The 144,179-nt window shown below is 44.6% G+C and overlaps 2 protein-coding genes across 2 annotated transcripts; both read right to left on the bottom strand.

Annotated features, from left to right (window-relative positions):
- Positions 1-12,487: 12,487 nt before the first annotated feature.
- LOC125378706 lies at positions 12,488-13,246 on the bottom strand. The gene has a single exon (XM_048394645.1). The coding sequence runs from the start codon at positions 13,244-13,246 to the stop codon at positions 12,488-12,490; it is 759 nt and encodes a 252-aa protein (XP_048250602.1).
- A 45,147-nt stretch (positions 13,247-58,393) lies between these two features.
- On the bottom strand, positions 58,394-139,042 carry LOC124132286 (feeding circuit activating peptides-like). The gene is made up of 2 exons (XM_046496138.2): positions 138,812-139,042; positions 58,394-60,693 (listed from the first exon to the last, which is right to left on the bottom strand). Exons 1-2 carry the CDS (start codon positions 138,902-138,904, stop codon positions 58,906-58,908), a joined length of 1,881 nt encoding a protein of 626 aa, XP_046352094.2. The 5' UTR covers positions 138,905-139,042; the 3' UTR covers positions 58,394-58,905.
- Positions 139,043-144,179: the final 5,137 nt, after the last annotated feature.

The following is a 144,179-nucleotide window of genomic DNA, read 5'->3' as shown; positions in this document are numbered from 1 at the left end:
TGCTCTGTTTATATTTGTTCGTGTAGCTGTCTGTCCCTCATATATTGATATAGTTCTGCCTCCCTATTGCATCTCTTGACTACAGGAGATCTACAACATATAGCGGATCTAACTGCAATTCTTGTTTTAACCAAGCCCGGGTTTGACGTTCCAGTAACTGGATTCACTCATCAATATTTCAGCTATATGACGATGGTCTGTAAATAATCGAGTCTGGACCAGACAATCCAGTGATTGACATCATGCGCATTGACCAAGTCAGTGAGCCTGACCACCCGATCCCGGTAGTCGCCTCTTACGACAAGCGCTGTCGCCCTTTTACGCCAAGAATGGGTTGCTGAAGATCTGTTCTACCCCGGATCTTCACGGGTCCATTGACGCAGGGATTTGTGTAAAGTCATTCCAACAGCATACAATGCCAACTCAAAATTATATTCAATGTCTCCTCAAAGTAATATAGTACGGTAATTAGAGTAATGTGAGATTATACTCAGGTTAGTGAGATGTTTAATCTATATAACGTGTTATTATTCTACCTAACAATGTATTTAATGAAATGAATGCAAAACAAACTCACCGGTTAAAAGGTTTCATTGAAAAAACTACCCCTGGTCTTGCCTAATAAAACACCTGCAACCCGACACAGATAAAACGCAACTTACAAACACAATCATAATCTGGTTAATCTGAATCACTCAACGAATTGGAGTAGCTTACTCTGCCCACAGTATGACAACATTGGGCAGCTCCGTTATTAGTAGGTAAGACCAGGCAGGTACACTGGTCACACTTGACAGGTCTGTTCGATAATTAGGTCGTTTGACAATTGGGAGTAAACCATAGCAAGTACAGCGGGATATCTGAGAAACTAGTTGCTCTTTTTATGGGACCGATTAGTTTTATGACCACGGGCCTCGACACAAGCGTGGTGTTGGAAGACAAGTTATATACATGTACATCCCATATGGTGACTGATTTTCGCCATTCATATTCTAAATTCATTCATAATATCACAACATTTTAGTACTCCTTGGTACTTTACAATGACTTAAAAATGTACAATAGATTGAACGAGAACAAATGATATATTGCAGATTATTCAATCATTGTCTCTATTATCAGCCGCTACGTTTGTATCGTTTGCATTGTACAAAGAAATATTTTGCTCATTCGAATTAGGAACGAAACTAATTGCTTATCATAAATATATATGATACAGTTAAAAGTTACTTGTACACTGTAGATGTATTCACTATAAAGTCGTATACGACCTTCGACCTTCGCGAGCGAGTTGAATGAACCAGGTTAATTGGAACGAAGTGTAGAACGGGTTATAAAGTTTTGTATTCGGTAATGTGTAGGTTTGTTAAATATGATTTTTTTAATTCCTTTTATTGAAAATGTAAAAACATTATATATGCGCTGAAAAATAAAGCTGACTTGATGCGTTAGCCACCTAAGATTGTCTGGTGGACACGGCTTAACCTTACTGTGCCCTCACCCTGGGTGTTGTTGTTATAAGGGATTAAGAGCTACAGCTCATTGCATTTTTTGGTTACAGCCTGTCTGACTAAAGTGGACAGGTGCAGGTGAACTCTGTTCAATTAGTGTCTGAAATGCCCAAAAATATGAACTCCAGACAATAATAACCTTAGAGTAAATCCACGTGCGTCTGCCTTTCCCCTCGTTCACCTTCGAAATCCTTGATCCTGCCAGAGTTCTTAACAGTAGAATCCGATGGACGTATTGTGCAGAACCTGTTGCACACTATGGGTTCCAGGACCACTAACACTGGGAAGAGTGGCACTCTAAGCTGAAAAAGTTTGGTCCTAACCGCCCCGACATCTACAAGTTTGTAAGCTTGTAGACATCATTAAGAAGAAATTAACAGTCCCATGCTGTGACCTTTTTCAAAATTCAGGCCAGTGGCAGGCTGCCAACAAAGAGAAGGAAATATCGCAACCCCGACACAAGTGTGCTCAGTCAAACAATGAACTTACGACCGGCAGAAAACAACTCCAGTTGAGAATGCCGATGCTGAATCTGAGCCGTGTTGGCCTGAAAAATTAAACATGCTAATTAAATCCATAATCATATAATTATTTTTAATAGAAACCGTAAGGAAGGAAAGAGTGTCAAAATGGCTAATGCACAGGTTCAAGTGGGATTTGTTGAAAATAAACATGGTGGACAGAATGATGATCTTCAGCACCATCGAGAACATCAGACATCTGTCATCTGCTGAGATTTTCTTCTGCGGCGGCATCTTCAGTGTTTGCCCCGAGATTTTGTACCAGCTTTACACCATCCATGCTTTTGTTGCTGGCAAAATGGTCCCACTCATCTATGGTCCCACGCCAGTCAACCTACATGAAATTCTTTCAACGTGTTAAGAAGATTGCTGCAGACAACAACATTCCCCTAGCCCCATCAAAGATCTTCACCGACTTCGAAGCAGCTGCGCAGAATGCCGTCAGAGATACCTTTCAGTGCCAGCCCAAAGGTTGTCTGTTTCATCATAGACAGGCAATCTGGGGAATGCCCAGAAAAATGGACTTCAGACCTTGTTCTCGTATAAGACCGATGACAATGTGAAACTCTTGGTAAGGAGAGCCTTAGCCCTGCCACTGGTGAGAATGTGTGACATCGACGATGTGTGGATGGCAGCCCTAGAAGAACCAATCCACGGGCGCTGAGGTTTGCAGATTATGTTGCTGAACAGTGGGTGGAGAGTGATGGTCGCAGCATGTGGAACCACTTCGAGACAGTGGGTTCCAGAACCACAAACAATTTGGAAGGCTGGCATGGTAAGCTAGGCAAACAGGGGCCTAGCCATCCAAATATATTCAAATTCATTGACATTAAAAAAAAGAACAGTGTTTTGTAGAGTCACTGCTCCTGCAAATCCAGGCTGGTGAGCGACTTCCTCCAAATAGGAGGAAGTACCGCAATGTGGATAGCGGTATTGAGAGGGAAAAGCAGGAGTTGTTGTATGTATGATTTATAATGTATGCAGTATGTACATGAGAAATAAAATAACGAAAGTCATGTTGCCCTCTTTTAAATCCCTTTTTTGTCAGTAATGTTTGGGTAATTTGTAGCCCAGAATAATAGGTGCCGGCAAGCCGAGGTGTCCCCGCAGTATACATGTAGGCTTTTTGTTCAAAAAGGAATATGCATAAAATTATATGTAACGATTAACTGTGTACTAATTACATGTTTGAATGTTATCAGTTTTGCGTTCTGAAATACAGTGATGTAAGCATCTTCTACAATTAAAAATACATGAAAATAATAAAATACAAAACCCTCTGCCGGAATGTTTCGTGGAAATCATTCGATCAAGTAAATATGACTGCGTGACAAGACGAATCAACTATTTATACCCGATAAAAGAAACTGCCTTATTTTAGGAACAGTGCCATAACAGGACATTTGAAATTTCTAACAAGCAGATACATTAGCGACAGTGACTAGACTACATGTACCTAATCCGTATCAATCAAAGGTGTAAAAAAAACGAAAATCATATCTGTCGGAGACCTACCAAATTACCAAGTTTTAGTATTACTATATTTATTACAATGCAAATACTTTAGTGATACATTTTTCAGAGGAGAGGGCACACACACACGTATATTGCTTCCGTGTGTGAATGCAGGTTATACATACTTGGCATCTCAGTTCTCAGTTTCATACCGGTTGTATATCTGAATTTGAATATGGAACCATGCGTACAGCATGACAATTACTTGCTAGTCGTCAGTCTACGACACACATAACACGGTCAAACAATTTTGGCCACCGCTTTTGCAAGTTCTTTAGTACAATAATGTTTTATTAAAATCTCTTTTTGAATTTGCTTTCACCATTTTCCCTATTCCATTCCATGCATGTTTATGTTGCTACATCCTATTGCTCATGTTCCCTAGTATTATAAAACACTTTTTAAAATGTTTCTCCTTCCTAATCTAACGTTTCAGGTCATTACCATCATCTAATACACAAAAGACATATTTTATTCGGTTTTATGGTATATGCGGTCTTACAATTGATTTTATTAGTCTTTAAATCTTATGTCTAGTACATATTTTCACAAACAGGGCTGTTAGCTGATATACGAAATGTAACATCCAGTTGAATTCCCAGTTGACGTACTTACTTTTTTATCAAATAAGAGGACTGTATACGACTTACGTTAGTCTCTTAACGAACTTTCTACAATTAATATTTTGAATAAGCCGTTAATACGCCAGCTGTGACAGGGATGATGGCATGGTAGCTGTAGCAGACATACTGACAGTCGTTGTTACGTGCGTCACTAGGTTATAAGATAGCTAGACTGTCATTCTGCATAACATATATAAATTGGTCTTCTGGGGTTAAACTTCTTAGACAAGTATGTATTGGAGAAAACAAATGAGAATAGTCATATCGTAGATCAGAGTAGAATTCACATTCTGTGAGGAAATGTACTTCGTGTTCGACACACTGGCGGTCACATAACCTACATAACCTACATAAACGGAGGTGTAGTGGTGTCTTTGGACGGGAGTAGCGACCAACTTCAACCTCCAAAGGGAGAAAACTGCAGCGTAGTTTTGCCAAGGTACTACGTTGCTGTCTGTCTAAAACAGAGCGGACATAGGTCGACGTATTTAGAGTATTCTTAAAGAGTCTGAAAGTCCTCAACTTATTCCCATGTTCATGACCAGTGTCATTCCATAAATCACGTGACCAACAATCGGCGTCCTTGCATCTCAAAGTGCGTGTGATTAGATGGAATTCACTAATAGAGAAATTAAACAAATCCATAGATGGAAGTTGTAGTGATATAAACATTGCGTTAACTGTCTTATCCCATGATTTGCGGAAGGTAAGAGACCAATTTCGAATCTGTGAAACAAGTCTAGATGGCGGAACAGAGTTTATCTTTCTCCAAAAACGGAAAACTTCTATTTTCTGTTTAGTAAGCTGAGCAGGCCAACCTATCTCGCCCCGGACAGCTAAATTTGGAGTATATTTACCCACCCCGAGAAAAAACCGACAAGCTTTATTTTGAACTGCGTTTATACAACTGAATTCTCGATTGCCAAAAATAACTGAGCCATATGATAAAATTGGTTGAACAAGATTATTGAATAGCGTATTATATACGTCGTATGGCATTCCTCCAAATAGTTTAAATTTACTTATAATTACACCCAGAGCTCTACTCGCGGATTTGGCGATTTCTTTGGCTGTAGAATTCAAACTTAAGTGTTCTTCTAGCCATAAACCAAGATATTTGTATGATGAGCATATGTCAATGTTGTCATTGCCACACTGAAACTCAAATGATGTTCGTTTCACAGATGGTGGCCGGTAATGTACTACTTTAGTTCTGCTGGTATTAACTTGAATTCGCCATCTCTTACACCAATCAGCAACACAGTGAAGCATTGATTGTAATGAATGCTCATTTGGCGCAATTAATGCTATGTCATCAGCATACATCAAAAGACTGAGAAGACTACCACCAACGTCTACACCGCATTCTAGATTGTTTATCTCATGGGCCAGGTCATTAATGAATACTGAGAATAGTGATGGGGACAAGACACATCCCTGCCTGACACCGCTCTGTATATCAAACCCTTCAGTAAGCCGATCATTTACCGATACACGGGATACACTGTTGTCATATAAAGACTTTACAGCAGAATAAAATTTACCATTAATTCCTAACTTCATCAGTTTGTACCATAAGCAGTTTCGATTAGCTCGGTCAAAGGCCTTCATGGCATCAATATGACAGAGAAATGACAAATAAGTACGGCATTGGCCTTGTTGATTGTTACTATTCTTTGAGGATTTCTATGGCCAGTGACGGACGTTATTCAAACTCCTTCCACACTGACACCGCATCAAAACAAACGTTTTACACTTCAGACCTCGGAATACGTCTCAGCACAACGGAAGTTTTCATTGTGGTGACAATGACCTAGATAACGCCGACAGCTACCGTTACAAGAAAATGAGGGCATGACTGTCGATGCTGATAATGTTGATGTTTTTAATGAATGTATAGATGATAACAGTGAAATTGTTGATGAAGATGATGGTGATGGTGATGGTGATGGTGATGGTGATGATGACGATGAAAATGATAATGTTTATGATGCAAGTAACCACAATCATCTAAGACTACTTTCATTAAATGTATGTGGCCTCAGAAAGCGGTTAGAATATCAAGAATTTACCAATTTGATGAAAAACAAGGATATCATAGGATTTCAGGAAACCAAAACTGATTCTCTAGATGATCTTCCATTACCAGGTTATAAACTGTACTTTCAGCATAGGAATGGAGCAATTAGACGTTCAGGTGGCTTGGGGGTAGCAATAAGATGTGATTTGGAAAATTACATATCAGTTATAACAGAAGACGAATGTGAAAATGTACTGTGGATAAAAATATCAAAGACACTATGTAACACCAAACAAGATCTGTTTTTAGGAACAGTATATATACCTCCGGAAAATTCAAATTACTTTACAAGTGAGACATTCAATGAATTTGAAAAGAATTTACTTTATTTTCTCTCTTTGAGTGAGTATGTTATCTTGATGGGTGACTTCAATGCAAGAACTAAACAGCTATGTGATTACACCATATTTAAATAAGCAAGTACTCAAAGAATTTGATATTGATATAAATGATATGGGTAATGAACTTGAGCCTGATAAATTATTAGATAAACTTAATATACCACAGTTCAGGGCTAATCAAGATAATGCAAGGGTTAATAATTCAGGTAATAAAATAATAGAGATATGTAAAAATCTTAACTTATTCATCTGTAATGGTAGACTGGGACAGGATAAAAATGTAGGTAAAATAACATGTAATCATGTTAGTGTAGTTGACTATGTTATAGCCTCCCCCTTGTGCTTACCTCTGTTTACTGAATTAGCCATTTTAGACTTCTCACCCCTGTATTCAGATGTGCACTGCCCAGTGTCCTTAGTGTTTCTTTAGCCACCACTGTACTCCAAGAACAAACTGTAGGTATCCAGTCCGAAGTAAATACAGTACACAATACTCATCCCAGACCAAAACGTTATAATACAGATAGAACTAACAGGTTTCTACAACATTTAAATGCTGAAAAGGTAAACATTCTCACTCGGAAAGCACATGTGGCTAGACAAGGCCAAGCTGACCCACATCTGATCAATGACAATATTTGTCCTGAAATTGACGATTTTTACCAGTTTTTTAAGTCACTCAATGAGACAACTTCAGAAGACCCGGAAATGAAGGAATGTACTATGGATACACAATATGACTGTGAAACTTTAAATGGAGATATCACACCTGATGAAGTTATGATAGCAGTAAGAGAACTAAAGAGAAATAAAGCATCCGGTATTGATTTTATAGAAAATGATTATTTTATTGATAGTATTGATTTATTAACCCCTTTGTTAGTTGAACTATTTAACCTGATATTTGAAAAGGGTATACTTCCAGAATCTTGGTTGGTGGGTATAATTAAACCGATTTACAAGAAAAAGGGTGATCCACTTGATCCTAACTCGTATAGGCCAATCACTATCCTTAGTTGCTTTGGAAAACTATTCACCAGAATTTTAAACAACCGTTTAACTAAATTCTTAGATAAAAATAATATTCTAACACCTGCCCAAGCAGGATTCAGGAAATCTTTCTCAACTGCTGACAATATATTTGTAATTTATATGCTTATGCAAATCTTAAAAAATAATAAACAAAAATTATACTGCGCTTTCATAGACTTTACTAAAGCTTTTGACACTGTTTGGCGAGTGGGATTGTGGAGGAAAATGCAGACTATTGGCATCAAAGGTAGATTTCTTACGTTAGTTCAAAATATGTATAAAAATATTAAATCGTTGATACAGTGTGATGATAAAATGTCAGGTTACTTTCCTTGTAATATAGGTGTCAGACAGGAAGAAAACCTATCCCCTCAATTATTCTCAATTTTCATAAATGACGTGGAAATCTTTTTGCTTTCATCTGGGTGTGGAGGAGTTAATCTCAACTATGATCAAGATAAAGACTTAATTGTATGGATCCAATTCATAATTCTATTGTATGCAGATGATGCTGTATTATTTGATGAATCACCAGAAGGTTAACAGAAAGCCTTGGACACTTTTAATGAATATTGTGAAGGGTGGAAATTACATGTAAATATAAATAAAACAAAAATTGTGATTTTCGGTGGTGGCCCATCGAAAAATTCGAAACATAAATTTCACTATTCTGATAAAACTCTAGATATTGTCGACACTTATACGTATTTAGGAATTGTACTTCACAGGAATAGAAAACTAGTATCAAGTCTTAAGTCCCTCAGTGATAATGCTTTGAAAGCAATGTTTTGCCTGATAAAAAAATCAAGAAATTTAAATTTACCTTTGGACTGTGTATTATCAGCTTTTGATACGATGGTATTACCAATATTAACTTATGGTTCAGAAATCTGGGGCTTTGAAAATCTAGAAATTATTGAAAGAATACACCTCAAATTCCTCAGACTTATTACAGGATTAAGAAATTCAACTCCTCGTTATATGATATATGGCGAATTAGGTAGGCTACCATTAAGAATAATAATTTGTAAACGAATGATATCTTTCTGGCACAAATTAACATATCAAACTGGTGTGTATAAACTTTCACAACTGTTATATCAATATCTGTCAATTAACGGGAACAAGACTATTGCATCAACAAATCCCTGGGTTAGATGTGTTATGAATATATTAAACAGTATTGTCAATCTGCACAACAAAGTGGCTAGTGTCAGAAGTAGAGCAAATACTTAAAGATCACTTTTTTCAGAAATGGAGAAGTGACGTTAATTCTAGTTCTAAAGGCTTATACTATAAACATTTAAAGGACACTCCGGTTCTCGATAAATATCTTCTATTGCCAAAACGAATAGCAATTCCAATACTACGATTTCGAACCTGTAATCATAATTTACCTAATGAGACTGGTCGATGGAAAAATATTCCAAAGGAAAATAGAACTTGTAAATTATGTAATTCCCCATCTATTGCTGATGAATTTCACTACTTATTCAGATGTAATTATTTTAAAAGAGAGAGGCGAACATTTCTCTCACCATATTATACTGAATGGCCAAATATCATAAAATTTGTAAAACTCTTATCAACAACAAACACACAGGATCTAAAAAAATTATCGAGATTTATTGCAAAAATGTCCATTAGTATTAAAAATGCTAGGTAATCACATGTTGTAAATTGCCATCTTGTCTGCTTTTTGTACATATGCATAATTATTTATTGTAATATGCTCTTGTACCACCTTTTGTGGTTTCTGAGAATAAACTGATTCTGATTCTGAGTTATCTGGGACTCTGGTTGCACGTGCATTGTGATATGCGGTATGCTGTTAAAGAACTCGTGAAGTTGTGCGTCACGTGCCCTTGGATATATAAGCCACAAGTACTTCTCGTGCGGAGATATGCACTAGGACGTATTTACTAAGCTGTACGACAACATTGTTCAACAGGTCTTGATGTATTGTTCTGGAATATGGGGGATATGTAAATATCCACAGGTATATAGTGTGCAACATAGAGCATGTCGTATTTTCCTTGGAGTACAACGTAATACATGTAATCTCGCTGTGCGGGGCGACATGGGATGGACTGACCCACAGTTGAAACTTTACTTAGAAACAGCTCGTCTGTGGTGCAGGCTTGAACGTCTTCCCGTACAGAGTCTTACATATAAGATACACAAATGGTCCTTGCAGTGTGGTAATTTATGGGATAAAAGAGTTCAACGAATTTTTGATAAATATGGACTTTTAGATATTTTAAGTTGTATTGAAAAGAGTGCAAGATGGGTTTTATCTAGGATAGAACTTTCATTCAAGTCCAATGATAATGACACCTGTCTTCAATCCTTGGAAACTAAACCGAAAATGAGAACCTACAGAACATTTAAAACAGCTATTTATACAGAGCCTTATGTCCTCCTTCCCCGTTATAAAAGGTCGGTTTTATCATCTTTAAGATGCGGTTAAATGAAGCTCGAGATTGAATTGGGACGCTATTCTAATCCTCCTGTGCAAGTTAACCAACGTTTTTGTAAATATTGCCCTGGATGTGTAGAAGATGAAACTCACGTGTTTAACGACGATATAAAATGTCTTTTCTTTTCTTTAAAATATATAATAGCAGGTTTTGGCCGCAACATAGCAAACATCATGGCTGGACAGTATAAAACATAACTTTTCAATATCAGGTAAAATATTAAAATTTGGACAAGTGTTAAAACATAGATGAAGTAACTGGGATCTCTCAACATTGTATAAAGGACATTTAAGTAAAACATGGCATTCATCTTCTAAAATATTCTGACATGAAAAACAACATCTCTCATTTAGAACTGTGCCATCGTATCGTCCCGTCCCGTCTATAAGAACGAGGCATAAAATTACTAACATCAAACTCACAATTTGGAACATACTTAAAATTACAATACATTCTTAATTTGTTTCCTCCTGTACCATTTACACTTTGTGGCTGACACACATCCTCACTCCACTTTGTACGAAATATATCATACATTTTACTCTTGACAGATGCAACTACATATTTGACACAATAATTATTGGCGATATATTGCCAAATGATTTAGGCCAAGATCGGATCGGGTACACATCTCGTTGAATATATCAGGGCACTAATTCATCTTTCATAAACTTTGTTTTGTTTTTGTGCTTAATATATCCACATATATCTGCACACCACGCGTGAATAAACAGTTATGCAGGTGTTGCTTTTGGCAAATACCTAGCCTGCATATTTATTTTTGTAGATACGTGTATTACATATTTTCGTTAATTGTGGATATATTAGGCCCAAAGACACAGCAAGTTTATGAAAGATGAATTGGTAACTTGATATACAACAAGAACGAATTTTGTATTTTCTCCGCGATCTTGATGTGTATCATCGTTTAATGGTTCATTCCATAAATGTATGTTTGGAGGCGATATCAAACCCCAAAGAACAGTAACATTCTGCAAGGACACTGCCGTTCAAATTAACCTAGCGACGCCTGTAACTCTCCTCGACAACGGCTGTCAATCTGTCTGCTACAGCTACTATACAATCATCCCTGTCAAAACTGGCGTTTGACTGGCATTTTTTAAATATCAATGGTAAAAACTTCGTTAACAGACTGGCGTATGTCGTATACAGTCCTTATTTGATACGGAAAAAAACAGTAAGTAAGATAACTGGAAGATCAACTTGATGTTACATTCCTTTTATCAGCTAACGATCCTGTATGTGAAAATATGCACTAGACTAAAATTTGAAGACTAATATAAATCGCCAAGAACAATAAACAAAGCGTGGTTTATTTCACAATAAAACAGTGTTCTATCATGACGTCTTTTCTGGAGATTAGAATATACGTTCGCAGCTTGAGGACGTCATACATTGGACGACAGTATTTTTGAGAGGGAAGTGTCTAGCAAGTTGTTGCCCATAAGTGTAGCTGGGCAACGAACGATCGCATCTTATAATTAAAGCGGCAGGGATATGACAATCGTTATTGAGAGGAGAGGTACAGGTAATCGACGTGAGGATTGTGAGAATATGCGGGAAATACCCTCATGTATAGTCTGGAAGTTAATTTATGGTACCGACGTTTACTACAATATCTGAAAAACAATTGGACCTACTCCAGTCAAAGTTGGTATGAGATTATTAAACAGTCATACATAACTGGATATTACATTTAAAGACAATCGGTGCATGAATAAAAAAAATCTGTCTATTTAGCTATCACTATATTTCATCAACAACCAGACCTGTTCGTCACGGGTGAAACGAGCATTCATTTTAACAGCCATCTGCATAATGCTACCCCTGCGTCACAGTTGAACCAATCAACTCAACTCGAAAGGTTGCACGGGAATCACGCACGCACGAATACAGTGTTAACCTTTTACAGGTCAGTGTTATTGACTTGAATGTATCATTCCTTGCCACATTATTATATTTCATGCATCATGCTATTAGGTGTAATATATCATACGTAATTATTCATTTAGACAAATCATTGCTTTATGGTAATATTTTAATATTTTCGTAGATGATTCGAGACTTTCGGGGCTGTCGGAGAATCAAATTCTGAGCCAAGAATTGCACAAAGTGGACAACATCCGAGTACGACATGTACTACAAAGCACGAACCTGAAATTCGTATACGATTCCTAGAAATTCTTTGATAAACAATTTTTTTCTCACGAATCCCACGAACTACAAGAATATTTGGGAATCAAACAAGATATATTTAAGATTCTTAAGAAATGATTAAGAATATGTACGAATAAGTAAGAATTCATATACGTGGTATTTCGGGCTATTACAGGTCGCAGTGAAACAGAGGTATATGTATTGCACTATTCTTGGTCCCAAGAAATGCCCTCGTCGTCAGATTCGGAGTCTGTGCTGTCACCTAAGTGAACAACAACAGGCTGGACAGTATCTGGTCGGATACAGTCTTGTTTCCAATACTCTTCCTCAACTTTGATAACATGTTGGCCACAGTTTGCCCCACGTACATCTGTAATTGATCCCATCCCTTTCAAGACAATATGCTTGACGTCGGCAAACTTGAAGGTCTTATTTTGCCGTGCGACCATATTTTTCAAATCACCCCAGATTTGTTCGATGGGATTCAAGTCACAATGGTAAGGAGGAAGTCTAAGCACTTCGTGACCGTGTTCTCTCAACATGTTGTCAATCAAATAAGAGGGCGGGGGTTTGTTCTGAACAACCAGTTGGTAGAAGTCAGTTTTTGTGGCTTTCGTGGGCCGAGCAATGCGGTTGTTGTCCAACCACTGGCATATCTCACCTTTGGTGGAATTTGAGGTTGGACACCGGTTCATAGGATCTCGACAACTGTGATAGGGAGCATTGTCCATAACCCCCAAGGACTTATCAGGCAGTGCTAAGAGGAGCTGCTCCTCAACATACGCAGTGAAAACCTGACTATTCATCTCGGTATGGTAGTCTCTGCCATCTGTAGATCTGGATCTGAACACTAGATCACACCCAGGGAGGAAACCTCTGTGGGAGCCTGCATGGAGGACAATCAGGCGCTCCCCTTTACCAGGGGGATCTTGCGCTGTGGCTCTCTGGTATCTGGGTGAGACCATTGGTAAGCCGCTGTGTGACAGGCGTTAACCCAGGTTTCGTCCAAATAGACAGGCTCATAGCCTTCTTCTCGTTTCTTTTTAATAGTGCGCAAATAATTGATACGCAAACGAATGATATCTGGTCGTTCACATATTGCTAGTTTCGACCCTTTCGTCGTTTTGTACTGATGTACATGATATTTGGAAAGGAGTTGACAAATGGTCCATTTGGAAATATCTAAGTCATGCTCTGTAAGGAGAATTTGTTTTAGTTTTCGTGTTGAAATAAATTAATTTTCTCGTGTTAACCGAGGAATCTCACTTTAATTTCCTATCCTGTTTTGAGATGCCCCCTAAGGGATGTGCAGGGGAGTATGTGTTTTTATGAGAGTTCAAAATCTTAACTACGGTTTGTTTGGGAAGCTGTAACGCATGAATTGTTCTTTTCATGTACTTTGAAATGTCAAAGAAGGGCGAACGTCTTTCACTTTCAGCCTTAAAGTATTCAAATATTTTAACAACGAAACCTTTCGCATCAGCGGAAAGATGCTTGCGCTGAGACATCATGAAATCTAATGCTAACACCGTATTCGTGCGTGCGTGATTCCCGTGCAACCTTTCGAGTTGAGTTGATTGGTTCAACTGTGTCATATGGCCCTGTGACGCAGGGGTAGCATTATGCAGTTGGCTGTTACAATGAATGCTCGTTTCACCCGTGACGAACAGGTCTGGTTGTTGATGAAATATAGTGATAGCTAAATAGACAGATTTTTTTTATTCATGCACCGATTGTCTTTAAATGTAATATCCAGTTATGTATGACGGTTTAATAACCTCATACCAACTTTGACTGGAGTAGGCCCAATTGTTTTTCAGATATTGTAGTAAACGTCGGTACCTTAAATTAACTTCCAGACTATACCAAAAATGGACTTGTCAAACATTGGCGAGGTCGGTTTCTATTGAGGGAGTCATCTTTTTTTAAATACGGGTAGCTATTTTTAAAGCGTGCATATTTTCCAGCTTCCTTTAAGAGAATGTACATGATGTTGATATCTTATATAAGAAATATACGACGCGTGATGGTTGTTTATCGTACAATAAAACACTGCAGGACAAATCGATCACTGCATAGAGAATAAACCACACTTGAATGAAGCGTTATGGAGTTGAGATCTGAGATGCCAAGGTTTACCTGCATTCACACCAGGTAGCAATATAATTCTTGTGTGTGTGCCCTTTCCTCTGAATAAAGTATTTAAGTTGTAGTAAATATAGTAATGAATCAAAATATTAAATATTGTAATGAATAAAACTTGGTAACTCAAAGTTACTTGATGTGTCTCCGATAGATGTGATTTTCAGTTTATTGACAGCTTTGCTTGATAGGGATTAAGGACATATTGTCACTTTCTCTAATTTATCTGCTAATTTGAAATTTCAATTGTCATGTAATAGCACCGTCACTTAAATCTCGCAGTTTATTTATCGGGTATGATTAATTGATTCGTCTGGTCATACATACGATCAGCTTGATCGAATGGATGTCACGACACATTCCGGCAGAGAGTTTATGTTGTATTTTATTACAAACATGTATTGTTAATTGCAGTAGATACTTACATCGATGTATCTCAGAACGCAGAACTGATAACATTCAAACATGTAATTAGTAGACAGAGAATTGTTAGATATAATTTCCTGCATATTCCTTCTCGAACAAAGAGCCTACATGAATGCTGTCCCTCATCTATTGTTTTGGGTACAAGTGCAGTCAGTCATAGTAATGTGGAGACAATAAGGTGATTAATTTTGGTCTGCTGCAGAATATGAGGTATAATAAAGTGCATTCATTTATACATGTGTACATATACACATTACACATATGCAGATGAAATATACGATAAGATACAGTGCAAGAAACAAATTAAGATACGGATTATATCTAAAAACTAATTATATGAATTTAATTATGGATTTGATTATCATATTCAATTATTATGGTCTACATACATCACCAAACACGTTTGGAGGCCAACACGCATGGGATACATTGGCTTACTCAATTGGAGTTGCCGGGCGTTTAAACTGACTATACTTGCGTCGGGCCGGGGTTGCGATATTTTCTACTCACTGCTGGCAGCTTGCCACCAGCCTACAGTTGGTGGAAGGTCTCTGTATATGGGGCTGTTAATTTCTTCTTAATGATATTCTACAAACGTACAAACCTGTAGATGTTGGAGTGGTTAGGACCAAACTTTTTCAGCTAAGAGTGCCACTCGTCCCAGTGGTGGTGGTCCTGGAACCCACAGTGTTAAGTCAAGATTACGTGGTCTACTATATAATAAATGCACAGTTCGTATGAAAACCAGACCCACATACATGTACCATATATATTGATCTACTACTTCAACAATATTATCGCCTATCCTAAACACGTGCACATTATTGTTCTATCTTGATCCAAATACAACCACCTTGGTTTTATCAATATTGATATTCAACTTCTATTGTTAACTGTATTCATAAAAAAAACAAAAACATTAGTATTATTTTAAAGGTCATAGGCGTTATCTGCATGTATAAAAGTATCATCCGCATATAGCAAAACAATAATATTTTTTACAGGCTTCTAACTTCTTCATCTTCCGATATAACATCAATATGTTTTCTGTTGTAGATATTCTTCAAGGTCATTTAGGTATAAGGAAAAGAGAATTGGCGATAAGTTGTTCCCCTGTCCAAATCCGATAACACTAGAGAAAAACGATGAATTTTCACTATTAGCAACAATACACGACTTTATGCCTTGATACATGTTAAATATGACCTGAAAACATTTACCTTCTATATTTGTTTTTAATATTTTGTGCCCGAGTCCAAAGCGCCAAACGTTATCGAAGGCCTTCGCGAAATTTACTAATGTTCAGTATAGTTTCATTTTGTGTGTTCTGAGGTATTCAATTAGGGAGTGCAATACGAACGTGTTACCAACAGTAGAATATCCGTGTCGAACCTCCTTATGATTCTGATAACATCCTATTATTTTCGAGATAATTATTGATAGAGACTTGCCACAGCATGCATAGTGTCTGGACAAATTGGTTTCCAGAATTAAAAAGGGACGTGTTATGTTATATTCAGCGGATATTCCCAGCACCCCTCATTACATATCGGATAATTTCATTCGTTGTCGCAGTATCCACCCTTCCTACAACATGTATGTACACTGATGCATTGCATCATACGGGCGTGATCATACATACCACAAGTAAAAATGAAGCTTATAGTATGTTGTTTTCTCCTCTGCTTCACCGTTGCAGACAAATCACAATAAAATCAGTGTCTTACATGTTTTTGGTAAATGCATACTCATTAGTTAAACGGTTAAAGTATGACCTATATAGTTATGACAAAAATGTCAGGCAGCGTATACAATCTACATCCTGACTGAGTGGAGTGTGTGAGTGAGTTTATTCAACGTCTCTCAGTTAAATCAGGGCGCCAGCTTGGTAACAAAGTCGGAAGTGGTGAAGATCTCAAATGGTTGTATCGTACTGTCACCAAGATACAGGATCAGGGTCAACCCGCGATCCTAGGTTTCTGGCACGCCTACATAATGAATTGTGGCGCCTCAGACGAAAGTGTCCCCTTTGCTGAGTGAAAGAAGCGTTGTATTTTCTTAAGTTATGTGATTGTCAGATTCATTTAATTGACTTGTGGGGAATGTGGCCATTTATATCAACACACTTGACATCATCAATGCATGAAAACCGAACCCAACCATAAAAGCTTACATCTTACTTTACTAAGACTATGTAGGGTATACAAAGTGGGCTTCAAATATCATATAGCTACTATTTTCTCATGGTTTGAATTGTTTTGGCTGTCACAAACAGTTTAGTAAAGATATTGAAGGATTGTGCTATTAATATGTCACAACGATATTGGATATCTATACTCAACAACAAAAGTTTCCGTGACACCAATATTTTAGTGTATTTTTCGAACAAGTAAAGTTTGGTTTTCAATATTGTAGTACACGTATGGAATCAAGTCACAAAAATGCAACTGCTACAGAAAAGTATGCATTCCATGCAAAAGTTGACTTTTATGCAAGCCCCATGCATTTCACTACCAAAGAATGGGTATAAAAACATGTGCGTTAACGGGATTCCATATGCATTGTTTAGCATCGTGCTGACAACATCCACTCAGAAAAACAGTAATATTACGCAATTATTCAACATTACGAAATGCCACGCCTGTCCGAAAATGGGCGTCTGCGAGCCATTGGTATGCTTAAAGCAGGATCGAGTCAACGTGATGTTGCAAGACAATTTAACGCCCACAGAAACACCATTTGGTATTTATGGCAACGTTGGCAACAGACGAATGCAGTCAGAGACCGTCCTCGGAGTGGCAGGCCACGCGTAACCAATAATCGACAAGACAACTGGATTCGAACAACATACCTACGAAATCGATTCCAGCCAGCAACAGTGACTGCAAGAAGCATCCCTGGCCTTCGACGAATATCTTCACAAACCGTACGTCGTCGCCTCAGATGTGCAGAGATTGTCGCCAGAAGACTCGCCAGACGTCCCATTTTGACAGGAAACCACCGTCAAGCACGCCTACAGTGGTGCAGACAACGTCTACGCTGGGCGGCCATGCAGTGGGGACAAGTTCTATTCACTGACGAGTCTCGTTTTCACCTCAGCCACAGCGATGGACGGATTCGAGTGCACCGACGTCGAGGTGAACGTTACGTCAATCATTGTGTCATGGAAGAAGATCGGTTCGGGGGCGGCAGCGTTATGAAATGGAGTGGGATTACAGCAAGACAGAGGACCCGTTTGATAGTGGTAGAGGGAAATCTCAATGGACAGCGCTACCGCGACGAGATTATCGGCCCTGTTGTTCTACCGTTTTTGCGTCGTCATGGCCTAGGCATTACCATTACCAGGATTCTCTTCAACAAAACAACGAGAATGTCCTCCCCTTCCCGGCTCGCTCCCCTGATCTCTCACCAATCGAGCACATGTGGGATGAGATGGATCGGCGCCTTCGACGTCAACCACGTGTTCCACAGACACTCCAGGAACTTGGAAACATGCCTAGCAGATATGGAGAGATATCCCACAGGACTTTGTTCGACGCCTGGTCCATTCCATGAGACGAAGATTTGTTGCTTGCATCGCAACCAGAGGTGGACACACACGCTATTGATTTGTAAAATGACATTTGGCATGTTCTTGTTTGTTTATGAAATCACGCATTGTCTAAAGTCAGCATGGCAAATTAAACCATTTGAACACTTACAGGAGTCTTTTATCTGTTGCAAACCGAAATTGTTTCAGATTTTGGTAAAAAACATAACTTTGCATTAAATCTTATTCAACGTCACAGGAACTTTTGTTGTTCAGTATACTATTAACGACGGTTAATATAACCTTTATAGAGAATTTAAAGATTGTTAGAACCAGAACAGGATCTTTATGCAACTAGTGAATTAAAACTTATAAACATTTTAGTGAAGTTTATAGGGGGACTTTTACGGTTGAGAAATAATGGAGGTAGGTGGCTCACATTCGATATATGTATGGTCGAGGCATAGAGGATCAGTTCATTTGTAACTTTCGTGGGCTGCTGCTGACGTTATTGGAATGTTAGATATCTACCAAAGACATGTGTCACGAATGTAAATATGCATATATATATAAACATATATTTGCAATAAATGATCAATAAATCAAATCATTAAAAAGTAGTTGTTGAACAATGTGTAAAATGATCTATACTGAAACTGCCATACGAAATTAATATTTATATACTGAATAACGTATTGTTCGATTGGCATGTGTCCAAGTTATGTGTCGCTGTACGTAAAGAAGGTAGTTTCTGTATCTTTGTTTGTAAATCAACAATATGGGACTGGATTAGTGCAAACACGCCACCTTGCACGGAACTGAACCGTTTTCGTCTTTCGATCATACAAAATCCATTACATTTGTTGATGAATTCAGTATGCACTGCAAGCAGGAAACCTCCACTAACTGACTACATGAAAACATGAACTTATTTGCCATTTCAAATACAACTGCAAGGAATGAAACTTATTCTTATTGAATTCAGTCCTGCAGTGTGTCAGGCAATACTCACGCCTTTGTGAAAAGCGCTTGTTCGATATGCCTCACATGACAAGGACATGGTTTTGACAGTCATGGGATTGCACGACGATTGTTGGCATTCGTCAAACGATTTGTTTACGTGTTTCATTACCAACTGTTCTGGTACCTTTATCATTCTTTTGCAAGCAGTTATTTGATCCATATTCCAAAATATCAAATGAATACATTGCACTGTGGACGGTGCACTGCAAACCCTTCAAGAAAACATCTCTTAATTAACACCCATGGCTACCTAATAAAGTACTTTTTGCTTCAGATGATGGTTTATACATGTGTGTGGTATATATAAACTAAAGGAGAAAAGAAACTATACCTCCCTATTGATTTTATCATAACAGTTTTGACAACAGTTCTGTCTAAGGTCAAGTACATAAAAAAATCGCTTTACATTTGTTTGGCCCCTCACTTTATGTCCTGAAACGCCAGTGATGTTTAATGTGCAGGATGAAATTGTCATGGGTGATTTCAATGCAAGAGTGGGTACACGATGGGAGCATATTCCTGGGGACTTTTACAATAATGTGACAGGTGACATAACTTTGGTTGTGGTCGTTTCTTACAAAGTTACCTAAGATGAAAAGAGTAACAACTTTGGTACCCAACTAACAGACTTGTGCTGTTCTATTGTCAGGAATTGATGAAACCAAGAAATGTACGTTCTCGAATGCCACTGGCATGTAGCGATAGACTATTTGTTCTACGAAGATGGAAAAGAGATGGTAATATCTTAGTTTTTCTTATTGGATTTCAATATGTTTAATGACCAGATACATGCATCTTTACCTGTATCAATTAAGTGTCAGGATCCCACTAATTATAAAGCAACCAACGGCAAGAAGAAAGAGTTCACTTACTAAAGTAGTGTGATAATAATATACACAACGTTTCAGAAATGATCTGCGGGATCGACTGGAAAGTATCAATGAAACTGTGTTCAGCTGTCTGATGGAAAATATTTATGAAGCGGCTGAGACTGTAGGGTCTATTCTATTTAATGCCTCCAAACCTCATACTGAGAGGAAGCGGAGGACACAGAGAGTATTACACGATTTGTAGATAGTCACCGAAAGGATTGGAAGTGGTTTGATATGGAATTTAGGAGGAACAAGGGAGAGTATTTGGTAGCCTTGGAAACGTTTAATATAACGACACATGATAAGAAAGGGCAATCCCTGTGCAGAATGAAAAAGCGTTATATGAATTTGATAAAGAGGAAATGTAGACAATATAATGCAAAGAAGTGCAGAAAAAATGGAAAACCTGAGACAATAAAAGCCCGCAAGAGTTCATGAAAACACTGTAGGAAAAACTTACATTTGACTAGAGGGAGGAATTAAGGGGTTAATGAATTCTATGAGTATTTGGGGCATGTGTTTCGATTCAGCAGACCGGAAGTAGAGGAGGAATGTTCAACCTTAATCTGAGTATTAAAGTGATGGTAAATGAACTGGATATGGATATAACTAAAGAGGAAGTGACGGCAGCTAGAAACTGAAGAACAATACATCTGTGGGACTTGATGGCATCTAAAACGAAGTGTTTTCATGTTCGAGTGATGTTCAAATAGATATTATTATTATATCATTTAACAAACTATTTTTATATGGAATGTTTCCGATATGCCGGACGAAAGGAGGTATTATTTCAGTACATACAAAAATGTGCAACAGAGGATGTTAACAATAACCAAGCTGTGACAATGAACAGCTGCTTTTCCGAAATCTTTGCTGCAGTGTTAACAAACAGGCTTTCCTTCTGGGCACACAGTTACAGATCAATCGCGGATGTTCAGTGTGATTTGGGAAAAAGGTAATTTAACCACACTATCATCAATAGAGGTTATCACGCGAGTGTGTTTGGGGATTGTAAATATCCTGCATTAGGAATAAACATTGTATTTAGCGAGCCATGGCGAGTTAAATACAATGTGTTTATTCCTAATACAGGATATTTACCATCCCCAAACACACAGGCGTGATAACCTCTTTATCATATAATGTCATTCCTTAATTCTGTGCTTCAAAATCGCTTTCCCTCTCTCATTAACATTACCGAAACATTGCGAGTTTTCCTGGAATGCGCGCATTAATATTTATTACGTCACAGGGTAAGTGATGTGTCAGTCGGACATTGACAGTAGCCAATATAGTTCCAATTGAAATCTGTTTCTTATACAGTGGCGAAGCAACATATACGCAAAACAACAATTGTTTTTAATTGCCTTTTGCGGCAATCCATCGGTCTGTCCGCTAGAGTAACTGCCCTTTGTCAAAGGGAAGCTACTCTAAACCTAGTCTACGAGACGTCACGACCACAGTCAGACGCTGTTGACAGTCGGTCTGTCCTGTCATAACGTTAAGCAGTGTAGTCAGATGTACACACAGCGACAAAACGAAACAAGGTAACAATTCAACATATTTCGGCCAAATCCAACTATTTTAATTTGTGGAGTAGGTTTCAAGCCGCAGAGGTCTACAAGCACAGATATGGCTACTGATCCCGCTTGGCTAGGCCTCGTGCCCTCGCAAAATTGTTTCTCCAAAGTTGCCAAAACTTATAAAATGCCTTCGCTACGTCACAGTTAGACACTGATTTTCAGTATATTAGACTGTTCTTTTGATAATGATAGCAATTATCTCTGTAGTTTATCCCGATTCCCGATGGTAAATTCTGACTCGATCGCCGAATGACAAGGGCGACGCCATGTTTGTTTATAAACAGTGAAAGTAGTCCCTACCTATTTGCATCTCTATCCGCATATGAACCCAACGGATATCGTTTTTATCCGTTGGCTTTATCCTGCCGAGAAACCTACCCATTATATGATAAACGAGTATATTATTGATCAATGACAACTGTATTGTTCTTTTTTTTATCTCAAGAAAGCTTTTACAGTGTATACAGAAAAGTTGTTTCGACATGAAATCCGAAGACAAACGTGGCCCATCATCAAGTCGATGGCAGTAAAATCATGAGTTAAATGCAACTCTACAATCTCTGATTACATTAGTATCGGTGGGCAGTGGAGTTATGTTTAGAAACATTGGTGTCTGAAAGTGGCGGACACATGGAGATGTGAGTGAACAGTAGGCTGTGTGTGGAGATAGTCGTGTCTGATGGTGGTGAAGAAGTGAAGGGGTGAGAGAACAGAGGGATGGGTGTGGAGATAGTCGTGTCTGAAGGTGGTGAAGAAGTGAAGGGGTGAGAGAACAGAGGGATGTGTGTGGAGATAGTCGTGTCTGAAGGTGGTGAAGAAGTGAAGGGGTGAGAGAACAGAGGGATGTGTGTGGAGATAGTCGTGTCTGAAGGTGGTGAAGATGTGAAGGGGTGAGAGAACAGAGGGATGTGTGTGGAGATAGTCGTGTCTGAAGGTGGTGTAGAAGTGAAGGGGTGAGAGAACAGAGGGATGTGTGTGGAGATAGTCGTGTCTGAAGGTGGTGTAGAAGTGAAGGGGTGAGAGAACAGAGGGATGTGTGTGGAGATAGTCGTGTCTGAAGGTGGTGAAGAAGTGAAGGGGTGAGAGAACAGAGGATTTTGTGTAGAGATATTGGTGCATAGGGATGTTTGTAGAGTGAGTGATGTCTGAAGGTGGTTGGGAAGTGAAGTGGTATCCTCTACGCTCCATTACCCCCCCCCAAAAAAAAAAAAAAAAAAAGAAAAAGAAGCCTAACCAGGTTCCCACACCCTCCGTGCGTCATTTATATCTTGCTCCATTACCTCCTGATCCGTCGCCACGTCCCCAAATCCTTCGTACTCAACTATCTCTACACTGCATCCCTTCGTCCATTCCCTTCCGCGTCCCCATACCCTTGATCTCCGCTATCTCAACACTCCATCCCCTCTTCACTACTCTTCAAGCTCCCACACCATTCACCCACCACTATTTCTCCATACGATCGCCTTGTCATTACTCTCCACGCCCCTACATCCTTCATGCAACACTTACTCAACACTCCATCCCCTAACCACCCATCTCTGTGTTCCTGTTCCCACATTCTTCGTGTCTCACTAACTCTACACACCATCATCCTTACTCGTCTTCACGTTCCCACACCGTTCACAACCCACCACCTCTTCATCCAATCACGTCAACACCCCTCTCCACGTTTTCACACCGTTCATAGCCCACCACCTCTTCACCCAACCACGTCAACAACTCTCTCCACATTTCAAAACCTTCGTGACCCACCACCTCTACACCCAATCACGTCAACACCCCCTCTCAATGTTTCCACACCGTTCATAACCCACCACTTCTACACTTAATCACGTCAACACCTCTCTCCACGTTTTCACACCGTTCATAACGTACCATCTCTTCACCCAACCTTGTCAATACCTTCTCCACGTTTCAACACCGTTCATAACCCACCACCTCTACACCAAATCACGTCATGATCAACACCCCTCCCAACGTTTCCACAGCGTTCACAACCCACAACCTCTACACCCAATCACGTCAACACCCGTCTCCACGTTTTCACACCGTTCAGAACATTCCACCTCTTCACCCAATCACGTCAACACCTCTCTCCACGTTTCCACACCGTTATTAACCCACCACCTCTTCACCCAACCACGTCAACACCCCTCTCCACATTTCCACACCTTCGTGACACACCACCTCTACACCCAATCATGTTAACAACCCTCTAAACGTTTTCACACTTTCGGGACCCACCACCTCTACACCAAACCATGTCAACAAACCTCTCCACATTTCCACATCGTTCATAACCCACCACGTCTACACCCAACAACGTCAACAACCCTCTCTACGTTTCCACACCTTCGTGACCCACCACCTCTACACCCAATCATGTCATGATCAACACCCCTCCCAACGTTTCCACAGCGTTCACAACCCACCACCTCTACACCCAATCACGTCAACAACCCTCCCAACGTTTCCACAGCGTTCACAACCCACCACCTCAACACCCAATCACGTCAACCCCCGTCTCCATGTTTTCACAATGTTCACAACCCTTCATCTCTCAAACAAACCACGTGAACATTCTTCTCCACGTTTCAACTCCGTTCAAAACCCACCACCTCTACTATCAATCACGTCAACACCCCTCTCCACGTTTCAACTCCGTTCAAAACCCACCAACTCTACACTCAACCACGTCAACATCCCTCTCCACATTTCCACACCTTCGTGGCGCACCACCTCTACGCCCAATCACGTCAACATCCCTTTATATGCTTTCACACCTTTCTTAACCCACCACCTCTTCACCCAATCACGTCAACACCCCTCTCCACGTTTCCACACCGTTCATAACCAACCACCTCTATACCTATTCTCGTCAACATCCCTCTACACGTTTCCATACCTTCGTGACAAACCACTTCTACACCAAATCACGTCGACAGCCCTCTCCACGCTTTCACAGCGTTCATAACCCAACACCTCTTCACCCAATCACGTCAACACCCATCTCCATGTTTCCACATCTTCGTGACCCTCCACCTCTTAAACCAACCATGTTAACATCCTTCTCCACGTTTCCACTCCGTTCAAAACCCACCACCTCTACACCCAATCATGTTAACAACCCTCTAAACGTTTTCACACTTTCGGGACCCACCACCTCTACACCAAACCACGTCAACACCCCTCTCCACGTTTCCACACCGTTCACAGCCCACTACCTCTTCACCCAATCACGTCAACACCCCTCTCCACGCTTTCACACCGTTCATAACCAAGTAACTCTTTACCCAATCACGTCAACACCCCTCTCCACGTTTCCACACCTTCGTGACACACCACCTCTACACCCAATCACGTCAACATCCCTCTCCACGTTTCAACACCGTTAATAACCCACCACCTCTACACCCAATCACGTCAACAACCCTCCCAACGTTTCCACAGCGTTCACAACCCACCACCTCAACACCCAATCACGTCAACCCCCGTCTCCACGTTTCCACACCGTTTATAACCCACCAACTCTACACCCAATCATTTTAACAACCCTCTCCACGTTTTTCACACCTTCGTGACCCACCACCTCTACAGGTAATCACGTACACACCCCAATGCACGTTTCCTCACCGTTCATAACCCACTACTTCTACACCCAACCTCGTCAACACCTCTCTCCACATTTCCACACCGTTCATAACGCACCACCTCTACAGCCAATCACGTCAACACCCTTCTCCACGTTTCCATACCGTTCACAACCAACCACCTCTACACGCAATCACGTCAACATCCCTCTCCACGTTTCCACACCTTTGTGATACACCACCACTGCACCCAACCTCGTCAACACCTCTCTCCACATTTCCACACCGTTCATAACCCGCCACCTCTACACCCTACCACGTCAACGACCCTATCCACATTTCCGCACCGTTCACAACCCACCACCTCTACACCCAATCACGTCAACACCCTTCTCCACGTTTCCACACCGTTCACAACCAACCACCTCTACACGCAATCACGTCAACATCCCTCTCCACGTTTCCACACCTTTGTGATACACCACCACTGCACCCAATCGCGTCAACACCTCTCTCCCCGTTACCACACCGTTTACAACCAACCACCTCTACACCCAACCACGTCAACACCCTTCTCCACGTTTCCACACCGTTCACAACCAACCACCTCTACACGCAATCACGTCAACATCCCTCTCCACGTTTCCACACCTTTGTGATACACCACCGCTACACCCAATCGCGTCAACACCCTTTTCCAAGTTTCCACACCGTTCACAACCCACCACCTCTACACACAATCACGTCAACATCCCTCTCCACGTTTCCACACCTTTGTGATACACCACCACTGCACCCAATCGCGTCAACACCTCTCTCCCCGTTACCATACCGTTTACAACCAACCACCTCTACAGCCAATCACGTCAACACCCTTCTCCACGTTTCCATACCGTTCACAACCAACCACCTCTACACGCAATCACGTCAACATCCTCTCCACGTTTCCACACCTTTGTGATACACCACCGCTACACCCAAACGCGTCAACACCCTTCTCCACGTTTCCACACCGTTCACAACCCACCACCTCTACACACAATCACGTCAACATCCCTCTCCACGTTTCCACACCTTTGTGATACACCACCACTGCACCCAATCGCGTCAACACCTCTCTCCCCGTTATCACACCGTTTACAACCAACCACCTCTACACCCAACCACGTCAACGCCCTTCTCCACGTTTCCACACCGTTCACAACCAACCACCTCTACACGCAATCACGTCAACATCCCTCTCCACATTTCCACACCTTTGTGATACACCACCGCTACACCCAATCGCGTCAACACCCTTCTCCAAGTTTCCACACCGTTCACAACCCACCACCTCTACACACAATCACGTCAACATCCCTCTCCAAGTTTCCACACCTTTGTGATACACCACCACTGCACCCAATCGCGTCAACACCTCTCTCCCCGTTACCATACCGTTTACAACCAACCACCTCTAGAGCCAATCACGTCAACACCCTTCTCCACGTTTCCACACCGTTCACAACCAACCACCTCTACACGCAATCACGTCAACATCCCTCTCCACGTTTCCACACCTTTGTGATACACCACCGCTACACCCAAACGCGTCAACACCCTTCTCCAAATTTCCACACCGTTCACAACCCACCACCTCTACACACAATCACGTCAACATCCCTCTCCACGTTTCCACACCTTTGTGATACACCACCACTGCACCCAACCTCGTCAACACCTCTCTCCGCATTTCCACACCGTTCATAACCCGTCACCTCTACACCCTACCACGTCAACGACCCTATCCACATTTCCGCACCGTTCACAACCCACCATCTCTACACCCAACCACGTCAACAACCCTCTCTACGTTTCCACACCTTCGTGAACCACCACCTCTACACCCAATCATGTCAACACCCTTCTCCACGTTTCCACACCGTTCACAACCAACCACCTCTACACGCAATCACGTCAACATCCCTCTCCACGTTTCCACACCTTTGTGATACACCTACACTGCACCCAATCGCGTCAACACCTCTCTCCCCGTTACCATACCGTTTACAACCAACCACCTCTACAGCCAATCACGTCAACACCCTTCTCCACGTTTCCACACCGTTCACAACCCACCACCTCTTCACCCAATCACGTCAACACCCGTCTCCACGTTTCAACACCTTCGTGACACACCTACTCTACACCCAATCACGTCAACATCCTTCCCAACGTTTCCACACCGTGCAGAACCCGACACCTCTACATCCAATCACGTCAACACCCTTCTCCATGTTTCCACACCTTTCTTACCAACTACCTCTAAAACCAACCACGTCAACATCCTTCTCCACGTTTCCACACCGTTTAAAACCAATCACGTCTTCACCCAATCACTTCAAAACCCCTCTCCACGTTTCCATACCTTAGTGTCACACCACCTCTACACCCACCCACGTCAACACCCATCTCCACGTTTCCATACCTTAGTGTCACACCACCTCTACACCCACCCACGTCAACACCCATCTCCACGTTTCCACACCGTTCGTTACCCTACACCTCTACACCCACCAAATGGTAAACACCCATCTCCACGTTTCCACACCGTTCATTACCCTCCACCTCTACACCCAATCACGTCAACAACGCTCTCAACTTTTCCACAGCGTTCACAACCCACCATCTCAACACCCAACCACGAAAATAACACTCTCTACGTTTCCACACCTTTGTGATACACCACCACTGCACCCAATCGCGTCAACACCTCTCTCCCCGTTATCACACCGTTTACAACCAACCACCTCTACACCCAACCACGTCAACGCCCTTCTCCACGTTTCCACACCGTTCACAACCAACCACCTCTACACGCAATCACGTCAACATCCCTCTCCACATTTCCACACCTTTGTGATACACCACCGCTACACCCAATCGCGTCAACACCCTTCTCCAAGTTTCCACACCGTTCACAACCCACCACCTCTACACACAATCACGTCAACATCCCTCTCCACGTTTCCACACCTTTGTGATACACCACCACTGCACCCAATCGCGTCAACACCTCTCTCCCCGTTACCATACCGTTTACAACCAACCACCTCTAGAGCCAATCACGTCAACACCCTTCTCCACGTTTCCACACCGTTCACAACCAACCACCTCTACACGCAATCACGTCAACATCCCTCTCCACGTTTCCACACCTTTGTGATACACCACCGCTACACCCAAACGCGTCAACACCCTTCTCCAAATTTCCACACCGTTCACAACCCACCACCTCTACACACAATCACGTCAACATCCCTCTCCACGTTTCCACACCTTTGTGATACACCACCACTGCACCCAACCTCGTCAACACCTCTCTCCGCATTTCCACACCGTTCATAACCCGTCACCTCTACACCCTACCACGTCAACGACCCTATCCACATTTCCGCACCGTTCACAACCCACCATCTCTACACCCAACCACGTCAACAACCCTCTCTACGTTTCCACACCTTCGTGAACCACCACCTCTACACCCAATCATGTCAACACCCTTCTCCACGTTTCCACACCGTTCACAACCAACCACCTCTACACGCAATCACGTCAACATCCCTCTCCACGTTTCCACACCTTTGTGATACACCTACACTGCACCCAATCGCGTCAACACCTCTCTCCCCGTTACCATACCGTTTACAACCAACCACCTCTACAGCCAATCACGTCAACACCCTTCTCCACGTTTCCACACCGTTCACAACCCACCACCTCTTCACCCAATCACGTCAACACCCGTCTCCACGTTTCAACACCTTCGTGACACACCTACTCTACACCCAATCACGTCAACATCCTTCCCAACGTTTCCACACCGTGCAGAACCCGACACCTCTACATCCAATCACGTCAACACCCTTCTCCATGTTTCCACACCTTTCTTACCAACTACCTCTAAAACCAACCACGTCAACATCCTTCTCCACGTTTCCACACCGTTTAAAACCAATCACGTCTTCACCCAATCACTTCAAAACCCCTCTCCACGTTTCCATACCTTAGTGTCACACCACCTCTACACCCACCCACGTCAACACCCATCTCCACGTTTCCATACCTTAGTGTCACACCACCTCTACACCCACCCACGTCAACACCCATCTCCACGTTTCCACACCGTTCGTTACCCTACACCTCTACACCCACCAAATGGTAAACACCCATCTCCACGTTTCCACACCGTTCATTACCCTCCACCTCTACACCCAATCACGTCAACAACGCTCTCAACTTTTCCACAGCGTTCACAACCCACCATCTCAACACCCAACCACGAAAATAACACTCTCTACGTTTCCACACCTTCGTGACGCACCACCTCTACACCCAATCATGTCAACACCCCTCTCCACGCTTTCTCACCGTTCTTAACCCACCACCTCTTCACCCAACCACGTCAACACCCCTCTCCACGTTTCCACACCTTCGTGACGCACCACCTCTACGCCCAATCACGTCAACATCCCTCTCTACGCTTTCACACCGTTCTTAACCCACCACCTCTTCACCCAATAATTTTAACAACCCTCTCCACGTTTCCACACATTCGGCCTCCACCAACTCTACACCCAACCACGTCAACACTCCTCTTCAGGTTTCTACACTGTTCATAACGCACCATCTCAACACCCAACCACGTCAACAACACTTTCTACATTTCCACACCTTCCTGACAAACCACCTCTACACCCAAACTAGTCAACACCCCTCTCCACGTTTCCACACCCTTCATAACCCACCACCTCTACACCCAATCACGTCAACATCCCTCTCCACGTTCCCACACCGTTCATAACCCCACACCTCTACACCCAATCACGTCAACATCCCTCTCCACGTTCCCACACCGTTCATAACCCCACACCTCTACACCCAATCACGTCAACATCCCTCTCCACGTTTCCACATCTTCGTGACCCTCAACCTCTAAAACCAACCACGTCAACACCCCTCTTCAGGTTTCCACACCGTTTAGCACCAAACCACGTCAACACCTCTCTTCACGATTCCACAGCGTTCACAACCCACCACCTCTACACCCAAACTAGTCAACATCCCTCTCCACGTTTTCACACCGTTCATAACCCACGACCTCATCACCCAACCACGCCAACAACGCTCTCGACGCTTTAACGCAGTTCTTAAACCACCACCTCTTCACCCAATCACGTCAACAACCCTCTCCACGTTTCCACATCTTCGTGACCCTCCACCTATAAAACCAACCACGTCAACATCCTTCTCCACGTTTCCATACTGTTCAAAACCCACCACCTCAACACCCAATGACGTCATCATCCTTCTCCCCGTTTCCATTCCGTTCATAGCCCTACACCTCTACACCCACTCACGTCAACAACCCTCTCCACGTTTTCACACCTTCGGCATCCACCAACTCTACACCCAACCACGTCAACACCCTTCTCCAGGTTTCCACACCGTTCATAACCAACCATCTCAACACCCAACCACGTAAATAACACTCTCTATGTTTCCACACATTCGTGACGCACCACCTCTACACCCAATCACGTCAACACCCCTCTCCACGTTTCCACAGCGTTCACAACCCACCACCTCTACACCCAACCACGTCAATACCCCTCTGCACATTTCCACACCGTTCATAACCCACCACCCCTACACCCAATAATGTTAACAACCCTCTCCACGTTTTCACACCTTCGGCATCCACGAACACTACACGTAATCACGTAAACACCCTTCTCCATGGTTCGACACCGTTCATAACCTACCACCTCTACACCTATTCACGTCAACATCCCACTCCACTTTTCCACACCTTCGTCACACACCACCTCTACACCCAAGCACGTCAACACCCCTCCCCACGTTTCCACAGCGTTTACAAACCACCACGTCTACACCCAATCACGGCAACAACCCTCTCCACGTTACCACTACGTTCATAACCCACCACATCAACACCCAATCACGTCAACACCTCTCTCCACGTTTTCACACTGTTCATAACCCACCATCACTTCTTCCAATCACGTCAACGACCCTCTCCACGCTTTCACACCGTTCATAACCCACCACCTCATCACCCAACCACGTCAACAACGCTCTCCACTTTTTCACAGCGTTCACAACCCAACCACCTCTATACCCAATCACGCCAACACCCCTCTCCACGTTTCCATATCTTCGTGACCCACCACGTCTACACCCAATCACGTCGACACCCTTCCCCATGTTTCCACACCTTCGTTGCCAACCACTTCTAAAACCAACCACGTCAACATCCTTCTCCACGTTTCCATACCGTTCAAAACCAACCACCTCTACTCTCAATCATGTTAACAACCCTCTCCACGTTTCCACACCGTTCGTAACCCACAACCTCTTCAACCAATCACGTCAACACACCTCTTCACGTTACCGTATCGTTCATAACCCACTACATCTACACCTAATCACGTCAACACCACTCTCCACGTTTCCACACCTTCGTGGCACACCATCTCATCACCCAACCACGTCAACAACGCTCTCCACTTTTCCACACCGTTAAAAACCCAACCACCTCTATACCCAATCACGTCAACACCCCTCTCTACGTTTCCATACCTTCGTGACCCACCACGTCTACACCCAATAACGTCGACACCCTTCTCCACGTTTCCACACCTTCGTTACTCACCACTTCTAAAACAAACCATGTAAACATCCTTCTCCACGTTTCCATACCGTTCACAACCCACCATCTCTACGCCCAATCATGTCAACACATCTCTCCACGTTTCCACACCTTCGTGATACACCACCTCTAAAACCAATCACGTCAACACCCCTCTCCACGTATCCACACCTTCGTAACACCCCACATCTACACCAAATCACTTCAACACCCCTCTCCACGTTTCGACACCATTCAAAACCCACCACCTCTACACCCAATCACGTTGACATACCTCTCCACGTTTCAACATCTTCGTGACCCTCCACCTCTAAAACCAACCACGACAACATCCTTCTACACGTTTCCACTCCGTTCAAAACCCACCACCTCTACACCCAATGACCCCAACAACGCTCTTCACGTTTCCACAGCGTTCACAACCCATCATCTCTACGCCCAATCACGTCAACACCCCTCTCCACGTTTCCACACCTTCGTGACACGCCACCTCTACACCCAACCACGTCAACACCCCTCTCCATGTTACCACACCGTTCACAAACCACCACCTCTGCACCCAATCACGTCAACACGCCTCTCCACGTTACCACACCGTTCACAACCCACAACCTCTACACCCAATCACGTCAACAGCCCTCTCCACGTTACGACGTTTCTAACCCACTACCTCTACACCCAATCACGTCAACACCCCTCTCCACGTTTCCACACCTTCGTGACACACTATCTCTACATTCCATCACCTCCGCATCACTCGCCTCATTTCCACACCCTTCTTGTCTCACGATCTCTACTTTCCATCACCTCCATATCCTTCCCCACATTTCCACACCCTGATTGTCCCACTATCTCTACATTCCATTACCTCCGCATCCCTGCCCACATTTCCACACCCTCCTTGTCCCACTATCTCTACATTCCATCACTTCCGCATCCATCCCCGCATTTCCACACCCTTTTTGTCTTACGACCTCTACATTCCATCACCTCCATATTCTTCCCAACATTTCCACACCCTCCTTGTCCCACTATCTCTACATTCCATCACTTCCGCATCCATCCCCGCATTTCCACACCCTTTTTGTCTTACGACCTCTACATTCCATCACCTCCATATCCTTCCCAACATTTCCATACCCTTCTTGTCCCACTATCTCTACATTCCATCACCTCAGCATCCCTCCCCCCCCCCCCCCCTCATTTCCACACCCTTATTGTCCCACTATCTCTACATTGCATCACCTCCGCACCCCTCCCCGCATTTCTACAACCTCCTTGTCCAACTATCTCCACATTCAATCACCTCCGCATCCCTCACCGCATTTCAACACCCTCCTTGTCCCACTTTCTCTACATTCCATCACTTCCGCATCCCTCCCAGCATTTCCACACCCTCCTTGTCCCACGATATCTACATTCAATCACCTCCGCATCCCTCCCCCCCCCCCCCCCCCCCCCCCTCATTTCCACACCCTTATTGTCCCACTATCTCTACATTCAATCACCTCCGCATCCCTCCCCGCATTTCCACACCCTCCTTGTCCCACTTTCTCTACATTCCATCACCTCGCATCCCTCCCCGCATTTCCACTCCCTCCTTGTCCCACTTTCTCTACATTCCATCACCTCCATATCCTTCCCAACATTTCCATACCCATATTGTCCCACTATCTCTACATTCTATCACCTCAGCATCCCTCCCCGCATTTCCACACCCTCCTTGTCCAACTATCTCTACATTCCATCACCTCCATATCCTTCCCAACATTTCCATACCCTTCTTGTCCCACTATCTCTACATTCCATCACCTCAGCATCCCTCGCCACATTTCCACACCCTCCTTGTCCAACTATCTCTACATTCCATCACCTACATATCTTTCCCAACATTTCCATACCCTTCTTCTCCCACTATCTCTACATTCCATCACCTCAGCATCCCTCCCCGCATTTCCACACCCTCCTTGTCCAACTATCTCTACATTCCATCACCTCCAAATCCTTCCCAACATTTCCATACCCTTCTTGTCCCACTATCTCTACATTCCATCACCTCAGCATCCCTCCCCGCATTTCCACACCCTCCTTGTCCCACTTTCTCTACATTCCATCACCTCCATATCCTTCCCAACATTTCCATACCCATATTGTCCCACTATCTCTACATTCTATCACCTCAGCATCCCTCCCCGCATTTCAACACCCTCCTTGTCCAACTATCTCTACATTCCATCACCTCCATATCCTTCCCAACATTTCCATACCCTTCTTGTCCCACTATCTCTACATTCCATCACCTCAGCATCCCTCGCCACATTTCCACACCCTCCTTGTCCAACTATCTCTACATTCCATCACCTCCATATCTTTCCCAACATTTCCATACCCTTCTTCTCCCACTATCTCTAAATTCCATCACCTCAGCATCCCTCCCCGCATTTCCACACCCTCCTTGTCCAACTATCTCTACATTCCATCACCTCCATATCCTTCCCAACATTTCCATACCCTTCTTGTCCCACTATCTCTACATTCCATCACCTCAGCATCCCTCGCCACATTTCCACACCCTCCTTGTCCAACTATCTCTACATTCCATCACCTCCATATCTTTCCCAACATTTCCATACCCTTCTTGTCCCACTATCTCTACATTCCATCACCTCCGCATCCCCCCCCCCCCCCCTCATTTCCACACCCTTCTTTTCCCACTTTCTCTATATTCCATCACCTCCGCATCCCTCCCCGCATTTCCACACCCTCCTTGTCCCAATTTCTCTACATTCCATCACCTCCATATCCTTCCCAACATTTCCATACCCTTCTTGTCCCTCTATCTCTACATTCCATCACCTCAGCATCCCTCTCCGCATTTCCACACCCTCCTTGTCCAACTATCTCTACATTCAATCACCTCCGCATCCCTTACCGCATTTCAACACCCTTATTATCCCAATTTCTCTACATTCCATCACCTCCATATCCTTCCCAACATTTCCATACCCTTCTTGTCCCTCTATCTCTACATTCCATCACCTCCGCATCCCTCCCCGCATTTCCACACTCTCCTTGTCTCAATTTCTCTACATTCCATCACCTCCATATCCTTCCCAACATTTCCATACCCTTCTTGTCCCACTATCTCTACATTCTATCACCTCAGCATCCCTCCCCGCATTTCAACACCCACCTTGTCCCACTTTCTCTACATTCCATCACCTCCGCATCCATCCCCGCATTTTCACACCCTTATTATCCCACTTTCTCTACATTCCATCACCTCCGAATCCCTCCCCGCTTTTCCTCACCGTCCTTGTCCCACTTTCTCTACATTCCATCACCTCCGAATCCCTCCCCACATAGCCACACCTTCCTTGTCCCACTATATCTACATTCCATCACCTCCTAATCCCTCTCCGCATTTCCACACCCTGCTTGTCCCACTATCTCTATATTCCATCACCTCCTAATCCCTTTCCGCATTTCCACACCCTCCTTGTCCCACTATCTCTACATTCCATCACCTCCATATCCTTCCCAACATTTCCATACCCTTCTTGTCCCACTATCTGTACATTCCATCACCTCAGCATCCCTCCCCGCATTTCCACACCCTCCTTGTCCAACTATCTCTACATTCCATCACCTCCATATCCTTCCCAACATTTCAACACCCTCCTTGTCCCACTTTCTCTACATTCCATCACCTCCGCATCCCTCCCCGCATTTCCACACCCTTATTATCCCAATTTCTCTACATTCCATCACCTCCATATCGTTCCCAACATTTCCATACCCTTCTTGTCCCAATATCTCTACATTCTATCACCTGAGCATCCCTCCCCGCATTTCCACACCCTCCTTGTCCAACTATCTCTACATCCAATCACCTCCGCATCCCTCACCGCATTTCAACACCCTCCTTGTCCCACTTTCTCTACATTCCATCACCTCCGCATCCCTCCCCGCATTTCCACACCCTTATTATCCCACTTTCACTACATTCCATCACCTCCGCATCCCTCCCCGCATTTCCACACCCTCCTTGTCCAACCGACTCTACATTCAATCACCTCCACATCCCTCACCGCATTTCAACACCCTCCTTGTCCCACTATCTCTACATTCCATCACCTCCTAATCCCTCTCCGCATTTCCACACCCTCCTTGTCCCACTATCTCTACATTCCATCACCTCCTAATCCCTCTCCGCATTTCAACACCCTCCTTGTCCAACTATCTCTACATTCCATCACCTCCGAATCCCTCCCCACATAGCCACACCCTCCTTGTCCCACTATCCCTACATTCCATCACCTCCTAATCCCTCTCCGCATAGCCACACCCTCCTTGTCCCACTATCCCTACATTCCATCACCTCCTAATCCCTCTCCGAATTTGCACACCCTCCTTGTCCCACTATCTCTACATTCCATCACCTCCTAATCCCTCTCCGCATTTCCACACCCTCCTTGTCCCACTATCTCCACATTCCATCACCCCCGAATCCCTCTCCGCATTTCCACACCCTCCTTGTCCAACTATCTCTACATTCCATCACCTCCATATCCTTCCCAACATTTCCATACCCTTCTTGTCCCACTATCTCTACATTCCATCACCTCAGCATCCCTCCCCGCATTTCCACACCCTCCTTGTCCAACTATCTCTACATTCCATCACCTCCATATCCTTCCCAACATTTCCATACCCTTCTTGTCCCACTATCTCTACATTCCATCACCTCAGCATCCCTCCCCGCATTTCCATACCCTTCTTGTCCCACTTTCTCTACATTCCATCACCTCCGCATCCCTCCCCGCATTTCCACACCCTTATTGTCCCACTTTCTCTACATTCCATCACCTCCATATCCTTCCAAACATTTCCATACCCTTCTTGTCCCACTATCTCTACATTCAATCACCTCAGCATCCATCCCCGCATTTCCACACCCTTATTATCCCACTTTCTCTACATTCCATCACATCCGCATCCCTCCTCGCATTTCCACACCCTCCTTGTCCCACTATCTCTACATTCCATCACCTCCGCATCCCTCCCCGCATTTCCACACCCTTATTATCCCACTTTCTCTACATTCCATCACATCCGAATCCCTCCCCGCTTTTCCTCACCGTCCTTGTCCCACTTTCTCTACATTCCATCACCTCCGCATCCCTCCCCGCATTTCCACACCCTCCTTGTCCCACTATCTCTACATTCCATCACCTCCTAATCCCTCTCCGTATTTCCACACCCTCCTTGCCCCACTCTCCCTACATTCCATCACCTCCTAATCCGTCCCCGCATAGCCACACCCTCCTTGTCCCACTATCCCTACATTCCATCACCTCCTAATCCCTCTCCGAATTTCCACACCCTCCTTGTCCCACTATCTCTACATTCCATCACCTCCTAATCCCTCTCCGTATTTCCACACCCTCCTTGTCCCACTATCTCTACATTCCATCACCTCCTAATCCCTCTCCGTATTTCCACACCCTCCTTGTCCCACTCTCTCTACATTCCATCACCTCCGAATCCCTCCCCACATAGCCACACCCTCCTTGTCCCACTATCCCTACATTCCATCACCTCCTAATCCCTCCCCGCATAGCCACACCCTCCTTGTCCCACTATCCCTACATTCCATCACCTCCTAATCCCTCTCCGAATTTCCACACCCTCCTTGTCCCACTATCTCTACATTCCATCACCTCCTAATCCCTCTCCGCATTTCCACACCCTCCTTGTCCCACTATCTCTACATTCCATCACCTCCGAATCCCTCTCCGCATTTCCACACCCTCCTTGTCCCACTAGATCTACATTCAATCACCCCCGCATCCCTCCCCGCATTTCCACACCCTCCTTGTCCCACTATCTCTACATTCAATCACCTCCGCATCCCTCACCGCATTTCAACACCCTCCTTGTCCCATTTTCTCTACATTCCATCACCTCCGCATCCCTCCCCGCATTTCCACACCCTCCTTGTCCCACTATATCTACATTCCATCACCTCCGCATCCCCCCCCCCTCATTTCCACACCCTTCTTGTCCCACTATCTCTACATTCCCTCACCTCAGCATCCCTCCCCGCGTTTCCACACCCTCCTTGTCAACTTTCTCTATATTCCATCACCTCCGCATCCCTCCCCGCATTTCCACATCCTCCTTGTCCCAATTTCTCTACATTCCATCACTTCCATATCCTTCCCAACATTTCCATACCCTTCTTGTCCCACTATCTCTACATTCCATCACCTCAGCATCCCTCTCCGCATTTCCACACCCTCCTTGTCCAACTATCTCTACATTCAATCACCTCCGCATTCCTTACCGCATTTCAACACCCTTATTATCCCACTTTCTCTACATTCCATCACCTCCGAATCCCTCCCCGCTTTTCCTCACCGTCCTTGTCCCACTATATCTACATTCCATCACCTCCGCATCCCCCCCCCCCCCCTCATTTCCACACCCTTCTTGTCCCACTATCTCTACATTCCCTCACCTCAGCATCCCTCCCCGCGTTTCCACACCCTCCTTGTCAACTTTCTCTATATTCCATCACCTCCGCATCCCTCCCCGCATTTCCACATCCTCCTTGTCCCAATTTCTCTACATTCCATCACTTCCATATCCTTCCCAACATTTCCATACCCTTCTTGTCCCACTATCTCTACATTCCATCACCTCAGCATCCCTCTCCGCATTTCCACACCCTCCTTGTCCAACTATCTCTACATTCAATCACCTCCGCATTCCTTACCGCATTTCAACACCCTTATTATCCCACTTTCTCTACATTCCATCACCTCCGAATCCCTCCCCGCTTTTCCTCACCGTCCTTGTCCCACTTTCTCTACATTCCATCACCTCCGCATCCCTCCCCGCATTTCCACACCCTCCTTGTCCCACTATCTCTACATTCCATCACCTCCGAATCCCTCCCCACATAGCCACACACTCCTTGTCCCACTATCTCTACATTCCATCACCTACTAATCCCTCTCCGCATTTCCACACCCTCCTTGTCCCACTATCTCTACATTCCATCACCTCCGCATCCCTCCCCGCATTTCCACACTCTCCTTGTCTCAATTTCTCTACATTCCATCACCTCCATATCCTTCCCAACATTTCCATACCCTTCTTGTCCCACTATCTGTACATTCCATCACCTCAGCATCCCTCCCCGCATTTCCACACCCTCCTTGTCCCACTTTCTCTACATTCCATCACCTCCGCATCCATCCCCGCATTTTCACACCCTTATTATCCCACTTTCTCTACATTCCATCACCTCCGAATCCCTCCCCGCTTTTCCTCACAGTCCTTGTCCAACTTTCTCTACATTCCATCACCTCCGCATCCCTCCCCGCATTTCCACACCCTCCTTGTCCCACTATCTCTATATTCCATCACCTCCGAATCCCTCCCCACATAGCCACACCCTCCTTGTCCCACTATCTCTACATTCCATCACCTCCTAATCCCTCTCCGCATTTCCACACCCTGCTTGTCCCACTATCTCTACATTCCATCACCTCCTAATCCCTCTCCGCATTTCCACTCCCTCCTTGTCCAACTATCTCTACATTCCATCACCTCCATATCCTTCCCAACATTTCCATACCCTTCTTGTCCCACTATCTCTACATTCTATCACCTCAGCATCCCTCCCCGCATTTCCACACCCTCCTTGTCCAACTATCTCTACATTCCATCACCTCCATATCCTTCCCAACATTTCAACACCCTCCTTGTCCCACTTTCTCTACATTCCATCACCTCCGCATCCCTCCCCGCATTTCCACACCCTTATTATCCCAACTTCTCTACATTCCATCACCTCCATATCCTTCCCAACATTTCCATACCCTTCTTGTCCCACTATCTCTACATTCTATCACCTGAGCATCCCTCCCCGCATTTCCACACCCTCCTTGTCCAACTATCTCTACATCCAATCACCTCCGCATCCCTCACCGCATTTCAACACCCTCCTTGTCCAACCGACTCTACATTCAATCACCTCCACATCCCTCACCGCATTTCAACACCCTCCTTGTCCCACTATCTCTACATTCCATCACCTCCTAATCCCTCTCCGCATTTCCACACCCTCCTTGTCCCACTATCTCTACATTCCATCACCTCCTAATCCCTCTCCGCATTTCAACACCCTTCTTGTCCAACTAACTCTACATTCCATCACCTCCATATCCTTCCCAACATTTCCATACCCTTCTTGTCCCACTATCTGTACATTCCATCACCTCAGCATCCCTCCCCGCATTTCCACACCCTCCTTGTCCAACTATCTCGACATTCCATCACCTCCATATCCTTCCCAACATTTCCATACCCTTCTTGTCCCACTATCTCTACATTCCATCACCTCAGCATCCCTCCCCGCATTTCCATACCCTTCTTGTCCCACTTTCTCTACATTCCATCACCTCCCCACCCTCCCCGCATTTCCACACCCTTATTGTCCCACTTTCTCTATATTCCATCACCTCCATATCCTTCCAAACATTTCCATACCCTTCTTGTCCCACTATCTCTACATTCTATCACCTCCGCATCCATCCCCGCATTTCCACACCCTTATTATCCCACTTTCTCTACATTCCATCACATCCGCATCCCTCCTCGCATTTCCACACCCTCCTTGTCCCACTATCTCTACATTCCATCACCTCCGCATCCCTCCCCGCATTTCCACACCCTTATTATCCCACTTTCTCTACATTCCATCACATCCGAATACCTCCCCGCTTTTCCTCACCGTCCTTGTCCCACTTTCTCTACATTCCATCACCTCCGAATCCCTCCCCGCATTTCCACACCCTCCTTGTCCCACTATCTCTACATTCCATCACCTCCTAATCCCTCTCCGCATTTCCACACCCTCCTTGTCCCACTATCTCTACATTCCATCACCTCCGAATCCCTCTCCGCATTTCCACATCCTGCTTGTCCAACTATCTCTACATTCCATCACCTCCATATCCTTCCCAACATTTCCATACCCTTCTTGTCCCACTATCTCTACATTCCATCACCTCAGCATCCCTCCCCGCATTTCCATACCCTTCTTGTCCCACTTTCTCTACATTCCATCACCTCAGCATCCCTCCCCGCATTTCCACACCCTCCTTGTCCAACTATCTCGACATTCCATCACCTCCATATCCTTCCCAACATTTCCATACCCTTCTTGTCCCACTATCTCTACATTCCATCACCTCAGCATCCCTCCCCGCATTTCCATACCCTTCTTGTCCCACTTTCTCTACATTCCATCACCTCCCCACCCTCCCCGCATTTCCACACCCTTATTGTCCCACTTTCTCTATATTCCATCACCTCCATATCCTTCCAAACATTTCCATACCCTTCTTGTCCCACTATCTCTACATTCTATCACCTCCGCATCCATCCCCGCATTTCCACACCCTTATTATCCCACTTTCTCTACATTCCATCACATCCGCATCCCTCCTCGCATTTCCACACCCTCCTTGTCCCACTATCTCTACATTCCATCACCTCCGCATCCCTCCCCGCATTTCCACACCCTTATTATCCCACTTTCTCTACATTCCATCACATCCGAATACCTCCCCGCTTTTCCTCACCGTCCTTGTCCCACTTTCTCTACATTCCATCACCTCCGAATCCCTCCCCGCATTTCCACACCCTCCTTGTCCCACTATCTCTACATTCCATCACCTCCTAATCCCTCTCCGCATTTCCACACCCTCCTTGTCCCACTATCTCTACATTCCATCACCTCCGAATCCCTCTCCGCATTTCCACATCCTGCTTGTCCAACTATCTCTACATTCCATCACCTCCATATCCTTCCCAACATTTCCATACCCTTCTTGTCCCACTATCTCTACATTCCATCACCTCAGCATCCCTCCCCGCATTTCCATACCCTTCTTGTCCCACTTTCTCTACATTCCATCACCTCCGCATCCCTCCCCGCATTTCCACACCCTTATTGTCCCACTTTCTCTACATTCCATCACCTCCATATCCTTCCAAACATTTCCATACCCTTCTTGTCCCACTATCTCTACATTCAATCACCTCAGCATCCATCCCCGCATTTCCACACCCTTATTATCCCACTTTCTCTACATTCCATCACATCCGAATCCCTCCCCGCTTTTCCTCACCGTCCTTGTCCCACTTTCTCTACATTCCATCACCTCCGCATCCCTCCCCGCATTTCCACACCCTCCTTGTCCCACTATCTCTACATTCCATCACCTCCTAATCCTTCTCGGTATTTCCACACCCTCCTTGTCCCACTCTCTCTACATTCTATCACCTGAGCATCCCTCCCCGCATTTCCACACCCTCCTTGTCCAACTATCTCTACATCCAATCACCTCCGCATCCCTCACCGCATTTCAACACCCTCCTTGTCCCACTTTCTCTACATTCCATGACCTCCGCATCCCTCCCCGCATTTCCACACCCGTATTATCCCACTTTCACTACATTCCATCACCTCCGCATCCCTCCCCGCATTTCCACACCCTCCTTGTCCAACCGACTCTACATTCAATCACCTCCACATCCCTCACCGCATTTCAACACCCTCCTTGTCCCACTATCTCTACATTCCATCACCTCCTAATCCCTCTCCGCATTTCCACACACTCCTTGTCCCACTATCTCTACATTCCATCACCTCAGCATCCCTCTCCGCATTTCAACACCCTCCTTGTCCAACTAACTCTACATTCCATCACCTCAATATCCTTCCCAACATTTCCATACCCTTCTTGTCCCACTATCTGTACATTCCATCACCTCAGCATCCCTCCCCGCATTTCCACACCCTCCTTGTCCAACTATCTCTACATTCCATCACCTCCATATCCTTCCCAACATTTCCATACCCTTCTTGTCCCACTTTCTCTACATTCCATCACCTCCCCACCCTCCCCGCATTTCCACACCCTTATTGTCCCACTTTCTCTATATTCCATCACCTCCATATCCTTCCAAACATTTCCATACCCTTCTTGTCCCACTATCTCTACATTCTATCACCTCCGCATCCATCCCCGCATTTCCACACCCTTATTATCCCACTTTCTCTACATTCCATCACATCCGCATCCCTCCTCGCATTTCCACACCCTCCTTGTCCCACTATCTCTACAATCCATCACTTCCGCATCTCTCCCCGCATTTCCACACCCTTATTATCCCACTTTCTCTACATTCCATCACATCCGAATCCCTCCCCGCTTTTCCTCACCGTCCTTGTCCCACTTTCTCTACATTCCATCACCTCCGAATCCCTCCCCGAATTTCCACACCCTCCTTGTCCCACTATCTCTACATTCCATCACCTCCTAATCCCTCTCCGTATTTCCACACCCTCCTTGCCCCACTCTCTCTACATTCCATCACCTCCGAATCCCTCCCCACATAGCCACACCCTCCTTGTCCCACTATCCCTACATTCCATCACCTCCTAATCCCTCCCCGCATAGCCACACCCTCCTTGTCCCACTATCCCTACATTCCATCACCTCCTAATCCCTCTCCGAATTTCCACACCCTCCTTGTCCCACTATCTCTACATTCCATCACCTCCTAATCCCTCTCCGCATTTCCACACCCTCCTTGTCCCACTATCTCTACATTCCATCACCTCCGAATCCCTCTCCGCATTTCCACACCCTCCTTGTCCAACTATCTCTACATTCCATCACCTCCATATCCTTCCCAACATTTCCATACCCTTCTTGTCCCACTATCTCTATATTCCATCACCTCCATATCCTTCCAAACATTTCCATACCCTTCTTGTCCCACTATCTCTACATTCTATCACCTCCGCATCCATCCCCGCATTTCCACACCCTTATTATCCCACTTTCTCTACATTCCATCACATCCGCATCCCTCCTCGCATTTCCACACCCTCCTTGTCCCACTATCTCTACATTCCATCACCTCCGCATCCCTCCCCGCATTTCCACACCCTTATTATCCCACTTTCTCTACATTCCATCACATCCGAATCCCTCCCCGCTTTTCCTCACCGTCCTTGTCCCACTTTCTCTACATTCCATCACCTCCGAATCCCTCCCCGCATTTCCACACCCTCCTTGTCCCACTATCTCTACATTCCATCACCTCCTAATCCCTCTCCGTATTTCCACACCCTCCTTGCCCCACTCTCTCTACATTCCATCACCTCCGAATCCCTCCCCACATAGCCACACCCTCCTTGTCCCACTATCCCTACATTCCATCACCTCCTAATCCCTCCCCGCATAGCCACACCCTCCTTGTCCCACTATCCCTACATTCCATCACCTCCTAATCCCTCTCCGAATTTCCACACCCTCCTTGTCCCACTATCTCTACATTCCATCACCTCCTAATCCCTCTCCGCATTTCCACACCCTCCTTGTCCCACTATCTCTACATTCCATCACCTCCGAATCCCTCTCCGCATTACCACACCCTCCTTGTCCAACTATCTCTACATTCCATCACCTCCATATCCTTCCCAACATTTCCATACCCTTCTTGTCCCACTATCTCTACATTCCATCACCTCAGCATCCCTCTCCGCATCTCCACACCCTCCTTGTCCAACTATCTCTACATTCCATCACCTCCATATCCTTCCCAACATTCCCATACCCTTCTTGTCCCACTATCTGTACATTCCATCACCTCAGCATCCCTCCCCGCATTTCCATACCCTTCTTGTCCCACTTTCTCTACATTCCATCACCTCCGCATCCCTCCCCGCATTTCCAGATCCTCCTTGTCCCAATTTCTCTACATTCCATCACTTCCATATCCTTCCCAACATTTCCATACCCTTCTTGTCCCACTATCTCTACATTCTATCACCTCAGCATCCCTCTCCGCATTTCCACACCCTCCTTGTCCAACTATCTCTACATTCAGTCACCTCCGCATTCCTTACCGCATTTCAACACCCTTATTATCCCACTTTCTCTACATTCCATCACCTCCGAATCCCTCCCCGCTTTTCCTCACCGTCCTTGTCCCACTTTCTCTACATTCCATCACCTCCGCATCCCTCCCCGCATTTCCACACCCTCCTTGTCCCACTATCTCTACATTCCATCACCTCCGAATCCCTCCCCACATAGCCACACACTCCTTGTCCCACTATCTCTACATTCCATCACCTACTAATCCCTCTCCGCATTTCCACACCCTCCTTGTCCCACTATCTCTACATGCCATCACCTCCGCATCCCTCCCCGCATTTCCACACTCTCCTTGTCTCAATTTCTCTACATTCCATCACCTCCATATCCTTCCCAACATTTCCATACCCTTCTTGTCCCACTATCTCTACATTCTATCACCTCAGCATCCCTCCCCGCATTTCAACACCCTCCTTGTCCCACTTTCTCTACATTCCATCACCTCCGCATCCATCCCCGCATTTTCACACCCTTATTATCCCACTTTCTCTACATTCCATCACCTCCGAATCCCTCCCCGCTTTTCCTCACAGTCCTTGTCCCACTTTCTCTACATTCCATCACCTCCGCATCCCTCCCCGCATTTCCACACCCTTCTTGTCCCACTATCTCTACATTCCATCACCTCCGAATCCCTCCCCACATAGCCACACCCTCCTTGTCCCACTATCTCTACATTCCATCACCTCCTAATCCCTCTCCGCATTTCCACACCCTGCTTGTCCCACTATCTCTATATTCCATCACCTCCTAATCCCTCTCCGCATTTCCACACCCTCCTTGTCCCACTATCTCTACATTCCATCACCTCCATATCCTTCCCAACATTTCCATACCCTTCTTGTCCCACTATCTGTACATTCCATCACCTCAGCATCCCTCCCCGCATTTCCACACCCTCCTTGTCCAACTATCTCTACATTCCATCACCTCCATATCCTTCCCAACATTTCCATACCCTTCTTGTCCCACTATCTCTACATTCTATCACCTCAGCATCCCTCCCCGCATTTCCACACCCTCCTTGTCCAACTATCTCTACATTCCATCACCTCCATATCCTTCCCAACATTTCAACACCCTCCTTGTCCCACTTTCTCTACATTCCATCACCTCCGCATCCCTCCCCGCATTTCCACACCCTTATTATCCCAACTTCTCTACATTCCATCACCTCCATATCCTTCCCAACATTTCCATACCCTTCTTGTCCCACTATCTCTACATTCCATCACCTGAGCATCCCTCCCCGCATTTCCACACCCTCCTTTTCCAACTATCTCTACATCCAATCACCTCCGCATCCCTCACCGCATTTCAACACCCTCCTTGTCCCACTTTCTCTACATTCCATCACCTCCGCATCCCTCCCCGCATTTCCACACCCGTATTATCCCACTTTCACTACATTCCATCACCTCCGCATCCCTCCCCGCATTTCCACACCCTCCTTGTCCAACCGACTCTACATTCAATCACCTCCACATCCCTCACCGCATTTCAACACCCTCCTTGTCCCACTATCTCTACATTCCATCACCTCCTAATCCCTCTCCGCATTTCCACACCCTCCTTGTCCCACTATCTCTACATTCCATCACCTCCTAATCCCTCTCCGCATTTCAACACCCTCCTTGTCCAACTAACTCTTCATTCCATCACCTCCATATCCTTCCCAACATTTCCATACCCTTCTTGTCCCACTATCTGTACATTCCATCACCTCAGCATCCCTCCCCTCATTTCCACACCCTCCTTGTCCAACTATCTCTACATTCCATCACCTCCATATCCTTCCCAACATTTCCATACCCTTCTTGTCCCACTCTCTCTACATTCCATCACCTCAGCATCCCTCCCCGCATTTCCATACCCTTCTTGTCCCACTTTCTCTACATTCCATCACCTCCCCACCCTCCCCGCATTTCCACACCCTTATTGTCCCACTTTCTCTATATTCCATCACCTCCATATCCTTCCCAACATTTCCATACCCTTCTTGTCCCACTCTCTCTACATTCCATCACCTCAGCATCCCTCCCCGCATTTCCATACCCTTCTTGTCCCACTTTCTCTACATTCTATCACCTCTGCATCCATCCCCGCATTTCCACACCCTTATTATCCCACTTTCTCTACATTCCACCACATCCGCATCCCTCCTCGCATTTCCACACCCTCCTTGTCCCACTATCTCTACATTCCATCACCTCCGCATCCCTCCCCGCATTTCCACACCCTTATTATCCCACTTTCTCTACATTCCATCACATCCGAATCCCTCCCCGCTTTTCCTGATCACCGTCCTTGTCCCACTTTCTCTACATTCCATCACCTCCGAATCCCTCCCCGCATTTCCACACCCTCCTTGTCCCACTATCTGTACATTCCATCACCTCCTAATCCCTCTCCGTATTTCCACACCCTCCTTGCCCCACTCTCTCTACATTCCATCACCTCCGAATCCCTCCCCACATAGCCACACCCTCCTTGTCCCACTATCCCTACATTCCATCACCTCCTAATCCCTCCCCGCATAGACACACCCTCCTTGTCCCACTATCCCTACATTCCATCACCTCCTAATCCCTCTCCGAATTTCCACACCCTCCTTGTCCCACTATCTCTACATTCCATCACCTCCTAATCCCTCTCCGCATTTCCACACCATCCTTGTCCCACTATCTCTACATTCCATCACCTCCGAATCCCTCTCCGCATTTCCACACCCTCCTTGTCCAACTATCTCTACATTCCATCACCTCCATATCCTTCCCAACATTTCCATACCCTTCTTGTCCCACTATCTCTACATTCCATCACCTCAGCATCCCTCCCCGCATTTCCACACCCTCCTTGTCCAACTATCTCTACATTCCATCACCTCCATATCCTTCCCAACATTTCCATACCCTTCTTGTCCCACTATATCTACATTCCATCACCTCAGCATCCCTCCCCGCATTTCCATACCCTTCTTGTCCCACTTTCTCTACATTCCATCACCTCGCATCCCTCCCCGCATTTCCACACCCTTATTGTCCCACTTTCTCTACATTCCATCACCTCCATATCCTTCCAAACATGTCCATACCCTTCTTGTCCCACTATCTCTACATTCAATCACCTCAGCATCCATCCCCGCATTTCCACACCCTTATTATCCCACTTTCGCTACATTCCATCACCTCCGCATCCCTCCTCGCATTTCCACACCCTTATTATCCCACTTTCTCTACATTCCATCACATCCGAATCCCTCCCCGCTTTTCCTCACCGTCCTCGTCCCACTTTCTCTACATTCCATCACCTCCGCATCCCTCCCCGCATTTCCACACCCTCCTTGTCCCACTATCTCTACATTCCATCACCTCCTAATCCTTCTCCGTATTTCCACACCCTCCTTGTCCCACTCTCTCTACATTCCATCACCTCCGAATCCCTCCCCACATAGCCACACCCTCCTTGTCCCACTATCCCTACATTCCATCACCTCCTAATCCCTACCCGCATAGCCACATCCTCCTTGTCCCACTATCCCTACATTCCATCACCTCCTAATCCCTCTCCGAATTTCCACACCCTCCTTGTCCCACTATCTCTACATTCCATCACCTCCTAATCCCTCTCCGAATTTCCACACCCTCCTTGTCCCACTATCTCTACATTCCATCACCTCCGAATCCCTCTCCGCATTTCCACACACTCCTTGTGCCACGATATCTACATTCAATCACCCCCGCATCCCTCACCGCATTTCCACACCCTCCTTGTCCAACTATCTCTACATTCAATCACCTCCGCATCCCTCACCCCATTTCAACACCCTCCTTGTCCCATTTTCTCTACATTCCATCACCTCAGCATCCCTCCCCGCATTTCCACACCCTCCTATTCCCACTATATCTACATTCCATCACCTCCGCATCCCTCCCCCCCCCCCCCCCCCCCACACACACACACTCATTTCCACACCCTTCTTGTCCCACTATCTCTACATTCCCTCACATCAGCATCCCTCCCCGCGTTTCCACACCCTCCTTGTCCAACTATCTCTACATTCCATCACCTCCATATCCTTCCCAACATTTCAACACCCTCCTTGTCCCACTTTCTCTACATTCCATCACCTCCGCATCCCTCCCCGCATTTCCACACCCTTATTATCCCAATTTCTCTACATTCCATCACTTCCATATCCTTCCCAACATTTCCATACCCTTCTTGTCCCACTATCTCTACATTCTATCACCTGAGCATCCCTCCCCGCATTTCCACACCCTCCTTGTCCAACTATCTCTACATCCAATCACCTCCGCATCCCTCACCGCATTTCAACACCCTCCTTGTCCCACTTTCTCTACATTCCATCACCTCCACATCCCTCCCCGCATTTCCACACCATTATTATCCCACTTTCACTACATTCCATCACCTCCGCATCCCTCCCCGCATTTCCACACCCTCCTTGTCCAACCGACTCTACATTCAATCACCTCCACATCCCTCACCGCATTTCAACACCCTCCTTGTCCCACTTTCTCTACATTCCATCACCTCCGAATCTCTCCCCGCTTTTCCTCACCGTCCTTGTCCCACTTTCTCTACATTCCATCACCTCCGCATCCCTCCCCGCATTTCCACACCCTCCTTGTCCCACTATCTCTACATTCCATCACCTCCGAATCCCTCCCCACATAGCCACACCCTCCTTGTCCCACTATCTCTACATTCCATCACCTCCTAATCACTCTCCGTATTTCCACACCCTCCTTGTCCCACTATCTCTACATTCCATCACCTCCTAATCCCTCTCCGCATTTCCACACCCTCCTTGTCCAACTATCTCTACATTCCATCACCTCCATATCCTTCCCAACATTTCCATACCCTTCTTGTCCCACTATCTCTACATTCCATCACCTCCGCATCCCTCCCCCCATTTCCACACCCTCCTTGTCCAACTATCTCTACATTCCATCACCTCCATATCCTTCCCAACATTTCCATACCCTTCTTGTCCCACTATCTCTACATTCCATCACCTCAGCATCCCTCCCCGCATTTCCATACCCTTCTTGTCCCACTTTCTCTACATTCCATCACCTCCGCATCCCTCCCCACATTTCCACACCCTTATTGTCCCACTTTCTCTACATTCCATCACCTCCATATCCTTCCAAACATTTCCATACCCTTCTTGTCCCACTATCTCTACATTCAATCACCTCAGCATCCATCCCCGCATTTCCACACCCTTATTATCCCACTTTCTCTACATTCCATCACCTCCGCATCCCTCCCCGCATTTCCACACCCTTATTATCCCACTTTCTCTACATTCCATCACCTCCTAATCCCTCCCCGCTTTTCCTCACCCTCCTTGTCCCACTTTCTCTACATTCCATCACCTCCGTATCCCTCCCTGCATTTCCACACCCTCCTTGTCCCACTATGTCTACATCCATCACCTCCTAATCCCTCTCCGTATTTCCACACCCTCCTTGCCCCACTCTCTCTACATTCCATCACCTCCTAATCCCTCCCCGCATAGCCACACCCTCCTTGTCCCACTATCCCTACATTCCATCACCTCCTAATCCCTCTCCGAATTTCCACACCCTCCTTGTCCCACTATCTCTACATTCCATCACCTCCTAATCCCTCTCCGCATTTCCACACCCTCCTTGTCCCACTATCTCTACATTCCATCACCTCCGAATCCCTCTCCGCATTTCCACACCCTCCTTGTCCAACTATCTCTACATTCCATCACCTCAATATCCTTCCCAACATTTCCATACCCTTCTTGTCCCACTATCTCTACATTCCATCACCTCCGCATCCCTCCCCGCATTTCCACACCCTCCTTGTCCAACTATCTCTACATTCCATCACCTCCATATCCTTCCCAACATTTCCATACCCTTCTTGTCCCACTATCTCTACATTCCATCACCTCAGCATCCCTCCCCGCATTTCCATACCCTTCTTGTCCCACTTTCTCTACATTCCATCACCTCCGCATTCCTCCCCGCATTTCCACACCCTTATTGTCCCACTTTCTCTACATTCCATCACCTCCATATCCTTCCAAACATTTCCATACCCTTCTTGTCCCACTATCTCTACATTCAATCACCTCAGCATCCATCCCCGCATTTCCACACCGTTATTATCCCACTTTCTCTACATTCCATCACATCCGCATCCCTCCTCGCATTTCCACACCCTCCTTGTCCCACTATCTCTACATTCCATCACCTCCGCATCCCTCCCCGCATTTCTACACCCTTATTATCCCACTTTCTCTACATTCCATCACATCCGAATCCCTCCCCGCTTTTCCTCACCGTCCTTGTCCCACTTTCTCTTCATTCCATCACCTCCGTATCCCTCCCCGCATTTCCACACCCTCCTTGTCCCACTATCTCTACATTCCATCACCTCCTAATCCCTCTCCGTATTTCCACACCCTCCTTGCCCCACTCTCTCTACATTCCATCACCTCCTAATCCCTCCCCACATAGCCACACCCTCCTTGTCCCACTATCCCTACATTCCATCACCTCCTAATCCCTCCCCGTATAGCCTCACCCTCCTTGTCCCACTATCCCTACATTCCATCACCTCCTAATCCCTCTCCGAATTTCCACACCCTCCTTGTCCCACTATCTCTACATTCCATCACCTCCTAATCCCTCTCCGCATTTCCACACCCTCCTTGTCCCACTAGCTCTACATTCCATCACCTCCGAATCCCTCTCCGCATTTCCACACCCTCCTTGTCCAACTATCTCTACATTCCATCACCTCCATATCCTTCCCAACATTTCCATACCCTTCTTGTCCCACTATCTCTACTTTCCATCACCTCAGCATCCCTCCCCGCATTTCCACACCCTCCTTGTCCAACTATCTCTACATTCCATCACCTCCATATCCTTCCCAACATTTCCATACCCTTCTTGTCCCACTATCTCTACATTCTATCACCTCAGCATCCCTCACCGCATTTCCATACCCTTCTTGTCCCACTTTCTCTACATTCCATCACCTCAGCATCCCTCCCCGCATTTCCACACCCTCCTTGTCCCACTTTCTCTACATTCCATCACCTCCATATCCTTCCAAACATTTCCATACCCTTCTTGTCCCACTATCTCTACATTCAATCACCTCAGCATCCATCCCCGCATTTCCACACCCTTATTATCCCACTTTCTCTACATTCCATCACATCCGCGTCCCTCCTCGCATTTCCACACCCTCCTTGTCCCACTATCTCTACATTCCATCACCTCCGCATCCCTCCCCGCATTTCCACACCCTTATTATCCCACTTTCTCTACATTCCATCACATCCGAATCCCTCCCCGCTTTTCCTCACCGTCCTTGTCCCACTTTCTCTACATTCCATCACCTCCGCATCCCTCCCCGTATTTCCACACCCTCCTTGTCCCACTATCTCTACATTCCATCACCTCCTAATCCCTCTCCGTATTTTACACACCCTCCTTGTCCCACTCTCTCTACATTCCATCACCTCCGAATCCCTCCCCACATAGCCACACCCTCCTTGTCCCACTATCCCTACATTCCATCACCTCCGCATCCCTCCCCGTATTTCCACACCCTCCTTGTCCCACTATCCCTACATTCCATCACCTCCTAATCCCTCTCCGTATTTTACACACCCTCCTTGTCCCACTATCTCTACATTCCATCACCTCCGCATCCCTCCCCGCATTTCCACACCCTTATTATCCCACTTTCTCTACATTCCATCACATCCGAATCCCTCCCCGCTTTTCCTCACCGTCCTTGTCCCACTTTCTCTACATTCCATCACCTCCGCATCCCTCCCCGTATTTCCACACCCTCCTTGTCCCACTATCTCTACATTCCATCACCTCCTAATCCCTCTCCGAATTTCCACACCCTCCTTGTCCAACTATCTCTACATTCCATCACCTCCTAATCCCTCTCCGCATTTCCACACCCTCCTTGTCCCACTATCTTTACATTCCATCACCTCCGAATCCCTCTCCGCATTTCCACACCCTCCTTGTCCCACTATATCTACATTCAATCACCCCCGCATCCCTCACTGCATTTCAACACCCTCCTTGTCCAACAATCTCTACATTCAATCACCTCCGCATCCCTCACCGCATTTCAACACCCTCCTTGTCCCATTTTCTCTACATTCCATCACCTCCGCATCCCTCCCCGCATTTCCACACCCTCCTTGTCCCACTATATCTACATTCCATCACCTCCGCATCCCTCCCCCCCCCCCCCCCCTGATTTCCACACCCTTCTTGTCCCACTATCTCTACATTCCCTCACCTCAGCATCCCTCCCCGCGTTTCCACACCCTCCTTGTCCCACTTTCTCTACATTCCATCACCTCCGCATCCCTCCCCGCATTTTCACACCCTTATTATCCCACTTTCTCTACATTCCATCACCCCCGCATCCCTCACTGCATTTCCACACCCTCCTTGTCCAACAATCTCTACATTCCATCACCTCCGAATCCCTCCCCACATAGCCACACACTCCTTGTCCCACTATCTCTATAATCCATCACCTCCTAATCCCTCTCCGCATTTCCACACCCTCCTTGTCCCACTATCTCTACATTCCATCACCTCCGCATCCCTCCCCGCATTTCCACACTCTCCTTGTCTCAATTTCTCTACATTCCATCACCTCAGCATCCCTCCCCGCATTTCAACACCCTCCTTGTCCCACTCTCTCTACATTCCATCACCTCCGCATCCATCCCCGCATTTTCACACCCTTATTATCCCACTTTCTCTACATTCCATCACCTCCGAATCCCTCCCCGCTTTTCCTCACCGTCCTTGTCCCACTTTCTCTACATTCCATCACCTCCGCATCCCTCCCCGCATTTCCACACCCTCCTTGTCCCACTATCTCTACATTCCATCACCTCCGCATCCCTCCCCGCATTTCCACACTCTCCTTGTCTCAATTTCTCTACATTCCATCACCTCAGCATCCCTCCCCGCATTTCAACACCCTCCTTGTCCCACTTTCTCTACATTCCATCACCTCCGCATCCCTCCCCGCATTTCCACATCCTCCTTGTCCCACTTTCTCTACATTCCATCACCTCCGAATCCCTCCCCGCTTTTCCTCACCGTCCTTGTCCCAATATCTCTACATTCCATCAGCTCCTAATCCCTCTCCGTATTTCCACACCCTCCTTGTCCCACTATCTCTACATTCCATCAGCTCCTAATCCCTCCCCGCTTTTCCTCACCGTCCTTGTCCCACTTTCTCTACATTCCATCACCTCCGCATCCCTCCCCGCATTTCCACACCCTCCTTGTCCCACTATCTCTACATTCCATCACCTCCGAATCCCTCCCCACATAGCCACACCCTCCTTGTCCCACTATCTCTACATTCAATCACCTCCTAATCCCTCTCCGCATTTCCACACCCTCCTTGTCCAACTATCTCTACATTCCATCACCTCCATATCCTTCCCAACATTTCCATACCCTTCTTGTCCCACTATCTGTACATTCCATCACCTCAGCATCCCTCGCCACATTTCCACACCCTCCTTGTCCCACTATCTCTACATTCCATCACCTCCTAATCCCTCTCCGCATTTCCACACCCTCCTTGTCCAACTATCTCTACATTCCATCACCTCCATATCCTTCCCAACATTTCCATACCCTTCTTGTCCCACTATCTGTACATTCCATCGACTCAGCATCCCTCCCCGCATTTCCATACCCTCCTTGTCCAACTATCTCTACATTCCATCACCTCCATATCCTTCCCAACATTTCCATACCCTTCTTGTGCCACTATCTCTACATTCTATCACCTCAGCATCCCTCCCCGCATTTCCACACCCTCCTTGTCCAACTATCTCTACATTCAATCACCTCCGCATCCCTCACCGCAGTTCAACACCCTCCTTGTCCCACTTTCTCTACATTCCATCACCTCCGCATCCCTCCCCGCATTTCCACACCCTCCTTGTCCCACTTTCTCTACATTCCATCACCTCCGAATCCCTCCCCGCTTTTCCTCACCGTCCTTGTCCCAATATCTCTACGTTCCATCAGCTCCTAATCCCTCTCCGTATTTCCACACCCTCCTTGTCCCACTATCTCTACATTCCATCAGCTCCTAATCCCTCTCCGAATTTCCATTCCCTCCGTGTCCCACTATCCCTACATTCCATCACCTCCTAATCCCTCCCAACATAGCCACACCCTCCTTGTCCCACTATCTCTACATTCCATCACCTCCGCATCCCTCTCCGTATTTCCACACCCTCCTTGTCCCACTATCTCTACATTCCATCAGCTCCTAATCCCTCTCCGTATTTCCACACCCTCCGTGTCCCACTATCCCTACATTCCATCACCGCCGAATCCCTCCCAACATAGCCACACCCTCCTTGTCCCACTATCTCTACATTCCATCACCTCCTAATCCCTCTCCGCATTTCCACACCGTCCTTGTCCCACTATCTCTACATTCCATCACCTCCGAATCCCTCTCCGCATTTCCACACCCTCCTTGTACCACTATATCTACATTCAATCACCTCCGCATCCCTCACCGCATTTCCACACCCTCCTTGTCCAACTATCTCTACATTCAATCACCTCCGCATCCCTCACTGCATTTCAACACCCTCCTTGTCCCATTTTCTCTACATTCCATCACCTCCGCATCCTTCCCGCATTTCCACACCCTCCTTGTCCCACTATATCTACATTCCATCACCTCCGCATCCCCCCCCCCCCCCCACCCCTCATTTCCAGACCCTTATTGCCCCACTATCTCTACATTCAATCACCTCCGCATCCCTCACCGCATTTCAACACCCTCCTTGTCCCACTTTCTCTACATTCCATCACCTCCGCATCCCTCCCCGCATTTCCACACCCTTATTATCCCAATTTCTCTACATTCCATCACCTCCATATCCTTCCCAACATTTCCATACCCTTATTGTCCCACTATCTCTACATTCAATCACCTCCGCATCGCTCACTGCATTTCAACACCCTCCGTGTCCCACTTTCTCTACATTCCATCACCTCCGCATCCCTCCCCGCATTTCCACACCCTTATTATCCCACTTTCTCTACATTCCATCACCTTCGCATCCCTCCGCTCATTTCCACATCCTTATGATCCCACTTTCTCTACATTCCATCACCTCCGAATCCCTCCCCGCTATTCCTTACCGTCCTTGTCCCACTTTCTCTACATTCCATCACCTCCGCATCCCTCCCCGCATTTCCACACCCTCCTTGTCCCACTATCTCTACATTCCATCACCTCCGAATCCCTCCCCACATAGACACACCCTCCTTGTCCCACTATCTCTACATTCCATCACCTCCTAATCCCTCTCCGCATTTCCACACCCTCCTTGTCCCACTATCTCTACATTCCATCACCTCCGAATCCCTCCCCGCATTTCCACACCCTCCTTGTCCCATTTTCTCTACATTCCATCACCTTCATATCCTTCCCAACATTTCCATACCCTTCTTGTCCCACTATCTCTACATTCCCTCAGCTCAGCATCCCTCCCCGCATTTCCACACCCTCCTTGTCCAACTATCTCTACATTCCATCACCTCCATATCCTTCCCAACATTTCCATATTACCCTTCTTGTCCCACTATCTCTACATTCAATCACCTCCGCATCCCTCCCCGCGTTTCCAAACCCTTATTATCCCACTTTCTCTACATTCCATCACCTCCAAATCCCTCCCCGCTTTTCCTCACCGTCCTTTTCCCACTTTCTCTACATTCCATCACCTCCACATCCCTCCCCGCATTTCCACACCCTCCTTGTCCCGCTATCTCTACATTCCATCACCTCCGCATCCCTCCCCACATTTCCACACCCTCCTTGTCCAACCATCTCTACATTCCATCGCCTCCGAATCCCTCCCCGCATTTCCACACCCTCCTTGTCCCGCTATCTCTACATTCCATCACCTCCTAATCCCTCTCCGCATTTCCACACCCTCCTTGTCCCACTATCTCTACATTCCATCACCTCCGAATCCCTCCCCACATAGCCACACCCTCCTTGTCCCACTATCTCTACATTCAATCACCTCCGCATCCCTCCCCGCGTTTCCAAACCCTTATTATCCCACTTTCTCTACATTCCATCACCTCCAAATCCCTCCCCGCTTTTCCTCACCGTCCTCTCCCACTTTCTCTACATTCCATCACCTCCACATCCCTCCCCGCATTTCCACACCCTCCTTGTCCCACTATCTCTACATTCCATCGCCTCCGAATCGCTCACCGCATTTCCACACCCTCCTTGTCCTGCTATCTCTACATTCCATCACCTCCGCATCCCTCCCCACATTTCCACACCCTCCTTGTCCCACTATCTTTACATTCCATCGCCTCCGAATCCCTCCCCGCATTTCCACACCCTCCTTGTCCCGCTATCTCTATATTCCATCACCTCCGCATCCCTCCCCACATTTCCACACCCTCCTTGTCCCACTATCTTTACATTCCATCGCCTCCGAATCCCTCCCCGCATTTCCACACCCTCCTTGTCCCGCTATCTCTACATTCCATCACCTCCTAATCCCTCTCCGCATTTCCACACCCTCCTTGTCCCACTATCTCTACATTCCATCACCTCCGAATCCCTCCCCACATAGCCACACCCTCCTTGTCCCACTATCTCTACATTCCATCACCTCCTAATCCCTCTCCGCATTTCCACACCCTCCTTGTCCCATTATCTCTACATTCCATCGCCTCCGAATCCCTCCCCGCATTTCCACACCCTCCTTGTCCCACTATCTCTACATTCCATCACCTCCGAATCCCTCACCGCATTTCCACACCCTCCTTGTCCCACTTTCTCTACATTCCATCATCTCCGCATCCCTCCCCGCTTTTCCACACCCTTATTATCCCACTATCTCTACATTCCATCACCTCCGAATCCCTCCCAAAATAAGCACACTGGTTTTGCTTTCACTCCAGTTTTTATCGGTATACTCATTCTGCGTGTGGATGTACATGTAGTCCATGCAACAGTGTATAAACACTGTCGTGAACAATCACATGCCTGGGAATAAGCGACGCCTGCTTACAAGGGACTGACTGAATGAATTACGCATGATATTAAAAATAAAATCTTCCAGAAATTCGCATTTTATTCTGCCGTCACGCATAAGAGGTAACAAAACATCGACATACTGCATTTTCACATTATTAATAAATATCAGTTAACGTTTATGGTTCGTGTGAAAGTGATGAACACATAATGACGCCTACAGTCATTTGAAACTGCTGTTCGTGAATGGGTTAACCGGATTCTAGTCCCATATACATGTATGTGTCGGACTATTCTATGAAATTTACAAATGCATGTTTCATTGCGAGGAAAATATATATTATATTATTTTTAAACAAAAACAAGTATCACAGTCACTGTACACTGTATTTCAGAAAACACTCCTGTGATCACCTCCACTGTCAGAAGATGCCTCTTGCATAGACTTCCTTGTTCTATGAGGCGAAGAGACCGAACTTCGTATTGCATGCTATAATGTGATGATAGGCTTTTTGCATGTGTTTGTTTAGGCTTTTCAATCGTCACAGTTGTTTCCAATATAGGGCATTACGCAATTTATTGCAACAGTATTGTTCATTCCTCGTTTTCATTTTTTTCTTTCTTGTCAGCACTTCTCTTGAACCCATGCACATTGAAGCCTCCCAAAGTGTCTAGTCCTCTTTTAAAACTGTGCACATTGAAGCCACCAAGAGTATCGAAACCTCTCTTGAATCCATCGTGAATATGCCCCCCACCTAATGTATCGAACCCGCGCTTGAACCCATCATGGATTTGGGCACCACCAAGTGTGTCGAAGCCTCGCTTGAACCCGTCGTGGATTTGGGCACCTCCAAGTGTGTCGAAACCTCTTTTGAATCCATCATGGATTTGGGAACCCCCAAGTGTGTCGAAGCCTCGCTTGAACCCGTCGTGGATTTGGGCACCTCCAAGTGTGTCGAAACCTCTCTTGAATCCATCATGGATTTGGGCACCACCAAGTGTGTCGAAGCTTCGCTTGAACCCGTCGTGGATTTGGGCACCACCAAGTGTGTCGAAGCCACGCTTGAACCCGTCGTGGATTTGGGCACCTCCAAGGGTGTCGAAACCTCTTTTGAATCCATCATGGATTTGGGCACCACCGAGAGTATCAAAGCCTCTCTTGAACCCATCATGGATTTGGGCACCACCAAGTGTGTCAAAACCTCGCTTGAACCCATCGTGGATTTGGGCACCACCAAGTGTGTCAAAACCTCGCTTGAATCCATCATGGATTTGGGCACCACCGAGCGTGTCAAAACCTCGCTTGAAGCCATCGTGGATTTGGGCACCTCCAAGGGTGTCGAAACCTCTTTTGAATCCATCGTGGATTTGGGCACCACCCAAAGTATCAAAGCCTCTCTTGAACCCATCGTGGATTTGGGCACCACCAAGTGTGTCAAAACCTCGCTTGAACCCATCGTGGATTTGGGCACCACCCAGAGTATCAAAGCCTCTCTTGAACCCATCATGGATTTGGGCACCACCAAGTGTGTCAAAACCTCGCTTGAACCCATCATGGATTTGGGCACCACCCAGTGTATCAAAGCCTCGCTTGAACCCATCGTGGATTTGGGCACCACCAAGTGTGTCAAAACCTCGCTTGAACCCATCGTGAATTTGGGCACCACCGAGAGTATCAAAGCCTCTCTTGAACCCATCATGGATTTGGGCACCACCAAGTGTATCAAAACCTCGCTTGAATCCATCATGGATTTGGGCACCACCAAGTGTGTCAAAACCTCGCTTGAATCCATCATGGATTTGGGCACCACCGAGCGTGTCAAAACCTCGCTTGAATCCATCATGGATTTGGGCACCACCAAGTGTGTCAAAACCTCGCTTGAATCCATCATGGATTTGGGCACCACCAAGTGTGTCAAAACCTCGCTTGAAACCATCATGGATTTGGGCACCACCAAGTGTGTCAAAACCTCGCTTGAACCCGTCGTGGGTTTTATCAGCATCCACCTTATTCGTGTGTCTCGTTAATCCGTCATGGATTTTGGAGTCTCCATGGGTATGCAGGGCTCTTTTTGTGCGGCTGTGGGCTGACCTCCCGGCTGTGCTAGCTGATCGCTTCTTATATCCATGCACCTCAAATCCACCAATTGGGTCAAGGTAACGTTTTGTTTGCACATCTACGTCAGCAAGTGGATCAAAAAAACGCTTGTAGCCATGGATTTGAGCTCCGCCTAGAGAGTCAAGGTATCGCTTCCCCATTTCTGTCAAGTCATCAACAAGTTCACTGTCGTCATATGCCATCCTACTTGTGCTTCGTTTGGTCATTTTCAGCCGCATGGCGTGTTCCATGTTGTGTCCATTAACTTCCCTTTTCTTCAAATCCTGAAATGACAGAATCACATTAGACTACTTGTATTCGTCAAGTTAACTAAAGTGTACCACAAAACAACTTGGATAGACAAAAAGATAGACACAATTGTATTTGACATAATTCAATATGATTGGTTGCCACAAAGCGGCGGAAAGGAAGTAAAATATTTATGCAGCATGAATATTCCATATTGAAATTTCATTTATCAGTTGGATACTTGCACGACGATTTTCCAGCTCAACGACTATCAAAATTATATGTACATTATGAGGAAGCTCTGCGTTCACTTTATGTATGCATATAGCGGTCTCAGCGCAACATTTGGACGTGCATTCTTTTACATGAACTTCCACTGTTTGGAAGCGCAATACGCTGTGCAATCTTGCTAAACGCGGCGTAAAACAAAACAAACTGACTTGCTCCATCAATTGAGAATATCAAAATCTTTCAGTCAACTTGCTACAAAGTCGTACACATCCATGTCCTCTCGGTAATCCTTACTACCGCGCCCGGCGCCAAGGAGTTGGATACAGGACAGTATAGCGTCGATATAATTCAATCAGAAGCGTCTAATGCCAAGACATTATGTGTAAATTAGTGCCTCAGATGCGGTCTAGCGGGGATTGAATCGTACCTCATAGGCGCATCCTAAGAAAGAATGAGACCTTTCCAGTGTGTCAACGCATAAATGCTGACGATATTAGTGTCATTAAATAGTCATTACTTCATCTTACAGCAATGATGGATACACTGGATGAATTGGCGGATGGTGAAGTAAATCTTATTCAAATTCTGAGAAAAATGCTGATGAGTATACAGATCAGTACCGTTTTTACCAGATTATAGGAGTTTCGAAACCAATCTCATTTCAAATTCTGTAAAACTTAATATCGGAACATTCGTGGATGATCTTTGAGGAATTTTTTTTTAATGATAAGTGAAGCGTCTTTACCTTAACATAGGACAAACAATGATCGGAAAAAGCTCAGATATGATCATCATCAGTGGTATGCTTTCAGCGAGCTCATCGTGAGGACAATTTATATCTCTATTCACTATAATATTTCTATTAAAGCATTGGATTGTGCGACGAGGGACAGCCTTTATTCGTAAGCGCGTATTGGGCTGGGAAAAGTGTTAAAAATGTGCCTTCAAAGTAGCATCAGACAGGAAAGAAAGTTCATTGATGATTAAAATACCTCTTTGATTTTAATGTTTGTCTTGAAGGGCATAAACTTCAATCCGTTGTTTCGTCAATACAAACTGTATGCGTACTAGCTGGAAAAGGAAGTACAGTGCACAAACCCCTACATGCTACTGCAGACTACGTTAAGTGCTGCCCGGTGCTCCTGGACCTCAAGTGATAAATTGACTTCTCACGGCAAACCATTCCCACAATATATTCATTTGCTTTATAGGGTAAACCAGAGATAACTATAAAAGCAGCACCCAATAATCCAGAAAATGGACCTTTATTGACACACTCGCGACAATGATGTATTTACTTATTATTTATGTCTGTAGAGCGGCTATGGCGTGGACCACGGCTTAGAAAGGGCTCTCTTTGTTTGAATGATATTGCACAAAACTACATCTTTCCTCTCAACTGGGGGATGGGCAGCTGGAATTACTGAATAAAAGAATCCCATCGGAAAAGATCTATTTTAACCATTAGCTTTCGTGAAGGTCTGTCAATAGCGCGATAGGGTAATGAGTGGGCCGCAATCTGTCACGCTGCAGTACGGCTATGTGTGCGAGATTTGATTGCGCCCTTTTGGAAATTTAACAATGGGACATAATATCAGCGCTGCAAAGTCGCTGATAGTTTGGACATTCAAGAGAGCTATTAAAGCAAGTATAAAATGCAGTGTTGCCATCAAGCAACGCTCTTTATCTCTTTCGTTTTGTCCCGATCCAATGCTAACATGGTCCTGTGCCAGCAAACACAAGACCTATGTGGTACAAGTGGTACCCATAAACATGCAGCTGATGAAACAGAGGGTTTGCTACAAATTTCTTTTTATCAATTTTTCACAAGTTTTACATGTGATAAGGTTAACTCAAGCGTTATAATATAAATAGTAGTAATTGCCATGTATATATTTGATGAACAAATACTAAAATAGCAGCATGGTTTCACAATGACAAGACAAATGTCCACAGCTTTATGGAAAATTCTTTGTTGATTTGGCAATTGTGTTGGGAAGTCGTATACATTTTTGAAAACACACACTCAAACAAGAAAGCTATAGTGTAAGATTACGTTTAGATGCAGTACATCCGATCACCTAGAAATATTCTACGTGTGAAAAGGTTTAGTATGATCTCAGTAAGTGAAGCCTCTTACTTAGTAGAGAATGCAAATCACTGGAGGTGAGGCTTCTAACGTAGTGGAGAATTCACGTCATTGGAAGTGAGGCCTCTTACTTAGTGGAGAATGCACGTCACTGGATGTGAGGCCTCTTACTTTAGTGGAGAATAAACGTCACTGGAGGTGAGGCCTCTTACTTAGTGGAGAATACACGTCACTGGAGGTGAGGCCTCTTACTTAGTGGAGAATACACGTCACTGGAGGTGAGGCCTCTTACTTTAGTGGAGAATACACGTCACTGGAGGTGAGGCCTCTTACTTAGTAGAAAATGCACGTCACAGGAGGTAAGGCCTCTTACTTTAGTGGAGGATACACGTCACTGGTGGTGAGGCCTCTTACTTTAGTGGAGAATAAACGTCACTGGAGGTCAGGCCTCTTACTTAGTTCGGAATTCACGTCACTGTGGGTGAGCCGCTAACTTAGTAGAGAATACATGTCACTGGAGGTCAGGCCTCTTACTTTAGTGGAAAATACACGTCACTGGAGGTGAGGCCTCTTACTTTAGTGGAGAATAAACGTCACTGGAGGTCAGGCCTCTTACTTAGTTCGGAATTCACGTCACTGTGGGTGAGCCGCTAACTTAGTAGAGAATACATGTCACTGGAGGTCAGGCCTCTTACTTTAGTGGAAAATACACGTCACTGGAGGTCAGGCCTCTTACTTAATGGAGAATGCACGTCACTGGAGGCGAAGCCTCTTACTTAGTGGATAATACACGTCACTGGAGGTGAGGCCTCTTACTTAGTAGAGAATACACGTCACTGGAGTTGAGGCCTCTTACTTATTTGAGAATGCACGTCACAGGAGGTGAGGCCTCTTATTTGGTGGAGAAGACACGTCACAGGAGATGAGGCCTCTTACTTAGTGGCGAATACATGTCACAGGAGGTGAGGCCTCTTACTTTAGTGGAGAATACACGTTACTGGAGGTGAGGCCTCTAACTTTGCGGAGAAGACACGTCACAGGAAGTGAGGCCTCTTATAAATTACTTAGTTAGAGAATGCACGTCACTGGAGGTGAGGCCTCTTACTTAGTAGAGAATGCACGTCACTGGAGGTCAGGCCTCTTCCTTAGTAGAGAATACACGTCACTGGAGTTCAGGCCTCTTACTTAGTGGAGAATGCACGTCACTGGAGATGAGGCTTCTTACTTAGCGGAGAATACACGTCACTGGTAGAGAGGCCTCTTACTTAGTAGAGAATACACGTCACAGGAGGTGAGGTCTCTTACTTAGTAGAGAATACACGTCACAGTAGGTGAGGCCTTTTACTTAATGGAGAATGCACGTCACTGGAAGTGAGGCCTCTTACTTAGTGGACAATACACGTCACAGGAGGTGAGGTCTCTTTCTTAGTGGATAATGCACGTCACAGGTGGTGAGGCCTCTTACTTAGTGGTGAATGCACGTCACAGGAAGTGAGGCCTCTTAATTAGTGGAGAATACACGTCACTGGAGGTCAGGCCTCTTACTTCGTTAAGAAAACACGTCACTGTAGGTGAGGCCGCTAACTTAGTAGAGAATACATGTCACTGGAGGTGAGGCCTCTTACTTAATGGAGAAGACACGTCACAGGAGGTGAGGCCGCTTACTAAGTGGAGAATGCACGTCACAGGAGGTCAGGCCTCCTACTTAGTGAAGAATACACGTCACAAGAGGTCAGGCCTCTTACTTAGTGGAGAATACACGTCACAAGCGGTCAGGCCTCTTACTTTGTGGAGAATGACCGTCAGTAGAGGTCAGGCCTCTTACTTAGTTGAGAATACACGTCATATGAGGTGCGGCCTCTTAGTTGAGAATACACGTCACTGGAGGTGAGGCCTCCTACTTAGTGGAGAATGCACGTCACAAGAGGTCAGGCTTCTTACTTAGTGGAGAATGCACGTCATTGGAGGTCAGGCCTCTTACTTTGTGGATAATGCACGTCACTTGAAGTGAGGCCTCTTAGTTGAGAATACGCGTCACTGGAGGTCAGGCCTCTTACTTAGTGGAGAATGCACATCACAGGAGGTGAGGCCTCTTACTTAGTAGAGAATACACGTCACTGGAGATGAGGCCTCTTACTTAGTAGAGAATACACGCCACAGGAGGTGAAGCCTCTTCCTTTTTTGAGAATGCACGTCACAGGAGGTGAGGCATCTTACTTAGTGGAGAATACACGTCACAAGATGTCAGGCCTCCTACTTAGTGGAGAATACACGTCACAAGAGGTCAGGCCTCTTACTTAGTGGAGAATACACGTCACAAGAGGTCAGGCCTCTTACTTAGTGGAGAATGCACATCACTGGAAGTCAGGCCTCTTACTTTGTGGGGAAGGCACGTCACTGGAGTTCAGGCCTCTTACTTAGTGGAGAATACACGTCACAAGAGGTCAGGGCTCTTACTTAGGGGAGAATGCACATCACTGGAAGTCAGGCCTCTTACTGTGTGGAGAAGGCACGTCACAAGAGGTCAGGCTTCTTACTTATTGGAGAATTCACGTCATTGGAGGTCAGGCCTCTTACTTTTTGGAGAATACACGTCACAAGAGGTCAGGCCTCTTACTTTGTGGAGAATGCACGTCACTTGAAGTGAGGCCTCTTAGTTGAGAATACGCGTCACTGGAGGTCAGGCCTCTTACTTAGTGGAGAATGCACATCACAGGAGGTGAGGCCTCTTACTTAGTAGAGAATACACGTCACTGGAGATGAGGCCTCTTACTTAGTAGAGAATACACGCCACAGGAGGTGAAGCCTCTTCCTTTTTTGAGAATGCACGTCACAGGAGGTGAGGCATCTTACTTAGTGGAGAATACACGTCACAAGATGTCAGGCCTCCTACTTAGTGGAGAATACACGTCACAAGAGGTCAGGCCTCTTACTTAGTGGAGAATACACGTCACAAGAGGTCAGGCCTCTTACTTAGTGGAGAATGCACATCACTGGAAGTCAGGCCTCTTACTTTGTGGGGAAGGCACGTCACTGGAGTTCAGGCCTCTTACTTAGTGGAGAATACACGTCACAAGAGGTCAGGCCTCCTACTTAGTGGAGAATACACGTCACAAGAGGTCAGGCCTCTTACTTAGTGGAGAATGCACGTCATTGGAGGTCAGGCCTCTTACTTTGTGGAGAATGCACGTCACTTGAGGTGAGGCCTCTTACTTAGTGGAGAATACACGTCACTGGAGGTCAGGCCTCTTACTTAATAGAGAATGCACGTCACTGGAGGTCAGGCCTTTTACTTAATAGAGAATGCACGTCACAGGAGGTGAGTCCTCTTACTTAGTGGAGAATACACGTCACTGGAGGTCAGGCCTCTTACTTAATAGAGAATGCACGTCACTGGAGGTCAGGCCTTTTACTTAATAGAGAATACACGCCACAGGAGGTGAGGCCTCTTCCTTTTTTGAGAATGCACGTCACAGGAGGTGAGGCCTCTTATTCAGTGGAGAATGCACGTCACAGGAGGTGAGGCCTCTTACTTAGTAGAGAATGCAGGTCACTGTACATTTCTAAATTCACGAAATATTTGTTTGACCTTTAAAGTCATAGGTCACATTTTGAGGGTATTATACATTACATTACATCTGGTTGTTTTGTGAATCCCTCATTCGCCCTGATATTAGCTCAGCAATATGCATGTCCTCGCGGGTTATCCAATATCAGCTTGTGCCACTTTGGGCTTTGTTCTCGTTGTGAGCCGTCATGTACATTATCTAACATAAAACAGGTTTACCTGAGCATACCCTATGGTGTGCATTAGATTTGTATTCGTAGTTTTATCCCCCTCGAGTCACTATATTGATTAAACTATACAAAACTGGGACAAGACTCCAATTTTATACACAAAAAGATATGGTGCCTAGACATATTACATTTCTGAAAAAAGTATTAGTCTCAGATACAACATAGCTTGACGATGTTGGGAAAATAATTGTTACAAATCGAGACCCAGAGGTTCAAGTTGAATGAAAACCCGAGTGTATGCAAAACTGTACACTGAGCCGCACAGGACATGACTATCTGGACACGTGCAGCTTCTCCTGTCAGACAGGTGATTCACGAGTGTCATGGACGAGCACCTAAGACATACAATAGACCTATATTTTCTGAAAACATATATAAGTTGAGGAGACCTTACTGACTGCCTCCGTTCCCCGTCCTTCCTCATGTGTCAGTCGTCTCACCTTTAGCTCTGACTCGTTACTTCTGATGACACGCAAAACGGCGTATATATATTTTACGACACTTCACTCACTAGTTATCTCGGTGGGATGGCAGCTAAGTGTCACTGGTTGTCCGGATAGAGATCCTAGAAGTGTTGTGTCATGCTTGGTTTAAGTGTAACTGGTTGGCCCGATAAGGATCCTGCACGTGTTGTGTCATGCTGGGTGTAAGTGTAACTGGTTGGCCCGATAGAGATCCTAGATGTGTTGTGTCATTCTGGGTGTAAGTGTAACTTGTGGGCCCGATATAGATCCTAGACGTGTTGTGTCATGCTTAATGTTAGTGTAACAGATTGGCCCGATAGAGATCCTAGACGTGTTGTGTCATGCTGGATGTAAGTGTAACTGGTTGGCCCGTTAGAGATCCTAGACGTGTTGTATCATGCTGGGTAAAAGTGTAACTGGTTGGCCCGAAAGAGACCCTAGACGTGTTGTGTCATGCTTGGTGTAAGTGTAACTGGTTGTCCCGATAGAGATCCTAGACGTGTTGTGTCATGCTGGGTGTAAGTGTAACTGGATGACCCGATATAGATCCTAGACGTGTTGTGTCATGTTTGGTGTAAGTGTAACTGGTTGTCCCGATAGAGATCCTAGACGTGTTGTATCATGTTTGGTGTAAGTGTAACTGGTTGTGCCGATTAAGATCCTAGATGTGTTGTGTCATGCTGGGTTTTAGTGTAACTGGTTGGCCCGACAGAGATCCTAGACGTGTTGTGTCATGCTGGGTGTAAGTGTAACTGGTTGTCCCGAAACAGATCCTACACGTGTTGTGTAATGTTTGGTGTAAGTGTAACTGGTTTCCCGATAGAGATCCTAGACGTGTTGTGTCATGCTGGGTGTAAGTGTAAGTGGATGACCCGATAGAGATCCTAGACGTGTTGTGTCATGCTGGTGTAAGTGTAACTGGTTGGCCCGATCGAGATCCTAGTCGTGTTGTGTCATGCTGGGTGTAAGTGTAACTGGACGACCGGATAGAGATTCTAGACGTGTTGTGTCATGTTTGGTGTAAGTGTAACTGGTTGTCCCGATAGAGATCCTAGACGTGTTGTGTCATTCTTGGTTTAAGTGTAACTGGTTGGCCCGATAGAGATCCTAGATGTGTTGTGTCATGATGGGTTTTCGTGTAACTGCTTGTCCCGATAGAGATCCTAGACGTGTTGTGTCATGCTTGGTGTAAGTGTAACTGGTTCTCCCGATAGAGATCCTAGCCGTGTTGTGTCATGCTTGGTGTTAGTGTAACTTGTTGGCCCGATAGAGATCCTAGACGTGTTGTGCCATGCTTGGTGTAATTGTAACTGGTTGTCCCGATAGAGATCCTACACGTGTTGTGTCATGCTTGGTGTAAGTGTACCTGGTTGTCCCGATCGAGATCCTGGACTTGCTGTGTCATGCTGGGTGGAAGTGTAACTGGTTGTCCCGATAGAGATCCTAGACGTGTTGTGTCATGTTTGGTGTAAGCGTAACTGGTTGGCCCGATAGAGATCCTAGACGTGTTGTATCATGCTGGGTGTAAGTTTAACTGGTTGTCCCGAAAGAGATCCTAGACGTGTTGTGTCATGCTGGGTGTAGGTGTAACTGGTTTTCCCGATAGAGATCCTAGACGTGTTGTGTCATGCTTGGTGTAAGTGTAACTGGTTGTCCCAATTGAGATCCTAGATGTGCTGTGTCATGCTGGGTTTTCGTGAAACTGGTTGGCCCGATAGAGATCCTAGACGTGTTGTGTCATGCTTGGTGTAATTGTAACTGGTTGTTCCGATAGAGATCCTGGACTTGCTGTGTCATGCTGGGTGGAAGTGTAACTGGTTGTCCCGATAGAGATCCTAGACGTGTTGTGTCATGTTTGGTGTAAGCGTAACTGGTTGGCCCGATAGAGATCCTAGACGTGTTGTATCATGCTGGGTGTAAGTTTAACTGGTTGTCCCGAAAGAGATCCTAGACGTGTTGTGTCATGCTGGGTGTAGGTGTAACTGGTTTTCCCGATAGAGATCCTAGATGTGTTGTGTCATGCTGGGTTTTCGTGTAACTGGTTGGCCCGATAGAGATCCTAGATGTGTTGTGTCATGCTGGGTGTAAGTGTAACTTGTGGGCCCGATATAGATCCTAGACGTGTTGTGTCATGCTTAATGTTAGTGTAACAGATTGGCCCGATAGAGATCCTAGACGTGTTGTGTCATGCTGGATGTAAGTGTAACTGGTTGGCCCGTTAGAGATCCTAGACGTGTTGTATCATGCTGGGTAAAAGTGTAACTGGTTGGCCCGAAAGAGACCCTAGACGTGTTGTGTCATGCTTGGTGTAAGTGTAACTGGTTGTCCCGATAGAGATCCTAGACGTGTTGTGTCATGCTGGGTGTAAGTGTAACTGGATGACCCGATATAGATCCTAGACGTGTTGTGTCATGTTTGGTGTAAGTGTAACTGGTTGTCCCGATAGAGATCCTAGACGTGTTGTATCATGTTTGGTGTAAGTGTAACTGGTTGTGCCGATTAAGATCCTAGATGTGTTGTGTCATGCTGGGTTTTAGTGTAACTGGTTGGCCCGACAGAGATCCTAGACGTGTTGTGTCATGCTGGGTGTAAGTGTAACTGGTTGTCCCGAAACAGATCCTACACGTGTTGTGTAATGTTTGGTGTAAGTGTAACTGGTTTCCCGATAGAGATCCTAGACGTGTTGTGTCATGCTGGGTGTAAGTGTAAGTGGATGACCCGATAGAGATCCTAGACGTGTTGTGTCATGCTGGTGTAAGTGTAACTGGTTGGCCCGATCGAGATCCTAGTCGTGTTGTGTCATGCTGGGTGTAAGTGTAACTGGACGACCGGATAGAGATTCTAGACGTGTTGTGTCATGTTTGGTGTAAGTGTAACTGGTTGTCCCGATAGAGATCCTAGACGTGTTGTGTCATTCTTGGTTTAAGTGTAACTGGTTGGCCCGATAGAGATCCTAGATGTGTTGTGTCATGATGGGTTTTCGTGTAACTGCTTGTCCCGATAGAGATCCTAGACGTGTTGTGTCATGCTTGGTGTAAGTGTAACTGGTTCTCCCGATAGAGATCCTAGACGTGTTGTGTCATGCTCGGTGTTAGTGTAACTTGTTGGCCCGATAGAGATCCTAGACGTTTTTTGCCATGCTTGGTGTAATTGTAACTGGTTGTCCCGATAAAGATCCTACACGTGTTGTGTCATGCTTGGTGTAAGTGTACCTGGTTGTCCCGATAGAGATCCTGGACTTGCTGTGTCATGCTGGGTGGAAGTGTAACTGGTTGTCCCGATAGAGATCCTAGACGTGTTGTGTCATGTTTGGTGTAAGCGTAACTGGTTGGCCCGATAGAGATCCTAGACGTGTTGTATCATGCTGGGTGTAAGTTTAACTGGTTGTCCCGAAAGAGATCCTAGACGTGTTGTGTCATGCTGGGTGTAGGTGTAACTGGTTTTCCCGATAGAGATCCTAGACGTGTTGTGTCATGCTTGGTGTAAGTGTAACTGGTTGTCCCAATTGAGATCCTAGATGTGTTGTGTCATGCTGGGTTTTCGTGAAACTGGTTGGCCCGATAGAGATCCTAGACGTGTTGTGTCATGCTTGGTGTAAGTGTAACTGGTTGTTCCGATTGAGATCCTAGATGTGTTGTGTCATGCTGGGTTTTCGTGTAACTGGTTGGCCCGATAGAGATCCTAGAAGTGTTGTGTCATGCTTGGTTTAAGTGTAACTGGTTGGCCCGATAAGGATCCTGCACGTGTTGTGTCATGCTGGGTGTAAGTGTAACTGGTTGGCCCGATAGAGATCCTAGATGTGTTGTGTCATTCTGGGTGTAAGTGTAACTTGTGGGCCCGATATAGATCCTAGACGTGTTGTGTCATGCTTAATGTTAGTGTAACAGATTGGCCCGATAGAGATCCTAGACGTGTTGTGTCATGCTGGATGTAAGTGTAACTGGTTGGCCCGTTAGAGATCCTAGACGTGTTGTATCATGCTGGGTAAAAGTGTAACTGGTTGGCCCGAAAGAGACCCTAGACGTGTTGTGTCATGCTTGGTGTAAGTGTAACTGGTTGTCCCGATAGAGATCCTAGACGTGTTGTGTCATGCTGGGTGTAAGTGTAACTGGATGACCCGATATAGATCCTAGACGTGTTGTGTCATGTTTGGTGTAAGTGTAACTGGTTGTCCCGATAGAGATCCTAGACGTGTTGTATCATGTTTGGTGTAAGTGTAACTGGTTGTGCCGATTAAGATCCTAGATGTGTTGTGTCATGCTGGGTTTTAGTGTAACTGGTTGGCCCGACAGAGATCCTAGACGTGTTGTGTCATGCTGGGTGTAAGTGTAACTGGTTGTCCCGAAACAGATCCTACACGTGTTGTGTAATGTTTGGTGTAAGTGTAACTGGTTTCCCGATAGAGATCCTAGACGTGTTGTGTCATGCTGGGTGTAAGTGTAAGTGGATGACCCGATAGAGATCCTAGACGTGTTGTGTCATGCTGGTGTAAGTGTAACTGGTTGGCCCGATCGAGATCCTAGTCGTGTTGTGTCATGCTGGGTGTAAGTGTAACTGGACGACCGGATAGAGATTCTAGACGTGTTGTGTCATGTTTGGTGTAAGTGTAACTGGTTGTCCCGATAGAGATCCTAGACGTGTTGTGTCATTCTTGGTTTAAGTGTAACTGGTTGGCCCGATAGAGATCCTAGATGTGTTGTGTCATGATGGGTTTTCGTGTAACTGCTTGTCCCGATAGAGATCCTAGACGTGTTGTGTCATGCTTGGTGTAAGTGTAACTGGTTCTCCCGATAGAGATCCTAGACGTGTTGTGTCATGCTCGGTGTTAGTGTAACTTGTTGGCCCGATAGAGATCCTAGACGTTTTTTGCCATGCTTGGTGTAATTGTAACTGGTTGTCCCGATAAAGATCCTACACGTGTTGTGTCATGCTTGGTGTAAGTGTACCTGGTTGTCCCGATAGAGATCCTGGACTTGCTGTGTCATGCTGGGTGGAAGTGTAACTGGTTGTCCCGATAGAGATCCTAGACGTGTTGTGTCATGTTTGGTGTAAGCGTAACTGGTTGGCCCGATAGAGATCCTAGACGTGTTGTATCATGCTGGGTGTAAGTTTAACTGGTTGTCCCGAAAGAGATCCTAGACGTGTTGTGTCATGCTGGGTGTAGGTGTAACTGGTTTTCCCGATAGAGATCCTAGACGTGTTGTGTCATGCTTGGTGTAAGTGTAACTGGTTGTCCCAATTGAGATCCTAGATGTGTTGTGTCATGCTGGGTTTTCGTGAAACTGGTTGGCCCGATAGAGATCCTAGACGTGTTGTGTCATGCTTGGTGTAAGTGTAACTGGTTGTTCCGATTGAGATCCTAGATGTGTTGTGTCATGCTGGGTTTTCGTGTAACTGGTTGGCCCGATAGAGATCCTAGAAGTGTTGTGTCATGCTTGGTTTAAGTGTAACTGGTTGGCCCGATAAGGATCCTGCACGTGTTGTGTCATGCTGGGTGTAAGTGTAACTGGTTGGCCCGATAGAGATCCTAGATGTGTTGTGTCATTCTGGGTGTAAGTGTAACTTGTGGGCCCGATATAGATCCTAGACGTGTTGTGTCATGCTTAATGTTAGTGTAACAGATTGGCCCGATAGAGATCCTAGACGTGTTGTGTCATGCTGGATGTAAGTGTAACTGGTTGGCCCGTTAGAGATCCTAGACGTGTTGTATCATGCTGGGTAAAAGTGTAACTGGTTGGCCCGAAAGAGACCCTAGACGTGTTGTGTCATGCTTGGTGTAAGTGTAACTGGTTGTCCCGATAGAGATCCTAGACGTGTTGTGTCATGCTGGGTGTAAGTGTAACTGGATGACCCGATATAGATCCTAGACGTGTTGTGTCATGTTTGGTGTAAGTGTAACTGGTTGTCCCGATAGAGATCCTAGACGTGTTGTATCATGTTTGGTGTAAGTGTAACTGGTTGTGCCGATTAAGATCCTAGATGTGTTGTGTCATGCTGGGTTTTAGTGTAACTGGTTGGCCCGACAGAGATCCTAGACGTGTTGTGTCATGCTGGGTGTAAGTGTAACTGGTTGTCCCGAAACAGATCCTACACGTGTTGTGTAATGTTTGGTGTAAGTGTAACTGGTTTCCCGATAGAGATCCTAGACGTGTTGTGTCATGCTGGGTGTAAGTGTAAGTGGATGACCCGATAGAGATCCTAGACGTGTTGTGTCATGCTGGTGTAAGTGTAACTGGTTGGCCCGATCGAGATCCTAGTCGTGTTGTGTCATGCTGGGTGTAAGTGTAACTGGACGACCGGATAGAGATTCTAGACGTGTTGTGTCATGTTTGGTGTAAGTGTAACTGGTTGTCCCGATAGAGATCCTAGACGTGTTGTGTCATTCTTGGTTTAAGTGTAACTGGTTGGCCCGATAGAGATCCTAGATGTGTTGTGTCATGATGGGTTTTCGTGTAACTGCTTGTCCCGATAGAGATCCTAGACGTGTTGTGTCATGCTTGGTGTAAGTGTAACTGGTTCTCCCGATAGAGATCCTAGCCGTGTTGTGTCATGCTTGGTGTTAGTGTAACTTGTTGGCCCGATAGAGATCCTAGACGTGTTGTGCCATGCTTGGTGTAATTGTAACTGGTTGTCCCGTTAGAGATCCTACACGTGTTGTGTCATGCTTGGTGTAAGTGTACCTGGTTGTCCCGATCGAGATCCTGGACTTGCTGTGTCATGCTGGATGGAAGTGTAACTGGTTGTCCCGATAGAGATCCTAGACGTGTTGTGTCATGTTTGGTGTAAGCGTAACTGGTTGGCCCGATAGAGATCCTAGACGTGTTGTATCATGCTGGGTGTAAGTTTAACTGGTTGTCCCGAAAGAGATCCTAGACGTGTTGTGTCATGCTGGGTGTAGGTGTAACTGGTTTTCCCGATAGAGATCCTAGACGTGTTGTGTCATGCTTGGTGTAAGTGTAACTGGTTGTCCCAATTGAGATCCTAGATGTGCTGTGTCATGCTGGGTTTTCGTGAAACTGGTTGGCCCGATAGAGATCCTAGACGTGTTGTGTCATGCTTGGTGTAAGTGTAACTGGTTGTTCCGATAGAGATCCTGGACTTGCTGTGTCATGCTGGGTGGAAGTGTAACTGGTTGTCCCGATAGAGATCCTAGACGTGTTGTGTCATGTTTGGTGTAAGCGTAACTGGTTGGCCCGATAGAGATCCTAGACGTGTTGTATCATGCTGGGTGTAAGTTTAACTGGTTGTCCCGAAAGAGATCCTAGACGTGTTGTGTCATGCTGGGTGTAGGTGTAACTGGTTTTCCCGATAGAGATCCTAGATGTGTTGTGTCATGCTGGGTTTTCGTGTAACTGGTTGGCCCGATAGAGATCCTAGATGTGTTGTGTCATGCTGGGTGTAAGTGTAACTTTTGGGCCCGATATAGATCCTAGACGTGTTGTGTCATGCTTAATGTTAGTGTAACAGATTGGCCCGATAGAGATCCTAGACGTGTTGTGTCATGCTGGATGTAAGTGTAACTGGTTGGCCCGTTAGAGATCCTAGACGTGTTGTATCATGCTGGGTAAAAGTGTAACTGGTTGGCCCGAAAGAGACCCTAGACGTGTTGTGTCATGCTTGGTGTAAGTGTAACTGGTTGTCCCGATAGAGATCCTAGACGTGTTGTGTCATGCTGGGTGTAAGTGTAACTGGATGACCCGATATAGATCCTAGACGTGTTGTGTCATGTTTGGTGTAAGTGTAACTGGTTGTCCCGATAGAGATCCTAGACGTGTTGTATCATGTTTGGTGTAAGTGTAACTGGTTGTGCCGATTAAGATCCTAGATGTGTTGTGTCATGCTGGGTTTTAGTGTAACTGGTTGGCCCGACAGAGATCCTAGACGTGTTGTGTCATGCTGGGTGTAAGTGTAACTGGTTGTCCCGAAACAGATCCTACACGTGTTGTGTAATGTTTGGTGTAAGTGTAACTGGTTTCCCGATAGAGATCCTAGACGTGTTGTGTCATGCTGGGTGTAAGTGTAAGTGGATGACCCGATAGAGATCCTAGACGTGTTGTGTCATGCTGGTGTAAGTGTAACTGGTTGGCCCGATCGAGATCCTAGTCGTGTTGTGTCATGCTGGGTGTAAGTGTAACTGGACGACCGGATAGAGATTCTAGACGTGTTGTGTCATGTTTGGTGTAAGTGTAACTGGTTGTCCCGATAGAGATCCTAGACGTGTTGTGTCATTCTTGGTTTAAGTGTAACTGGTTGGCCCGATAGAGATCCTAGATGTGTTGTGTCATGATGGGTTTTCGTGTAACTGCTTGTCCCGATAGAGATCCTAGACGTGTTGTGTCATGCTTGGTGTAAGTGTAACTGGTTCTCCCGATAGAGATCCTAGACGTGTTGTGTCATGCTCGGTGTTAGTGTAACTTGTTGGCCCGATAGAGATCCTAGACGTTTTTTGCCATGCTTGGTGTAATTGTAACTGGTTGTCCCGATAAAGATCCTACACGTGTTGTGTCATGCTTGGTGTAAGTGTACCTGGTTGTCCCGATAGAGATCCTGGACTTGCTGTGTCATGCTGGGTGGAAGTGTAACTGGTTGTCCCGATAGAGATCCTAGACGTGTTGTGTCATGTTTGGTGTAAGCGTAACTGGTTGGCCCGATAGAGATCCGAGACGTGTTGTATCATGCTGGGTGTAAGTTTAACTGGTTGTCCCGAAAGAGATCCTAGACGTGTTGTGTCATGCTGGGTGTAGGTGTAACTGGTTTTCCCGATAGAGATCCTAGACGTGTTGTGTCATGCTTGGTGTAAGTGTAACTGGTTGTCCCAATTGAGATCCTAGATGTGTTGTGTCATGCTGGGTTTTCGTGAAACTGGTTGGCCCGATAGAGATCCTAGACGTGTTGTGTCATGCTTGGTGTAAGTGTAACTGGTTGTTCCGATTGAGATCCTAGATGTGTTGTGTCATGCTGGGTTTTCGTGTAACTGGTTGGCCCGATAGAGATCCCAGACGTGTTGTGTCATGCTGGTTGTAAGTGTAATTGGTTGTCCCGATAGAAATCCAAAACGTGTTGTGTCATGCTTGGTGTAAGTGTAACTGGTTGGCCCGATAGACATCCTAGACGTGTTGTATCATGCTTGGTGTAAGTGTAACTGGTTGTCCCGATAGAGATCCTTGACGTGTTGTGTCATGCCGGGTGTAAGTGTTACTGGTTATCCCGATAGAGATCCTAGATGTGTTGTGTCATGATGGGTTTTCGTGAAACTGGTTGGCCCGATAGAGATCCTAGACGTGTTGTGTCATGCTGAGTGTAAGTGTAACTGGTTGGACCGATAGAGATCCTAGACGTGTTGCATCATGTTTGGTGTAAGTGTAACTGGTAGTCCCGATAGAGATCCTAGACGTGTCGTGTCATGCTTGTTGTAAGTGTAACTGGTTGTCCTAATTGAGATCCTAGATGTGTTGTGTCATGCTGGGTTTTCGTGTAACTGGTTGGCCCGATAGAGATCCTAGACGTGTTGTGTCATTCTTTGGTGTAAGTGTAACTGGTTGTCCCGATTGAGATCCTAGATGTGTTGTGTCATGCTGGGTTTTCGAGTAACTGGTTGGCCCGATAGAGATCCTAGACGTCTGGTGTCATGCTGGGTGTAAGTGTAACTGGACGACCCGGTAAAGATCCTAGACGTGTCGTGTCATGTTTGGTGTAAGTTTAACTGGTTGTCCCGATAGAGATCCTAGACGTGTTGTATCATGCTTGGTTTAAGTGTAGATGGTTGTCCCGATAGAGATCCTAGATGTGTTGTGTCATGAGGGCTTTTCGTGTAACTGGTTGTCCCGATAGAGATCCTAGACGTGTTGTGTCATGCTTGGTGTAAGTGTAACTGGTTCTCCCGATAGAGATCCTAGACGTGTTGTGTCATGCTTGGTGTAAGTGTAACTTGTTGGCCCGATAGAGATCCTAGACGTGTTGTGTCATGCTTTGGGTAAGTGTAACTGGTTGTCCCGATATAGATCCTAGACGTGTTGTATCATGCTTGGTGTAAGTGTAATTAGTTGGCCCGATAGAGATCCTAGACGTGTTGTGTCATGCTTGGTGTAAGTGTAACTGGTTGTCCCGATAGAGATCCTAGACGTGTTGTGTCATGCTTGGTCTAAGTGTAACTTGTTGGCCCGATAGAGATCCTAGACGTGTTGTGTAATGCTTCGTGTAAGTGTAACTTGTTGGCCCGATAGAGATCCTAGACGTGTTGCGTCATGCTTGGTGTAAGTGTAACTGGTTGTCCCGATAGAGATCCTAGACGTGTTGTGTCATGTTGGGTGTAAGTGTAACTGGTTGGCCCGATAGAGATCCTAGACGTGTTGTGTCATGTTGGGTGTAAGTGTAACTGGTTGAACCGATAGTGATCCTTGACGTGTTGTGTCATGCTGGGTGTAATTGTAACTGGTTGAACCGATAGAGATCCAAGACGTGTTGTATCATGCTTGGTGTAAGTGTAACTGGTTGGCCCGATGGATATCCTAGACGTGTTGTGTCATGCTTGGTGTAAGTGTAACTGGTTCTCCCGATAGAGATCCTAGACGTGTTGTGTCATGCTTGGTGTAAGTGTAACTTGTTGGCCCGATAGAGATCCTAGATGTGTTGTGTCATGCTTCGTGTAAGTGTAACTGGTTGTCCCGATAGAGATCCTAGACGTGTTGTATCATGCTTGGTGTAAGTGTAACTGGTTTTCCCAATTGAGATCCTAGATGTGTTGTGTCATGCTGGGTTTTCGTGTAACTGGTTGGTCCGATAGAGATCCTAGACGTGTTGTGTCATGTTTGGTGTAAGTGTAACTGGTTGTCCCGATAGAGATCCTAGACGTGTTGTGCCATGCTTGGTGGAAGTGTAACTGGTTGGCCCGATAGCGATCCTAGACGTGTTGTGTCATGCTTGGTGTAAGTGTAACTGGTTGTCCCGATAGAGATCCTAGACGTGTTGTGTAATGCTTGGTTTAAGTGTAGATGGTTGGCCCGATAGAGATCCTAGACGTGTTGTGTCATGTTGGGTGTAAGTGTAACTGGTTGGCCCGATAGAGATCCTAGACGTGTAGTATCATGCTGGTTGTAAGTGTAACTGGTAGGCCCGATAGAGATCCTAGACGTGTTGTGTCATGCTTGGTGTAAGTGTAACTGGTTTTCCCAATTGAGATCCTAGATGTGTTGTGTCATGCTGGGTTTTCGTGTAACTGGTTGGCCCGATAGAGATCCTAGACGTGTTGTGTCATGCTGGGTTTTCGTGTAACTGGTTGTCCCGATAGAGATCCTGGACGTGTTGTGTCATGCTTGGTGGAAGTGTAACTGGTTGGCCCGATAGCGATCCTAGACGTGTTGTGTCATGCTTGGTGTAAGTGTAACTGGTTGTCCCGATAGAGATCCTAGACGTGTTGTGTAATGCTTGGTTTAAGTGTAGATGGTTGTCCCGATAGAGATCCTAGACGTGTTGTGTCATGCTTGGTGGAAGTGTAACTGGTTGGCCCGATAGCGATCCTAGACGTGTTGTGTCATGCTTGGTGTAAGTGTAACTGGTTGGCCCGATAGAGATCCTAGACGTGTAGTGTCATGCTGGTTGTAAGTGTAACTGGTGGGCCCGATAGAGATCCTAGACGTGTTGTGTCATGCTTGGTGTAAGTGTAACTGGTTGTCCCAATTGAGATCCTAGATGTGTTGTGTCATGCTAGGTTTTCGTGGAACTGGTTGGCCAGATAGAGATCCTAGACGTGTTGTGTCATGCGTCGGTGTAAGTGTAACTGGTTGTCCCGATTGAGATCCTAGATGTGTTGTGGCATGCTGGGTTTTCGTGTAACTGGTTGGCCCGATAGTGATCCGAGACGTGTTGTGTCATGCTGGGTGTAATTGTAACTGGTTGTCCAGATAGAGATTCTTGACGTGTTGTATCATGCTTGGTGTAAGTGTAACTGGTTGTCCCAATTGAGATCCTAGATGTGTTGTGTCATGCTTGGTGGAAGTGTAACTGGTTGGCCCGATAGCGATCCTAGACGTGTTGTGTCATGCTTGGTTTAAGTGTAGATGGTTGGCCCGATAGAGATCCTAGACGTGTTGTGTCATGTTGGGTGTAAGTGTAACTGGTTGGCCCGAGAGTGATCCGAGACGTGTTGTGTCATGCTGGGTGTAATTGTAACTGGTTGTCCAGATAGAGATTCTTAACGTGTTGTGTCTTGTTTGGTGTAAGTGTAACTGGTATGCTCGATAGAGATCCTTGACGTGTTGTGTCATGCCGGGTGTAAGTGTAACTGGTTTATCCCGATAGAGATCCTAGATGTGTTGTGTAATGTTGGGTTTTCGTGTAACAGGTTGGCGCGATAGAGATCCTAGACGTGTAGTATCATGTTGGTTGTAAGTGTAACTGGTAGGCCCGATAGAGATCCTAGACTAGTTGTGTCATGCTTGGTGTAAGTGTAACTGGTTTTCCCAATTGAGATCCTAGATGTGTTGTGTCATGCTGGGTTTTCGTGTAACTGGTTGGCCCGATAGAGATCCTAGACGTGTTGTGTCATGCTGGGTTTTCGTGTAACTGGTTGTCCCGATAGAGATCCTGGACGTGTTGTGTCATGCTTGGTGGAAGTGTAACTTGTTGGCCCGATAGCGATCCTAGACGTGTTTTGTCATGCTTGGTGTAAGTGTAACTGGTTGTCCCGATAGAGATCCTAGACGTGTTGTGTAATGCTGGGTTTAAGTGTAGATGGTTGTCCCGATAGAGATCCTAGACGTGTTGTGTCATGCTTGGTGGAAGTGTAACTGGTTGGCCCGATAGCGATCCTAGACGTGTTGTGTCATGCTTGGTGTAAGTGTAACTGGTTGGCCCGATAGAGATCCTAGACGTGTAGTGTCATGCTGGTTGTAAGTGTAACTGGTAGGCCCGATAGAGATCCTAGACGTGTTGTGTCATGCTTGGTGTAAGTGTAACTGGTTGTCCCAATTGAGATCCTAGATGTGTTGTGTCATGCTGGGTTTTCGTGTAACTGGTTGGCCAGATAGAGATCCTAGACGTGTTGTGTCATGCTTCGGTGTAAGTGTAACTGGTTGTCCCGATTGAGATCCTAGATGTGTTGTGTCATGCTGGGTTTTCGTGTAACTGGTTGGACCGATAGAGATCCTAGACGTGCTGTGTCAAGCTGAGCGTAAGTGTAACTGGTTGGCCCGATAGCGATCCTAGACATGTTGTGTCATGCTTGGTGTAAGTGTAACTGGTTGGCCCGATAGAGATCCTAGACGTGTAGTGTCATGCTGGTTGTAAGTGTAACTGGTAGGCCCGATAGAGATCCTAGACGTGTTGTGTCATGCTTGGTGTAAGTGTAACTGGTTGTTCCAATTGATATCCTAGATGTGTTGTGTCATGGTGGGTTTTCGTGTAACTGGTTGGCCCGATAGAGATCCTAGACGTGTTGTGTCATGCTTCGGTGTAAGTGTAACTGGTTGTCCCGATTGAGATCCTAGATGTGTTGTGTCATACTGGGTTTTCGTGTAACTGCTTGGCCCGATAGAGATCCTAGACGTGTTGTGTCATGCTGGGTGTAAGTGTAACTGGTTGTCCCGATAGAGATCCTAGATGTGTTGTGTCATGCTGGGTTTTCGTGTAACTGGTTGCCCCGATAGAGATCCTAGACGTGTTTTGTCATGCTGGGTTTTCGTGTAACTGGTTGCCCCGATAGAGATCCTAGACGTGTTTTGTCATGCTGGGTTTTCGTGTAACTGGTTGGCCCGATAGAGATCCTAGACGTGTAGTGTCATGCTGCTGGTAAGTGTAACTGGTTGTCCCGATAGAGATCCTAGACGTGTGGTGTCATGCTGGGTGTAAGTGTAACTGGTTGTCCCGAAAGAGATCCTAGACGTGTTGTGTCATGCTTGGTGTTAGTGTAACTGGTTGGCCCGATAGAGATTCTAAACGTGTTGTGTCATGCTGGGTGTAAGTGTAACTGGTTGGCCCGATAGAGATCCTACACGTGTTGTGTCATGCTGGGTGTAAGTGTATCTGGTTGTCCCGATAGATATTCTAGATGTGTTGTGTCATGCTGAGTTTTCGTGTAACTGGTTGGCCCGATAGAGATCCTAGACGTGGTGTGTCGTGTTGGGTGTAAGTGTAACTGGTTGTCCCGATATAGATCCTAGACGTGTTGTGTCCAGCTTCGGTGTAAGTGTAACTGGTTGTCCCGATAGAGATCCTAGACGTGTTGTGTCATGCTTGGTGGAAGTGTAACTGGTTGTCCCGATAGAGATCCTAGACGTGTTGTGTCATACTTGGTGGAAGTGTAACTGGTTGGCCCGAAACAGATCCTAGACGTGTTGTGTCATACTTGGTGGAAGTGTAACTGGTTGTCCCGATAGAGATGCTAGACTTGTTGTGTCATGCTGGGTGTAAGTGTAACTGGTTTTCCCGATAGTGATCCTAGACGTGTTGTGTCATCCTTGGTGTAAGTGTAACTGGTTGTCCCGATAGAGATCCTAGACGTGTTGTGTCATGCTTGGTTTAAGTGTAACTGGTTGGCCCGATAGAGATCCTAGACTTGCTATGTCATGCTTGGTGTAAGTGTAACTCGTTGTCCCGATAGAGATCCTAGATGTGTTGTGTCATGCTGGGTTTTCGTGTAACTGGTTGGCCCGATAGAGATCCTAGACGTGTAGTGTCATGCTGCTGGTAAGTGTAACTGGTTGTCCCGATAGAGATCCTAGACGTGTGGTGTCATGCTGGGTGTAAGTGTAACTGGTTGTCCCGAAAGAGATCCTAGACGTGTTGTGTCATGCTTGGTGTTAGTGTAACTGGTTGGCCCGATAGAGATTCTAAACGTGTTGTGTCATGCTGGGTGTAAGTGTAACTGGTTGGCCCGATAGAGATCCTACACGTGTTGTGTCATGCTGGGTGTAAGTGTATCTGGTTGTCCCGATAGATATTCTAGATGTGTTGTGTCATGCTGAGTTTTCGTGTAACTGGTTGGCCCGATAGAGATCCTAGACGTGGTGTGTCGTGTTGGGTGTAAGTGTAACTGGTTGTCCCGATATAGATCCTAGACGTGTTGTGTCCAGCTTCGGTGTAAGTGTAACTGGTTGTCCCGATAGAGATCCTAGACGTGTTGTGTCATGCTTGGTGGAAGTGTAACTGGTTGTCCCGATAGAGATCCTAGACGTGTTGTGTCATACTTGGTGGAAGTGTAACTGGTTGGCCCGAAACAGATCCTAGACGTGTTGTGTCATACTTGGTGGAAGTGTAACTGGTTGTCCCGATAGAGATGCTAGACTTGTTGTGTCATGCTGGGTGTAAGTGTAACTGGTTTTCCCGATAGTGATCCTAGACGTGTTGTGTCATCCTTGGTGTAAGTGTAACTGGTTGTCCCGATAGAGATCCTAGACGTGTTGTGTCATGCTTGGTTTAAGTGTAACTGGTTGGCCCGATAGAGATCCTAGACTTGCTATGTCATGCTTGGTGTAAGTGTAACTGGTTGGCCCGAAATAGATCCTAGACGTGTTGTGTCATACTTGGTGGAAGTGTAACTGGTTGTCCCGATAAAGATGCTAGATGTGTTGTGTCATGCTTGGTGTTAGTGTAACTGGTTGTCGCGATAGAGATCCTAGACGTGTTGTGTCATGCTGGGTGTAAGTGTAACTGGTTGCCTCGATAGAGATCCTAGATGTGTTGTGTCATGCTTGGTGGAAGTGTAACTGGTTGGCCCGAAAGAGATCCTAGACGTGTTGTCTCATGCTTGGTGTAAGTGTAACTGGTTGGCCCGAAAGAGATCCTAGACGTGTTGTGTCATGCTGGGTGTAAACGTAACTGGTTTTCCCGATAGAGATTCTAGACGTGTTGTGTCATGCTTGGTGTAAGTGTAACTGGTTGTCCCGATAGAGATTCTTGACGTGTTGTGTCATGTTTGGTGTAAGTGTAACTGGTTTCCTCGATAGAGTTCGTAGACGTGTTGTGTCATGCCGGGTGTAAGTGTAACTGGTTATCCAGATAGAGATCCTAGATGTGTTGTGTCATGCTGGGTTTTCGTGTAACTGGTTGGCCCGATAGAGATCCTAGACGTGTTGTGTCATGCTGGGTGGAAGTGTAACTGGTTGGCCCGATAGAGATCCTAGACGTGTAGTGTCATGCTGCTGGTAAATGTAACTGGTTGTTACGATAGAGATCCTAGACGTGTGGTGTCATGCTGGGTGTAAGTGTAACTGGTTGTCCCGAAAGAGATCTTAGACGTGTTGTGTCATGCTTGGTGTAAGTGTAACTGGTTGGCCCGATAGAGATTCTAGACGTGTTGTGTCATGCTGGGTGTAAGTGTAACTGGTTGGCCCGATAGAGATCCTAGACGTGTTGTGTCATGCTGGGTGTAAGTGTAACTGGTTGGCCCGATAGAGATCCTAGACGGGTAGTGTCATGCTGCTGGTAAGTGTAACTGGTTGTCCCGATAGAGATCCTAGACGTGTGGTGTCATGCTGGGTGTAAGTGTAAGTGGTTGTCCCGAAAGAGATCCTAGACGTGTTGTGTTATGCTTGGTGTTAGTGTAACTGTTTGGCCCGATAGAGATTCTAAACGTGTTTTGTCATGCTGGGTGTAAGTGTAACTGGTTGGACCGATAGAGATCCTAGACGTGGTGTGTCGTGTTGGGTGTAAGTGTAACTGGTTGTCCCGATAGAGATCCTAGACGTGTTGTGTCCAGCTTCGGTGTAAGTGTAACTGATTGTCCCGATAGAGATCCTAGACGTGTGGTGTCATGCTGGGTGTAAGTGTAACTGGTTCACCCGAAAGAGATCCTAGACGTGTTGTGTCATGCTTGGTGTTAGTGTAACTGGATGGCCCGATAGAGATTCTAGACGTGTTGTGTCATGCTTGGTGTAAGTGTAACTGGTTGGCCAGATAGAGATCCTAGACGTGGTGTGTCGTGTTGGGTGTAAGTGTAACTGGTTGTCCCGATAGAGATCCTAGACGTGTTGTGTCCAGCTTCGGTGTAAGTGTAACTGGTTGTCCCGATAGAGATCCTAGATGTGTTGTGTCATGCTTGGTGGAAGTGTAACTGGTTGTCCCGATAGAGATCCTAAACGTGTTGTGTCATACTTGGTGGAAGTGTAACTGGTTGTCCCGATAGAGATGCTAGACGTGTTGTGTCATGCTGGGAGTAAGTGTAACTGGTTTTCCCGATAGTGATCCTAGACGTGTTGTGTCATCCTTGGTATAAGTGTAACTGGTTGTCCCGATAGAGATCCTAGACGTGTTCTGGGATGCTGGTTTTAAGTGTAACTGGTTGTCCCGATAGAGATCCTAGACTTGCTATGTCATGCTTGGTGTAAGTGTAACTGGTTGTCCCGAAAGAGATCCTTGACGTATTGTGTCATGCTGGGTGTAAGTGTAACTGGTTGGCCCGATAGATATCCTAGACGTGTTGTCTCATGCTTGGTGTAAGTGTAACTGGTTCGCCCGAAAGAGATCCTAGACGTGTTGTGTCATACTTGGTGGAAGTGTAACTGGTTGTCCCGATAGAGATGCTAGACGTGTTGTGTCATGCTGGGTGTAAACGTAACTGTTTGTCCCGAAAGAGATCCTAGACGTGTTGTGTCATCCTTGGTGTAAGTGTAACTGGTTGTCCCGATAGAGATCCTAGACGAGTTGTGTCATGATTGTTTTAAGTGTAACTGGTTGGCCCGATAGAGATCCTAGACTTGCTATGTCATGCTTGGTGTAAGTGTAACTGGTTGTCCCGATAGAGACCCTAGATGTGTTGTGTCATGCTGGGTGTAAGTGTAACTGGTTTTCCCGATAGAGATTCTTGACGTGTTGTGTCATGTTTGGTTTAGGTGTAACTGGTTGATTCGATAGAGATCCTAGACGTGTTGTGTCATGCCGGGTGTAAGTGTAAGTGGTTATCCGATAGAGATCCTAGATGTGTTGTGTCATGTTGGGTTTTCGTGTAACTCGATGGCCCGATAGAGATCCTAGACGTGTTGTGTCATGCTGGGTGTAAGTGTAACTAGTTGGCCCGATAGAGATTCTAGATGTGTAGTGCCATGCTGGTTGTAAGTGTAACTGGTTGTCCCGATAGAGATCCTAGACGTGTGGTGTCATGCTGGGTGTAAGTGTAACTGGTTGTCCCGATAGAGATGCTAGACGTGTTGTGTCATGCTGGGTGTAAGTGTAACTGGTTTTCCCGATAGTGATCCTAGACGTGTTGTGTCATCCTTGGTGTAAGTGTTACTGGTTGTCCCGATAGAGATCCTAGACGTGTTGTGTCATGCTTGTTTTAAGTGTAACTGGTTGTCCCGATAGAGATCCTAGACTTGCTATGTCATGCTTGGTGTAAGTGTAACTGGTTGTCCCGAAAGAAATCCTAGACGTGTTGTGTCATGCTGGGTGTAAGTGTAACTGGTTGGCCCGAAAGAGATCCTAGACGTGTTGTTTCATACTTGGTGGAAGTGTAACTGGTTGTCCCGATAGAGATGCTAGACGTGTTGTGTCATGCTGGGTGTAAACGTAACTGGTTGTCCCGATAGATATCCTAGACGTGTTGTCTCATTCTTGGTGTAAGTGTAACTGGTTGGCCCGAAAGAGATCCTAGACGTGTTGTGTCATCCTTGGTGTAAGTGTAACTGGTTGTCCCGATAGAGATCCTAGACGAGTTGTGTCATGCTTGTTTTAAGTGTAACTGGTAGGCCCGATAGAGATCCTAGACTTGCTATGTCATGCTTGGTGTAAGTGTAACTGGTTGTCCCGATAGAGACCCTAGATGTGTTGTGTCATGCTGGGTGTAAGTGTAACTGGTTTTCCCGATAGAGATTCTTGACGTGTTGTGTCATGTTTGGTTTAGGTGTAACTGGTTGATTCGATAGAGATCCTAGACGTGTTGTGTCATGCCGGGTGTAAGTGTAAGTGGTTATCCGATAGAGATCCTAGATGTGTTGTGTCATGCTGGGTTTTCGTGTAACTCGATGGCCCGATAGAGATCCTAGACGTGTTGTGTCATGCTGGGTGTAAGTGTAACTAGTTGGCCCGATAGAGATTCTAGATGTGTAGTGCCATGCTGGTTGTAAGTGTAACTGGTTGTCCCGATAGAGATCCTAGACGTGTGGTGTCATGCTGGGTGTAAGTGTAACTGGTTGTCCCGAAAGAGATCCTAGACGTGTTGTGTCATGCTGGTTGTAAGTGGAACTGGTTGGCCCGATAGAGATCCTTGACGTGTTGTGTCATGTTTGGTGTAAGTGTAACTGGTTGGCCCGATAGAGATCCTAGACGTGTTGTGTCATGCCGGGTGTAAGTGTAACTGGTTGCCCCGAAAGAGATCCTAGACGTGTTGTGTCATACTTGGTGGAAGTGTAACTGGTTGTCCCGATAGAGATGCTAGACGTGTTGTGTCATGCTTGGTGTAAACGTAACTGGTTTTCCCGATAGAGATCCTAGACGTGTTGTGTCATCCTTGGTGTAAGTGTAACTGGTTGTCGCGATAGAGATCCTAGACGTGTTGTGTCATGCTTGTTTTAAGTGTAACTGGTTGGCCCGATAGAGATCCTAGACTTGCTATGTCATGCTTGGTGTAAGTGTAACTGGTTGGCCCGATAGAGATCCTAGACGTGTTGTGTCATGCTGGGTGTAAGTGTAACTGGTTTTCCCGATAGAGATTCTTGACGTGTTGTGTCATGTTTGGTGTAAGTGTAACTGGTTCACTCGACAGAGATCCTAGACGTGTTGTGTCATGCCGGGTGTTAGTGTAACTCGTTATCCGATAGATATCCTAGATATGTTGTGTTATGCTGGGTTTTCGTGTAACTGGTTGGCCCGATAGAGATCCTAGATGTGTTGTGTCATGCTGGGTGTAAGTGTAACTAGTTGGCCCGATAGAGATTCTAGATGTGTAGTGCCATGCTGGTTGTAAGTGTAACTGGTTGTCCCGATAGAGATCCTAGACGTGTGGTGTCATGCTGGGTGTAAGTGTAACTGGTTGTCACGAAAGAGATCCTAGACGTGTTGTGTCATGCTTGGTGTTAGTGTAACTGGTTGGCCCGATAGAGATCCTAGACGTGTTGTGGCATGCCCGGTGTAAGTGTATCTGGTTTTTCCCGATAGAGATCCTAGATGTGTTGTGTCATGCTGGGTTTTCGTGTAACTGGTTGGCCCGATAGAGATCCTAGACGTGTTGTGTCATGCTGGGTGTAAGTGTAACTAGTTGGCTCGATAGAGATTCTAGATGTGTATTGCCATGCTGGGTGTCAGTGTAACTGGTTGTCCCGATAGAGATCCTAGACGTGTGGTGTCATGCTGGGTGTAAGTGTAACTGGTTGGCCCGATAGAGATCCTTGGCGTGTTGTGTCATGTTTGGTGTAAGTGTAACTGGTTGGCTCGATAGAGATCCTAGACGTGTTGTGTCATGCCGGGTGTAAGTGTTACTGGTTATGCCGATAGAGATCCTAGATGTGTTGTGTCATGTTGGGTTTTCGTGTAACTGGTTGGCCCGATAGAGATCCTGGACGTGTTGTGTCATGCTTGGTGGAAGTGTAACTGGTTGGCCCGATAGAGATCCTAGACGTGTAGTGTCATGTTGGTTGTAAGTGTAACTGGTTGTCCCGATAGAGATCCTAGACGTGTTGTGTCATGCTTAGTGGAAGTGTAACTGGTTGTCCCAATTGAGATCCTAGACGTGTTGTATCATGCTTCGGTGTAAGTGTAACTGGTTGTCCCGATTGAGATCCTAGATGTGTTGTGTCATGCTTGGTTTTCGTGTAACTGGTTGGCCCGATAGAGATCCTAGACGTGTTGTGTCATGCTGGGTTTTCGTGTAACTGGTTGTCCCGAAAGAGATCCTAGACGTGTTGTGTCATGCTTGGTGTTAGTGTAACTGGTTGGCCCGATAGAGATCCTAGACGTGTTGTGGCATGCTGGGTGTAAGTGTATCTGGTTGTCCAGATAGAGATCCTAGATGTGTTGTGTCATGCTGGATTTTCGTGTAACTGGTTGGCCCGATAGAGATCCTAGACTTGTTGTGTCATGCTGGGTGTAAGTGTAACTAGTTGGCCCGATAGAGTTTCTAGATGTGTAGTGCCATGCTGGTTGTAAGTGTAACTGGTTGTCCCGATAGAGATCCTAGAAGTGTGGTGTCATGCTGGGTGTAAGTGTAACTGGTTGTCCCGAAAGAGATCCTAGACGTGTTGTGTCATGCTGGTTGTAAGTGTAACTGGTTGGCCCGATAGAGATCCTTGACGTGTTGTGTCATGCTGGGTGTAAGTGTAACTGGTTGTCGCGATAGAGATTCTTGACGTGTTGTGTCATGTTTGGTGTAAGTGTAACTGGTTGCCTCGATAGAGATCCTAGATGTGTTGTGTCATGCTTGGTGTAAGTGTAACTGGTTGGCCCGATAGATATCCTAGACGTGTTGTGTCATGCTTGGTGTAAGTGTAACTGGTTGGCCCGAAAGAGATCCTAGACGTGTTGTGTCACACTTGGTGGAAGTGTAACTGGTTGTCCCGATAGAGATGCTAGACGTGTTGTGTTATGCTGGGTGTAAACGTAACTGGTTTTCCCGATAGAGATCCTAGACGTGTTGTGTCATCCTTCGTGTAAGTGTAACTGGTTGTCCCGAAAGAGATCCTAGACGTGTTGTATCATGGTTGGTGTTAGTGTAACTGGTTGGCCCGATAGAGATTCTAGACGTGTTGTGTCATGCTGGGTGTAAGTGTAACTGGTTGGCCCGATAGAGATCCTAGACGTGTTGTGTCATGCTGGGTGTAAGTGTATCTGGTTGTCCCGATAGATATTGTAGATGTGTTGTGTCATGCTGAGTTTTCGTGTAACTGGTTGGCCCGATAGAGATCCTAGACGTGGTGTGTCGTGTTGGGTGTAAGTGTAACTGGTTGTCCCGATAGAGATCCTAGACGTGTTGTGTCCAGCTTCGGTGTAAGTGTAACTGGTTGTCCCGATAGAGATCCTAGACGTGTTGTGTCATGCTTGGTGGAAGTGTAACTGGTTGTCCCGATAGAGATCATAAACGTGTTGTGTCATACTTGGTGGAAGTGTAACTGGTTGGCCCGAAATAGATCCTAGACGTGTTGTGTCATACTTGGTGGAAGTGTAACTGGTTGTCCCGATAGAGATCCTAGACGTGTTGTGTCATGCTTGGTGTAAGTGTAACTGGTTTTCCCGATAGTGATCCTAGACGTGGTGTGTCGTGTTGGGTGTAAGTGTAACTGGTTGTCCCGATAGAGATCCTAGACGTGTTGTGTCCAGCTTCGGTGTAAGTGTAACTGGTTGTCCCGATAGAGATCCTAGACGTGTTGTGTCATGCTTGGTTGAAGTGTAACTGGTTGTCCCGATAGAGATCCTAGACGTGTTGTGTCACCCTTGGTTTAAGTGTAACTGATTGTCCCGATAGAGATCCTAGACGTGTTGTGTCATGCTTGTTTTAAGTGTAACTGGTTGGCCCGATAGAGATCCTAGACGTGTTGTGTCATGCTGGGTGTAAGTGGAACTGGTTGTCCCGATAGAGATTCTTGACGTGTTGTGTCATGTTTGGTGTAAGTGTAACTGGTTGCCTCGATAGAGATCCTACATGTGTTGTGTCATGCTTGGTGTAAGTGTAACTGGTTGGCCCGATAGATATCCTAGACGTGTTGTCTCATGCTTGGTGTAAGTGTAACTGGTTGCCCCGAAAGAGATCCTAGAAGTGTTGTGTCATACTTGGTGTAAGTGTAACTGATTGTGCCGATAGAGATGCTAGACGTGTTGTGTCATGCTGGGTGTAAACGTAACTGGTTTTCCCGATAGAGATCCTAGATGTGTTGTGTCATGCTGGGTGTAAGTGTAACTGGTTTTCCCGATAGAGATTCTTGACGTGTTGTGTCATGTTTGGTGTAAGTGTAACTGGTTGACTCGATAGAGATCCTAGACGTGTTGTGTCATCCTTGGTGTAAGTGTAACTGGTTGTCCCGATAGAGATCCTAGACGTGTTGTGTCATGCTAGGTGGAAGTGTAACTGGTTAGCCCGAAAGACATCCTAGATGTGTTGTGTCATGCTTGGTGTAAGTGTAACTGGTTGGCCCGATAGATGTCCTAGACGTGTTGTGTCATGCTTGGTGTAAGTGTAACTGGTTGGCGAGAAAGAGATCGTAGACGTGTTGTGTCATACTTGGTGGAAGTGTAACTGGTTGTCCCCATAGAGATGCTAGACGTGTTGTGTCATGCTCGGTGGAAGTGTAACTGGTTTTCCCGATAGAGATCCTAGACGTGTTGTGTCATCCTTGGTGTAAGTGTAACTGGTTGTCCCGATAGAGATCCTAGACGTGTTGTGTCATGCTTGTTTTAAGTGTAACTGGTTGTCCCGATAGAGATCCTAGACTTGCTATGTCATGCCGGGTGTAAGTGTAACTGGTTGTCCCGAAAGAGGTCCTAGACGTGTTGTGTCATGCTTGGTGTTATTGTAACTGGTTGGTCCGATAGAGATCCTAGACTTGCTGTGTCATGCTGGGTTTTCGTGTAATTGGTTGCCTCGATAGAGATCCTAGACGTGTTGTGTCATGCCGGGTGTAAGTGTAACTGGTTATCGCGATAGAGATCCTAGATGTGTTGTGTCATGCTGGGTTTTCGTGTAACTGGTTGGACCGATAAAGATCCTAGACGTGTTGTGTCCAGATTGGTGTAAGTGTAACTGGTTGTCCCGATAGAGATCCTAGACGTGTTGTGTTATGCTTGTTGGAAGTGTAACTGGTTAGAACAATAGAGATTCTAGATGTGTTGTGTCATGCTTGGTGTAAGTGTAACTGGTTGGCCCGATAGATATCGTAGACGTCTTGTGTCATGCTGGTGTAAGTGTAACTGGTTGGCCCGAAAGACATCCTAGATGTGTTGTGTCATGCTTGGTGTAAGTGTAACTGGTTGGCCCGATAGATGTCCTAGACGTGTTGTGTCATGCTTGGTGTAAGTGTAACTGGTTGGCCAGAAAGAGATCCTAGACGTGTTGTGTCATACTTGGTGGAAGTGTAACTGGTTGTCCCCATAGAGATGCTAGACGTGTTGTGTCATGCTCGGTGGAAGTGTAACTGGTTTTCCCGATAGAGATCCTAGACGTGTTGTGTCATCCTTGGTGTAAGTGTAACTGGTTGTCCCGATAGAGATCCTAGACGTGTTGTGTCATGCTTGTTTTAAGTGTAACTGGTTGTCCCGATAGAGATCCTAGACTTGCTATGTCATGCCGGGTGTAAGTGTAACTGGTTGTCCCGAAAGAGGTCCTAGACGTGTTGTGTCATGCTTGGTGTTATTGTAACTGGTTGGTCCGATAGAGATCCTAGACTTGCTGTGTCATGCTGGGTTTTCGTGTAATTGGTTGCCTCGATAGAGATCCTAGACGTGTTGTGTCATGCCGGGTGTAAGTGTAACTGGTTATCGCGATAGAGATCCTAGATGTGTTGTGTCATGCTGGGTTTTCGTGTAACTGGTTGGACCGATAAAGATCCTAGACGTGTTGTGTCCAGATTGGTGTAAGTGTAACTGGTTGTCCCGATAGAGATCCTAGACGTGTTGTGTTATGCTTGTTGGAAGTGTAACTGGTTAGAACAATAGAGATTCTAGATGTGTTGTGTCATGCTTGGTGTAAGTGTAACTGGTTGGCCCGATAGATATCGTAGACGTCTTGTGTCATGCTGGTGTAAGTGTAACTGGTTGGCCCGAAAGAGTTCCTAGACGTGTTGTGCCATACTTGGTGTAAGTGTAACTGGTTGTCCCGATAGAAATGGTAGACGTGTTGTGTCATGCTGGGTCTAAGGGTAACCGGTTTTTCCCGATAGAGATCATAGACGTATTGTGTCATCCTTGGTGTAAGTGTAACTGGTTGTCCCGATAGAGATCCTAGACGTGTTGTGTCATGCTTCGGTGTAAGTGTAACTGGTTGTCCAGATTGAGATCCTAGATGTGCTGTGTCATGCTGGGTTTTCGTGTAACTGGTTGGCCCGATAGAGATCCTAGACGTGTTGTGTCATGCTGGGTGTAAGTGTAATTGGTTGTCCCGATAGAGATCCTAGATGTGTTGTGTCATGCTTGGTGGAAGTGTAACTGGTTGGCCCGATAGAGATCCTAGACGTGTTGTGTCATGCTGGGTGTAAGTGTAACTGGTTGGCCCGATAGAGATCCTAGACGTGTAGTATCATGCTCCTGGTAAGTGTAACTGGTTGGCCCGATAGAGATCTTAGACGTGTGGTGTCCTGCTTGGTGGAAGTGTATGGTTGTCCCGAAAGAGATCCTATACGTGTTGTGTCATGCTTGGTGTTAGTGTAACTGGTTGGCCCGATAGAGATTCTAGACGTGTTGTGTCATGCTGGGTGTAAGTGTAGCTGGTTGGCCCGATAGAGATCCTAGACGTGTTGTGTCATGCCACGTGTAAGTGTATCTGTTGTCCCGATAGAGATTCTAGATGTGTTGTGTCATGCTGGGTTTTCGTGTAACTGGTTGGCCCGATAGAGATCCTAGACGTGTTGTGTCATGCTGGGTGTAAGTGTAACTGGTTTTCCCGATAGAGATCCTAGACGTGTGGTGTCATCCTTGGTGTAAGTGTAACTGGTTGTCCCGATAGAGATCCTAGACGTGTTGTGTCATGCTTCGGTGTAAGTGTAACTGGTTGTCCCGATTGAGATCCTAGATGTGTTGTGTGATGCTGGGTTTTCGTGTAACTGGTTGGCCCGATAGAGATCCTAGATGTTTTGTGTCATGCTGGGTGTAAGTGTAATTGGTTGTCCCGATAGAGATCCTAGATGTGTTGTGTCATGCTTGGTGGAAGTGTAACTGGTTGGCCCGATAGAGATCCTAGACGTGTTGTGTCATGCTGGGTGTAAGTGTAACTGGTTGGCCCGATGGAGATCCTAGACGTGTAGTATCATGCTGCTGGTAAGTGTAACTGGTTGGCCAGATAGAGATCTTAGACGTGTGGTGTCCTGCTTGGTGGAAGTGTATGGTTGTCCCGAAAGAGATCCTATACGTGTTGTGTCATGCTTGGTGTAAGTGTAACTGGTTGTCCCGATAGAGATTCTAGATGTGTTGTGTCATGCTGGGTTTTCGTGTAACTGGTTGGCCCGATAGAGATCCTAGACGTGGTGTGTCGTGTTGGGTGTAAGTGTAACTGGTTGTCCCGATAGAGATCCTAGACGTGTTGTGCCCAGCTTGGTGTAAGTGTAACTGGTTGTCCCGATAGAGATCCTAGACGTGTTGTGTCATGCTTGGTGGAAGTGTAACTGGTTGTCCCGATAGAGATCCTAAATGTGTTGTGTCATACTTGGTGGAAGTGTAACTGGTTGGCCCGAAAGAGATCCTAGACGTGTTGTGTCATACTTGGTGGAAGTGTAACTGGTTGGCCCGATAGAGATGCTAGACGTGTTGTGTCATGCTGGGTGTAAGTGTAACTGGTTGTCCCGATAGAGATACTAGACGTGTTGTGTCATCCTTGGTGTAAGTGTAACTGGTTGTCCCGATAGAGATACTAGACGTGTTGTGTCATGCTTGTTTTAAGTGTAACTGGTTGGCCCAATAGAGATCCTAGACTTGCTATGTCATGCTTAGTGTAAGTTTAACTGGTTGTCCCGATAGAGATCCTATATGTGTTGTGTCATACTGGGTGTAAGTGTAACTGGTTGTCGCGATAGAGATTCTTGACGTGTTGTGTCATGTTTGGTGTAAGTGTAACTGGTTGCCTCGGTAGAGATCCTAGATGTGTTTTGTCATGCTTGGTGTAAGTGTAACTGGTTGGCCCGATAGAGATCCTAGACGTGTTGTCTCATGCTTGGTGTAAATGTAACTGGTTGGCCCGAAAGAGATCCTAGACGTGTTGTGTCATGCTTGGTGGAAGTGTAACTGGTTGTCCCGATAGAGATGCTAGACGTGTTGTGTCATGCTTGGTGTAAATGTAACTGGTTGGCCCGAAAGAGATCCTAGACGTGTTGTGTCATGCTTGGTGGAAGTGTAACTGGTTGTCCCGATAGAGATCCTAGACGTGTTGTGTCATGCTCGTTTTAAGTGTAAATGGTTGGCCCGATAGAGATCCTAGACTTGGTATGTCATGTTTGGTGTAAGTGTAACTGGTTTTACCCATAGAGATCCTAGACGTGTTGTGTCATGCCGGGTGTAAGTGTAACTGGTTATCCGATAGAGATCCTAGATGTGTTGTGTCATGCTAGGTTTTCGTTTAACTGGTTGGCCCGATAGAGATCCTAGACGTGTTGTGTCATGCTTGGTGTAAGTGTAACTGGTTGGCCAGAAAGAGATCCTAGACGTGTTGTGTCATACTTGGTGGAAGTGTAACTGGTTGTCCCGATAGAGATGCTAGACGTGTTGTGTCATGCTGGGTGTAAGTGTAACTGGTTTTCCCGATAGAGATCCTAGACGTGTTGTGTCATCCTTGGTGTAAGTGTAACTGGTTGTCGCGATAGAGATCCTAGACGTGTTGTGTCATGCTTGTTTTAAGTGTAACTGGTTGGCCAGATAGAGATCCTAGACTTGCTATGTCATGCTTGGTGTAAGTGTAACTGGTTGTCCCGATAGAGATCCTAGATGTGTTGTGTCATGCTGGGTGTAAGTGTAACTGGTTGGCCCGATAGAGATTCTTGACGTGTTGTGTCATGTTTGGTGTAAGTGTAACTGGTTGCCTCGATAGAGATCCTAGACGTGTTGTGTCATGCCGGGTGTAAGTGTAACTGGTTATCCCGATAGAGATCCTAGATGTGTTGTGTCATGCTGGGTGGAAGTGTAACTGGTTGGCCCGATAGAGATCCTAGACGTGTTGTGTCCAGCTTGGTGTAAGTGTAACTGGTTGTCCCGATAGAGATCCTAGACGTGTGGTTTTATGCTTGGTGGAAGTGTAACTGGTTAGCCCGATAGAGATCCTAGATGTGTTGTGTCATGCTTGGTGTAAGTGTAACTGGTTGGCCCGATAGAGATCCTAGACGTGTTGTGTCATGCTTGGTGTAAGTGTAACTGGTTGGCCCGAAAGAGATCCTAGACGTGTTGTGTCATACTTGGTGGAAGTGTAACTGGTTGTCCCGATAGAGATCCTAGACATGTTGTGTCATGTTGGGTGCAAGTGTAACTGGTTGTCCCGATAGAGATCCTAGACGTGTTGTGTCATGCTTGTTTTAAGTGTAACTGGTTTTCCCGATAGAGATCCTAGACGTGTTGTGTCATCCTTGGTGTAAGTGTAACTGGTTGTCCCGATAGAGATGCTAGACGTGTTGTGTCATGCTTCGGTGTAAGTGTAACTGGTTGTCCCGATTGAGATCCTAGATGTGTTGTGTCATGCTGGGTGTAAGTGTTATTGGTTGTCTCGATAGAGATCGTAGACGTGTTGTGTCATGCTTGGTGGAAGTGTAACTGGTTGGCCCGATAGAGATCCTAGACGTCTTGTGTTATGCTTGGTGTAAATGTAACTGGTTGTCCCGATAGAGATCCTAGACGTGTTGTGTCATCCTTGGTGTAAGTGTAACTGGTTGGCCCGATAGAGATGCTAGACGTGTAGTGTCATGCTGGTTGTAAGTGTAGCTGGTTGTCCCGATAGAGATGCTAGACGTGTTGTGTCATGCTGTGTGTAACTGTAACTGGTTTTCCCGATAGAGATTCTAGACGTGTTGTGTCATCCTTGGTGTAAGTGTAACTGGTTGTCCCGATAGAGATCCTAGACGTGTTGTGTCATGCTTGTTTTAAGTGTAACTGGTTGGCCCGATAGAGATCCTAGACTTGCTATGTCATGCTGGGTGTAAGTGTAACTGGTTGTCCCGAAAGAGATCCTAGACGTGTTGTGTCATGCTTGGTGTTAGTGTAACTGGTTGGTCCGATAGAGATCCTAGACTTGCTGTGTCATGCTTGATGTTAGTGTAACTGGTTGGCCCGATAGAGATTCTAGACGTGTTGTGTCATGCTGGGTGTAAGTGTAACTGGTTGGCCCGATAGAGATCCTAGACGTGTTGTGGCATGCTGGGTGTAAGTGTATCTGGTTGTCCCGATAGAGATCCTAGATGTGTTGTGTCATGCTGGGTTTTCGTGTAACTGGTTGGCCCGATAGAGATCTTAGACGTGTTGTGTCATGTTGGGTGCAAGTGTTACTGGTTGGCCCGATAGAGATCCTAGACGTGTTTTGTCATGCTTGGTGTAAGTGTAACTGGTTGTCCCGATAGAGATCCTAGATGTGTTGTGTCATGCTGGTTGTAAGTGTAACTGGTTGGCCCGATAGAGATTCATGACGTGTTGTGTCATGTTTGGTTTAAGTGTAACTGGTTGGCCCGATAGAGATCCTAGACGTGTTGTGTCATGATTGGTGTAAGTGTACCTGGTTCTCCCGATAGAGATCCTAGATGTGTTGTGTCATGCTTGGTGTAAGTGTAACTAGTTGGCCGATAGATATCTTAGACGTGTTGTGTCATGCTTGGTGTAAGTGTAACTGGTTGGCCCGAAAGGGATCCTAGACGTGTTGTGTCATACTTGGTGGAAATGTAACTGGTTGTCCCGATAGAGATGCTAGGCGTGTTGTGTCATGCTGGGTGTAAGTGTAACTGGTTTTTACGATAGAGATCCTAGACATGTTGTGTCATCCTTGGTGTAAGTGTAACTGGTTGTCCCGATAGAGATCCTAGATGTGTTGTGTCATGCTTGTTTTAAGTGTAACTGGTTGGCCCGATAGAGATCCTAGACTTGCTATGTCATGCTTGGTGTAAGTGTAACTGGTTATCCCGATAGAGATCCTACACGTGTTGTGTCATGCTGGGTGTAAGTGTATCTGGTTGTCCCGTAGAGATCCTAGATATGTTGTGTCGTGCTGGGTTTTCGTGTAACTGGTTGGCCCTATAGAGATCCTAGACGTGTTGTGTCATGTTGGGTGCAAGTGTAACTGGTTGGCCCGATAGAGATCCTAGACGTGTTGTGTCCAGATTGGTGTAAGTGTAACTGGTTCTCCCGATAGAGATCCTAGACGTGTTGTGTCATGCTTGGTGTAAGTGTAAATTGTTAGCCCGATAGAGATTCTGGATGTGTTGTGTCATGCTTGGTGTAAGTGTAACTGGTTGGCCCGAAAGAGGTCCTAGACGTGTTGTGTCATGCTTGGTGTTATTGTAACTGGTTGGTCCGATAGAGATCCTAGACTTGCTGTGTCATGCTGGGTTTTCGTGTAATTGGTTGCCTCGATAGAGATCCTAGACGTGTTGTGTCATGCCGGGTGTAAGTGTAACTGGTTATCGCGATAGAGATCCTAGATGTGTTGTGTCATGCTGGGTTTTCGTGTAACTGGTTGGACCGATAAAGATCCTAGACGTGTTGTGTCCAGATTGGTGTAAGTGTAACTGGTTGTCCCGATAGAGATCCTAGACGTGTTGTGTTATGCTTGTTGGAAGTGTAACTGGTTAGAACAATAGAGATTCTAGATGTGTTGTGTCATGCTTGGTGTAAGTGTAACTGGTTGGCCCGATAGATATCGTAGACGTCTTGTGTCATGCTGGTGTAAGTGTAACTGGTTGGCCCGAAAGAGTTCCTAGACGTGTTGTGCCATACTTGGTGTAAGTGTAACTGGTTGTCCCGATAGAAATGGTAGACGTGTTGTGTCATGCTGGGTCTAAGGGTAACCGGTTTTTCCCGATAGAGATCATAGACGTATTGTGTCATCCTTGGTGTAAGTGTAACTGGTTGTCCCGATAGAGATCCTAGACGTGTTGTGTCATGCTTCGGTGTAAGTGTAACTGGTTGTCCAGATTGAGATCCTAGATGTGCTGTGTCATGCTGGGTTTTCGTGTAACTGGTTGGCCCGATAGAGATCCTAGACGTGTTGTGTCATGCTGGGTGTAAGTGTAATTGGTTGTCCCGATAGAGATCCTAGATGTGTTGTGTCATGCTTGGTGGAAGTGTAACTGGTTGGCCCGATAGAGATCCTAGACGTGTTGTGTCATGCTGGGTGTAAGTGTAACTGGTTGGCCCGATAGAGATCCTAGACGTGTAGTATCATGCTCCTGGTAAGTGTAACTGGTTGGCCCGATAGAGATCTTAGACGTGTGGTGTTCTGCTTGGTGGAAGTGTATGGTTGTCCCGAAAGAGATCCTATACGTGTTGTGTCATGCTTGGTGTTAGTGTAACTGGTTGGCCCGATAGAGATTCTAGACGTGTTGTGTCATGCTGGGTGTAAGTGTAGCTGGTTGGCCCGATAGAGATCCTAGACGTGTTGTGTCATGCCACGTGTAAGTGTATCTGTTGTCCCGATAGAGATTCTAGATGTGTTGTGTCATGCTGGGTTTTCGTGTAACTGGTTGGCCCGATAGAGATCCTAGACGTGTTGTGTCATGCTGGGTGTAAGTGTAACTGGTTTTCCCGATAGAGATCCTAGACGTGTGGTGTCATCCTTGGTGTAAGTGTAACTGGTTGTCCCGATAGAGATCCTAGACGTGTTGTGTCATGCTTCGGTGTAAGTGTAACTGGTTGTCCCGATTGAGATCCTAGATGTGTTGTGTGATGCTGGGTTTTCGTGTAACTGGTTGGCCCGATAGAGATCCTAGATGTTTTGTGTCATGCTGGGTGTAAGTGTAATTGGTTGTCCCGATAGAGATCCTAGATGTGTTGTGTCATGCTTGGTGGAAGTGTAACTGGTTGGCCCGATAGAGATCCTAGACGTGTTGTGTCATGCTGGGTGTAAGTGTAACTGGTTGGCCCGATGGAGATCCTAGACGTGTAGTATCATGCTGCTGGTAAGTGTAACTGGTTGGCCAGATAGAGATCTTAGACGTGTGGTGTCCTGCTTGGTGGAAGTGTATGGTTGTCCCGAAAGAGATCCTATACGTGTTGTGTCATGCTTGGTGTAAGTGTAACTGGTTGTCCCGATAGAGATTCTAGATGTGTTGTGTCATGCTGGGTTTTCGTGTAACTGGTTGGCCCGATAGAGATCCTAGACGTGGTGTGTCGTGTTGGGTGTAAGTGTAACTGGTTGTCCCGATAGAGATCCTAGACGTGTTGTGCCCAGCTTGGTGTAAGTGTAACTGGTTGTCCCGATAGAGATCCTAGACGTGTTGTGTCATGCTTGGTGGAAGTGTAACTGGTTGTCCCGATAGAGATCCTAAATGTGTTGTGTCATACTTGGTGGAAGTGTAACTGGTTGGCCCGAAAGAGATCCTAGACGTGTTGTGTCATACTTGGTGGAAGTGTAACTGGTTGGCCCGATAGAGATGCTAGACGTGTTGTGTCATGCTGGGTGTAAGTGTAACTGGTTGTCCCGATAGAGATACTAGACGTGTTGTGTCATCCTTGGTGTAAGTGTAACTGGTTGTCCCGATAGAGATACTAGACGTGTTGTGTCATGCTTGTTTTAAGTGTAACTGGTTGGCCAGATAGAGATCCTAGACTTGCTATGTCATGCTTAGTGTAAGTTTAACTGGTTGTCCCGATAGAGATCCTATATGTGTTGTGTCATACTGGGTGTAAGTGTAACTGGTTGTCGCGATAGAGATTCTTGACGTGTTGTGTCATGTTTGGTGTAAGTGTAACTGGTTGCCTCGGTAGAGATCCTAGATGTGTTTTGTCATGCTTGGTGTAAGTGTAACTGGTTGGCCCGATAGAGATCCTAGACGTGTTGTCTCATGCTTGGTGTAAATGTAACTGGTTGGCCCGAAAGAGATCCTAGACGTGTTGTGTCATGCTTGGTGGAAGTGTAACTGGTTGTCCCGATAGAGATGCTAGACGTGTTGTGTCATGCTGGGTGTAAGTGTTACTGGTTGTCCCGATAGAGATCCTAGACGTGTTGTGTCATGCTCGTTTTAAGTGTAAATGGTTGGCCCGATAGAGATCCTAGACTTGGTATGTCATGTTTGGTGTAAGTGTAACTGGTTTTACCCATAGAGATCCTAGACGTGTTGTGTCATGCCGGGTGTAAGTGTAACTGGTTATCCGATAGAGATCCTAGATGTGTTGTGTCATGCTAGGTTTTCGTTTAACTGGTTGGCCCGATAGAGATCCTAGACGTGTTGTGTCATGCTTGGTGTAAGTGTAACTGGTTGGCCAGAAAGAGATCCTAGACGTGTTGTGTCATACTTGGTGGAAGTGTAACTGGTTGTCCCGATAGAGATGCTAGACGTGTTGTGTCATGCTGGGTGTAAGTGTAACTGGTTTTCCCGATAGAGATCCTAGACGTGTTGTGTCATCCTTGGTGTAAGTGTAACTGGTTGTCGCGATAGAGATCCTAGACGTGTTGTGTCATGCTTGTTTTAAGTGTAACTGGTTGGCCAGATAGAGATCCTAGACTTGCTATGTCATGCTTGGTGTAAGTGTAACTGGTTGTCCCGATACAGATCCTAGATGTGTTGTGTCATGCTGGGTGTAAGTGTAACTGGTTGGCCCGATAGAGATTCTTGACGTGTTGTGTCATGTTTGGTGTAAGTGTAACTGGTTGCCTCGATAGAGATCCTAGACGTGTTGTGTCATGCCGGGTGTAAGTGTAACTGGTTATCCCGATAGAGATCCTAGATGTGTTGTGTCATGCTGGGTGGAAGTGTAACTGGTTGGCCCGATAGAGATCCTAGACGTGTTGTGTCCAGCTTGCTGTAAGTGTAACTGGTTGTCCCGATAGAGATCCTAGACGTGTGGTTTTATGCTTGGTGGAAGTGTAACTGATTAGCCCGATAGAGATCCTAGATGTGTTGTGTCATGCTTGGTGTAAGTGTAACTGGTTGGCCCGATAGAGATCCTAGACGTGTTGTGTCATGCTTGGTGTAAGTGTAACTGGTTGGCCCGAAAGAGATCCTAGACGTGTTGTGTCATACTTGGTGGAAGTGTAACTGGTTGTCCCGATAGAGATCCTAGACATGTTGTGTCATGTTGGGTGCAAGTGTAACTGGTTGTCCCGATAGAGATCCTAGACGTGTTGTGTCATGCTTGTTTTAAGTGTAACTGGTTTTCCCGATAGAGATCCTAGACGTGTTGTGTCATCCTTGGTGTAAGTGTAACTGGTTGTCCCGATAGAGATGCTAGACGTGTTGTGTCATGCTTCGGTGTAAGTGTAACTGGTTGTCCCGATTGAGATCCTAGATGTGTTGTGTCATGCTGGGTGTAAGTGTTATTGGTTGTCTCGATAGAGATCGTAGACGTGTTGTGTCATGCTTGGTGGAAGTGTAACTGGTTGGCCCGATAGAGATCCTAGACGTCTTGTGTTATGCTTGGTGTAAATGTAACTGGTTGTCCCGATAGAGATCCTAGACGTGTTGTGTCATCCTTGGTGTAAGTGTAACTGGTTGGCCCGATAGAGATGCTAGACGTGTAGTGTCATGCTGGTTGTAAGTGTAGCTGGTTGTCCCGATAGAGATGCTAGACGTGTTGTGTCATGCTGTGTGTAACTGTAACTGGTTTTCCCGATAGAGATTCTAGACGTGTTGTGTCATCCTTGGTGTAAGTGTAACTGGTTGTCCCGATAGAGATCCTAGACGTGTTGTGTCATGCTTGTTTTAAGTGTAACTGGTTGGCCCGATAGAGATCCTAGACTTGCTATGTCATGCTGGGTGTAAGTGTAACTGGTTGTCCCGAAAGAGATCCTAGACGTGTTGTGTCATGCTTGGTGTTAGTGTAACTGGTTGGTCCGATAGAGATCCTAGACTTGCTGTGTCATGCTTGATGTTAGTGTAACTGGTTGGCCCGATAGAGATTCTAGACGTGTTGTGTCATGCTGGGTGTAAGTGTAACTGGTTGGCCCGATAGAGATCCTAGACGTGTTGTGGCATGCTGGGTGTAAGTGTATCTGGTTGTCCCGATAGAGATCCTAGATGTGTTGTGTCATGCTGGGTTTTCGTGTAACTGGTTGGCCCGATAGAGATCTTAGACGTGTTGTGTCATGTTGGGTGCAAGTGTTACTGGTTGGCCCGATAGAGATCCTAGACGTGTTTTGTCATGCTTGGTGTAAGTGTAACTGGTTGTCCCGATAGAGATCCTAGATGTGTTGTGTCATGCTGGTTGTAAGTGTAACTGGTTGGCCCGATAGAGATTCATGACGTGTTGTGTCATGTTTGGTTTAAGTGTAACTGGTTGGCCCGATAGAGATCCTAGACGTGTTGTGTCATGATTGGTGTAAGTGTACCTGGTTCTCCCGATAGAGATCCTAGATGTGTTGTGTCATGCTTGGTGTAAGTGTAACTAGTTGGCCGATAGATATCTTAGACGTGTTGTGTCATGCTTGGTGTAAGTGTAACTGGTTGGCCCGAAAGGGATCCTAGACGTGTTGTGTCATACTTGGTGGAAATGTAACTGGTTGTCCCGATAGAGATGCTAGGCGTGTTGTGTCATGCTGGGTGTAAGTGTAACTGGTTTTTACGATAGAGATCCTAGACATGTTGTGTCATCCTTGGTGTAAGTGTAACTGGTTGTCCCGATAGAGATCCTAGATGTGTTGTGTCATGCTTGTTTTAAGTGTAACTGGTTGGCCCGATAGAGATCCTAGACTTGCTATGTCATGCTTGGTGTAAGTGTAACTGGTTATCCCGATAGAGATCCTACACGTGTTGTGTCATGCTGGGTGTAAGTGTATCTGGTTGTCCCGTAGAGATCCTAGATATGTTGTGTCGTGCTGGGTTTTCGTGTAACTGGTTGGCCCTATAGAGATCCTAGACGTGTTGTGTCATGTTGGGTGCAAGTGTAACTGGTTGGCCCGATAGAGATCCTAGACGTGTTGTGTCCAGATTGGTGTAAGTGTAACTGGTTCTCCCGATAGAGATCCTAGACGTGTTGTGTCATGCTTGGTGGAAGTGTAAATTGTTAGCCCGATAGAGATTCTGGATGTGTTGTGTCATGCTTGGTGTAAGTGTAACTGGTTGGCCCGAAAGAGATCGTAGACGTGTTGTGTCATACTTCGTGGAAGTGTAACTGGTTGTCCCGAAAGAGATGCTAGACGTGTTGTGTCATGCTGGGTGTAAGTGTAACTGGTTTTCCCGATAGAGATCCTAGACGTGTTGTGTCATCCTTGGTGTAAGTTTAACTGGTTGCCCCGATAGAGATCCTAGACGTGTTGTGTCATGCTTGTTTTAAGTGTAACTGGTTGGCCAGATAGAGATCCTAGACTTGCTATGTCATGCTTGGTGTAAGTGTACCTGGTTGTCCCGATAGAGATCCTAGATGTGTTGTGTCATGCTGGGTGTAAGTGTAACTGGTTGGCCCGATAGAGATTCTTGACGTGTTGTGTCATCCTTGGTGTAAGTTTAACCGGTTTTCCCGATAGAGATCCTAGACGTTTTGTGTCATCCTTGGTGTAAGTTTAACTGGTTGTCCCGATAGAGATCCTAGACGTGTTGTGTCATGTTGGGTGCAAGTGTAACTGGTTGGCCCGATAGAGATCCTAGACTTGCTATGTCATGCTTGGTGTAAGTGTACCTGGTTGTCCGGAAAGAGATCCTAGATGTGTTGTGTCATTCTGGGTGTAAGTGTATCTGGTTGGCCCGATAGAGATTCTTGACGTGTTGTGTCATGGTTGGTGTAAGTGTAACTGGTTGGCTCGATAGAGATCCTAGATGTGTTGTGGCATGCTGGGTTTTCGTGTAACTGGTTGGCCCGATAGAGATCTTACATGTGTTGTGTCCTGCTGGGTGTAAGTGTAACTGGTTGGCCCGATAGAGATCCTAGACGTGTTGTATCATGTTTGGTGTAAGTGTAACTGGTTGGCCCGATAGAGATCCTAGACTTGCAGTGTCATGCTGGGTTTTCGTGTAACTGGTTGGTCCGATAGAGATCCTAGACGTGTGGTGTGATGCTGGTTGTAAGTGTAATTGGTTGTCCCGATAGAGATCCTGGATGTGTTGTGTCATGCTTGGTGGAGGTGTAACTGGTTGGCCCGATAGAGATCCTAGACGTGTTGTGTCATGCTTTATGTAAGTGTAACTGGTTGTCCCGATAGAGATCCTAGACGTGTTGTCTCATGTTTGGTGTAAGTGTAACTGGTTGGCTCGATAGAGATCCTAGACGTGTTGTGTCATGCTTGGTGTAAGTGTAACTGGTTGTCCCGATAGAGATCCTAGACGTGTTGTGTCATGCTTGGTGTAAGTGTAACTGGTTGGCCCGATAGAGATCCTAGACGTGTTGTGTCATGCTTGGTGGAAGTGTAACTGGTTGGTGCGATAGAGATCCTAGACGTGCTGTGTCATGCTTGGTGTTAGTGTAACTGGTTGGCCCGATAGAGATTCTAGACGTGTTGTGTCATGCTGGGTGTAAGTGTAACTGGTTGGCCCGATAGAGATCCTAGACGTGTTGTGTCATGCTGGGTGTAAGTGTATCTGGTTGTCCCGATAGAGATCCTAGATGTGTTGTGTCATGCTGGGTTTTCGTGTAACTGGTTGGCCCGATAGAGATCCTAGACGTGTTGTGTCATGTTGGGTGTAAGTGTAACTGGTTGGCCCGATAGAGATCCTAGACGTGTTGTGTCATGCTTGGTGGAAGTGTAACTGGTTGGCCCGATAGAGATCCTAGACGTGTTGTGTCATGCTTGGTGTAAGTGTAACTGATTGTCCCGATAGAGATCCTAGACGTGTTGTGTCATGCTTGGTGTAAGTGTAACTGGTTGGCCCGATAGAGATCCTAGACGTGCTGTGTCATGCTGGTTGTAAGTGTAACTGGTTGTCCCGATAGAGATCCTAGACGTGTTGTGTCATGCTTGGTGGAAGTGTAACTGGTTGGTCCGATAGAGATCCTAGACTTGATGTGTCATGCTTGGTGTTAGTGTAACTGGTTGGCCCGATAGAGATTCTAGACGTGTTGTGTCATGCTGGGTGTAAATGTAACTGGTTGTCCCGATAGAAATCCTAGATGTGTTGTGTCATGCTGGGTTTTCGTGTAACTGGTTGGTCCGATAGAGATCCCAGACGTGTTGTGTCATGTTGGGTGTAAGTGTAACTGGTTGGCCCGATAGAGATCCTAGACGTGTTGTGTCATGCTTGGTGTAAGTGTAACTGGTTGTCCCGATAGAGATCCTAGACGTGTTGTGTCATGCTTGGTGGAAGTGTAACTGGTTGGTCCGATAGAGATCCTAGACTTGCTGTGTCATGCTTGGTGTTAGTGTAACTGGTTAGCCAGATAGAGATTCTAGACGTCTTGTGTCATGCTTGGTGTAAGTTTAACTGGTTGGCCCGATAGAGATCCTAGATGTGTTGTGTCATGCTGGGTTTTCGTGTAACTGGTTGGCCCGATAGAGATCCTAGACGTGTTGTGTCATGGTGGGTGTAAGTGTAACTGGTTGTCCCGATAGAGATCCTAGACGTGTTGTATCATGCTTGGTGTAAGTGTAACTGGTTGTCCCGATAAAGATCCTAGACGTGTTGTGTCCAGCTTGGTGTAAGTGTAACTGGTTGTCCCGATAGAGATCCTAGACGTGTTGTGTCATGATTGTTTTAAGTGTAACTGGTTGGCCCGAAGGATATCCCAGACGTGTTGTGTCATGCTTGGTGTAAGTGTAACTGGTTGGCCCGATAGAGATCCTAGACGTGTTGTGTCATGCTTGGTGGAAGTGTAACTGGTTGGTCCGATAGAGATCCTAGACTTGCTGTGTCATGCTTGGTGTTAGTGTAACTGGTTAGCCAGATAGAGATTCTAGACGTGTTGTGTCATGCTTGGTGTAAGTTTAACTGGTTGGCCCGATAGAGATGCTAGACGTGTTGTGTGTTGCTGGGTGTTAGTGTAACTGGTTGTCCAGATAGAGATCCTAGATGTGTTGTGTCATGCTGGGTTTTCGTTTAACTGGTTGGCCCCATAAAGATGCTAGACGTGTTGTGTCATGTTGGGTGTAAGTGTAACTGGTTGGCCCGATAGAGATCCTAGACGTGTTGTGTCATGCTGGGTGTAAGTGTAACTGGTTGGCCCGATAGAGATCCTAGACGTGTTGTGTGATGCTGGGTGTAAGTGTAACTGGTTGTCCCGATAGAGATCCTAGACGTGTTGTGTCATGCTTTGTGTAAGTGTAACTGGTTGGCCCGAAAGAGATCCCAGACGTGTTGTGTCATGCTGGGTGTAAGTGTAACTGGTTGTCCCGATAGAGATCCTAGACTTGCTGTGTCATGCTGGGTGGAAGTGTAACTGGTTGGCCCGATAGAGATCCTAGACTTGCTGTGTCATGCTTGGTGTAAGTGTAACTGATTGGCCCGATAGAGATCCTAGACGTGTTGTGTCATGCTTGGTGGAAGTGTAACTTGTTCGCCCGATGGAGATCCTAGATGTGTTGTGTCATGTTTGGTGTAAGCGTAACTGGTTGGCCCGATAGAGATCCTAAACGTGTTGTGTCATGCTGGTTGTAAGTGTAACTGGTTGGCCCGATAGAGATCCTAGACGTGTTGTGTCATGCTGGGTGTATGTGTAAATGGTTTTCCCGATAGAGATCCTAGACGTGTTGTATCATGCTGGGTGTAAGTGTAACTGGTTGGCCCGATAGAGATCATAGACGTGTTGTGTCATGCTTGGTGTAAGTGTAACTGGTTGGCCCGATAGAGATCCTAGACGTGTTGTATCATGCTTGGTGTAAGTGTAACTGGTTGGCCCGATAGAGATCCGAGACGTGTTGTGTCATGCTTGGTGTAAGTGTATCTGGTTGTCCCGATAGAGATCCTAGACTTGCTGTGTCATGCTTGGTGTAAGTGTAACTGGTTATCCCGATAGAGATCCTAGACGTGTTGTGTCATGCTTGGTGGAAGTGTAACTGGTTGGTCCGATAGAGATCCAAGACTTGCTGTGTCATGCTTGGTGTTAGTGTAACTGGTTAGCCAGATAGAGATTCTAGACGTGTTGTGTCATGCTGGGTGTAAGTGTAACTGGTTGGCCCGATAGAGATCCTAGACGTGTTGTGTCATGCTGGGTGTAAGTGTATCTGGTTGTCCCGATAGAGATCCTAGATGTGTTGTGTCATGCTGGGTTTTCGTGTAACTGGTTGGCCCGATAGAGATCCTAGACGTGTTGTGTCATGGTGGGTGTAAGTGTAACTGGTTGGCCCGATAGAGATCCTAGACGTGTTGTATCATGCTTGGTGTAAGTGTAACTGGTTGTCCCGATAAAGATCTTAGACGTGTTGTGTCCAGCTTGGTGTAAGTGTAACTGGTTGTCCCGATAGAGATCGTAGACGTGTTGTGTCATGCTTGTTTTAAGTGTAACTGGTTGGCCCGAAGGATATCCCAGACGTGTTGTGTCATGCTTAGTGTAAGTGTAACTGGTTGGCCCGATAGAGATCCTAGATGTGTTGTGTCATACTTGGTGGAAGTGTAACTTGTTGTCCCGATAGAGATGCTAGACGTGTTTTGTGTTGCTGGGTGTTAGTGTAACTGGTTGTCCAGATAGAGATCCTAGATGTGTTGTGTCATGCTGGGTTTTCGTTTAACTGGTTGGCCCCATAGAGATGCTAGACGTGTTGTGTCATGTTGGGTGTAAGTGTAACTGGGTGGCCCGATATAGATCCTAGACGTGTTGTGTCATGCTGGGTGTAAGTGTAACTGGTTGGCCCGATAGAGATCCTAGACGTGTTGTGTGATGCTGGGTGTAAGTGTAACTGGTTGTCCCGATAGAGATCCTAGACGTGTTGTGTCATGCTTTGTGTAAGTGTAACTGGTTGGCCCGAAAGAGATCCCAGACGTGTTGTGTCATGCTGGGTGTAAGTGTAACTGGTTGTCCCGATAGATATCCTAGACTTGCTGTGTCATGCTTGGTGGAAGTGTAACTGGTTGGCCCGATAGAGATCCTAGACTTGCTGTGTCATGCTTGGTGGAAGTGTAACTGGTTGGCCCGATAGAGATCCTAGACGTGTTGTGTCATGCTTGGTGGAAGTGTAACTTGTTCGCCCGATGGAGATCCTAGATTTGCTGTGTCATGCTTGGTGGAAGTGTAACTGGTTGGCCCGAAAGAGATCCCAGACGTGTTGTGTCATGCTGGGTGTAAGTGTAACTGGTTGTCCCGATAGATATCCTAGACTTGCTGTGTCATGCTTGGTGGAAGTGTAACTGGTTGGCCCGATAGAGATCCTAGACTTGCTGTGTCATGCTTGGTGGAAGTGTAACTGGTTGGCCCGATAGAGATCCTAGACGTGTTGTGTCATGCTTGGTGGAAGTGTAACTTGTTCGCCCGATGGAGATCCTAGATTTGCTGTGTCATGCTTGGTGGAAGTGTAACTGGTTGGCCCGATAGAGATCCTAGACTTGCTGTGTCATGCTTGGTGGAAGTGTAACTGGTTGGCCCGATAGAGATCCTAGACGTGTTGTGTCATGCTTGGTGGAAGTGTAACTTGTTCGCCCGATGGAGATCCTAGATGTGTTGTGTCATGTTTGGTGTAAGCGTAACTGGTTGGCCCGATAGAGATCCTAGACGTGTTGTGTTATGCTGGTTGTAAGTGTAACTGGTTGGCCCGATAGAGATCCTAGACGTGTTGTGTCATGCTGGGTGTAGGTGTAAATGGTTTTCCCGATAGAGATCCTAGACGTGTTGTATCATGCTGGGTGTAAGTGTAACTGGTTGGCCCGATAGAGATCCTAGACGTGTTGTGTCATGCTTGGTGTAAGTGTAACTGGTTGGCCCGATAGAGATCCTAGACGTGTTGTATCATGCTTGGTGGAAGTGTAACTGGTTGGCCCGATAGAGATCCGAGACGTGTTGTGTCATGCTGGGTGTAAGTGTAACTGGTTGTCCCGATAGAGATCCTAGACTTGCTGTGTCATGCTTGGTGTAAGTGTAACTGGTTATCCCGATAGAGATCCTAGATGTGTTGTGTCATGCTTGGTGTAAGTGTAACTGGTTGGCCCGATAGAGATCCTAGACGTGTTGTATCATGCTTGGTGTAAGTGTAACTGGTTGGCCCGATAGAGATCCGAGACGTGTTGTGTCATGCTGGGTGTAAGTGTAACTGGTTGTCCCGAAAGAGATCCTAGACGTGTTGTGACATGCTGGGTGTAGGTGCAACTGGTTGTCCCGATAGAGATCCTAGACGTGTTGTATCATGCTTGGTGGAAGTGTAACTGGTTGGCCCGATAGAGATCCGAGACGTGTTGTGTCATGCTGGGTGTAAGTGTAACTGGTTGGCCCGATAGAGATCCTAGACGTGTTGTGTGATGCTGGGTGTAAGTGTAACTGGTTGTCCCAAAAGAGTTCCTAGACGTGTTGTGTCATGCTTGGTGTAAGTGTAACTGGTTGGCCCGATAGAGATCCTAGACGTGTTGCATCATGCTAGGTGGAAGTGTAACTGGTTGGCCCGATAGAGATCCGAGACGTGTTGTGTCATGCTTGGTGTAAGTGTACCTGGTTGTCCCGATAGAGATCCTAGACTTGATGTGTCATGCTGGGTGGAAGTGTAACTGGTTGGCCCGATAGAGATCCTAGAACTGCTGTGTCATGCTTGGTGTAAGTGTAACTGATTGTCCCGATAGAGATCCTAGACGTGTTGTGTCATGCTGGGTTTAAGTGTAACTGGTTGGCCCGATAGAGACCCTAGACGTGTTGTGTGATGCTGGGTGTAAGTGTAACTGGTTGTCCCAAAAGAGTTCCTAGACGTGTTGTGTCATGCTTGGTGTAAGTGTAACTGGTTGGCCCGATAGAGATCCTAGACGTGTTGTGTCATGCTTGGTGTCGAGGTACACTGTCAGAGTAATAGTTGTAAGTGGCTTGCAACCATATTGCAATAAAACCAAATTCCTATGTCACTTAATGTTCCTCTATACTATCGATGCTACATTGAGAAAGCACGTCGCCACAGAAACACCAAATTGATATTTAATCCACACTTAGACTTAGTAAGGACTTTCCTGAGTGGAAGTAATTATGTAACACGCACATACAGAAGGATAAGCAGTGCCTCCTCTTCTTCATGAACGAGGGGAAAGAGACTTGACTTAATCATTGACAACATACGTGTGATTGTGGATTGACGTATGAATATTGAACTATTTTATATTTTACAACTTGTTGAAAAAAATCAAAATTAATTTTCATTGGACCCTCTCCATTTGCTTTGAGAGCAGTACAGTAAACTACGGTTATAACTAACTCAAGGGACTACTAATTTTAGTTCGTTATAACCGTAATTCGTTATAAGCATATATACAGTATAACTACAGCAAGTAGTCGGGACTAAAAAGTTAGTTCGTTATATCCGTTAGTTCGTTAAAAGCGTGTTCGTTATAACCGTAGCTTACTGTATTTATCATTATTTATAGAAAACAGTGATCGGAGAGATGTGTCGTCAGGTAACCCAGAAAACAGGGTTCCTCGAATGTCCAGGCTCAGCCTAAATCTCGACCTCGATGACGAAACATTTGGTGTCTCCTGGGTCTCAAGACTTTCCTCCAACTCTTGCCTGTGTTGACCCACGACTGCCTTTGAGTTGTTATTGTAAATGCCCACAGATAGCCTGCGTTAGTCCTTGGAACGGCGCAATATAAACATGCAATTTTCTTGTTTTACTAGTATCACTTGATAGTACAGACAATGTTTTAAACATGTTGCAGAAAACACTTTCATTCTCGTTAAAGAAAAAAATGCTAATTATTTCCCGTATTAATTAGCACTGGTTAAAGCTGCAATTCCATGCTTATAGCCCGGATGATGTACTTGAAAGATAGATGAGCGACGGGAACTGTTCATGATTTTACGTTGTTATTTAACGTTAGTTAATGCCGTAGTGTGTTTAGCACACGTGTCTCAACTTCTCAAGGGCCAGGTGTGGGGTTAACATACTAGTCACACGACCACTGTTGACTGCGCCATCATATACGAAAGTGCTATTTCTGCTGGCTTATTTTCATTGAATCAAGTTATTTATACTTCAAGTCATATATGTTACATTCAATATGACAAATGTCTGAAATGTTCACTTTGGTAATTTATGAAACGCGAAATTATTTTAACGGCATATTACAATTGTTCTTGTCAGAAAAGTTATCAGGAAGTTCAAAGGGGCTTAAACACCCACACTAGACTTATTATGCTTGGATCAGAACTCCTCAAAATGTATAAAATATACATTGACTTTCGTTTTCTTTTAATCCGATCTTTTTCAGGCACTGTGTGCTAAAATGGAGCATAACGATGTGATTATTCGTTGTCATAATAAAATATATGGAAAAATAATTGTAAAATTACTGAAATATGTTGGTATATTTTAAAGTGAAAATTTTAATGATTTTACACATTGACTGTAACATATATACCTCAAGGTAGAACCGTGACGACCAAGGTTATGATTAATCTTTAACAGCCCATGTTTGTCGTGCGATTCGACTAACGGGATCGAGTTGACAAGCTCGATGACTTGGTTGATGCATGTACTAGTATCCCAATTGCGTTGATCGATAATACTCGTTTATTATCAGACCGCTATCACACAGCTGGACGTTTGCTTGGTATGGCGTTAAACAACAAACAACCCCCAAGTTTTATATACCTCCAGGTATTTATATATACCTAATGTTATACTCTTCAAAAAAGAAACGCACAGGTAGTATGTAGTTCATTGAACCTGACTACACAAAAATCCGGTATATTAATTGAATATATGTTATTGGAAAATGTTGGTGACCTGATATTCAACATACGGTGCGTCAAAACGCAGCCATTGTCGATTTGCAATTCATTAAACGGCATTGTTTTCACAATTGATAAAACATGTCATGGAGGAAAACAGTAAAGCAAAATGCACGTGAAAATTATGGCATTCGTAACTCGTGCTAGTGGTTACAAAAAGGCAAGCATTAGCCAATAATGTGTCATTCAATTGGCAACATTTTTCCAGTCATCGCCGTAGGACGTATCCAAAGAGGGGAATCGCAGTCTTCTGTTGCACGCCGTTTCAACGTCCACCACAGCACATTTGCCGCCTTTGTGACCGAAACATACAGTTCAGTTCCACTGCAGAACGTCCGAGAACCGGCCGACCAAACGTTACCACCCCTTCACAGGATCGCTACATTCGGCACACCTACGCTACACCTACGACAACGCAATGCCACAGCTACGGAGACTGCAGGACGCATCCCTGGTTTGAGGAGGATATCGGACCAGACTGTCAGGAACAGTCTTCGCGAGGTTTGAATCAGACCCAGAAGACCAGTTATCGTCTCTGTCTTGCAACATATCCATCGACAGTGACGCTGGCGTTGGAGCCATACCTTACAGCCTTGGAATTTGAGAAACTCGAGACGAGTGTGGTTTAGCGATGAATTACGATTTCTTCTTCACCGGCGAGATGGAATACAAACGTGTTTATCGTCGTGGAGAGGGAGCTGTTTCAAAAGGACAACGCTCCACCGCACACAGTTCGTGTCACGGTAGACTACCTCATACTGCCAACATCAACGTCTTGCTTTGGCCGTCGAGATCTCCAGATCTCAACCCATTCGAACACTTCTGGGATGAACTCAGTCGACGTGTACGTCAACGTCAGAGCACGCGGCAGGCACTCCCACAACTGGACAACGCGTTACAAGCAGAATGGCGCAGAATACCGGAGGACAGAATTCGTACACTTATCCAGTCAGTACCACGGAGATGCAGAGCCATGATTGCTGCCCGTGGCGGTCACACAAGATACTGAGTTCAGCGCCACCTTGTGGCATAATGTGACATGACAATGGACAGTTTTCAATGCCTTTGTACAACGACAACAAGTGACTATCGAGCTCCAAAATTTCATATTTGTATGTATATGATATTAAATTAAATATATCGACTGTATTAGGTACAATAAATTTACTAAAAACAAACCTGTGCGTCTCTTTTTTCGAAGAATGTATGTTTTCCTCCAGTTACATGTACCTAAAGTTTTATGTATTCGTACTTCAAGTTATAATTTTATACTTCAAGTTTTACATACCTAAAGTTATATATTTATACCTCCAGTTAAATATTTGTCTCCAGTTATATATACCCATGTTACATAGTTATATCTCAAGTTATATACACCTCAAGTTATTATATGTATACCTCAAGATATACATACCTCAAGTTTACATTTATACCTCGAATTATATATACCTCCAGTTAAATGTTTATTCCTTCATTTATATATATACCTAAGTTATATATTAAACCTGAAGTTAAAACAACCTCATGTTATATTCTTATACCTCAAGTTATACATACCTCAAGGTTATGTTTATACATCCAGTTTTATACAGCTAAAGTTATATATTTATATATCCAGTTATATATACACCTGAAGTTATATATTTATACATCCAGTTACATATAACTAAAGTTATACTTGCACATCATCATTTCTGTTAGTGCCGGTTAAAGATGAATTCTGTCTGTACAATGTCGATCTATTATTTTCAGTCGGTAGTAATATCAGCAACAAGTATTTTATTAATTACACACGTTTGTTCTATCTAAGCAGTTCTACACACCGTCAACATCAGTACAGTGTGTGTGCTGACATTAACTGGTGGGCAGAAGAAAGTATACCGGGTTTCTTTTTTATGTCATTAAATATTGAAAGAACTGTTGTTGAATTTCTTTATGTCTATTAAACCATCAAACCTTCCTGCAAGAGTCTGTAAAATGTAATCTGCGGCTTGGTAATTTTATGTATAAACGATGAGATGTCTAAGTTGCTCATCAGTAGTTGTGTAGTCACGATTTAAAAAAAAAAATTATGAGTTTAAAATTTAAAAAAAGTATTGGGTGTTGACTAAGGGCCAGTACAGTTCAGGTTTTCGGGTATAATATCAATAACTTCAGATATTTCCAACTGAAAATCAAACATATGATAAACCCTACTGAGAGGTATAATTTGTGTTGCTCGTGGCTTTATGAAGGTTGTTGTTGTTCGCCTGTAAGGGCATGCTGTACCGTTTCGCGAACGCCGATTCGTGAGTGTATTTGTCATGCGGAATCTGTATCTTTTCTTGTGTCCAAGACGTATCGACACAATCACGACATTCCCTGTAGTTACTCTCACATAACACTTTATATGATCTTATAGGAATGGCCATGTTATCCCTATTCTCTTGAGAAACATGACATGGAAGGCATGTACTGTAATTACTGAAACGTGAACGGGTTACACGCTGGGATCACGATGAAGCCAATGCGCAATCTCTGTAGCGACTGGATGAAGCTTCGTAAAATACCGGGTAACGCACTGTCAAGGAAGGTAATTCCTGTTTCCTTATGTCCTCTCATCCACTCGCTCAGCTTCACTCACTGCCTTCCTCCCGAACCCCAGTCAGTATTGACCGTGCAGGAGTGTATACATTATTACATAACGTCTTCCTGTGTTACTGGTCAGCTGCAGTATCCAAGCCGACCACTCTCTGCTTCTGGGTAGTTACTGCTTGGTTTCACGACGAAACAATTCCGCATGAAACGTAATTAATTTAATCATGACAGAACAATGTAAACGCGATAAGAGCTTTACGGTCGATTCGGTCAGTAACAGACAGAAAATATGCGTTTTTTGTGGATTGGTCTTGGTGTTGTCTAGGACTCCCGACTCCTTCCGATAAGAGAGCATTTGAAACGTTGTAATTAAAGATCGACATCAATGATTATCTTGAACTACATTCGGGCGCATGGTGCATCTATAATGCAAGACCGGTTGCTTAAAGCAACTGCTTTTATCGTAGATTAGTTGCTTATTATGTGCGAGAAATTCCAGCTTGCGAGTGAGGGTGTGAATGGAGAATTCTAAAATAATGTTGTATAAATAATGCCGCTACCAATAAAACGTTAATTAGAGCAAAGCCTTTAAAATGTCGGTACTATTGATCACATATTTATCAAGACTTTTATGTTTCGACTTGATGGAATTAACAATTAGATTATTTGAATAAGTAGGCGAGCCAATGATGAATACTTAGTACTTGTTTTCACATTACATGTCGCGTTCTGACGAGAAAACATCCCCGTTTATTTAGATTCCTACGGACGAGGACATCCACTGACTTAAAAAGTCATTCTTTTAAATTTCTTCATCTCTGTAAGGTCTTCATTATTTCGACCGCCGCGTTGCCAGTCTTTATCAACAGCATGTTATGGTAGATAACCTATCTAGATATACCAGGCATATCGACATCCATATAGCTGGTGGGAAAACAAGACCCGTGTATAGAAGTTATTAAGAAGCTGCCAACCCCATTTTGGTACGCGGGATTCGGGAGTCTGTTCAGAGGGTATTCGGGACTCGGTAGTGTGGTACGCTGGACGCAAAATAAATAGTATTTGGTACTCACTTTCAACCAAAAAAATGGCGTAAGTTTCCTTTTTAATAATTTTCTTCGATATTTATTCAGTAAGTTTACTTTAAGTCGCAAACCTTTTCTCAATGCCTTTGAGATTTGTGTAACGCAGAAACGGTTGTCCATGCCCCTGCGAAGAGTAAGTTTAGTAGTGACTATTTTCTACCACGAATCCCTTTGGTAAAATTATTGCATACACGCGATACTATATACTCCTCAATGTTTTAGCCGTATGTTTCCTTCAAGAAAAAACATTGCACTGGGTGGGTCATACACATATGACGTGGGTGTCATGGATGCTAGGTAAATGAATGTTAATATCTGATAATACCTGTCATCGCGTTGATATTGCCTCGGTACATGTGATGAATTAGAGGCACAAAATACTATGGAGATGTGACCAGTATAGGCACAATCTAATTGTGACGAGTAGACCGGGCAGTATGGAAGTGCTCTGTTGATACCTGCATGCAAAACGATGATCCAGAATCCCTAGCGATCCATTTGTAACCAACTCGTGCTTTTCCGGAAGACATCGAATGGAGAATCAATATTGGCGTATGGACACGTCAACCACGTCACAACAAGAACGATAACTCTTATTGTACCCGCGTCTTAAAGTAGTATGCAGAGCTCGCTTATTCCAGTTGTAAGAGCATGTAAAATCCCTCATATGAAACAATATAGAGTGTCAATACAGAGCGGAAGGTAAGGCGCGTCATACCAAAAGACGTTTAAACATGGTACACGTGGGTCATCCTTGGCATGTTATCTTAGTTGGATAGGACTATGATAATATTAAGAAATGCAACCATTTTTATGTTCATAACAAATCTCTTCCAAAAAACAGAGTCGATGTACGATTCCGATGTACGATGTGTACGAAGTAATTGTATTCTGCCCCACCGGTGGCACCCGTAACAAACACACGCTATGGCAAATTTTCACCTAACAAAACCCACGGGAACATAAGTCAAAATGGTGAATTGCATTTTTGTCAAATTAGGAAATGCCCTCCACATGTCTACCCTTAAACATTTTGAAAGTTTTAATGAAGTCTTCAATGTTGTAACCTTGATCAAACAACTTCTGAGTTGTATGACGATCTTTGAAGTCTTGGCAGAAAGAGCATGCTCGATTGTACCTCAGAAGTTGTGACATGTAGAGGGCGGGTGCTGCAGGAATATTGCTCGTCATAAAGGGAAAGTTGACTGTTGGAAAGATGAAGTCATCATTCTTGTCATACAGTCTTTTGGGGACTGTTTTGTCACTCTGAATCTGTATGCATACATGTAGATCTAAATATTAAATAGATGAAGTGGCCTGTCTGGTCTCCCTTATTTCTTGTTCAGGTGGGTTAATCAGCAAAAATAAGAACCGGCATTAGTCTAGACTAGTACAAGCAATCACCCAACAAGCACGCACGCAAGCACGCACGCACGCACGCACGCGCACACGCACGCACGCACTCGCACGCACGCACGCACACTCGTGATTGACGTCGCAATATGTGAAATAATTGTGAAAGCGACGTTAAACCCCCATTTCGCTTCACCTCACATTAAACATACAATACAACTCATTTATTCTAATGTTGTGTTATGGAGAGCATCAAGTAGAGTGTGAACCTTGGTGTGTAGGACATCAAGTAGATTGTGGATGTTGGGATGGAGGACATCAAGTAGAGTGTGGATGTTGGGATGGAGAACATCAAGTAGATTGTGGATGTTGGTGTGGAGGACATCGAGGAGAGTGTGGATGTTCGGGTGGAGAACATCAATAAGTGTGTGGATGTTGGGATTGAGGACATCAAGTAGAATGTAGGTGTTGGGGTGATGGACATCAAGTAGAGTGTAGTTCTTGGGATGGAGGACGTCAAGTAGAGTGTGGTTTTTGGGATAGAGGACATCAAGTAGAGTGTGGATGTTGGGATGGAGGACATCAAGTAGAGTGTGGTTCTTGGGGTGGAGGACATCAAGTAGAGTATAGATGTTTGGGTGTAGGACATCAAGTAGAGTGTGGATGTTGGGACGGAGGACACCAAGTAGAGTGTGTATGTTAGGATGGAGTACATCAAGTAGAGTGGGGATGTTGGTGTGGAGGACATCAAGTAGAGTGTAGGTTTTTGGGTGATTGACATCAAGTAGAGTGTGCTTGTTGGGATGGAGAACATCAAGTAGAATGTGGATGTTGGTGTGGAGGACATCAAGTAGAGCGTGGATGTGCGGGTGGAGGACATCAAGTAGAGTGTAGGTGTTTGGGTGATGGTCATCAAGTAGAGTGTGGTTGTTGGGATGGAGGACATCAAGTAGACTGTTGATGTTGGTGTGGAGGACATCAAGTAGAGTGTGGATGTTCGGGTGGAGAACATCAATAAGTGTGTGGATGTTGGGTTGGAGGACATCAAGTAGAATGTAGGTGTTGGGGTGATGGACAACAAGTTGAGTGTGGTTCTCGGGATTGAGGACATTAAGTAGAGTGTGGTTTTTGGAATAGAGGACATCAAGTAGATTGTGGATGTTGGGATGGAGGACATCAAGTAGAGTGTGGTTCTTTGGGTGGAGGACATCAAGTAGAGTATGGATGTTTGGGTGTAGGACATCAAGTAGAGTGTGGTTGTTCGGATGAAGGACATCAAGTAGAGTGTAGGTGTTGGAGTGATGGACATCAAGTAGAGTGTGGTTGTTGGGATGAAGGACATCAAGTAGAGTGTAGGTGTTGGAGTGATGGACATCAAGTAGAGTGTGGTTGTTGGGATGGAGGACATCAAGTAGACTTTTGATGTTGGTGTGGAGGACATCAAGTAGAGTGTGGTTGTTCGGATGGAGGACATCAAGTAGAGTTTAGGTGTTGGAGTGATGGACATCAAGTAGAGTGTAGTTGTTGGGATGGAGGACATCAAGTAGAGTGTGGATGTTGGGGTGATGGACACCAAGTAGAGTGTGGTTGTTAGTGTAGAGGACATCAAGTAGAGCGTGGATGTTCGGGTGGAGGACATCAAGTAGAGTGTAGGTGTTTGGGTGATGGACATCAAGTAGAGTGTGGTTGTTGGGATGGAGGACATCAAGTAGACTGTTGATGTTGGTATGGAGGACATCAAGTAGAGTGTGGATGTTCGGGTGGAGAACATCAATAAGTGTGTGGATGTTGGGTTGGAGGACATCAAGTAGAATGTAGGTGTTGGGGTGATGGACAACAAGTTGAGTGTGGTTCTCGGGATTGAGGACATCAAGTAGAGTGTGGTTTTGGGGATAGAGGACATGAAGTAGAGTGTGGATGTCGGGATGGAGGACATCAAGTAGAGTGTGGTTCTTGGGGTGGAGGACATCAAGTAGAGTATGGATGTTTGGGTGTAGGACATCAAGTAGAGTGTGGTTGTTCGGATGAAGGACATCAAGTAGAGTGTAGGTGTTGGAGTGATGGACATCAAGTAGAGTGTGGTTGTTGGGATGGAGGACATCAAGTAGACTGTTGATGTTAGTGTGGAGGCCATCAAGTAGAGTGTTGATGTTCGGGTGGAGAACATCAATAAGTGTGTGGATGTTGGGATTGAGGACATCAAGTAGAATGTAGGTGTTGGGGTGATGGACATCAAGTAGAGTGTAGTTCTTGGGATGGAGGACATCAAGTAGAGTGTGGTTTTGGGGATAGAGGACATGAAGTAGAGTGTGGATGTTGGGATTGAGGACATCAAGTAGAGTGTGGTTCTTGGGGTGTAGGACATCAAGTAGAGTATGAATGTTTGGGTGTAGGACATCAAGTAGAGTGTTTATGTTGGGATGGAGGACATCAAGTAGAGTGTGGATGTTGGGTTTGAGGACATATTGGGATGGAAGACATGTTGGGGTGGAGGACATCAAGTAGTGTTTGTATTTTGGGATTGAAGACATCAAGTAGAGTGTGGATGTTGGGATGGAGAACATAAAATAGAGCGTGGATTTTTGGCTGTAGGACATCAAGTAGAGTGTGGATGTTGGGATAGAGGACATCAAGTAGAGTGTGGGTGTTGGTGTGGAGGACATCAAGTAGAGTGTGGATGTTCGGGTGGAGGACATCCAGCAGAGTGTAGGTGTTGGGGTGATGGACATCAAGTAGAGTGTGGTTGTTGGGATGGAGGACATCAAGTAGACTGTTGATGTTGGTGTGGAGGACATCAATAAGTGTGTGGATGTTGGGATGGAAGACATCAAGTAGAGTGTGGATGTTGGAGTGATGGACATCAAGTAGAGTCTGGTTGTTGGGGTGATGGACATCAAGTACAGTGTGTATGTTGGGTGGAGGATATCAAGTAGAGTGTGGATGTTGGGTTAACATTCATGATCAAATCGAGTAGTAAACGCCTGATCGGAAAGAGAAAATGGGCCGAATACAAATCGGTTGTATCATATTAATCAACCAGAATGACACATTACGTACGGTGCGTATGTATATTGCATATCATAGCCATTGATTACAATGAATGTGTACCAAATATATCCTCTAGAATATTGAAAACCGACAATAGTGTGGTTATGTACCTGAAACAGAATATGTACTATATTGACCTTCAAGTGTGTTCAGTGTACAGGACGGAGCTGTTCATGTCAAGTGCACTTGGTCGTGCATTCCAGTCCCTGCGCTTCACATACACACAAACACGCACTCAAACAAAATACCAAGCCTAGCCTAAATTTGATTGTAAATACAGTGAAATATAAACTGACGGTACCGTTTCTAGTTGAATCATTTGGCTTAACACTTTTTCCGGATTAACGAGTCATCCAGTAAGGTATTTTCCTCTGACAGAAGACGGCATAAGGCTGCATTTCCGCACTAAGGGAGTTCGGACAAACGATGCTCAATAAAACTATTAATCGCACACCTTCACTGATCACATAAAGACATGCTTGAAATATTGAATATGTATGCAATCCTTATCAATCAACGTTATCTCTTCAGCTGATCACAACACCACAGTACGAACCCCTTTGTCATAGTTCTGCCCAAGGGTATACATTTGCAATTCCTAATGGACAGCAGTTGTACCAGTTACTCATACCAATAGTCAGTGTCAACTGCAAATGACTGACTAGTTAATCAATGATAAAGACTACGACAACAGACAGAGCATTCAATGCCACATATGTTTCCTTTAAGGCACATGAATCAATGAAGCTGTCTGCACAAGGTGGCTATATGTGGCGCTATATGTGGCACTATATGTGGCACTATATGTGGCACTATATATGGCGCTATATGTGGCACTATATGTGGCACTATATGTGGCACTATATGTGGCGCTATATGTGGCACTATATGTGGCACTATATATGGCACCATATGTGGCGCTATATGTGGCACTGTATGTGGCACTATATGTGGCGCTATATGTGGCACTATATGTGGCGCTTTATGTGGCACTATATGTGGCACTATATGTGGCACTATATATGGCGCTATATGTGGCACTTTATGTGGCACTATATGTGGCGCTATATGTGGCACTATATGTGGCACTATATGTGGCACTATATGTGGCGCTGTATGTTGCACTATATGTGGCGCTGTATGTGTCACTATACGTGGCACTATATGTGGCACTATATATGGCGCTTAATGTGGCACTATATGTGGCACTATATTTGGCACTATATGTGGCGCTATATGTGGCACTATATGTGGCACTATATGTGGCGCTATATGTGGCACTATATGTGGCGCTATATGTGGCACTATATGTGGCGCTATATGTGGCACTATATGTGGCACTCTGAAAGGTTCAGGCTGAGATACCAAACACAAAAGTTAGATTCAGTTGGATAAGTGAAATATGTGAATTGTCAGTAAAACAAGCTAAAGTATACCAGAGATATCCACTTCTTGAAACATTTCAATAAAATAACCCCGTGCATTTGTGAGTGATGCAGCTCATTATATTATAAATAGCTTTTATACACTGCAATTTCACTAACTCCCCCTGAAACTGTTATTGTAATTCTTTTCATAAAAGTGATATTGTTTATAGACTAAATCACTGTACTCACTATATCAGAGGGCGGCTGGTAGCGGTGTTTTCAAAGTGTAGACTTTTGAAAGATACATGCTAGATTATTTGGACATGAGTTCGCTCAAAGCCAACTTCCGATATACGTCTAACATTGGCTTCCAAGGCAAGTCATGAAAGACAATAACTCCTTTTGATGCAGATCCTGCTGTAACCTTAGTGGGAGATTATTCTGTCATAATGGTTAATTACACATTGTCTTTTATCCCCCAAGTCGTTAATTACACTTCAATCATCTGACGCAGGGACCTAACAGCTCAGATCTCTACCAGGAACATTTCACGGCGAATACGACTCCCTCCATTAATAATTTAGACATACCAGCATGCTGTCAATTTGCCCGATTGCTCGTAAATGACCACTATTAATTGAAAACGGAACATAAACGATCACGCAACCTAAAAGAGTGAATCTGTTCTTCACCTCGTTAGTTTCTTGATATGAAAATAACCAAGAAATAACATGTTATTTATTGTTGCACATTATCCGAGAGAAGCGTGTAATACCTCATCAGAGCGGGACGCCAAACTGGCAGCTGCAACCCTTGCCTCCGTATGATGAACGAGCACAGACTATATGCTACTGTTCTTGAGACGCCGTCGTGAATCATGTCAGTGAGGGAAGAATAGCCAGTTTAATGCTGTTACGATGCAGTTAAATAATGATTATATAATTTACACAAGGTCATTTAGGCAGTTTGCAATATGGCATACCTCTCCATTTTTCAATATGCACAATTTACTTTTCCTGGCATCCTGTCCGATATTGGCAGCCTAACCAACAGTATCAGCATCAATCTGTGAGTAATCTCGAGGTGGAATCAGATAACTATAACGCTAGTATATCATGGAACGGGATGCCAGTGTTAGGGTCCTATCTTTGTCCCAGTATGGAGAGTCTCGCCTCGGTATTTAACGTTACATGCATTTGGTTTAAACTAACAGCATAGTCAACCGTTTTGGGGGATCCATTACTACAACGACACTGGTTCCCAGAATCAGCAACATCTCTGTTGACCCGTGGTGGTGGACGGACTACGTGATATCCACCGCCTGGTGACTAATTCACAAGTATTCCGATTATATCACTTCTGGTCGTGTACAGAACAGAACTTTATTACGCCCAAGGCTACAAAAAGTAGCATGTTGAGGTACAACACCGACCGATTGATGATATGGTTGATACATATAGATATAATATCATGTATATAAGCAGACCATCAGTTGCATGCTTCGTGTTTACAAATGGAGACGGAGGCATCGTTATTTGATTATACGTACACAGATGTATAATAACGTATTTTCACTCCGTAATTAATGTGGATTACCAATTAGTGTACCTTGCTGTGTTGTAATGCTATCAAGGAGTATGATGAATCAGTGGCGAGTAGCGTCATGCAAATGTAAACGGTAGCGTGTTTTCTTATTTGTGAATAGCATTTATCGCTCCTGCCTACCGCACGTGTTGAGGTTGTGTAAACAGTTCTTGGTTTAACTGACGTACACGTCGATTAAGGACACGAAATCAGTTTTGGTTTGTATTTGGTAATCCGCATATTCCCTGCAATCCAAACACAAGTATTTTCACATGGCATTTATTACAGGAATGAGTTTTATATTTCAAGATGCATGTCCACATAGCGTGCTGTGTGAAGTGTGCTTGAACATACCTTTACCACCACAAAATCGCTCTGCAGATAAAACCACTTATCCACTCACAGCATTGGGGTATTACATTGGGGTATTACAAACTCGTATTAGTTTAGTTATTATAAACTTTGTCTTAAATGCTTTACTTTCCGTCACTAAAATACACGTATTGCAACACGAATGATGTTTATTAGACTGTAAATGTAGATATGCTGGTCTTTCGGTACAGATGTCACGCATATACATATTTCTTTGCATTTCTAAAAGAAGTTAAAATCAATGCTTAAAACGGTGTATATATAATCGATCATCCCTTGGTTTGTATCTTCGGTTTGTTAATCAAAATTCGCAACCATAGGTTCATTTCGGAAGTGTCGCCACTATCACGGTCTTTCACACTGAGCCTGCTCTCCCATGTTAAAGTTATGATCAGACGCCTATTTTAGGGCCTCTCGTTGGTGTCGAACTCTGATGGAAGTTATGGTAGCAAAGGGTTCCAGCGCAGAGAAGGATTTACTGCCCTGGTTATTTGTGAATTCGTACACACAGCATGCAGATATGGTGCCATGACCCCATCCCCATGAATCATTTACATGTAGGAAATTAACAAATTGCGTTAAAATTCGTGCACATACACCTATTGCGATCATGATTTGTGTTTGTGTATACCTTGCAGCGAAGATTTATGCGACGCCAGGACATTAATATTTCAGCAACTGAAACTACACAGGTGTAGACAGTACAAGACACGAATACCATTTCCTTGATAACTAACGCTTCACTTGTATTAAGTGACACCACGCCACACGTTAGCAAAATCGAAGTGACATCACAAATTGTCAGCACTCATAGCATACATGATTCATTGTCCTGGAGTTCTGGTAGATTCTACAATAGCACAGAACAACACATACAAAATAACCGAATTGGTCAATGCAACACCAGAACTGTACAAATGCTTTTAGCGTCATAGCCAGAAATGTAAATACTTTGAGATACGCTGTGGGCCGCGGGTTTACCGTCAGTGACAGTGATACATTTCCCGTCGATTACACCAACACTCCACATTGTTTCCTTATGTGTCGAGAACAAGAAGCAGTCGGACATTTCACAGCAGTAAAGACGGTGTAAGGTGTACATTTCACAATGCGTGTTGTGGGGGAAATTGTCAGTGTGATATCTGTAAACTGTAAAGAAAGTCGACATAACACAATACATTTGACAATATATACGACTTGAACCATATCGATTATTTAACACGTAATATAACATTCATTCACGTGATTTCCGAATGTTCAACGCCATGATGTACATAGAGGGTACAGAGGACCAGCGCCATTGTACAAACAGTTTACCAGTTAACTATAGCAGATGGTGAGCTGTCAGTCTTCAATCATGTAAGACTGATGATAGCACATTAATGGTTATCAGAGAACTACTCTGTTTTAAGGCGTATCAGTTGTTGGATGTCATTTGTTAACTAATGTGTTTCCTCCGAGCGCTCTGGGTCCGTCATAAAGCGTCCACAGCTAATGACAAGTATGCACGTGCTAGCACTAGTGTCAATAGTCAAACAGGGAACCACGTGCTAGCACTAGTGTCAATAGTACATACAGGGAACCACGTGCTAGCACTAGTGTCAATAGTCAAACAGGGAACCACGTGCTAGCACTAGTGTCAATAGTACATACAGGGAACCACGTGCTAGCACTAGTGTCAATTGTACATACAGGGAACCACGTGCTAGCACTAGTGTCAATAGTACATACAGGGAACCACGTGCTAGCACTAGTGTCAATAGTACATACAGGGAACCACGTCTTAGCACTAGTGTCAATAGTACATACAGGGAACCACGTGCTAGCACTTGTGTCAATAGTACACACAGGGAAACACGGGCAAACAGTGGGTGTTTCCGAGCTGACAATAAAAGGGAACAGTCATCTAATTCTGTTATTCGTCTCTCCTACACACATCATTGGCACATGAATACACCCAGTAACGTGTATTGTGAATAGGATGGACAAGCTACAGGAATGTATCAATACACAATGACCCTTCCCTAATGCTGTGTCGTAAGAGCGAACATAAATTGGGGTCGTGCCCGGGTAATGAACGTGCGGGCATTCTGACAGACAGTGAGCGATAGATTCCTGCTATAACGCAATCATTAGTCTGTCTATTCCAGATGCGATTATTTACAGGCTGTCGTTATGTACATGTGCTGGTAAAAACTGACGCAATGCAATCGATATTCGTCCCAAAATAATAATATTTATTTTGAAACTGTAAGAGAAAGCGTTAGTTTGGAACGCATTCGTTTCACTGTCAGCATATGTGATGAATACCCCAAACAACTGTTGCAAAGGTCGCTTGATGTTGGAAAGTCGCCTGGTAATTATATCAGAATACATTGGTCGTACATACCTTTTCTGTTAAACCATGTTCAGCATGTCAAACACCAACTCTTTACCTACTGTATAAGTTGTATTAACATTTACGAATACAACTTATTTAGAACTGTATTCATTGTTACAAATTGACGCCCCTTTCCTTTTCTCTGTGAAAAGATCTGAACAAATAAGACTGGTGCATATTCATACCAGATAAATTTCGACATGTACTCTCATCTTTTCATTCACACAAGCGGTGTGCAGAGATGATTGATCAAAGTCAGCAGACATACTTGGAGGGAAGTTTGATCAAAGCGAGGCTAGCGACTCACACAGGTCTTCAACGAAGGACACAGTTCAAGCTAACATAAGCTTGAAAACTATTATCGCGTATGTATTCTTGTCGTTTTAGCCGTGGTGTTTGTCTTGGTTTGTTTCTAGTCATACCTGACAAAGTCCAAATGAAACACACTTTTATCTATGCAGAATTAACAAACGTGCTCTATGACGTTCCTGTCTTCTTTAACGTGTTTGCTTTTGACATTATGTTGTAGGATAATGGATGACCCTTCAGACTTTGTTAATTCAGTGTCTACATAATTAATCTAATTGAGGAGCATATGGCTCCATGTCAAGAACCACTCTGAGGATATTTACATCGCTTGTCAATAACAATCACCATGGCAACCATATTGCAAAACAATATTTGAGGCAGGCCACACTCGAATTATTCAAAATTTTAACCATGACTTTCCCGTTAATGGGGACCATGCAACGTTCATTGTTTATTGCCATCCGTTAATTATCTGATATGAAAGGTCAATGGTTAATAAATTAAATATTTTTAATCTCTTTATTAAATTCACGTAAATTCAACAAGGTAGGTAAAAGAATTTCCATTCAAGGTCGTTTTGTGGTGCTGGTAGTCATTAATGAACCGTTGCTTCAGTCGCATTTGCGGCACAGAGACATGTCTCAACCATATCGCTCTGTCGTCATTGAAAAGGAACACATTGAGAAAGGTTAATAACACATTCTTGATAAAAACCGTCAGCGAATGTCAGTTTCTCAACAAAACAAGAATGGTAGATGCCTCATATTCTATTATTTCATGCCGCGTGTACACCGTTTGGAACTTTGCCTCAGCATCTGTAGATTTTGACTATTGCCTAAAATAAGCCCTGTATTGCCTACGGACATCCGCTCTCTTAGGTGTCACGTGAGAAACCCTTGTCGCATCATTCCACTCACAGCGGACGGTTCTGGATTTAATTGGTTAGCTTGATGGGACAGTCAGCCAAACCCTTCAGACAATATTGCCAGGCAATCTTTACTTGAGTGCAAAGCTTTGACGTAGCAAAATTGTCAAGGATCCAAACATCCGTTCAGAGTTGGTCTTGACAGTGCTCAGTGCTGTGTAAACTAGCAGATAGGATGGCAATTGTTTTATGAAAACGTGTGTTTATGGTTGTGTATACATACGTTACTTGAATGCTTGCTTCAGAAAGAAACATAATCATTTCACGGAGAATGCGAAAGGTATATCTTCAGCATTGACTGTGCACCGGACTGATAGCTGGAAACAATCCTTCAATAAAACCTACGTACATAAGGTATTCTAAATACACAATACAATATGTGCAGTATGTAATGGGTGGCAATGTTGACAATCCTTTTAGAAAGAAATCAAAAGACAATTCGTGTAACGGAACTTTCCAATTGAATATAGAATAGAAATACTAAACGAGCTCCCGTGTAATACCAATTTTTTTCAACGAGTGATCATGAACAGTTCTGGTATCTGACGAGCGAAAGCCAGTCAGACACCAGAACTATTCGTAAGCTCCTTCAGTATTTTATTTATTACTTGCCATTTTAACATTTAGAATTTCACTGCCGTGCGTGAATAGGCAGACACCTACACGATCCGCATTATACTCCAATTGACTTTAACAGAAAAATACTTCAAACATGTCAAAAGATTCACGTATCAGTTTAATCCAATATTACGACCCACGTTAAGAATTCAGGCGTCCGTTCCACAAAGTTATCGTAGCGCTAAGGTAATCGTAACTCACATATTTTAACATAGACTTTTGACTGTCGCTACAGTACGATCGCCCTCTGCCACAATGTTTACAATAACGTGGCAATACCCCATGACGTAATTTGTGGAATGTTTTGCAAGATCCACTGGCGAAACAATCCCATGTGACAGGGTTGCTGGGGTCGTCGAGTGTGCATAAGCTCCTCACAGTTATCTATAATCTCGACAGACAATGTCGTTGAATAAGCCAAGGGATGTTGAGAGCTTTCAATATTTGTTCGTGAAACTTGTTCCAGCAGTACATAAGCACGCGCTTTGGTATGAGACAATGTGTAATACACCTGTATGTTTATTAGACGGGTGATCTCTTCACGGGCAAGTAATAAAAGCATTTATTCATTGGTCTCTTTGGAAAATATCGTTTTTGTCTTCATTGTCTTACGTTGCAATGTAAGGGTATATTATTTGTCAAAAAACACCCATAACCATGCTGCAGGACTATAGCAATCTTTCCTCACGTACCACATCTACAACATGTACCTTTAATTCAGCTTCATTTGAAAAGAATCTGAGACTTTCGATTGATTGTAAATAGGTTTATTGGACGGACACATTAAGAATAACAAGAAGACACAATATCTACATTGTTATCAATAATGAACGTGCCTTTCAGCCATAAACAAAATGTTAGCCAAGCATTTACAGTGATATGAAAAGTATGCACGATCTTCTTAATCAATATATCATGAGGAATTATGGAAGATGCCATCTAGAGGTGCGACTATTCCCTTGTGTAATGGATAAGGTATGTATCATCTAAAAGCTTTTTATTTTTGCTGTGCTTTGATTGATGTCCCGCCAAGTCTGGTAATGTCCAAGTTATGTAACCATGTCAAAGAAATTACTGATCATTAGATGCAATCCAGATGACAACATAAAGCCTTCGCGAATCCCTGTCCAATGTAAGCTGAGGACACACAATCAAGTGTATGTGAATGGAATATCCGTATTCTATTTTGAAAATTTACTAAATGTCACTGACAGGGGCAACGATTTAAAAAAATAAATTGTTTTCTACTTTTTATCCAAGCACTAAGCACTAAACTAAATTCAGCTAGTTTGATGATCAACACCACTGTCGTTGCCAGTCCGTACAGTAATGTGCGTGGCTACGTCTAACTTGTCCTGGGGATCAAGTCAGATTTTTTCTGAAGCCCAAGGGAGCTATGTATATTCCATCACTTTGAAGAAAATGGCTCGCATGTTTATACGGTAACACACAATTACCACAACTATTTGAGGAAACACTCCTCAAAGTTTTATTCTGTCTAAGCACTTCAGGGATTTTGAATTTTTTATGTCGTAGATCAGGCGTGAGACGCGGTTGTCTTTTCTTCCCTTTATTGGCTAGTAATAAGACTATGAAAGCTTCCCTCTTTATTACCCGCTTTGTGTAGCAACACAAAGCAGCGATGGCCTCAACCGTAAACTGGCATGATCAAAGCATCAGAACTGAACAGGCGCCTTTTCCAGACAAAAGCAGCCGTGCAGTGGTTGTCATTCATCACACTCTGTAAATGTCTCACATTGGCAACACATCCATATTTATACAACTTGGACTCACGTCATTGGAGATAGATGCAGTAAATTAATTATAACTGAATTGACAATGCAACTTGAACATTTCCTTATGAACATATAACTGGCTGCACTAAAAAGACTCTGAACAACACAACGTCCATCCCTTGAACCACACTGTGACCGACCTCCGTGGTGTCGTGGTGGAGCATCCGGCCGGAAAGCGGAAGGTCGGGGGTTCGATCCCCGGCCGCGTCATACCAAAAGATGTTAAAAGATGGTACTTGTTCCTACCCTGCCTGGCGCTGGGCATTAAGGGGCTAATACAGGGACTGGTCGGCTCAGACCGGAGTATAATGTGTCTGATTTGGGTATTCACGTTAAACTGCGGCATGGGCTAGCACTATAAAATCGGCATTTGTCCGGACCAGTACAAGCAGCCGCACACACACACACACACACACACGCTATATAAGTGCAATAACCTTGGACCCGACGTTAAACCCAATTTCGCCTCACCTCACCTTGAACAATACTTCATTTATATTGGAATCAAGCTTGGTTCACAATACATACATTTTATGAATTGTTTTGAGAAAGCTTTTCAACATTGACATGATCTCGTGAACACCGTATCATCCCATATATTGTACATGTGTTATGTTCATCACGAAACTGTGTCTTATATGCACGGTGACAAATGAAATACTATCTGGAGTTTGAATACTAGCAAAATAGCTGAGAGGTTACAAATTTCTTTTTGTCAGCTTCATACAGGATAAACCGTTATATGGAGTACCAAAAGATCTTTTGACACTGACGATAATATACAACCCAATTCATATAGTTGAGAAGCATTAACTGGTTGTAGCTTTAAATTGGAATTAGTGTCATTTAGTAGGAGCCAAGCTCAAATTTGCTAACACGATAATCGGTCGGTGGTGTCTGAGGCTGTTATTGGCCCATTATTCGGTTTTTGTGACGATGCCAGGAAACAAAGCAGGAGATGGTGGATTAGACCGCTGTTAACACATTACTGACGCATAATCCAGAATTGACAGGACGCATTGCTTTATTCCATTACTGTAAAGACACTAACAAGATTTGCCAGGAGACATTTTCAATGAACAATACACGTTCATAGGTCCGGCAATGGAAATGACATATCACGGCGCCTATCAATCGCAAATCGACCAGAACGAAGTGAAAACCAAGACTACTTCCCATCACAACGGCTAATCTGGGGAACTAGTCTTCAGTTGCAGATCTGGTGGGTACCTTTTATATGACGTATAGTTCACCCAATTAAGCTTCTATATACGACTAGGAACTGACGTATTTTCTTTGTTTTTGTTTTTTTCCCCATCGACTTTGCGTTCTGATCAGTACTGACTTAATACACGCGATTAGTTCAACCCAGCGTAAACCCGATGCCGAAATTATAAGTATAAATATTGTTGTCTTTTGAACGCTCTACAATCAGACAGGGGAGATACGTATTATAATCTCCTGTATTATATCCCCATCTGTGAAGTCAGATCGATGTAAGAGACATCTGGAGAGAAAACTACACTTAGACATTAGACATCATTTCTACGGAACAAGAAGAGAGAGGGGTCAGCTACCACAGACAGTTCGCGAGCATCGTTTAATAATCGTCTAAGAATATTCTGTTATTTTTTATCTACATTAAATATGTATGGATATGTAAAATACATATCTAACCGAAACCGGTTGCAAATCCGGCTGCGCACTAATATAATATTGATATATACGCACTAACGTGGGCATTAGTACCATTTCTTCGCATGCGCATTACTAAAGTGCTCTACCTATTGTCTGTGCAAACATGATCATTAGAATAGCGACATTATTTCAACTAAAAGTAATTAAAGCGCATGAGGGCAGAATAACTGCAGGAACACCAAACAAGTCACACAGCGGCGCTCGTTGAATTTCGGACCTAGATCTACAGTTGCGTCGGTCAGTCACTCACTGAGCAATCAGTATCCTCATGTCCAGCTGACTTTATCATGACCACTCCAGAAAAGTTAAATCAGTGTGATAGCCAGTTCATGTTAACTGTACCACCCATCAAACCTGCTTGTCAGTTACAAATTGTTACAAAGAGCAAGGTCACACACAGCGTTTTACGTTAGAGATCATTGCAGAATGTTATTTTTCATATCTCGGATACTCTGGCCCAAACATCAGAAATCATGCACACTGAATTTGTATGAATATTGTTCCGATGGAGCGGTCTGATCATGCAACCGTGTCCACCCATGAACAACTCTTTCGGCAGCAGTGCCACAAACTATTCTACGTAGGTCCAGATACGCTGAATTTGTTACATTAAATTATACTGATTGGCGGGTGCATATCGTCGTCATATACCCAGTGTAAAATAATTGGTCCTGTCTGGGTACAGCTCGACTGGAATATCTGTAGAAGATCTATTTAGATCAAATTGCAAGGCGAACATGAAGTTTGTGACGTGTTTGTTTGGCGTAATAAAGTGTAAATAACGAACAAGTAAAAAAAGTAGGTCCAGCCTGACATGCGACAGTGGTAAAAAGTAACGAAGCGAAAGATTTACATCCTTTCCACGACATGTCAAAATAAGGAACTATTTGCCAGCATTTGCACATAATTTAGATATCATCTGAGAAACGTAACATTGATTAAATACCGATTATGGCTGAATATCCACCAGTCTATAACGTTGGATGGATCCTCCGCAGACTAGCTTGCGCTTTGTCACTTGTCATTTAACTGCAGGTGTAACTAGGCTGGAAACACGTGTGATTAAACATTGACCTAACTTATGTTCGAAATCACAGAACTATAGCTTTCGTTTTATTCTCAGAACCAAAGCTCGAAATATGAAGGGAGACATACAAGAACAATATTTAAACGTATGCTAGTATAAGGGATACAATTCATACGGTGTTATATTAACTGTATGTATTCACAACAATATATCATGGGAAGAAACTATTATCGAAATAAAAGCGACAACTCCGACTATGTCATGAGCATGTGTTCATAAATCGTTATCATATGGTGATGCTACAAAGTGTTAGCGTAAAGGAATACGGGGAATAGCCAGCCCTACTAATTGTACCCTTCACGGGCACATGCAAAGGCAAACCAATTATTCACCTGAAGAAACACGCGGGTACGGGAACGTATGGTACAAGTAAAAATAAGGAACAGCATCGAATATCAGTTTAGTCACTGTGATTTCAAATTTGGAAATGTCCGCAAAATGCCTACCCTAAGACGTTGTGAAAGCTTTACTGGGGCCTTGAATGTTGTAATCCTGATGAAACAAGTTTTGAGCAAGAGTCGAATGACTCTCTTTGAAATCTGTCAAAAGAGCATGATCCATTTTAAAGTTGTGAAAGGCTGGAGCTGCTCTGCAGCTGGAATATTGTTCGACATCAAGTTGACTGAATATTGGCAATGTGAAGTCATCCCTCTTGTTGTACAGACGTGTGAAGATTTTTGTGTCACTTTGAATCTTTTTGCATATATCTAAATATGAAACGGATGATGCGCTTCCATTGGTCCCTTTTATTTCTAGCTCAGTTCAGTAACTTAGTGGTAGAGGGTTAGCTATTAGACAATTATTATCAATATACTTGACGGTTAAGTTAAACGTCTTGGCCAACTTGCCTTAGTTTGAGTGTGCCAATCCCAGAGGAAATTCGTATCCATACAGAAACATATCAACAATGATGTGTTTGTTTGTTTTTTACGCCGCACTCAGCAATATTGCAGCTTTATTTACGGTGGTCTGCAAATAATCGAGTCTAGACCAGACAATCCAGTGATTGACATCATGAGCATCGATCCGCGCGTATGCATACAGAAACATATTAACACGGATTTGTTTGTTTGTTTGTTGTTTAACGCCGCACTCAGCAATAGTCCAGCTTTATTTACGGTGGTCTGCAAATAATCGAGTCTAGACCAGACAATCTAGTGATGGACATCATGAGCATCGATCCGCGCGTATGCATACAGAAACATATCAACACGGATTTGTTTGTTTGTTTGTTGTTTAACGCCGCACTCAGCAATATTCCAGCTTTATTTACGGTGGTCTGCAAATAATCGAGTCTAGACCAGACAATCCAGTGATTGACATCATGAGCATCGATCCGCGCGTATGCATACAGAAACATATCAACACGGATTTGTTTGTTTGTTTGTTGTTTAACGCCGCACTCAGCAATAGTCCAGCTTTATTTACGGTGGTCTGCAAATAATCGAGTCTAGACCAGACAATCTAGTGATTGACATCATGAGCATCGATCCGTGCGTATGCATACAGAAACATATCAACACGGATTTGTTTGTTTGTTTGTTGTTTAACGCCGCACTCAGCAATAGTCCAGCTTTATTTACGGTGGTCTGCAAATAATCGAGTCTGGACCAGACAATCCAGTGATTGACATCATAAGCATCGATCCACGCAATTGGGATACGATGCATCAACAAAGTGAGCGAGCCTGACCACCCGATCCCGTTAATCGCCTCTCACGACAAGCATGGGTTGCTGAAGACCAATTCTAACCCGGAATCTTCACAGATCTGTCAACAGGAAAGCGGTAGCAATTGGCGCATATGGGGATTCCTACTTCTTTCCGAAAGTTTTCTCACATTCTTTGTTTCAATATTATCATATTTCGTTTCACTTCTTTTCTGAATAGATTACTGGGAAATATATTATTTTAAGGCCACATCAATATCATATTTCTCCACCTGATGCTCGCAAACATACAAACCGCCTTGCGTTCGATGCAATTAAACGTATAGTTAGGAGATAAACACACTGTATTTTCAATGTAGAGCTAGGTTACCTGTAGATTTAACCCCGCTAATTTTGAATTTGGAACCGAACGCGCAGCGTGAGGTTTCAAATGTTAAATTTAGCGGGGTAAAATCTACAGGTAACCTAGCTCTACATTGAAAACACAGTATGTTTATCTCCATTCTACCATGACTAAATAAAATGCGAACTCTTTGGTGTTAGCAAATATACTGAGTGAAGCGGCATGGGTTGAGTTCAGTGTTTGGAGTGGGTTATCGATCTGAATTACAGAATCACCGAAACAAAATATGGTGCTGTATATACTCAAGCAGTTTGTTTACAACGTAATACTTAACTCGAACATATGACAGGCATTGAAAGCATATAAGCACGGCAACTTGGTAAGCTAACATAAGGTGGGCATCCCTAAAGAAGACAAAGCAAGCTTTGCAAGGCTTTCGCTCTACATCGCGCGTCAACATTATGACGCCATATCGCTCATTGTGACGCAAAAGATATGACGTCACAGTCGTATATAGAAAAGCGCCAAAATTCCAAGCTCCAAAACGTAAATACATTCCCTTTGTTGGTTTTTTGTCGTGTTTTTCCGTACGAAATGTATTGCAACACATCCTTTGAATATTGTTGTAACCGCATCGGTGCATTTTGTAACCTGTAATTGTAGATATAATTATTTAAATATGCCTACCGACAATGACTGAAAATAGTGCTATTCTATGAATATTAGCTTCCGCGGTGATGCGGCCGTTTAACCAGCTGTTTCAATCAGAGGGGGTTTATTGTGATTTAATAGCCTCTGATTGACCGATCAGAATCGAGTAAATTCCAAATTCATGGTAGAATTGGTATTAAAACGCAGTCAAACTGATCACTGTAACAACAATAAATAGATGCTCTGTGTTATGTGAGTAACATTTTTTATGTAAAATATTTAAACTACAAATATACATGAGTATTTCATGTACTGCGTTATTGTTCACTTATTCGTTACATGAAACAGCACGTGTTTTGTGGAGGTGCGTTTTATCAGTCTCGTCAGTGTCAAATTGTCACACTGCATTCTATTCTCTTTAAGGTTGCGGATATTCGAAAATAGCCGAGGTTACAGAAAAGCAACGAGGTATCGATTATGGTAATGGATTGATGAGAAAGAGGAAGGACTATATGTGACATGACAATCAACAGAACACTTTGGCGGTTTATTGTAAGGGTGTAAAAAAAAAGAACACATACGTAGGTAGTGAAAAATTGAACGTTTGAGATGATATGACTAATAATGGATCATGCCCCACGATTGGTCAAACATTCATTTACACAGCGTGGCATGGTCCGCATCAATCTCCTAATGGACAATGGCCACTGAAGATAATTCATAGTGTCAAATATTCCCCAGAAATGCATTGTTTGTCGGGAATGGTGTATACAGCATGCAACAAGGGGACACTAATGGTAATGTCGATTTGTATTTTTGTTGCTATCCTTTGCTTTCTTAGCAAACACAATACGCAAATACAAGTCATGAATAAAACGCATATTGGTAGTCATTATGGAAATCACAGTAGTATTGCAGTTTGTTATAGCAACTCATACCTGACATTAACACCTCGGCAAATACTGGCAACAACATCATCATCTGTGATGACTGCTTTCTGAACTATGGACGACACAATAATGACATCGGCATTACAGGTTGCATCGTAGTACTTCTGTTACCAAGTCAGCAAGGATAAAGATAAAACTGGGTTGCTTTGGAGCATGTACTGTTGTCTTTCATGTTTAATTCTAAAACATGTTGGCCGCCTGGATATTGCTGGAATATTGCTAAAAGCGGCGTAGACTCACTCACTCACTCACTCTAAAACACGTTGACCTCGATCTTCTGTATATCTTATTGTGAAAATATAAAGTGAGTTTATGATATTTATTCTTAAGTCTTAGCATCTGATAATTATAGCATCTGGTGTTCGTTCACCTCCTCTTGGCGGTCGGCTACAGTGATCATCAACTCATCTGGTCATTTCAGTTGCAGTTAATCTCTATGTCCCTAGGCATTTCATTTGCAGTGATCTTCAACTCATCTCAGCCTTTCATTAGCAGTGATCTTCCACCCTTTTTGCATTTATTTTGCACTAATTATCAAGTCATCTGGTCCTTCTATTTGTAGTGATCATCCACTCATGCGGGCATTTTTGCTTAGTTGCAGTGATCGCTAGCACTTCTCGGCTTTGCATTTGCAGTGATCATTAACTCATCTGGGCATTTAATTTGCAGTGATTATCAACTGTTCTCAATATTTTATTTGCATCAACTGTCAGCTTTTCTGGGCAGTTCTTTTGCTATATTTTTCTGTGTTAAACATTACAATAATCGCTAACTTCATATTAGAACTACAACAAAATTATGAGTTGATGATATAGTGATGATCAACTCATTTATTTGTCAGTCAACACATCTGGGCATTTCATTTACATAATAATCAACTCTCCTGTGCGTTTCATTTGCTGTAATCGTCAAACTATATTTCAGAAGTCATATTAAATCAGAATGGTGAGTTGAAGATAGGTGTAGATAAGTACATTGACAGTTGGTTTCATAAACGTATCATTTATCATTCATCATATCATCTGAGAGAGAACTATTCCCTTGACTTGTCGTGTGTGGGTCCAACTGTGTAATGACACTACCTTCATGCGTATACTGGCAGGGCATAATATGTTCACATCCCTTTTTGTGATTAGAACTTAATAAACATCCTTTGTGCAACTTTTGTGCTTCAATCTGGTACGTAAGAAAAATGAATAAACTAGGTATGTCTAGGCAACGGTTTCATTAATGAACATGTTCATCAGTCATGACTGTTCCACCAAAAGTAACATTGCTCAATATGTTATTCTAAACCTGGCAATACTGCTGGTTTGATTAATTTTTCATTTAATAATGATAGTTTGGCTGATTAAACATAACTATCTTTCAAATAACTGTCAGCTAACGGTTGACGACTTTTGACTTCAGGTTGATGCTCACTGTCAGCGACTAGTGAAGCACATGATATGTTTCACACAAACCAATTTCAGAAAAAGCCTAAAGCATGAAATTTCCTATAACTAAGAGAGGTCTGTGTTGTCATGATTAATAGCACTCTGAATGTAACAACGCTTCATTCAATGTCGTTGAATTTTTAGGTGAATTTTTAGAATTAAATAATCTTACGGTATCAGCACATTACCACACATATACATGTATTAAATATGTATTGCAAATAACGATTATGACCATTATGATTTCAAAAATATTGACTAATTCACCATTGAGGACTGCTGAAGCAGGGATAATCATGACAGACCACGATAACGTAATTAAACGTTAGTCGTGGTATTAATCGTGGTGAGGTTCCATCTGTTCCCCCTGGTGCCATCAGGTCCGCACGGCTATAGATGCATGCCTATTGATACCACTGTGTAGGTACGTTGTGCTCGTGGACTTAATGTTTAAAATATGTATATGAACTTGCGTGTGTAGTATTATCGTCAGTCATAACAGTTTCTCGATACAAGAATAGCCATATTTTCATGATGGGGGAAATAAGACATCGTTTGTGAAGGTACTGTGGTGTTACACCGTAACAAGGAAAAATGGTTAAGAGGTTTTTACGATTTGTCACTTGTGACTGACATAGTAATGGCTAATCGATGAGGTGTAGATCTCAGATGCTTTAAGTGTTCACAAATGATTATACCCTCTGCTTGGTTGAATGAGATCTTGTTCATGGCGAACATGTTTCAAATCAGGTAAAGTTACGCAACGCGTTTGTACCTTGTAGTTGCAGGTTGTGAACGTACATATATGTTTACAGGAAGCTGAGTTATATACTGCCAAGGGAGAGGTGAATGCCACTGAGATGAACACTGCATTGTACTTTTTAAAAGTTCTGCAGGCTATGTTTAAGGTCGTTATTACTTCAAGAGGATACTCGAAGAAAAAAGAACGAATCAACTTGGCAATGATCAAATATTGTTACACAGGTTAACTTGCCATGATGATAGGGGCGTAGAGTGTTTAAAAACATGAGTGAATGAGTGTGTCCATGGATCTCCGTATGTATTAGCGTGTACATACTTGTAACGGTGTTGTTAATAGCAATCTTGAGAGTATGGTCAACGGACGGCCAAGTCCCCTCAGGTGCCGCATTTCCTTGTGAAGAATTTGTCGTGTCAGAAAACTATGTTCGTAAATCGAATCCCGGTTCGCCCTGATAATGTTTTTAGGTTTGTCAGCACCATAACCGTGCTCGTGGGTTTTTCAAACGTGGTACACATCTACAACCTGCAATACTTCGGGCTTTTCTCCCACATCAAGATGATGCGCCGTGATATAACTGAAATACTATTTAAAGCACCGTCAAACCAAATAAGGACGGTTGTCTGTAGAACAGATACGGGATGGCTTGAACAGTACGTACTGCAATGTTGTGGTATTGTTCCTGTCCCCCGGTTATTATATGACACTTGTGTTTTCATCTGTTATACGAACCCCAGAAAGAATAAAGCGTGAATGACTCTTCATACTTGTGTCATACATCTGTGTCTTATTCGGTATAACATTATCACACCAGCAATTGTTTTTGCACATTAGATATATGTAACGCTAATTATCACTGGAAGCATAACAACTACAGTTTTTGTCATGTATTATTCCTCAATCGCCCCGGTCGTACAATAAGCAACACATTAAGCGCCCCGTATCAGACAAAAGGAAGTATTAAAGCAAGTGACAGTGAGGACAGGGATGCACAATGATCGTAAGCGACACGAATCGAGGATATTGATTTGGAAGCAATTAACTCACCTTGCCGGAACTCTTTTCAACAGGAGCACAGGAGACAATGGCCCAAGAAAGCAGCAAAAGAGAAGAGACCCGAAAATATCGTTCCCACTCCATGATGACTGGTCTGAGAGATCGTCTCCGTTAGTCTTGCAGCCTCAGTATTTATGTAGTCTTGGCAATGATATATGTTAATGCGTTACACCCTCGTTACAAATGAACCGACTGGCTTATCGGAGAGACAAAACAAAGTCCAATGTGCCTTTTTATATACTTCCTTAGCACTTGAATGCCAGTCACAGCGGAAAATGGGAGGGGCTGAGAATCAAAGTATTGTGGGTTGGATATAACAGGAGATTTCGTTTGAGTGATTTGTTCTCGGGCAAGGTCCATCAATATTAGATTGTACGGGTATCGAGTTGACGACAGCGGATTGTTCCGGTTCGTGTATACGCACAGCCTCTGAATAAACATTTCGCAGATTGGCCGAGCAGGACAAACAGGGCTATAGGGACGCTAGTTTCGTGTGTTTTTGTCCGGACACATGCTTGCTCGATGACCAGGTACTCTAATTTACTTTCGCTTGTTTATTGAGGCGATTACGTTATTAGAGTTGTGAATGAATAATGCTGCTGTTGTTAAGTCAACATTCTTAGAACGGTCTTAGAACAGCTCGAGAATGAGAGAAATAGTGCCCGCTGGCACATCAATGAATTTAACCCCCTAAGTTTCACACCCACCTTGAATTTCCTTGCAAAAAGACATATGATAAAAAAATTAATTACCATCCATACATTTCAATGATTTAATGTATTCAACAAACGTAGCAACTCCAGTATCCAATAACACTGATGGAAGTCTATCTAAGACATGGATTATGAATCTGTGCACTACCCTGTTAATACATGTCTCATGTTGGGTGTATCTATGTGACTTGTGCTCAATATATTCTGTTTTAAAACAAAAGTCAACTTTAGTTTCTTAAAGAGTTAAACCTTAATGTAAGTCAATTGGAATATTTTGGCCATGTCTCTGTGCTCCACCAGCCTCAACAACGGCTAATTCTAATAGTCAAGCTTGCCTTCGGCTGTTCTAGCGCGTGGCTAATCTCGAAAATCCGCTTTAATAAACGCTCGTGACTAGAGTTCCAGATTTCTAAAATGTGAAATTAAGCAACTGTGTGCCGTTAAGCTGAGACATATTTTCTAACCAAAGACATAGAAAGAACCCTAGTTTAATCTGTTTGTATTCTGAGCTTATAAATTTATAAAACAAATATTGGAAAGGGAGATTTATGATGTGCACGGCCGGCCGCTCTTTAGAACTTTACCTAAAGCGGTGCTCACTGCACAGCAGGTCACACACGGCAAATGTCCAATGACGTAATGCCGTTTAGAGTAACAGAAATAGGATTATTACATGGCAGTATAGGAAACCAAGTTATTCACAGTGCTTTAACTAGATGTTGCCACGCGACCCTTTCTTTGAATATACCAGCCGAATATTACACACACACTGTTGTACATATGTATACTCGTACTCATCTAGGAAGCTATAGTGTGTGTTGCTTAAGGCTGCACATGTACACCAATCCTTCCATCTAGAAGTGTGGTCTGTATTTTTTGCGCTGTACATAAATACACACCTCCCCACGAACAACTATGTTGTATGTTAATGCAAGAAGTCCATGCTCTCAGTCATTGCTTTGCCTGGTTCTGAAATTATAAGGTTAACTATGTGGTCGAACCATCCTTTCATTAATTTACATTCAAATGTACAACAAATGTCTTCCTTTACACCATCTTTGCATTCAACATACACACTGAATGAAAGTTGCATCTATTTGAATTCATTTGAATCCGACGTGCTATAACCGGCAAACAACAATGCATAGGGTTTACTTTAAGAGAGGAGGTGTTAATTACAATTGAAAGAATATATTTAATATCAGTTTTAGTTCAAGTAAAGAAAAAACAAGTGGATGTGTACAGGTGGCTACCTTCTTTTATCGCAGGTGTTAGGTGGGGGAAATAAAACTGAAGAAAATATGCTGTGCGGTTCATATAGTGATCAGTTTAGACATCGTGATAGCATCTCTACATTCAGCCCTTTTTGTCTTACAAATTCTCGGAAAGTACACAGAAGGTTAATGAAATGCACAAAGAATATCCATTGTCAGAAATGATCCGAAATGTTTTACGACGAAGACGAGGCTTTATGTCAAATGCGACGTGATTATCCGGTGTTAATAATGTAAAACTGGTTAGCTTGCAATAGGCGCAGGGTAACTGGTAAGACTAAACAATGAGCAGCTGATCAGATCAACTTGTAAATGCCACTCTTGGTCGAAATCTCTGTATGAACTCCGAGACGATGGCAGGGACGAAAGCAGTAACGAACTTTGCCAAATTAATGGAGGATTTAGAAACAATTTCATGCTAAAGTCTTTATCGATTGGTGAAATCGTCCGATTAAGTCTGGCTAGTTTGTGACTAGTTTACGTCACTGAGACACGATATGGTCGATTATGTAGGAAAGTCAGAGTACGTCCACATGATTGCCATATATGGCATCCACTGAACGCACCTCTGTGGTCGATATATCAAAAGGAAGGTAAAACTGATTATCTGCATCAAGCGGCGTCTGCATCGTACTGGCATTCAACTGTATTGACGTATACATCTATACATGTATGCAATGTATAAGTATAACAGACAGAAACAGAACTGTATTGAATGTGTAATCATGACATGAAGGTACAGATATAGAATATTCTAATACTTTATCCAGAGCGTAGAGCGTTATCTGAGTAACCATGCATCACAGTATAAGTTACACGTCAATGCTACCCCACTGAGTCGAGCCATAGCAATTAAATTTGTTTCCACCAAATTTGTATACAGGTTGATTACCCCCAACCGCTGAGCCTTCTTCAGCAATGTTTGCATCTTATGAGCTATATCAACCTGGCAGCAGAATGTGTTTCGGGTGTGAGGAGACGCTGGACAAGGTGCACTGTCCAAGATATAGAGGCCAACGGGAAATTGTCAAACAGTGTGGCATCTCTGTATACAGTACCAGTCTGTGTGATGCAGCGTTTGCAACAGAAACTCTTTTTGTGTTTCCTTGATGCCGATATTGTATGTTTATAAAGTTCAACAGCAGTACACAAAGAAATCAAAGGGCCGTTAAAGTGTAGAAAACATCTTTATCTCGCTCGAAAATTTGTAATTTTAATAATTATGTGGTCGAAGCTTCTTACATGGTGCATCGCCAGGACATAAACATATTTCGTGGGACCTTCAGGCAACCGATGTTCCCTAAGATGAGACAGTTTTACCGGAGTATCTTTACTTAACGTCGATTGTAGGGCGGCTGCCAAACCCGAGCGTCAAGGTTCAGTGGCTCCATCTGATACGTCACGTTAAGATACCGACACTGTTTTGCCTAACCTATAACCAGAAGTAAGAAGTGATCGTCACTGATCAAATCTGCTTTTTGCTGACACAAGTAATGAAAACGGCGATCACATCCACAGTCAAGATGCATAACGTTGCATCGTGACTGGATGTGATCGCAACTATTCACAAATATTCACATACCTTTCAATGATCAGAATAGTGAGTTAACTCCAGTCTGGTGAGTAAAATGTACAGAATGTTTAGGGAAACAAGCGCCCCTGACAGAGCCAGGGCGTGAAAACTCAGCCATCCATGATAGGTAAATGTAACGTCAAACGCTCAATGTACGACAGTGTATTCAAATATTATGGCTGTCGTCCGCAACTAAGTATATTTTGAAAATTTGCTGGAATAGATTAAAATGTATTTTAATGTGAAGTGCTTTCTGGAGGCCACCCCAACTGGAAACAGACTCGTTCATATAACGGTTAACACAATATCCAAAACCGAGTACTGCGGGAATTAGAATGCCAAATATCTGAGTCTAGTCGCAGTACTTAATAATGCCAAAATGGTAACAAAATGTCAGGCTACGCGCGCCGTCAATAGAATTCCTGGAAAGAGTACTGTTCACAAAGCAAGGGGCACGACGATAAGAACTTATAATTTTTTAATTTGACGTTTGCACGATATACGGTTTTTCCATTGGACAAGAGGTCGGTCACATGACCGCGAAATTAACGTTCATAAGTGTATGAACGACACAATTTGACCTTCATACGTTTTTCACGAGACCGTGTTCTTGAAATGACGTTAACACTGACGGACTACTTTCACATTCCTGGGGAAACCCCTGGGATTTTCCTAGCACGAAAACATACATAAGCATTTTTTCTGATCATTTAGAACCTTTATTCTTGGTCTCAGCATTTCAGTATACATTGAGAAACGTAAGAGAGCTTGACTGCATGATTGTTCACGAATTTCCTCGCTACGGCCTATCCTAATGAACAAACAAAGAAATGCACATCCAAACTATCGTCAGTATCGACTCGATCTGTGTCTAGGCTGACAGTGACCGTCTCCAGCAATCTACGAATTTACCTTTGTGGCTGTTTGACGCATCTTTAATCAGCTTTCAATAATCGGTCAGTTGATCAATGACGACTAACACATGTAACCGCCACAGGTTCATTAACAACTTCGGAAATCCTCCCGTCACGTTTATCGTGTCGTTCATTTTGACGTCTTGTACTTGATGTAAATGTATTACGACGCGCTGTCATTGTGACTGACTTACTGAGGTTCTTTACAGACCTTTCTCATCTAATGGTGATATTATTTGAACACATGTGTTGCGTAAGATGTTTCTGAAGAGCAAGTTGTGCATCCATACGCTCATGTCAGCTCTCCTTTTGGGGAACTACTTTATTCCGCGATAAAGCTGGTTGTTGTTTGGCTGTCAGTGTAAACATGAAGTCACACGTACTAAATAAAATTGTGTTTAGATCTTGGCCTACTTCCTTTGAGGTAAGAAATTGTGATAAAAAAAATATAAGAATTGACTTTCACTTTGTTTGGGTTCATTGGAGTATGAACCTTCCTAGAGTGAGGGCCAAACATTGTATGAACGTTGTCGTAAGCTCCGACGTTCATACAGTTTGGTCCTCACTCTATGAAGGTTCATACTCCAATGAACTCACACAAAGTGAAGGTCAATTCTTAATTGTCTTTCTGTGTGCTTCACAGAGTGTGATCGAATGTAACTATCTTGACATAAAAACGGTACGTCTGTTAGAAGGCCAAATCTTACCTTTATTCATACGTCATTCTTTAGGTAGATCGGAAGAGAGAAAATCAGTGGTACTCCTCTACCGTCTAACATAATAACGAATACAGTGTAATTAAATTGTTAATACATGTGTATGGACAATAAGGGCACACGCATATAATATAGAAGTTAAAAACAATATACTTAATATCCAAGAGAT

This window comes from Haliotis rufescens, unplaced genomic scaffold, assembly GCF_023055435.1.
Source record: "Haliotis rufescens isolate VD_foot unplaced genomic scaffold, xgHalRufe1.0.p SCAF_13, whole genome shotgun sequence".
Classification (NCBI taxonomy): domain Eukaryota; kingdom Metazoa; phylum Mollusca; class Gastropoda; order Lepetellida; family Haliotidae; genus Haliotis; species Haliotis rufescens.
The sequence above is the reverse complement of the archived record's forward strand: the minus strand, read 5'-3'. Positions and strand labels throughout refer to the sequence as shown.

Excerpts from the sequence above, each read along its gene's own strand:
- LOC125378706 (XM_048394645.1), bottom strand. The coding sequence starts at position 13,246 with ATGGTCTCACCCAGATACCAGAGAGCCACAGCGCAAGATCCCCCTGGT.
- LOC124132286 (XM_046496138.2), bottom strand. The coding sequence starts at position 138,904 with ATGGAGTGGGAACGATATTTTCGGGTCTCTTCTCTTTTGCTGCTTTCT. Across the intron at positions 60,694-138,811 it reads TTGAAAAGAGTTCCGGCAAG|GATTTGAAGAAAAGGGAAGT; the intron begins GTGAGTTAATTG and ends CTGTCATTTCAG.